The sequence below is a fragment of the Acipenser ruthenus genome, chromosome 13 (assembly GCF_902713425.1).
Source record: "Acipenser ruthenus chromosome 13, fAciRut3.2 maternal haplotype, whole genome shotgun sequence".
NCBI classification, from domain to species: domain Eukaryota; kingdom Metazoa; phylum Chordata; class Actinopteri; order Acipenseriformes; family Acipenseridae; genus Acipenser; species Acipenser ruthenus.
The window spans coordinates 22,151,401-22,290,269 of record NC_081201.1 but is presented as its reverse complement, the minus strand read 5'-3'; the positions used below and the strand labels follow the sequence as shown (position 1 = coordinate 22,290,269).

Genomic DNA, 138,869 nt, shown 5'->3' with positions numbered 1-138,869 from the left:
TTTTTTGTTTGTATTTCTACCATAATTTACTTTAATTAGTTCCCACTGATTTACCATGCTTGTCTATTATTCTAGAAATCAATGCCTTAAAAAAAACCAATATATATATATATATATATATATATATATATATATATATATATATATATATATATATATATCATGATTTCCATTACATGAGAGTAGATGTTAAAACTTCATGCTGATTTGAACTCGGCTCTCGCCAAGATAAGCACCAACTAAACATAGGTGTCTCCATCCATTTGCGCTTCCTTCAATATGATGATGTAGATATCCTTCTGTCTGGTGTTGATGGCTGAAGTGTAATGCTGGCTCCAGGGATCAGCTTATTTTGCCTCCCTAGCGCATCAGCACACACAATGGCTGCGATGCTGGCTCCGGGGATCAACCACAGTGCGGCCTCCCCAGCGCATCAGCATGACAACCGTCTGGATTGAGCTAAATAGCCAAAAAATGAGAATATTTACGGTCTAAGTAGGACTTCCTATATTCAGAATTGTGTTAAAATCCCTAGGCCCAATCTAAAATTTAAAACCAGTGGGTCATTATAATCGAATTTGTATAAAATCTGGAATTCTAGCAAATGCAACCCAGAACATGTGGCGGAGGCTAGGAGGGTATGATAAAAGCTTTCGTGCTTAATAAAGGCTGTTATCGTGTTCACCATGTAGAGTGGGACAGACAGACGGACAGACACGTTCAGAGCATAAGGGTCCCCATTAGTTGAAACATAAGTAAAAAGTCATATATATATATATATATATATACAGGCATGACCGTAGCATCAGCTTCTGCTGACACCTGCAAGAAAAACAGGTTAGTATTCATGCAAGTTGTGATGACATAAGTCACAAGTCACCCAAGGCAGAACAGACATTTCAACATTCCTTTGTGACCAGTTTGCTCACAGAAGCGTCCTAAGCCTTAAAAGATTTAACCCATTAAGGGGCCAAAATCGGTGTTTAGCACACGCAAACCATGTTTAGCTGTCATAAAGTAGGACTTTAGCGGCCACTAAAAATGAGGTATATAGAAAGAATTATTTGCACCTGGTGTTCTGCACCTGCTATCAAATTAGCACCTTGCCATCATTAATCCATTTAAAGTTTATTGAAATGTCTTCAAATGAAGAAAAGAGCATGGAATTTGATGGGGATCTGGAATACTAAGCTGGATCAAACATTATAATGAGATGTAAGGATTTTGCCTTGCACTTGGGCAATTGCTGACCCTCCAAAAACTTTGCACCTCCTCTGACAAGGTGCAAACCATTGTAGAAGCGAGTAATTAAGAGCTGTATAAAACCACACACCTGCAGAGACCTGTCACTGGCCTCAGGATGGCTGCTGTGGTACACTTCCTGATGCTGTGACACTTGGCTCTTGTTGACGACAGGCAGGAAAACCTTTGGGTCACTTTGTTTGGGATGCTGGAGGATGCGGTAGTAAGGCGTTATCGTCTCACTCCGTAGGTCATCTTAGACCTAATAGCTGGTTGACTGTCCTCCTGGTAACACCGACAGCATTGACTCTCTCCACTATAGAGGACCATATGGCCTCGTTGGCAGCATAACTGATGTTGGCTGAGGCTTTTCCAAATAACTCAGTGTGGCAATGTGCCCCGTCCCTGTGTGCATTTGTGTGTTGCGTGCGTGTGTTAATGTTGGTGTATAGTCATTGGTACACGGGATATAAACGGGTCTGTGTTTCACGTGTATTTAAAAAGTGTAGATTTGTATTTAGGCACGAGGAGGGCACAAATCACTTCACGTGCTGGTTAAATGTAATATGTGAGCACGGGGTTGCACAGAATTAATTCACGTGCTGGGATTCAAGTGAATAATTAATTAGTAATTGAATCCCAGCACAATAGTATATATAGACGCACATTTCATTCAGTCAGGGTTGGGTGTTCGGAATAGGAGAACGGGTGAGAGAGAAAGGAGTAATTAGCAGTAAAGATCGTAAATATAAGTGTTTGTACTCACCGTGTTTGTTTGTCTCTCCGTGCACCGTTTGTTTAGTGTTAATCCGTTTTGTCTGTCTGTTTATTTTGGCTATAGTGCCGTGTCCTGTTTTTGTGCTGTTTGAAACCTTTTATTTTGTTAATAAACGCTGAGTGCAGCCATTGCACTCAGCTCATCATCACCACCGTCTGTGTTTGAATTCCTTTCTGGTCTGACGCAACCCACTCTGGCCGTCTTTGTGACACTCAGCCATAAGGACTCTCAGTTCCTCCTCAGAAAACTTTTCTTTTCTGTGCACCAAAAGGAATTTGCTGCCCTTCCTCTGACATATTTTGTTGGTTTGATTTTCGTGCTCCACAAATCTCATACAGTGTCTATTGCTCTTTGTAGTCCTAACACTCCCCTCACCTCTGGACTGTAAGTGCGGCCACTAAACAGCCCGATGCACAGGCGGCAGTCATTGCGACCCTCATTATCATGATTGCAGCTCCTTATTTGTGTGTGTTGAGTAATTTGCATGGCTCTTAAGCTTACATAGGCTACAGTGCAAAATAGTTGCCTGGCCGCTTGGCAATGTGGATTTTGCAGCCACAATTGTTTGCACTGCGCCTATCCTTACATCAGTCCCTTAATGTTATTACCCTGGGCTATGCTAATAAAATTCAAAGACGAGCAAAAACTTCAATTTAAGAAATGCATTTACTTTTTTGAGAATTGCAGAAAAAGATCATTAGACCTGGCATTATTCCACATTACTTTAATCAAGCCTGAAATTGAGTGGTGCACGGCAAAGTGCTCTCTGGTGCGGTGCTCATTGTGCTGTGCTGTGCTGTACAGTGGTTTAGTGCTTCAGGTGGTCATGCTGGCTCCCTGGCTCCTAATAATCTGCAATACACAACAAAACAAAAACAAAACAAATAACGCTCAGGCTAGTTACTACTTTCAGCATAAGAGGCTGTACTCACGTAGCTGCATCCCCTTTGTGCTACTAAACTCCTCCTTGTGATCAGCCCGGCACCCCGGTCTATCCAATCGCAGCGTGCCCCACAGCTGACCACAGTGGAGTTGTTCAGTAAACTGGCAGCTATGCACCTCCTCCAAAATGGCCGTCAAGTCGGCCCATCTCTTGGAAAGCATACCACCGACCTTACACAGAGCCCTTTCTGGAAGGGAGGCAGATTTACAGCTCAGATTCCTTCTCTCTCTGTCACACACACGCACAGTGAAATCTACAAGATGTTAAATGCTGATCCTAGGCGTGGTTTACATAATGGCTGCCCAACCAGTGAAGTATCCAGTTTAAAGGTTGGAAAAGACTGCAGGGGTAACCTGTAGGTAAAAGCAAATACTGTCCAAAATGCTGAAAAATTGATATTTGAATGTGCAACAGATAAGTGCTAAAGCGTTGTCTTGGTGATGGTGCTTCTATAGCCAGCTTTTTACTAAACTAAACCTTCTTTTTCCTTGGTGATATTTCTTTTGTTATATAACTCACATGTACAGTAAAGAATGTGTGTTTGGTATTGAGTATTTGTTGCAGTTTGAATGCCCAGTAGGAAGTTGGCTGTGTATGTTTACTGGGAATGGTAGTGGGAGACTGGCCGGCTGTGGGTGAGTCTCGGCAGAGCATTTGGCTTCCTACTGCACTCTCGCACACTATTCAAAGTGCAACAAAAGCTAAAAGAAAAACAACAAGAATTCCAAACACACATTCTTTCCATGTGCAGGGTCTTAGTCCTGCTCGAGGCCCTGTAAGAACTCCTAGTAATTAGTCAATAAGGATGGAAAGCTCTGCTTCACATGTTTATAAAATGTTAGCTTATAATAATAATGTAACAACTGGTTTTGTTTTGGTCTGTTTTTGGACTTTTATAGGCATTGTAGCAGGTTTACGATTTGAAAAATAATGGGTTATTGTTATTATTAATGTATTATTGGGTTTATTTAAAATAATCAGTTGTTGTGTTATATTGTATTTTATTGTATTATTTTGTTCTAGTTGAATGTGGTTTGGCAGAGGCGATGTTTGAAGCTCGTCTCTGCCAGACTACATCTCGTGAGAATGCATGGTCGGCAGCTAATTATTGACAAATCGGCTGTCGGCCACGCATATAAAAACTTGTGCAGAATGTGGCCATCTCCGAATTGATTCGCTTATTGCTAATTTGGAGATGGCCTCTTGTATATAAACTGGTACTTTTCTTTGAAGGAGAGAGAGAGCGAGAGAGACGGGAGGAAGATTAAGAATAAAGGAAGTAAACAATTGCTTGCTTGCTGGAAAGACCAGCATGGTACTTGTTTTTGATGGAGGTATTATTTTTGTGTTTGTGATTTGTTTTTGTTTAAATGTTTATTTTGCTCTGTGAGCAGTGTTTTTTTAAGAACATAAGAACATAAGAAAGTTTACAAACAAGAGGAGGCCATTCGGCCCATCTTGCTCGTTTGGTTGTGAGTAGCTTATTGATCCCAGAATCTCATCAAGCAGCTTCTTGAAGGATCCCAGGATGTCAGCTTCAACAACATTACTGGGGAGTTGGTTCCAGACCCTTGCAATTCTCTGTGTAAAAAAGTGAATGCTTGAATCAGATCACCGCGTAGTCTTCTTTGTTCAAGACTGGCTAGATTCAATTAATTTAGCCTGTCTGCATACGACATGCCTTTTAAAACTGGGATAATTCTGGTTGCTCTTCTTTGCACTCTTTCTAGAGCAGCAATATCTTTTTTGTAACAAGGTGACCAGAACTCAACACAATATTCTAGATGAAGACATTTCCGAGTCAACATAAACTCCTAGGTCTTTTTCATATATTCCTTCTTCCATTTCAGTATCTCCCATATGATATTTACAATGCACATTTTTATTGCCAGCGTGCAGTACCTTACACTTTTCTCTATTAAATGTCATTTGCCATGTGTCTGCCCAGTTCTGCCCAGCATTTTGAATGACCTTTGCTGCTGCAACAGTGTTTGCCACTCCTCCTATTTTTGTGTCATCTGCAAATTAACAAGTTTGCTTACTATACCAGAATCTAAATCATTAATGTAGATTAGGAATAGCAGAGGACCTAATACTGATCCCTGTGGTACACCACTGGTTACCTCGCTCAATTTTGAGGTTTCTCCTCTAATCAGTACTTTCTGTTTTCTACATGTTAACCACTCCCTAATCTATGTGCATGTATTTCCTTGAATCCCTACTGCATTCAGTTTGAGAATTAATCTTTTATGCGGGACTTTGTCAAAAGCTTTCTGGAAATCTAAATAAACCATGTTGTATGCTTTGCAATTATCCATTTTCAATGTTGCATCCTCAAAAAAGTCAAGTAGGTTAGTTAGACACGATCTCCCTTTCCTAAAACCATGCTGACTGTCTCCCAGGATACTGTTACCATATAGGTAATTTTCCATTTTGGATCTTATTATAGTTTCCATAAGTTTACATATAATAGAAGTCAGGCTTATTGGTCTGTAGTTACCTGGTTTGGTCTTGTCTCCCTTTTTGTGGATCGGTATTACGTTTGTAATTCTCCAGTCTGTCAGTACAACCCCTGTGTCATGAGACTGTTGCATGATCTTGGTTAGCGGTTTGTAAATAACTTCTTTCATTTCTTTGAGTACTATTGGGAGGATCTCATCCGGCCCAGGGGATTTGTTTATTTTAAGAGCTCCGTCCCTATAACACTTCTGCCTCTGTTATGCTAAAGTTATTTAAAACTGGATAGGAACAGGTCGACATGTGGGGCATGTTGTCCGTATCCTCCTTTGTAAAAACCTGTGAAAAGTAATCATTTAATATATTTTCTATTTTTTTTCTTCATCTATGATTTTGCCATTTGTATCTCTTAGACATTTAACCTCCTCTTTGAATGTTCTTTTGCTGTTATAATATTGGAAAAACATTTTGGAATTGTTTTTTTGCCCCTTAGCAATGTTCATTTCTATCTCTCTCTTGGCCTTTCTAACTTCATTTTTAACTTGCGTTTGCAGTTCCAAGTACTTTCTGTGTACTTTGTATATCCTTTTTGTTTATTTTTTAATTGAATAAATATGTGCAGCAGCGTTTCAACCCACAATACCTGTGTGTGTGTCAGTCAACTTCCTGGTCTGGGGATGTCACCACCAAGCCATCCTGCCACAGGCATTTTAACGTTTAAAAACTATTCCCAGATCCAACTTCAATTCCTGATTGCATTTAATAGTTTAATTTATATTAATAAAAGTACTCAAAACCTTTATAATATTGTTTTTTTCTTTCAATACAGTATATATCTCTACATATATTTATGATCTGATACTGTGCAAAATGCACAGTATCAGATCATAAATAGTTCAAATAAGATTAAAAAACTACATTTCAATACTGGACTCCTCTCCACATTAACGTGACCCATATGCCAAACTGAATAAATATGTCTTTAATCAAGTTTTAAAGTAAGCAATCATTTCAAAGTCTAGGTGTATAGCAAATATTGTATGTGCAAAGTGTTGCCCAAGGGGCTTACAACTACTATAAAGAAATCCAAAGCACAGGTGGTTTGATCAGCAATGGAAAGACATTGTATTTTCAAAACTGATCTTACCAGTGCATACAAAGTGATCTGTCAGCGTCACTTACTCTGTGTCAAGTGGCAGAAACATTATTCATTTTCATTGCTCTGACCTTCAGATGTTGAAGAAAACTTGCATTTTTTAATGAGATTCTGTTGGATATTGCTGAATAAGTTGCAACCCATTTGTTCTGTTGCTATTGACAATTTCCTTACTATTGATTTCCCTCTGGCCTCCTCCAGTCTAAAGTTTATCAGTCCTGACATTCACCTGTTTATATTTGACATTTGTGATGCCTTTCTTGTTTGCTCAATGGACATAGAGCTAACAAAATTGTTATGGAAATTTTGAACTGATATTAATCATTTTTTATGGTATTTGTGTGAATGGAGTTTAGTAACCAAATAGTGCTTCACCATGTGCAAAATAGTCAATAATTAATAATGACAAAAAATAACATAAAAAATCCAATAGTTTACCATAATGTGGGCATCTTTCATATATGGGACAAATAGAAGCTTACAACGTGACAGTCAAGTTAGATTTAACAGAATTTAGTTTGACTATTATCGTGAATATAAAGAGCATGTACCTACACTGCCAGTCAAAGTTATGATGTCAGCAGCCTTGAAACTCACACCCTTTACTCCTGGTGATATCCCTGAATATATAATCGTCTCATCTTTAAATATATGCAAAATATTTTTATTAAAAATCTGTCCCAAAGTTGCCTCAAATATTATCATTTTGCAACCGATTCATAATAATTGCATACTAAAAATGAAGTTAGCTGGGTATATTATCAGCAAGGGTACATGGTTCTGGGTTTTCTACCCTGTTGCATATTTCTCAAATCCTTATTAATACATTTTTCTCAGGCTTTTTTTTTTTTTTTTTAATATTATTAACCCTAGATTCCCAAAGGTAATTTACTTCAATTCATCAGTGGTACCTCAAAAATTATCAATTTACTACCAATGACTGTGTGGGACAACTGTTCTTCATTTTAGTCCAAAGCATTATGCAATGGTGACTACCAAGAATAATGGCACATTGAATTTTGTACCAGTCCAGGCAATCACCATTGCAGGAGTATATATTGGAGTAAAACAAAGAGTAATTGTGCAGACATTTAATTTAGTGGCCTGTGAGCATTCTGAATTTGTATTTAATTTGTTTTAGAATTGTGCATTGTAAATGGTGATTTGAAGCACATAGCTTTGAGAATCTACCCTTCATTTTGTCTGTGTTGGTGATAGACTTGGGTTTTGTTTTTCTTTGAAAATGTGGGTGTTTCAAAAAGCTGTTTTTTAATAAATAAAAAGATAGCATCGCTTTAAAAAAACAACATTTCACCCTCCTGACTCCCTGCAGCCTTAAACAGGCCTGAAGCCAGCTCAGTAATGTGACTGTGTGGTGAGATGTCCCATCCCTTTGTATATATTTGCTTATTATTATTTGTATTATGATTTATGTATTATATAGGATGACGAAAAGCTGATATTATTTTGCAGTTCATTACGTTTAGCAGGACGAGCAAGGTGCCGTTCACCATTACATGTTATTGTTTTGTACTTGTTTGTAAATTCCTTGTGAGAATGCGTGACTGTCAGCTACTGATTATTTAACTAGCTGACAGTCACACAGACTTAATAAACCCGTGCCAAATGTGACCGAGGGATAATAGAATAATTGATAGCTAGTTAGTCCCTCGGTCACAACTATAAAAGATCTGCAGTTTGGCTGCACCAGGAGAAGTGTGTTCGTGAGTGTAGGTGGAGGTAGAGGAGCAATAATAATAGTAAGAAATAACAATTGCTACGTGTTCTGACTTGTAAACCAGCACGATACTTGTTACTGTTTGTTGTTTGTTTGTTTGGCCAACATACCCTTTTGTTTGAAAGTCTTTGTTTTGTTAAACTGTTTATTTTGTTCATTTAATAAAAAGCTGAGCGTCATAGCATCTCAGTTTCGCCCGCCATTGCTTGTTGTGGTTTCTGTTTCTCGTCTGACATCACCCCTACAGCATTTGAATGTAGAAATTGGAGTCATGAAATCGCAGAAATTGCTCTTTATTAAAAATTACTGTGACAAGGATGTGAGTGGTGCAGTATACAAATGCAATGTCCAAACAGTAAAACATCCATGCCACAAATAATAAATCATTCGCCCTATACCAGCAATGGTATAGGGGAAGTGATACAGCGGGTTTGCAGTCACAAAGAAAACAACGCTCCTTGACCACAATTCACAAAATTGTGCTCCTTTAATCCCGGGGAAGTGGTGCTGGTGCCCGTGTCATGCTGCAGTGGGGTAGTGATCTGGAGAAAGTGCTGGCTCTGTGGCTGCAGCACCCAATCTCCTCACTCCTTCCCCTTTGTACCACTAAACTTGGACATATGTTATTACAGAAAAACTTACACATTAATTGAGCTGAACCAGGCAGCTGTGAAAGGCAGGGACACTGGGAAATGAAGTCTTTCTTTTTCACGTTAATGCGCAAGCACAGCTTTCGTTCACTTTTGATGTAAAAAGGAAGTAACGGAACCAGAAGCCACACTGGGAAGTTTTGTACGCTGGGAACTATTGTATTTGACACCGTAGCTGATTGCAATGGAGTCCTTCTGTGTACGAGCAGCTACGCATTTAATCAAGTCAGGCATCACAAGGTACTGTTCACAGTCTGATTTTTAGAATGTGTGTACAAAATAATTTGTTGCAACCCTGCATTCCACATGGTAGTGCTTTTAAGAGGCAAGTAAATGCCTCTTAAGTCTAGGTTAAATCTAGGAAAATGTACATGATTTAAGTTAAATTTGTGCTTTTTTTTACACTTGGCACCCCATATGAAACATGCTGTGAACAAAATAACCTCAACCAGCAGCTCAGAACATGCCAAGGCAGAATAATTGAGGCTTTCAGTGCAAGTACATTTCACCTCATGTTTCCCTGTTGGAAATTCTAGCAATGACCAGTACAGTGAAGTTAGGCTGTAGGTTGCTGGTTTTCAACTGGCCATGTTTTAGAGAATGTAAAGCTGGTTGAAGAGCTGGTAATACTGGTTCAAGGGCAAAACAGTCAAAGTAATTTTACAGTCAAATTCAAGTCATATCTTTACTTTTTCAAAGTGTGTTGGAGTTTTACCAGCTGTGTGTAACAGGACAAAAGCTGGGTCTGAACCAGTGACACAGTGACACTGCATTTGTGGTCTTAGATCTTTCAACCTCATCTTTTATTTGTTATATTAATGGTGAATCGTTATTTTATTGTTAGTGTTAGTTTTAAAAAACATTACTCCCTTCCAGAATTTGTCTGCACCCAGCAAAATCTACAAGGCCCCCCTCCCCCTGATATTTATTTTTTCATTCAAATTTTCCAGTAAAATATTCAGTTCATGCACAAATGTTGAGGAACAGATTGTAATGAGGTACAACAAACAATTAAAAATACATTAATTCAAATGTTAAAGTAGATCAACATTATATAGACATTTTAATATTAAAAATGAAATACATATTTTAGGCATTTTGATATAGATGTCATACTATTATCACACATTAGTATATCTTGCAGGAGATGACATTCCTAGTCCAGGATATAGTGGAGATAGTTGTACCTTCCAATTCTGAAGAAACTAAGTACTAACATTATTTAACCTAATTTATTGAGAGTATTACATTCAGGGGATATATGAGGGTGTCTGCCTGTGTGTACATGTGTCCACCTGTACGTCACTGTGACAGGCTGCTGGTGTGTGGGTGCGTGCATTCACTGCTGAGTGACAGGCAGGAGATTGAGATTGAAGTTGACACGCCCCACAGGTGCGCAGGTTAATTACATTTACAGACAGTGAGAACAGCTCACTCAAGCCCAGGCTTACAATGGCGCCAGGCCCACACTCGGAAGGGGCCCATAATGACCTAAATATGTTTAAGTGTACACATTGCGATACATTTCAATAGAAAATGTGTGTTTATATTGTAACAACCTCAGGAGGGCTGGCAGCCCCTTTAAGATCCTGGGCGGACCTCTGTGATGGACAGGTTACTGGAGCGCTGATTGGGTGAGAGGCCTAGGCTACTAAGAGGCCTCTGCCAACCGGATTCTCAGAAGCGAGAGGGGGCAGGTCAGTATATAAGGGCTACAAGCACGCTATGAGGGGGAGAATAACTGCTACAGAGGCGTTTTATCCACTGTTGTGATTCCCCCCCCCCCGGAGCCTCCGTTGAGGGAAGTGAGATGGAGAGAGAGAGGACGGACAACCAGTCTGGATAAAGGGAGTGACTGAAGTTGATAACACTCTAGAGTGTAATGAGCATACAGTGCCTATAGAAAGTCTACACCCCTTTCAAAATGTTCACCTTTTGTTGCCTTATAGCCTGGAATTAAAATGCATTTAAATTGTTTTTTTTCATTTATCTACACATCCTACCCCACAACTTCCAAGTGAAAAAAATATTCTAGAAATTTGTAGAAAATTAATTAAAAATAAAAAACTGAAATAGCTTGGTTGGATAAGTGTCCACCCCCCTTGTAATAGCAATCCTAAATTAGCTCAGGTGTAACCAATCACCTTCAGAATCACACACCAAGTTAAGTGGCCTCCACCTGTGTTAAATTGTAGTGATTCACATGATTTCAGGATAAATTCAGCAGTTCCTGTAGGTTCCCTCTGCTGGGTAGTGCATTTCAAAGCAAAGACTCAACCATGAGCACCAAGGCGCTTTCAAAAGAACTCCGGGACAAAGTTGTTGAAAGGCACAGATCAGGGGATGGGTATAAAAAAATATCAAAGGCCTTGAATATCCCTTGGAGCACGGTCAAGACGATTATTAAGAAGTGGAAGGTGTATGGCACCACCAAGACCCTGTCTAGATCAGGCCATCCCTCCAAACTGGATGACCGAGCAAGGAGACTGATCAGAGAGGCTACCAAGAGGCCAATGGCAACTTTGCAAGAGCTACAGGCTTTTATGGCCAAGACTGGTCAAAGTGTGCATGTGAAAACAATATCCCAAGCACTCCACAAATCTGGCCTGTATGGTAGGGTGGCAAGAAGGAAGCCATTACTCAAGAAAGCCCACCTTGAATCCCGTTTGAAGTATGCAAAAAAACACTCAGGAGATTCTGTAGCCATGTGGCAAAAAGTTTTGTGGTCTGACGAAAATAAAATGGAACTTTTTGGCCTAAATGCAAAGCGTTATGTTTGGCGCAAACCCAACACAGTGCATCACCCAAAGAACACCATATCTACTGTGAAGCATGGTGGTGGCAACATCATGTTATGGGGATGTTTCTCATCGGCAGGGACTGGGGCACTTGTCAGGGTAGAAGGGAAAATGAATGGAGCAAAGCACAGAGGAGTCCTTGAGGAAAACCTGTTGCCCTCTGCAAGAAAGCTGAAACTGGGACGGAAGTTCACCTTTCAACATGAAAACAACCCAAAGCTCACAGCCAAAGCTATACTGGAGTGGCTAAGAAACAAAAAGGTAAATGTCCTTGAGTGGCCCAGTCAGAGCCCCGACCTAAATCCAATCGAAAATTTGTGGCATGACTTGAAGAATGCTGTCCATCAACTCTCCCCAAGGAACTTGACAGAGCTTGAACAGTTTTTTTTAAAGAAGAATGGTTAAATATTGCCAAATTTAGGTGTGCAAAGTTGGTAGAGACTCACAGCTGTAATTGCTGCCAAAGGTGCTTCCACCAAGTATTAACTCAGGGGGGTGGAGACTTATCCAATTATAATCTTTCAGTTTTATATTTTTTATATACAAAATCGTCATTTAAATGCATTAAACTCTGAGGCACTGACACAACAAAATGTGAAAAAAGTTCAAGGGGGTGTGGCACTGTATGTTCAAAACACTCTGCTGCACTTTGAATTCACATTCAAAACGCTCCCTTTGAGGACCAAAACACTATAGCTACGTATGTCAAAAACACTCCTGCGTAACACAATCAAATCAATAAATAGTTTAATACTAATACACACATATACCATATTTTCTAATAACTGCTTAAATAAATAACAGCTACATTTAATACATGTAGCCTATTAGTTTTATTTCATCAATATATTTTGTTGTTAGCAGTCTATATATTCTTCTAAAAATGTGTAAAACATGTGTCTAATACTGATAATCTAAATTTGTCTAAATGAGACTAAATTTGAATGTCATTCTGTATTTGACTAAAAGTGTTAGTCAAATGCCTCAGGTTTATTGTTGATATTATGTGCAACATCACAATCCAACCACATGCAGAGAGTTTCAACACGATGGGTAGACCTGTTGCAAAAGGAGATACCAACTTTCAAGAAATATTCAGTTATTTATCAAACGGGAAATACCCAGATGCACTTAAAGGGAACAGTGGAAGAAAAGCTAATTTTCTGAGACAATGCCAGCATTTTTTTCATTACAGATAGCCAACTAATATACCAACACAAGGTACACCAAAAAACGACAAAGCTGAGCAGCAAAATATACACATTCTATCAGCATGTACATCAGTATGTTACTATTTGTTATAATATTAATTAAATGTTTTTTTTTGTTCATTAAAAAAGTTGTATTAAACAAGATAACATGTTGTATAGCGAAAACATTTGTAATCCCTCAAGAATGATTGTTGTTTCTGGAGCAAAAGAACTCAAACCAGTATGCTTGAAAGAAGGTCATCCATTAGCCATAGATTCCAATTTATTGTATTTGTGTGTGCGTGTGTTTCTGGATGTAGTACTGTTTGTTTTTTATTTAATGTGTATATAGTTAATTTTGGTAATTTTTTATTTTTTGTTTGCCTTGTATTTCAACTCCGTATTTTGATGTACTGTACGGTTATGGTTTCTATTAGTACATTGTTATTCATCGTTTGAATTATTACCATTAATTTTACATAATGAAGTATCTGTGTACATTGGTATTCTATATCGTGCACCAAAGCCTCATGCTTTATTTTTATCTGAATTTGGTGATTTTCTATCTTTCCTATCTTCCAACTATGATAGAATTCTTTTGGTGGGTGATTTTAACATTCATGTAGATATTGAATCAGACAAGTACTCAACACATGTTTTGAATTTACTTGACTCTTTAGACTATGTCCAGCATATTACAGGTCCTACTCATAATCATGGACACATGTTAGATTTAGTAATTTCTCACAGCCTAAACACTATGGAGTTTGTAATTACTGATCTTACCATTTTGCTGTTATTTTTTAGGTTAACATGCCAGTACTTATAAATAAAGTGATACACACTTTTACAACTCGGGAACTTAACCCTTCAACTACTTTAAAGTTTTCAGAGGTACTTGGCTCTTTATTACCTTTGCACTCTGAGTAAAAACACTCCCAAGAGTGTTTTTCTGCATGAGTGTTTTGAGCGTACTACTACACCGGCGTATTGCCTGTGCACACACTGTTGCAGGCGTGGGTGAGAGGCAGAGCAGGAGTGTAAACAGAGGAACAACTAGTGACTAAGAAATAAACAAAAAATCAAAATAAAGGTGCCGTGAGTGCAGTACTCCCTAAGGCATGGAGGTCCCTCTTTATACACCTCGCTCACTATACATTACTGGGATCTACAATCCCTAAACTAATCTTCTCTGTTCAATTATAAACAACCCGACTTCAACTACTAGCAGGGCCATCAGCGGTTTTGCTTTCTTTCTCTTCCGATCCCAGGACACTCTCACAGTGATCCGGATTACACAGCCAGGTCTCCATGTCCAGGTAGCGTGGACGATATTCAGCCCATTGTCCTTGGCTTTGCAGCAGCCCTAAGGTGAATAAACGGGACCTCTTTATACCTGACACCCCGCTGGAACAGACCTACCTGCTGATTATCCACAGCTGGCAATCACACACAGCAGATAGCCTCTCCCAGGAGCGTCAGGCACTTCAGTAATTATTTACAATAATTACAATAAACACACACTATTTACAATACATTCAGACAAAAAAACCTTCTACATGTGCAGGGCTCCTGCCCTGCCACATACCCCCCCCCCCCCCTTGTGCAAAGCACTGCTCACCTCCCCCCTTGAATGACACCTCTCTGCATGGGTGGGAGTTACAGCTGGGTGGGAGGGTACGTTGTGTCTTTGTGTGGGTCGCTCTTTCCATCCTGGTGCCCCCTTAAAGGGACCGAGAACTGGTGACAGGGGTCCTGGGTGCTTGCAGCTGCAGGCAGAGGTGAGAGCCTCTACGACAGTCTCTATCGCTATCTCTATCTCTATCTCTATTGCTATCTCTATCGCTATCTCTATCTCTATCTCTATCTCTATCTCTATCTCTATCGCTATCGCTATCTCTATCATTACAGCTCTACTAATTCCAAACTAAGACCCATGATCACCCTTTTTATACACCTGTGGCTGGAGCCTAATTAATCATTTAATCATTTATTCAATTCACGGCTCCAGCCACATTCCCACCTGTTTTTGAGGGGGAATTTAATCCCCTCGCTGCCACCCAATATTCCCCACATCTGTACGCCAGTGGGACAGAATGGATTCAGTTGCAGACGCCAACCCCAGGGAATTCTAGACATTGCCAGGGAGACGTGGGAGGAATAGAACACCCTAGGTAAGAATGTAATTGATCACATCATCCAAATGCAGAACAGGATAGATAGGGTCACACCCATTGTAACTAGTCAACTTCAGCAAGCACAACAACGACAAACACAACAATATAACAAAACAGCTAAATTGTGACAGTTTAATCCAGATGATCGGGTTATGGTACTAGTGCCCACACCCGAGAGCAAACTGTTCACTCACTGACAAGGACCATATGAGATCATTGAACAGGTAGGCGAGGTAAACTATAAGGTCCACCAATTCGATAAACGGAAAAAGGAACAGATATATCATATCAACCTGTTAAAACCGTGGGTAGACAGAGAAGCATTAACGGTAGAGATCGACTTAACTCACGGTAGCTCAACTCCGTCCATAAACGAAGTACACGTAGGGGAAAAGAATCAAACAGAGTCTATAAATATCGGCTCAGAGTTAGATCCGGAACAAAAAGAGGAAGTACATCAGATGGTACGGCGTAACCAAGATGTGTTGTCAAAGACGCCCGGCCGAACCAGTGCCATACACCACCACATCATAACCCCACCCGGCGTTAAAGTCACACTTCGACCGTACCGTAAACCTGAAGCAAAAAAAATAGACATTAGGAAAGAGATCACCTTGATGCAAGAACTGGACGTAATCGAAGAATCTTACAGTCCATGGAGTAGTCCCATAGTTATGATTGCAAAGCCAAACGGTACATGGCGATTTTGCAATGACTTCAACAGCTAAATAATGTATCGAAGTTCGATGCATACCCTATGCCCCGGGTAGATGAGCTGATAGAGAAACTTGGAAAGGCAGAATACTTAACCACCCTAGACCTCACCAAGGGATACTGGCAGATCCCGTTAACTCCAGACTCCCAAGAAAAAACGGTGTTTGCTACTCCATGGGGTCTGTTCCAGTATAAAGTGATGCCTTTTGGGCTTCACAGGGCACCCGCAACATTTCAGTGCTTAATGGATAAGGTTTTAAGACCACACGTAGAATACGCCTCGGCCTATATAGATGACATTGTCATATATTCAGAATCATGGGAAGGTCATGTACAGAAGGTAGAGGCAGTAATTAATAGTTTAAGAGAAGCAGGGTTAACAGCGAACCCAGAGAAATGCTTTGTGGGTTTAAAAGAGGCAAAGTATCTGGGGTATGTAGTAGGGGGAGGCAAAATTAAACCACAGGTTAATAAAATAGACGCAATAAAAAACTGGCCCACCCCGCAAACCAAAAAACAAGTGAGAGCGTTTTTAGGTTTGGCAGGGTATTATAGGAGGTTTGTGCTGGAGTTCTCCACTATTACAGCACCATTATCGGATTTAACAAAAAAATCGGCTCCAGTGAAAGTCAAGTGGAGCAAAGCAGCAGAGACAGCATTTCAGACAGTTATAAAAACCTTGTGTAACGAACCAGTGTTAGCGGTGCCAGATTTTTCAAAAATGTTTATTGTTCAGACAGACGCATCGGATGTTGGATTAGGGGCAGTCCTATCACAAATGAAGGATGGAGTGGAACACCCCCTGATGTATCTGAGCAGGAAAATGCTGCCGAGAGAGAGAGGGTATGCTGTGGTGGAGAAAGAGTGCTTGGCAGTGAAGTGGGCGATAGAATCACTTAAGTATTACCTGTTGGGTAGGAAGTTTTTGTTGGTTACGGACCATTCCCCCCTTAAGTGGATGAAAGAGAACAAAGAGCGGAATGCCAGGGTAACAAGGTGGTTTTTAACTTTACAGCCTTACAGGTTTGAAATTGAACATCGCAGGGGTAGTCAAAATGCTAATGCCGATGGTTTGTCGAGGGTACACTGCTGGGGTGATAAAGTCGCTCGAACCAGTAGGTTAGAGCTGAGGAAAGGGATGTGTGTAATTAAAAGAGTTTCGAAGGGGTTAGAGACAGCAGGTACAGGGAGCAAGCCTGGAAGAGACACAGAACGACCAGGAACTACATTTCCCAACAACGGGGAAAACCCACATTGCATGACGGGTAACAGCGGCAGTTTTAAAAAGCTGCTGGAATCAGATAGAGGGGAGAGTGAGAACAGGTGCACAGACGAGCCGTGGGACGGGAGAGTACCAAATCAAGATGAAAGCGGGCAGCTGCATTGGGAGCGAGATTGGGATATTAACCAGTGGTAAACCAGAGGAATACAATTTTAGCACTTGTTTCTAAAACGGTACAGCGTATTGGGGCACAACATTGAAGCAACCTTGCGGACTACCATTGTCACCAGTCGAAGACAACAAGTGTTTCTGCAGCGGGACAGTGCACGGTGCTTCTACCTTGAAACAACACGGCGGACTACAAGCTTCCCTGCATCGGAGCAACGCCGAGAACACGGACTGCTGTAGAGCGAGTACGCTGTGTTTTTCCTTTGATATGCTGGGAGCTACTGAAGTACGGGACTTGTGTGTATTTAAACAGTGTGCTTAAAGACTGTATCAAAAGCCCACGAACAGGGCAAGTTATTAACCCAGGAGAACTGTGTCCATCTGGAAGTGTTGAACGGTGTAATAATACGCAGGGACGCAAAAAGGGTTATCTAAACGAAACACAACTTTATTTTATGTCCAGGGAACAGTGGAACCTGCAACAAAAGAGAGGCGAGAGTTAGAGAACGCTCATTGCTCACTGTTTGATCACCTATACTAATTCTAATCTACACAGCAGTGTTATTACTTACCTTAACAAAAGCTTGGCTGGGTGTTGGGGCCGCACTCTTCCGCAACAGACCTCCGGAGCAGTCGGGAGTACAAACCTGTGAGTAGAGGACGGGGAAGATCACGACTCCACAGTGCCATCTGGTACAACCTGGAAAAGAGAAAGAAACCACAATACCAAGCCACCACCAAAGGAACTTGGATACAACAAGCAACTACTTACCTGAGGGTCTCAATCCACAAAGAAAGTCCTGGACTGTGTTTATTTGAGTTTGTTTATTATTTGTCTTGATAACTGGAACTTCTGTGTGTTCATTTTGATTGAATATAAGAGAAAAAAGGAAACTCATTGAAACAGCAATCTCCTTGGACCTGGGTCTCTGTCACGTTCTTCTGCATCAAAACAGACACCACTTGCACATACTTACGTGGACTATACCTGTTCACAATATATATATATATATATATATATATATATATATATATATATATATATATATATATATATATATATATATATATATATATTGTAATAGGGTGTGTGGAATTGTGTTGGAAAATAGATATATCAGCTTGAGAATGAAGAGGGCACAGTTCCCAGAAAGCTCCTGATCTTAAAACTTTTTAAAGAAAAGGGTTATGTGCAGAATGTCCACTAGGGGATCAGGAGCCAGTTCTCTCTCATGCTTAACTAGCTGATTAGTAGGAGCAGCTGAAGTCAAGCTGTCTCCAATTAAGCTAAATGAGGCAGAGATATAAAGTCTCTTTGTCAGTGCTTGGTGATCGCGAGTGAGAGAGTGTGGAAGACAAAAGGCAAGTTAATGTTACATGGTCTGTGAAAAGGAATATACTACAGAAATTAACCCTGTGTTTAGTTACGGTTTGGTAACTGTTTTTTTTGTTTGTTGGATAAGCGGCTTATCCGTTCCAACTGTAGTTTAGGAAAGCCTGTGTTTAGTTAGTGCTCTGTGGAGAGCTAGGCCTTTTCTTTTGTGCCCTGTAAGGTGCTGTGGTTTTATTTTTTGTTTTCGTGTTTATTTCAAACCTGTAAGTAATAAACTGCCAGTCCTGCTTTGAAGACCACTTTCAGCCTCCAAGCACTTTTATTCTGATTCCAGCTTACCCTTCTAGCCACTGGGTTACAATATATATATATATATATATATATATATATATATATATATAATATATATATTACACACAAAATATGTTACAGCATCTCTAACACATAATTTGATAATTTAACCTATTCCATACCCTCACCACGCACTATGTTAAGAAGTGTTTCTTACACTCTGTCTTAAGTCTGTCTCCACTTAACAGCAACTGTCATCTGGTCCTGATTTCTGTGTTGTGTTTAAAGTATTGGCTGGCAATTTTTCTTCTTTGGTGAATATATTCCTTCATCTCCTGTGAAGTTTTGAGTCATTACCTGAACTATTTTTTTAATATCTCTAGTTTATTTATAGTTGTTGAAGGTTTTGACCTTTTTTTATTGCATAAATAAACAATAGCTCATCTTACAAGGCACAAACCCAGACATCTGAACAGTGTGACCTAAGACAAGATCAATGGTGTGATACTCCTCATTTATCTCAGCAGGAGTGTGATTAACAGGGTCACAAAGGTGATGGATGAGAAAGGTATTTTGTAATTCTGTGTGGAGTTGCAATTGGTAAGTGTTGAAACCCCCATAAAAGTAATTATACTTTCAAACTGGCTGTCAGTGTCAGAAACAGAGAATGAGGATGTTTAGTGTAATCGTGTCTATTTCTAAAAAGGATCTTTCATTTTAAAATGGATCAGTGTGGGTTTGCTTTTTTTTTGCCATCTTAAGACCAGAAAACTTTCATTAATTTCCTCTCCCCTAGCACTGCTAAAATGCATTTCTTTACTCTCATAAACAGTAACGGCAATACCACTGTCCCCTATCATTGTGCCCACGATATTTTAGTCGTTTGCTTGTTTACAGGGTAAAATATGGAATTATGCTAAGACTTTATAATTGCACTCAGACCATAAGTCATATATAGTTTTCCCAGCTATATTTCTTAGAATGCTTAGTAAGTCTTTTAAATGGCTGACTATCATTTTTATTTAAAAAAAAATAAAAATCCAAGCACTGAAAATATCGCCTGTTTTTGAAATTCCCAAACTAGAAGCTAGATAATCATTCATGGAAGACTAAGAAAACAAAGACAAAATAAAGAACATTGCCTTTGATATAAACATGTGTAAACATACCTACAACAGGCAGGACAGACTCAGACTAGAGACTTACATGAAATTGGCATTGGCGAGCTCAATCTTCATTTAGCTAACTTTGCATAATGTATACAATATTGTGGAATCCATATATTATAAGAAATAACAAATGGGGCGGAAATAACTTACTATTGGTTATAATTTTGTAACAGTCTAGTTTGAAACACTAAGGCCAATCTAAGTGTACTTTTATAAAAAGAAAGATTATTAAGAACAATCTTAAAGAAATTCTTAACCAAACCAGCTGACATAAAAGGTAGACATGAATCCACGGTTCTAAACAAACTATCTTTTAATGAATCCCAGTGTATGGAAATTATATATATATATATATATATATATATATATATATATATATATATAGGGATGCATAAAGTACAGTGGCAATAGGGAAAATCAATAGGTGAAAAGATAAGGCTATGGCAGTTATAAATATCTACAATTTTGGCTAGAATTTAAGGTGACGTGAACGTGACAAGCACATGACTGGAGACATGCATGTATTCTCTCTCGCTATTAAACACACACACATATAATACATACATACATACATATCCACACGGTATTCCATTGGTTTGTATATAATGTCCATGCCGATATTTATATCAAATCACGGTTTTTTATTTACAATGAAGGCAACCTATACTGTGTCGCCCAAATGCTTATAAAGTCAGCAAAAACATGTTTTCTCTTCATTGTAAATTAAAACATGATTTGATATAGTTTAATTATAACGCTATTAATAATATGCAAATCATGCAGCACAGTCCTAATAGCAGTTGTTAAGTATTCTGTAAACATTTTATCTAATAGTTAAAAAGTGCAATATGGGGCTTGCTTTCAAAAGATATCACCACAGACATGAATGGAATACTTAATGTGATCGAGATCATTGACATGGATTTTGCCTAACGTATTTATAATATTGTCAGACTCCCCCCACACTGTATGTACAGTGTACACACACCTTCACACGTCTGTATGCACATATTATAACATCTTCTTATAATACTGCAAGTGTTTGGTGGCTACTTCTATTCATGTTGAGTTTATTTATCTGGAGGCGAGCAAACAGTACCAGAGAAAATGAAAATTAAGGGAATTCACAGAACAATTAACTATAAACAAATTGTGTATTAGGTTGGGGAGTTATATTGTAATTTTAAAAGCTTAATAAATGTACAATGAAGTGTCATGGTATACATGTATAATAACTAACAACTACAAACACAAATAGCACTTCAAACGTATTTATTTATATCCTACAATTGTACATACTAAAATACATACAAAAGTAGATTCAACGGATTGATTTAATTAACACATTTCGTTTGAAAATCACTTGCTGCTAAAGCTCTCGTTACCATATCAAGAGTCAGATACAACAACACTGTTTTTTGAAAATCCTGTCCTTAGTGGTTGAAAAACTTGAAAAGTGTTTCGAAAGAGCTTTAGAATGAATGAGCTCAGTAGTTCCATTCGAACAAAGGTCATTTATAAATAATCCTGCTCAAGATCAATACAACTGATCACATTAATGAAAACATATTACATTAGAGATATAAAGTTGAGTGCCTCAGTACTTTCAATACCATATTATTATTAGAGCGCTTCAATCTTTTTGGATAAGAGCCATACCAATTACCAGCCCAATTACAAAGCCTTACAAAAAACAAAAAAAACAAAAAAACACAAAAAAACACAAAAAAGTTTAATAGACTTAATAAAATGAACTATATTAAAACACAGATTCAGTAAACATCAGTGTTACTGCTTTTTTACTACATGCAATTATCTAAGACTACAGATTGTCCTTGCAGTCTTTTAAAACCATTACAAATCTTAAATGGGCTACTTCAAAAGAACCATATTGTGGAGCCCAATAAGCCATATATGGAGAGACCTATCCGTTGGACTGGCCTGGTTTAAACTGTAAAATTATTTTTTATATATATATATATTTTACTGCCCCTACATTGTTATGATGTTTGCAGTCATTCTTAATTGCTCCAGTGCTGTGTTTTGTATTTTTTTGTAAGCCTGTGTTTATGTGCTCTCACTTGAGTGCAGGACCTGCTCCTCTGTTCTAGTTGCCTGCCATAGATATATGGAACAAAGACTATATCATCCAAAGAGTCTTTTTAGAGGTAAGTTTGTGATCTGCATATAAGTTTCCTTTTGTTTTGTAGTCAATGTCCTACTTTATGGGTCTGGTGTTTACTTCTATAAAGACAGTGATGAAACATATGTCTATGACACGCAACTAGAACTGAAGATCAGCTCCTGAACACATTATCAAAGCACCTAAACAGAGACTTAACATAAAACTAAATATATAACTGCAACAATGGAATGGAACAGTAAAATACACAAATATAGCTAACTACTATACAAGTACAAATGCAAGGAAAGCCTGACTGTTTTATGTAGCCATATGTATAATGTACAAAAACATGCAAGTTAGTCATCTGTATATGATGGCCAAGTTACAAGGTTCAATTGTATAAATATTATTATTATTATTTATGTCTCCCACCACGATCACTTAAACTAGACACACTTATCTTTCATACATTGGCTTGTTTAAAACCCTCTGGAGAGGTCCTAAAATACAGAGCAACAACTATTGATCCCCTTGTGGCTACCAGACCTTTTTTTGAAATCATCCGCTGGCAAATGTGACATCTGATTTAAGAGCAGGGCTGCAACCATAGCTCAATCCAACTGCCATGGGTAAAAACCGTGCTTTTGACTATACTGTATCTTAAGACAAGGTGAAGTCTTCACGTACTGTAGAGATCTACTGCTAAAATCTATCAATACTCTTGCGCCTCCAAGGGAGACCATTGTATACATATAGCTCAAGCTCCAATGTGATGAGTGAAGCCATAACGTCTTGGAATCAGCAATGTTGTTGGGCCTGCTGGTCGGCACTTGGATGACTGACTTCCAAGGAAACCCAGGTGCTGAAGTGGGCACTGAGGTGTAAGAGGTGGTGATTTGTGAAACCACGGACATGTCTCTGCTGAGAACATTCAAAAATCCTTATGTAACTGTAAGCAACTGAGTCAAGTAAACAAACTTTTTGTCTGGTGTTACATTTATTTTTCTTTATTCTAATTTGGCAGAAGTAACTACTATGACTCCCATCCAGGAAGCACCTACAATAACCGTTCTCTCAAGCTAGATTGATTGCAGATTGTGACTGAAACTGACCTGCAAACAAACCTAGTACAGGGATGGGCATGAAAATATTAATACCAATTTGACAATAAAAAACACACTGTAGCATTTTCTATTGTTTATGTTAAATATAATTTTTAGAGCCTATTTTGCTGGAAATAGGCACAAGCAGGACTCCTGCCCAGTCTGGGAGATTTTTAACAAGGCTACTTGGATAAAACGAATATTTGAATATGAATGTGGAAAGCAGGTAGGACATACTGTAAATAATGTAAGAGGGTTACAATTAACATTGAGAATTCCTTCCTGATAACACCAACATTCTTTTGTTTTCTTTTTTGCTGTACATTTTTTGGAAAGGTGCTAAAAAAATGTAAACGGCAAGTAAACTTTAATTAAAAAAAATATATATGCAGTCTAGAAAGAGTTAAGCAATAAATATATGAACACAGGGATTGTGGGATGTTACAACCATTTATATACAGCTGTACATTAGTTCACCATTATGTATATCCAGTAGATGGTGTCAACTGTTTAAAAAAAAACGACTATTTGCAAAATAGCATTTACTGGTTTTTATATTTCAATTACATTACATGTATAAATACATAAACACATCTATGTTATATTTGTATTTAAAATTGTATTTTATATTTTCCATATTAAAATAGTTTCCTTGACTATTTTGCCCATCCCTGATTGAGTGGTGCAGAATACATTGTAATTTCTACATAACATAAACCAACTGAAAAGTTACACAAACGTGCGTACTACATCTTGCAGGATCCACTGTCGGTTCACACAGCAAACGCTTTGTTCTTGTTCCAATATTTAACACGGTTAAAGTAACACCTGCTCATATTAACGTACCGCGTGTGCCTCATTTGGCTACCGCACGCAATAATACCAGCACTAGGGCACTTTACAGTTTAAATTTGTTATCCTTCTGAATAAAAAACAAAACAGAAACGAACCCCCCTTCTTACTAAAACCATAAATAGCTATTCAAGTCGTGTTGAGTCTTTTTGTAGCTGTGCCAAGGTGTTTTAATTATAGTAGACTCTGAATGCATCTTATTGGTCAAGTGAATATGCAGGAGATTTTCTAATGGGAAACGTGTCCTATCAATCTGGCCCATCTGTTTGCTCGTCCCTACCCTAGTTGAGATAACTTCGGTAATTCCAGGTGTGGGAGTTTCAGGAAGTGTTTGTATCGCTCATACAGCGACATATTTAGAGTTTGGAAGAGGCATAATGTCGGAAGACAGTGGAGTTCGTTACTGTGCGAGATTTTCCTATCTCTTTTTAAAATTCACACTCATCGTCTACTCTACTGTCTTTTGGGTGAGTTGTTGATAAAGCGATTGGGTGCGTGATTGTGAAGATGTGTTGTTGTTTCAGTGCAAACCCGTCGTAATTCTGCACGACCGCATTACTGAGTGGTGTTTGTTGATTAGGGTGTGTTTTATGAAGTGTAAACAAAAGTCGGGGTAAAAGCTCAACATTCTTTTAAACGGTTTGGAAAAGCAGATTTAAAAATAAAAAAAAATGTTTAAATGCATGAGCATGACGGGTAGTAAATTACCATTTTCCTTACAGGTGTCATAAAATCATCAACATTTTAATTACCTGTTCTACGGGCGTGGCTTTGAACCAAATTGTTGTTGCCAGAGATGTCGCCCAGTTCTAGAAAAAAAGATGTAAACAAACAAATACACCCAGCAGCATTTATGATAAGTTATTAATATATATGTAATTTAAAACAAAAATGTCACTTCCTATTACTGCGTGTATTATTATTATTATTATTATTATTATTATTATTTACTGGAACAGTGCGCTTCCGTTATAGTTGTAATTTATACATTGTTTTCCTATGCCAAATGAAAAAAAAATACATTCAAATAAGGTTTAATAGCCATAAACAATGCGTGGAAAAAAGCTGAGTCAGTCCGCAATTAACTGTGTCCGTGTGCCATCATTTATTATTGGCAACGTAAGTTCCACCTTCACTATCAGAACATCGACAGTGAAAACCGAGGGAACTCGTTTCACACGACAGTTCAAATATCATATTAAAGGCAGACGGTATTCTTTTTTCTAAGCTTTCCCACAATCCTGTTCTATTTTAAACTTGCAATAATTCTAAAGTAACTGACTATTGTACACTTCCATAATGTAGGCTTCTGTGCATTCTACCTTATCATAAAAAAACAAACCTACTGACAGTTCAGTTCTCTTTAATTTATTATATTGTTTATGAAATAACAAACTGTGGTTCTCTTGGATCCTTCTGTCACTGTACTGAGTGAGCCAATCAATAGGCATGCTTCTACTGCTTGTGTGTGTGATTATATATATATATATATATATATATATATATATATATATATATATATATATAAATATATATATATATAAATAAATAAAAATAAAAAACTGTTGAAAGCGTGGCTTGATATTTGTTTTGTGACTGGTTCACGTGAACCAATGTGAACTGGTCTGAATCTGTGCCCGTTCATAAGGCCAACATGAAAACCCTCAGGAATGGGAAATACTGTTTCCAAAACATTCTGTCTCAGCCTGTTCTATATTTGGTAACTGTCACAGTCAAAGCAATGATTCACTTCATAAATATAATCAGAACGTCATTGTACAGAAACTACTGGGTTAAATGACATGCACTTGTAACACATTGATACATGTTTTCAGTAGGATACAATTGTTTTTCCTGTCCACACTATTTACAAAACGTTATATTGTTCTAAAACTTGAACCACATTGTTGCAAGATTTAATAGTAACATTTGTCTTTTTTTCTTGTTGGACACGACCAGTACTGTGTGTATTCATATGCTAAATACATTCAGATGTAGGCACTGTGTGCACACACTACAGGGATTGTAGGTTATGGAGGTGTATTGTGTTGTCCAGCTGTAATAGATGTGATATGCTAATCAATAGACTTTGCTTTGTGTTGTGTGTGACGGGTTGGCTCATCACTGGCATTCCCTGCAGAGTAGGAGGCATTTGCAGTGGTGCTTATATGAAGGCCTTGAGACTTGGCTGGCACATTTCAGCATAATCTTTCACAAATGAACACCACAGTAAGCTGTTTAGTTTCCTTCACGTCTTAATCTTTGTATTAAATATTACATTCATTTTTTTCTCAGAGTTGGAACCATTTATAATAGCTGAAAGGCACCAGTTATTTTTTATTACAACATTTTCATCAACCTTAGCATTTAGTTTCTGTCGTTTTTTAAATGATAAACCATTGCAGTTCCTGTCTATTGTTTAAACCTACAATATAGCATCTACGGTTTGATATTTTATTATGCTTATGTTAAACCATGTATTCTTTAATAAAACTGACAACAAATCGATTTGTTTTAATAACACTCCATTACCAGAGGTCTAGTAAATGAAGTCCCATACATTTAGTATACATTTACTTCTGCCAACTCAAATTCACAGATGGATGATAGCAATGCTGCAGTTCATTAAGACATTGAACCCTGGTTGAGAGCATTGCCATCTACTGTTCAGATAATCCCCTACAATCAGTGTTTTTATTGCAATTAATGTTTTTGTGATTAGATACTAGTAAACAGTGGCTTTTTTAAATCTATTGAAATTGTTTAAAGCTAGGTTGAATGTTCTGTGGTAGTACCCTAAAGTGGAACTTTCTAATTGGTGCATACAAGTTTTGAGGTTTCTAATGTGTAGCAGAGAACCGTTTACTAAATCCCAAGTTGACCAATTAACAAAATACTCATATGAAACCAATGTGTGGTTTTTGCAGTACATGCAGTGAAATCAAAAACTGAAAAAAAACTAAATAACCATTTGAAACGCTGTACAGTACGATCCACTAGTATAAGCATCAAGCTGCAGAAAAAATAAAATCTCTATTCAGGAAAAAAAAAAAAAAATTCCACAGGTTAATAAGCAGCAGTGACCCCCTGATAGAAATGCATCCAGTTTTAATTTACCCCAGCTATGTGGATAATGATACTCTGTCATACAGTAGTGCTGTGAAACTGAGTCTCTGCAGTTTCTCCTAATCTGGTTCATTTGTAAAAAACAGAAGATGTGTAAAATTGGCTTTACTGCAACCAATATGCTGCTGTATATTTTCAGTAATTTTTTTTAAGGAATTTTCTGCTGAGAAATGTAATTATTATTATTATTATTATTATTATTATTATTATTATTATTATGCTGCTTTTGTTCAGACAGTGGATTAGCACCCTTTACCAGCACTTCGAATGCTTTTATAATAGCAGGGGCAGGCGATGGGGGGGGGTATAATAGACGCGTTTGTACGCACTGTATATATGTCACACATATGGGAAACCACTTAGCCAGTTGTGCTGAAAGTTGGTATTAAAATTACACTAATGACATCTCCATTCTTAAATACCATTCAAATGTTCTGAAACTAATCATTTCTATTTCTTAATCTACACTATTCTGTACATACTGTGTATATATACGTCGGGGTCTTTTTTTCTTTTTTTTTTCAATCATACTGATCGGTCTAATTTGGAGTTTACAGCTGTGACTTCCATATTGAAGGTTTGGCTTAGGAACCATTGTCACGCCTTGTAAACCGGTATGACTAACTATAAATTAGTTGAATAGCTTTGACACTCTACAGGCCTCTAGATACATTGGAATGTCAAAGCGTTAGCCAGAATAACTGGAAAGAAAAGCTGATTACGGGACTCATAAATCCTTCTTTTTTTATATGTATGATTTTAGCTGAGTGAGTTGGAAGTTGCTAGAGTAGACATTCTTCATTTATTGTCTTGCTCGATATACCTGGAGGGCACTGCTTGGTCCGCTGTTGTAAATTGTGTACAGTATATTGATTTACCATCTGTGTGCATCTAAATTCTGTTTTCATGTGTCTTCTTGCCAAAGCAAGTCTCGTACTGTTTTAAATATTGTAAGAGCTGACAGACTGGTTAAGCATGCCATTTGTTTTCCACTATGTCCTGCAGGCGCGGTTTTGAATTGCATGTCAGAGGATTGGTAGGAAGCATTGATCACAATTCACTACCTCTATTTGCATGGCTTGGGCAAGACCACCTTGGAGTCTGCTTGTCATGTCTCGCTAAGCTTTTAGGATAGAGCTGGTTACAGCAGTATAGATACATTTAGTACTATGGTGCATTGGCTACTGTTTTCTTTGCTGAAACACAACCAATGCTCCAGACTAAGGGTATGCTGCATTGCTGGTTTTGGGGTACTCTCTATGCTGTGCACATCACACTTTGGGGTCCCTGAGCATACCTGGTAAAGGTGCAGCCATGTGGTGTGCAGGTTGAGTAAAAATGTTCATGCTGAAATCTGTGATCATTTAATGTAATTTAATTTTATGTTATTTATTTAATGTGTTGGGAGTGTGAATTAACAATGTTGGAACCATGTATAGGTGATGAAGACCCTTGCCTGCTGTAAGTCTTTTAGGATTTCCTGTCAAAATGAGTTTACACATTTATCTAATTATGTCTGATGTGGAAGTTTCCTGTTCAGTTTACAAAATCTTCTCGTACGCTATAAGAGCTTGCATGGGTTCTCCTCCTTATCTGATCTGGACCTCATGTGCAGTGGCTGGATCTGGTGTTTTCTATATGTGTTCTACCGAGGCTGGACCCTGGGGATGTGTGACAGGACAGCGTCACTGGCAAGCTGTTTCTACTAGGAAGGAGACTTGGACACAAGGAAGCTGCAGGTTTAAATGTGTTAATGCGCTCGTTTAATCAAAAGTAAACAAAAATAACACAGACAAAACACAAACAAACATGACTTCATAAAACTCCCCAAAACCTCAACACTCTCTCATATAGATGTACTGATGCACAAAAGAAACGCCACACTCGGGTCTAATGGATTTAACCAAATATAAACATAGATATCAAACAAAATCACAGAAAATGTGATAAATACAGTCCAAAGAATCCTGATAAGTTTCCAGTATGAAACATGACACACTGTAAGTTAATATCAGGTATGACCTCCCTAAGCATTAACACAATCCTGGTAGCGATGATGCATAGACCTGATCAGCCTCTGGACAGACTTCTGTGGGATGTTCTGCCACTCTTCCTGTGCAGCTGCAGCCAGCTGTCGAAGGTTTGCTGGTCATGGTTGTCTCCTGTGGATGGCACTGGCAATTTGGTTCCACAGATGTTCTATTGGACTCACTCTGCACCAAAGGCGTTCTTGTGTTAAAGGAGATTCCTCCCCACATCACACTTCCACCGGTTGACTTGAACAGCCCAACAGCCCATAACGCTCAACCACGACGTCTCCACACACGTTGTCTTCCGTCAGGTCTGTCAAGTGCAAAACGGCATTCATCGGTGAATAAAACACACCACCACTCTCTGTGACGCCACCTCAGATGTTCTCTGGCCCACAGACGACGGCAATTTTGTCTCTCAGCTGTCAGCATGTTACCCCTGAACGGCCTCTGGGTATGCAAGTCATTTTCATGCAGACGGTGAGCTACAGTCATTCTGCTGATGCATTGGTTATTTCTTCCTGAAATTTCTCGTGCTATAGCCACTGTGGTCTGAAAACCATTACACAGATGGATCAGTTGGATGTGACGGTTCTGGGCCAGTGTGGTGACCCTCTGCCTTCCAGGACGTGGCCTGTCCCTCACAGAGCCGGTTTCCTGGTTTCTCTGGACTAGTCTGCTGATTTGTTGAAGTAGAACATCTCATTCTACAGGCAACTTCTCTCGCAGACCGACCGCCTTCAATCATGCCGATACCATGCCGATCTTCATTACTCAAGCGGGGCATGGTCGTAACTTTCGCTGTCCTTGCGTTAATTAAATCAAGTCATTTTGGCAACTTTAACAACTCAAATACCAAACATTGAGCACCTGGCGTTTTTATGAAATCACGTGACTTGAGCTCAGTATTTTGTTATCCCAAGGAACAGTACTACTCAAACAATCAACAAAGCTATCTGCTCACTATTTAAATTGTAAATAACGTTATGTATGTTCCCAGTGAGTTATAGATGTAAAACTTGGACTGTTGCATTTTCATTGTGCATCTGTGTGTGTGTGTGTGTGTGTGTGTGTGTGTGTGTGTATAACCACACACAAAACCCTCACCTTCAACATTAATTCTCACCATCACTATTTGTCCATTACCACGCGTGGACACCTATTTTATACACCTGTGTCTGGATCCTTAATTAATCATTTGAACATGTATTCAATTGATGGCTCCAGCCACATGTGTGTTTTCAGGGAGGATTTTAACTCCCTCCCTGCCACCCAATACTCCCCACACAACATGCATCAATGCTCTGGTAGGGCTTTCACCCTGCCGTGCCACCACACACCTATGCTCATAATACAAAATACTTTTAAATAATAACAGTAATAAAACAAAAATAATGCAAATAAACACAGGGTCGGGGGGGAGCCAATCACAGGATATTTCTTAAATGATTACTTCTTCAGGCTTTAATATGCTTTCTTTGGCTCTCCCCGGCAATTTAGTGGAGGCAGTTGTACATATGTCACACTTCCCTGTATTATATATGGAAAACCACTTCTCCAAATAGGGGTGGGGTGGGGGTCTGTTTCTTCATACACTTTATACAGTGTCTTTTTTATCCTATTGTTTATTGGCATGGCTTTAGCTTTTCATGATTTATTAATTCAACCTGCAGACAAACATGGAAATTGCACTGCATGACTGATGTTTGTATTCAGTTTCTTGATCTGTATTATAGTTGTGGCTGTTTTGTAAACCCAAGTTTCAAACTCAAACTGCTGTCCCCTGAGGGAAGATGATCTACAGTAAAAAATAAATAAATAAAAAACTGTACCAAGCATAATGAATAAATCTTACAATGTAAGGGGATTCATATCGCAAACAATCCAGTGTAACTTCACTTGCCCTGCTCTCACATCCAAACATAAAGGCAATGCAGTTGGCAACATAACCAGCTTCTAATTCCCCTTCACCTGGGGGTCTGTACTGTAGGCTTGGGGCCACTAGGTCATAACTATCTTTTTCTTCGACGAAATTCATATTTTAGAGACTTGTGATTGTCCAACTGCTTTTATTTGAAGTAAATTTAATTGGCTTCAATTTAAATAATTTGTTGCCACTGAGAAGCTAATTAACAGAATACTATAATGCTATTTGCAGCTTTGATCAATGATGTGTTGGAATTGATTTAAAAGAGAATTTGAATTGAAAAACAGGAATTGACCCCGCCCCTAATGGCAACATCTCTGGAATCCATATTTTGATTATGTTTTTACTGAAATGTGTTTCTAACCTTGACAATTCACATTTAAGGTCTCTCCTTGAGAGACGCCCAAGAGTGACTGGAGGGTTTTCAGGTCAAAATGGAAAGCCACGGGACTTGTCAGCACCATGAGAAAGCCATCGCATGTATTACACTTACACTTTATATAATACACATTGATAATATATTAAAAATGAGATGCCAAAGAGAATCAATTCCCTATGTCAAAATTACTTATGCTGATGAACATTTTTCTTGTTTAACCTACTGTGAGAATTGATAATTGTATGGACCGATACAATAAAAAATAGTAATTATAAAATTGACATTTTACTTTTCCATGAATCTTTGCATATGTTGTATCTGTTATTGAATTCCGGCCATATTTATTTTTTCATTTCTTAGTGAAGTGCGTGTCACTCCTTGTTCGTATATTAACTTCTGGGGATCTTTCAGTCAATCAGAGTGAGGGTTTTGTATGCTATATGGGATGATGCATCACAGGAAATCTACCATACTTTATTCTGGTCGAGGTATGAGTAACTTCAGTTTATCATTAATCTGCCTATTTTGGCGTACAGATATGGCCAGTGTCACTATGCTGAAGCAATCACTTCGTGTAGCTGTACCAACATTAAATGGCACTAGATTTGTCTTTTTGTTTTGTTGGTAGGAACATTCTCTTGCATCTGGTGAATATAAGGTGAGCACATACAAGGTCAGCATCCACACAACATCTCAGATCTGTATGACTAGATGCTTATTAGAGGTGTAATGATTTTGTACATGATATATTGTAGCGCTGTATTGTGATGCAAGACCAAAAGCCCAACATAGCTCATTGCAGTTCACCAAATGGTTTGTGAATGAAGAATAAGTGTTTTTTTTATAGTTATAGTAAGAATATATACTCCAACTAACTCGTTCATTTTAAATAATGTGATCTTTTTATGCATCATACAAGTAATTCATCATGACCATCACATTTGTCGTGATCCATCTCGTATTGTGACCTGCATGAGTGATGCTTATCGTATCATGACATTAGTGTACTTTATAGCCAATACGTACAGTAGAAGACCCTTAATAGGGTACTGTTATAGGTTTCCAAGTAATAGTCAGACTTTTGACAGCAATTTGGATTCTAGCTCTGTCATCACCTATCCTAATAAAGCCACTTTTTATCTACTGTATGTAATTCCTGTTCAGCAGAATGTCCTCATCCTCCATTTAGAACCAGTGCTGCTACCTGGTTTGTAAAACAAACCTGTGCCTATCAGCTATTGGTATCAAATACCATTAAACTAAAGTAGTAATAGGATGATTATTTACCATTCAGATAACCAATAACAAGAACCACTCCAATATAACTAGTGCAGAGACTGGCTAGTCAATCAATTTGGCACACATTGATCCCTTTAATATCAAATAAAACTGTGGTATGGAATGGCTTTTATTGAACAAGCTGCAATGTAAACTCTATTATAGAGGGGCTGGAAACAAGAAAATGCATCTGAAACAAGGTTGCTATATAGAAAGATGTTGGTAATGTAATTTCCTATAGATTTTTAGTAACAGTGTAGATTGGTCTTCCAATAGGATTATATGTATTGCAGTAGCTGTCTTTAGAGTTTATTCCTTATGTCAGTAATAAAAATGGATGGGATTACTGTTGATGTCATCCATGACAGTAAGGGTTGAGGTGATATTACTGTTAGATCTGTGAGGTAATTTACTGGCCAGCTGATTGAAATATGTACTTTAATGAACCGTGTTTTTCATGGCGCTTACAGTAGGAGTTTCATATAATGAAGCCTAAGTTTGAACTAGAGGACTGCAAAACAGGATTTTAATAGGAGACTTCCTGAACACAGATTTTAAATCACAAAAAACAAGTATTGAACTACTGTTAGACAAAGTGTTATTGTTTTAAGAACATTAGAACTATGCTGTATGTTCTATGCATGGTATGACATCCATATGGTATGGTAAAAGTCTGAATTTTGGCAAGTCTTAAGATTTACTGGTAAATGTCAACCTATTGTCTTTTTTGTTAATGGGACATTTGTATGCAGAAATATCTATTCGACATCAATGTTTTTTTTGTTCATGGAAAATGTGTATGCAGAAATAAATATATTCTTTGACGTTGATGATTTTTGTTAATTGACAATTTATATGCAGGAATAAATCCATTCTTCAATTAATATACCTGCATTTACCAATAAGCTTTGGTAAATCATAAGATTAACCGGTAAATTTCTTAAGTTCTGTCATTTCCTGTAACACTTAGGATTGACCAGGTTCTGACTTTTACCGAAACACATACACAAAGGTAGATGTACCGGACATTTTCACAAATCCTTTACGGTGATTTCTTGATATCTTAATTATGATTTTATAATCGTGTTCCAACCAGTCGATGCCACATTTCTGTTTTGCTAATGGCTAATTCTGAAAGGTATGACATTTTGAACATGAATGGTACTTTCATTAGTTGTAAGACATTATCGTTGCAGATGGCATATTTTAACCTTTTCAATCCCTGAATGTTCCTTAGCACCCTGCTAATAGATTCCTAGAATACCCCCTAGCTCCAGTGACCTTATCTACATCAATATCTATTTATTAACGAGTCCTTTTGTTACTTCAAACACTCAGTCATACATTCTGAGGTAAAAGTACATTTTTATAATCCCTTTTAATATTTATAGCAAAACACGTACATATATTATCTTTGTATCCTTAGCTTACCCATATGCAATGCAATGTATTATTTACTAACAAATGTCACTACATCAACCAATTAGCATGCTTGTTTCCAGATCAAACACAGAGCTTCAAAGATGTCTCACCAGGGCTTCTATTAGAGATTTCTAATTGGTTTGAAATATGTTTCAACACGTTCATTCATAATGTTTATTAAAGTTACCTCACCACCCCTATGTTGTAGTTTGGGGCTTTTTTTAGGTAAGGTTGGAATAGAATATAATTCTTGGAACTCTGTTTTATAAGAATGTAACCAAATGTCATTGTACTGTACTTATTCCACATAAACATAATGTGCAGTTAGGAATGATAAATATTCACAGCGATATAAAAAAAACAGGAGCCTCTTTTCACAGAGTGCAAAACGGCCATTCAAGTAAATAACTTAATTTTGACTTTTGAGATGTGCCTGAAACACACCTATATAACAATTTATGAGGAAAAAAACAGTTTGGAGTGTTTTAGTGACTGCTTTAATTATCCATGGTATTTTACCTTTTCTTCAGAACAGGAAAGTATAGTTAGATACTAGAGGCATGTATCTTTCACAGTTTGTGATGCCTTTTTATAGGCAAATGATGGGTGAAACTGTACGCTTGACTACATCGACTCTAATCACTTTAATATAAGCTTAATTAGTTAAAAGGAAGGTTGGTCTTATTTTAATCTGACAACTTTACTTCATTAATATTGTTAATCATCAGCTGAAGAGATGCTGTTAGTTACTTCCATTGCATCCATTCCAACTGAAGAGTTTTTCAGAATGTTGGTAGCAATTCAATATGAATCAAAACTGGAGAAGCAATTTTATTAATATAAACAGATCTTTCGTCACCTGTTAAAAGAAGTCACATTCTTCAATGTCTTAATTTTTATTGAGGGTGGGTGAATCGGCTTTAGGTTTGGTTTTACTAACTGGGTGGTTTGAAAGTCCAGCACTTCTGTTATGGGGGGAAAAAGCATTCTTGAAGTTACTACAGTCCTTTACAACACTGTAGTCGGGAGCCATGCTGTAGTAAGAGACTGCAATTTGTGTTCCATGTTATGAGAATGAAAGTGCCGGTAGAATGTCATTATGGGGCTAATGGGATCCCCAACCCATAGAGGGTGTCAGTTTCTGTAGGGCTACATTTTATTATTAATATTACAACTTGTTGTTTTAATATTTTTGATTTATAATTTAGAAATGCAAGCACTTTGCAGCATGTTAAAGTGTTGTCGCCTGGAGGACCTATTCTTTATCCTTTGAACATTTTGTCAATTCATTATGTGTTTCATGGAACTTTTCAGAAATGAATCCAGAAGAGGTGGGTTGGGAGTCTTATGAGAATCAAGGATTCAATTTAAAATTTGCCTCCAGGAGAGGCTTTGTACTTGATATATTTTAATCTCTTGTTAATTAATGTAGCTCTCTTGCACCTACATATCCCTGTTTTATATACTGTATTATTCATTTATATAAAAATTCATAGTTGTTTTGATACGTTTTTTCTCGATCATTATCTTGGAGGAGGGACTAGGGAAAGGCGTACCGCTGAAGATCTTTTCCCTAGTATTGCATCCATTCCAAGTTATTCTTTGTTCTAATGGTAAACAGAAAACCAGAAGCACATTGGTTGTAAGGTGGTGATTTTGTGTTAAAATCTATAATATATGCCAGATAAACCTTTCATGTTATCCTTCCATTAGTTTAATGGGGGAAAATTGCTTGGAAGCCCCTTCCACCTGAAATCATTTATCTTGTGGTGCAGAATGTATGCAGGGTTTATTAAGATGTATGAAAATAAGACCGCCCTTTTAGGTCTTGTTATTAGCTTAACTAGATGCAATGGCGTGCACTTCTACATTGTGGATATCTAAAGTGAATATTAATACTGCAATGGGAGTTTTTTTCTTAGTCATTTGTTTTTATGTAAAGCTATTTTGTGTTTTACAACTAAAGATCTTAAACCAACCGGTTTTCTAATACATGTGCATATTGTTGTACATGGCAATAGAATATATGCTTTGAGCGTTACTGATTAATCAAAAGCAAGAAGACAGACTCTTTTTTTTGTTTGGTTTTGCCAAAAACAAATGAAAGCTGTTGCTTTTAGTTTACTGTAGCAACATTACTGGGTAGCTCGCTATGTCAGGCTCCAAATGAGGCACTAAAGCAAATAGTTGTACAATAAATTAAAGCCATGGCGACCACTAATCATTAAATTGGATAATAGTAGCATCTCTTGGGCTAGGGGGGTAGAGATAAGGTTGAAAAGGTAAGAAGTCTCGCTTGTCAAAAAAAACATTTTGATAATTCCTGCAGCTATCTGAAACACCTAGCCATTAACAGATTCTTTATTTTCACCCCTTTTAAAGAATAAGGAAATATGTCGCTGCGTCAGCTGGGTATCCCCTGGGCAGGGCTTGAGCTCAGCTGTCTGTGTGCCTACTGGTGTTTATTCAAAATAAAACAAGGCAGCAGTGCTAACTCGGGGTGTTTTGTTGGTCAAATTATGGTTAGATCACGGATTGTGTTAGCTGAAGACTAGAAGTGACGTAAGTCTTCCTTGAGGCTTTCTTGGCCTGTAGGCCGCATTGTAATTTTTATCATATGGAGAAGTGTGGTATTGGTTCATAATTTACAACCCCAGAAAATAAATACACTTCAGCACAGGGTGATTTTGTTTTATTTTGTACCGTGCCAATATTGCAGTGTCCCTCTTTTGAAGTTGCACTGAGAATGTAGTTATTCAATGCACTCTGAGAAAGAGAGAATATTTGGAATAGTACTGTAGAATTAACTGTATAAGTTAACTGAATACAGATTTTATTAAAGGTTTTATTTCGAAACAGAACTCGTATGGTTCCAAAAGTTGAAACCTAGTGTAATGTACTGTAGTTATTCCAATGTCTTGTATACTGGCCCTTTTTAAATACAGGAAAACACAGATGCTGTTTTATCCAGACAAATGCACACTGAGTGCCCGCCCCTTTTATTATTTGTGTATCTGTGTTCTATTATTATTATTATTATTATTATTATTATTATTATTATTATTATTATATATTTGTGTTGGTGTGCGGACAGATGAAAGCTGTCCGTTATTTATTTTTTGAGACTGGCGAAAAGCTGGGCTTGTAAAGTGTAGTTGGCATGGATGGGGTTGAATCCCCCATCCTAAATAGCTCGTGGGAATGTGGCTGGAGCCTTAACAAGGTGATTATCTAATAGGTAATTTAAGGCTCCAGCCACAGTATAAAAGACCCACTATGGGCTCAGTGTGGGGAGAGAGTGTAGAGCAGAAAGAGCGAATGCTGCCCATAGAGAACAAAGGTACTGGTTTTTGTAAATTGTCGTTATTGTTCGATGTTTCTTTTACTTTGGCCAATGAGCCGTTTTTGTTTTTGGTGTCAGTTTTTTGTGATTTTGTTTTAATCTTTTATTTTAAATTATATACGAGCGCAGCAGCACCATTTTGCCCCGTGCCACCTGTGCTAGTGTTTCATTTCCTGATCTGACGTCCCCACCCACACGCCACACAAAGCCATCTGTGACAGTGATGTATATGGTATTGCTGCTTGCATTGTGCCTTGTGCAATAATCAAAGTGTTAATTGAAGCCATCTTTGCTGTACATTTCCCCTTGAGTTGCATTAAATTTGAAGTTGTGTGTACAGGTGTCAAATGTCTATCTTGGTGACAGCAAGAACCTGTTCACAGTTAATATAAACAGTACTACATTTTCCCAGTTTTTATCCACAAAAAAAAAACTGGGCTGGACTTGCATATGTCTTTACTTCAAAGTGTAACTCTACCAAACTGTTCATTGCAAAACTCCAAACTGCAATGTGCCCATTTAGCTGGGTTTGCACAGGACTAGAACTCGCCACATAGCCCAGCTTCCTCTGCATCACAGACAACATTTGTAATTCATCGCGAGCAAGGCATGGCAGTTTTTCCTTTCATTCAGCCCATTTCATTGCTTTTGTTATGGCTTTGGATTTACATTCTGATTCCTCCTACTTCTTTTTGCCTGTCACACTCGCATTATGCCTTGTGCTTCACTTTGTGTTGGCTTGAATTGGACAATTGCATACCTTTTGTAGAAACGTGTGTAATTTGTAGGTCCGTTATCGCCCAGTAATGGACCTGGATTGGGCAGTCTTATACAGAAGTTCTGAGGTAATAGTTAAAATGAATTCTGGAATAAATAAAAACAGCCCTTTTTTTATTTATTTTTTTCATCTGAAGTAATTTGCAGTTGCCTTTATCAGAGTAGCCTTTATCAGAGTAGTGTATTGTGATCACAGTTTTGATCATAGAATATTGAAGCTACTCAGAACTATGCTTTATGTGCTTTATCCCCAATGGCAGCAGTGTGGATTAGTGGTTAGGGCTCTGGACTCTTGATCGGAGGTTTGTGGGTTCAATCCCAGGTGTGGGGACACTGTACCCTGCTGTACCCTTGAGCAAGGTACTTTACCTAGATTGCTCCAATAAAAACCCAACTGTATAAATGGGGAATTGTATGTAAAAATAATGTGTAAAAAAGTAGTGATATCTTGTAACAATTGTAAGTCGTCCTGGATAAGGGAGTCTGCTAAGAAATAAAGAATAAAATAATAATCCTACAGAGATGTTGGTTCAAAACAGGGCACTGTGTATTTTGTAACAAATCTTCCATCAGCTACTGTATCTTCTGTAGGTGAGATGTAATTGTCTCCCCAACTATAAAGCATCGCAGTGTTGGAAAACATAATGATTCAAATACAGTAATAATCTGCTCCCAAGAGGATGTTCACAGTATGTTCAATGAACTTGAATCTTGAGTCACAAATAGTTAGTCCCTTTAATTCAGGATTCACTGTATTTATTTCATTACGAGAATAATGACAGACTTTCAAAGAAGAGGACAATAAGCCTTCCTTGGATGTATAACCAGACTGGATTTAAGGCATTTTGAATGCTTCACCAATGCAGCACTGTAACTGTTTGGTGGTGTGGCACAGATACTCCATGTTACCTTATCTTTTTCACATTTTGTTTAACGTTCCAACAGCTTTCTGTCAATTCCATAGTCCTGTTTTTCTACAGGGATTTCTACAGCAGTATCTGTACAACAGGAGCAATCAGTCACCATTGCAAAAACTTCCTTTAAAAATGAAGTCACACCCAGTTCTGCATTAGTAAATTGATAATTTTTGAGACTATGATCTTTTCCATGTATTTTAAAGAGTACAGACAGTACAGTACTGTATTTAGTAAGCAAGGGGTTTGTAAGCCCCAGTCAGGCTCCAGTCTTTGAGCATTTATTCATATGTCCACTTTTTGGAGGGCAGTGATTATGTCTACACATCTGTTGATGCTGCTTATTATTATTATTATTATTATTATTAATTATTATTATTATTTATTTCTTAGACGCCCTTATCCAGGGTGACTTAATTGTTACAAGATATCACATTAATTTTACATACAATTACATTTATTTTTTTACACATTTATTTTTACATGCAATTACCCATTTATACAGTTGGGTTTTTACTGGAGCAATCTAGGTAAAGTACCTTGCTCAAGGGTACAGCAGCAGTGTCCCCCACCTGGGATTGAACCCACGACCCTCCAGTCAAGAGTCCAGAGCCCTAACCACTACTCCACACTGCTGCTAATAAAATGTTCTATATGGTTAAGGGATTAATCCAATAGAGATGACCACAGAAAGCCACAATCTGGTTGATCAGTCTATGACATGGATTTTTCTTACTGTTGATCTCAAACTTCAAATACCAGCTTGAGATGCAAAGCAAGACAATTCAATATGGCATAGATCAATCAACCAGAGTACAATTTATTATACTTGGAGCGTCCGTAGCTGGCTACTTAAAGTAATGATTTACAATGAAGATATTTTTGGCCAAATTTTCAAATAATTTCTCCAGTTTTTAATGTTATCGTATTTTCTCAGAAAGAGAAAAGCCAGAGTGAATGATATAAATCCAAGAGAATTTGAATTACATAACTTAGTGGTTTGGTTTTAGTTTTGCAACATTAACAGCTGTTAACGGAGATCTGGAGTACAGTAAACAATTTGAAGATGTATTTGTTTAAATCAAGATGTTGCAGTTGTGGATACACTTTTTTAGAAGTACATCTCGCATTTCCATTGTCTTGTCTTGCAGTTGATAGGAGGGTTTATCCTTGCCATTGGGATCTATGCGGAGGTTGAAAGGCAGAAGTACAAGACCCTCGAGGGGGCTTTCCTAGCTCCAGCCATCCTCTTGATCGTGCTGGGCATCATCATGTTCATAGTGTCCTTCATCGGGGTCCTGTCTTCACTGCGGGACAACCTGTGCCTTCTTCAGGTGGTGAGTAACGGCTTCCATTTACATTGATATCTACCAAATGAATGATGTAGCCCTTATAAAAGTTTACCATGGTATTTTTGCCGTTTTACCATACTTCTACCATGGTTATCCTATGCATTTACTATAGTTTACACTAGTTTGCCATGTTTATGAATGTTTTATCATGCCTTGCTGTTTACAATGCTTACCTATGCTTTACTATGCTTTATTACACTTTGCTGTGCATTTACTATGGGAAACTTTTATAAGGCTAAGTGGCTGGTTGTGGGTCCCTTGATTTACTTGTAGGCTAAATTTAATGTCATGGTTTAAATGCATTGTTCTGGATCAAGTCCACCTAACTATGCTGCACATATACAGTGATGCTGATGACTACTTTCAAGACAATGCAACTACCCACCATGCCAGAATTGTGTGCTAAGGATATGAGGAGCATGACAGAGACTTTAGGCGTCTTCCATTCCAGAGCCTCCACAATCCCCAGATCTCAATCCAGTTGAGCATATTTAGGATGAATGTGAATAAAACATACGTCATCACCATCCTCTGCCTACTTCTATGCACCAATTGTGTGGAATATTAATGACTGAATTGATTAACAACCTTCGAGACACCTTCCAAAGCTGGGAGTTTTTTCTTTTCAATGTGTTTTTGTCAGTGCTTTCTTTAGCACTTCAATCATCTGATTGCCGTCACATTTCCACATGTACTCCCTGACCTACCAGGAAATGCTCTTGTGGTAACTGGGCACTTGAACACACATGTAAAGACTAGATATTCTTGATGAGAGTGAAGTGAACTTTGAATGTTTACCAGGCTTCCTTCCCTCATTATATGCATTATAAATGGCCACATCTGGGTTTAACTTTGCAATACCAGTCAGCTGTTTTACTTGAATGAATGCTAGATAAATTCCAAAATGAGATCCTGTGACAAAGAACATATTCCCTCAATGGCATTCAATATGAGAAGGTTATTTGAAGCAAAATCTCTCTACCCTTGTTGAATAAATCAAGATATTTAATACGCAAGGTGTTTGAAAAGAGTCAATAACCCTAGCATATAATGATCATATACTTGTAATTAAATGTATAAAAGGCCATTGAATATCACTATTGGACAACAGGATTAAACACCACAGTTGTGGGTAACCCAACAGAATTGACCAAGATAGTGCCAATTGTGTCATCCTAAGCCACCTCTTTAGAGGTCTACTGTGTTGAAAGTGTATATTATGTTGAAACTGAATCTCTAAACTCGGTGACTACTGTAACAGGCATTTACACCCACATGTAAGCCACAGTCACAGAAATACTGGTCAATAATTCTTATTTATACATATTTTTGTACAGTTACTGCTTCCTTGTGTTAATCCTCAAATTGCCACAGTTGCTGGTCTTGTAGGAAGCAGATATCTTGGCTGCTGAACAATAGCTAAGTACCCATTTAGACTAAGCATGGGGCATTTCTGGGCACACATCATTGGTTAAGTAGTGCTGGGATCTCTTTGTCTGGAAACAGATTTTTTTTTTAAGGAGTTTATTGAAAGGGACCCAATATATTAGTGTATGGAAAAAAATAAATACACATTGTTAGATTCCTAGAAAACCAGTCTAGGTGTTTTGTAATTTACTGGGGTTGCTCATTGCTATATGCCATTGGTTTAGCAGAATTACATTTTCAATGATTGCTGTTGTCAAAAGTGCACTTCTTAAAAACCCAATATTGAACCTAAGCTAGAAAATTGTATATTGGGGGGTAAAACAAAAACTGGGGCGACAAGAATTCACAGGAGTCTAGTCTTTGCTGTCACCTACGATTTTATGTGCATTTATAAGACCTTTCACATCTTATTTTGGGTTTTACTGCTGCTCAAGGCCCTGATTTGGGAGTGTGTATTGGTCCTGAGATACTAAAGGAGTGTCTGTCATTCTACACCCCAAGTTGTTCATTGCGGTTCCTGACGTTTGTCTTCTCACAGTTGCGTTATTTTAAACTCTGCTAGTACTGTAAAAGCCTATTTTAAAGATATAGTACATTTTAGCAAAGAAGTGTACATGTTCATAACTTAATAAATGTACAGCAATGGCTGATGTCTGAGTTTAGATAATGGTGGGCGCAACAAAAGGTTGACCAGACTCTCGGGGCTCTAGAGAATGAGCTGTGAATATAAAGTAGGCTGAAAGATTTGAATCCATTTAGCCTTGAACAAATAATTAGGGGGGGTATGATTTAAAGTCTTTAGAAGCTGACAAAGTTAACCTTACCCAATATTGTTAAGCTCATCACAGAAACCAGGGCCCAAGGACACAGTTGGAAAATAACTGGAGATAAACTTTACACAGAGAGTGGTGAGGGTATGGAAAGTCTTGATCAATCAGCTACCAGGAACCAGGCAAGCATAGTATAGATAGGCTGAATGGCTACCTCCTTGTTTTTATAAAAAAAAATATTTATGTTTTTTTTTTAAATATGTTCTTATGTTCCAGTCACCTACCCCAGGATTCAGTTAAAATGATGGTGCTACTATCTTTCCAGGGCTTTTTGTGAGCTTTTTGGTCAGAACAACTTCTATACATCATGAGTGAGTTTGGTGGATTCAACTTAGCTTCAGTGGACAGCAGATGTAAGTTCAGTTCTAGACATCTGAGGCACTTCAGACAATCCTGCCAATATTCCCTTATACTCGGACGCAGACGTTCGCCATCCTATAAAAATAATATTCACATCTGCTGCATTTTGAACACCTCACATCCACGAAACCGGATACAGAGTTTATATCTGCAAGGTTAGAAACACTGTGGGCAAAATGGGTTGATGCCCTTGACCTGGATGCCATATTTGTTCTTCTGATGTGATTCTACACACTATTCTGTGAATGTTGGTCATGGTTACATTCAAGAGGTAACAACCTGATTTTAAATAAATAAAGATAATCGCTCAAATACTATCATTTTGTCAAGTTGCACAAAACCAGCACTACAGTTATAGAAAATATGCAACAATTTAAGTCAATTTTGTTGACTTAAAGAATTTGATATGATTTGGTACAGGTTAAGAGTGTAATCTATGTCTGAGCTGGAATTAAGTGTAGCTTTTGAGTTTTAGAAAATGGGAGACCAGTGATGTTAAAATGAAACCAATGTGTATTTCAACATAATATAGCCATTTTTGGTTATTTTTTCAAACATGAAAAGATGAATGTCAAATCAAAGTACAGGAACATAATCAGGATGTGACAAGGTATCATAAGCCTACGAGTCGTTTTTGGACAGCGGTTTGAAAATGCAGGTCTGTGTCCGTTTCGTTCAGTGGAGCCTGGAGGCTGAGCTGTACTGAGGTTTAAAAAGTCGTTTGTGATTGCAAGATATACGGATTCTGTATTTAGTCAGTATGTCAAAGTATATCCACTTGGAACTGGTATAGAATACGTGGGGCAGTCTGTTCTACTGTTATATAAAAATACTAGTTTTGAAGTAACTAGAGGAACCAGCCCTTTTTGTAAAACAAATATATAGGTATTTTATTAGGAAAAGTGCGTAAAGAATGCAGGGCATCATCTCCCCAAATTACACCATGCTGAATATCCTCTATTCCCCCCCCCCCCCCCCCCCCCAAATAAAACACATCTTTCAGTTTTTCTGACAACATAATATACAGTGTGCATGCATCCAGTGTGCAGAATCCCATCACTGATTTAATGCCATTGCACTCCACCCAAAACAAAATAGCTATATTAGAATTAGTTAAACAGTCTTCTTCAGAATTAGTTTGTGTTAATATAATGTTTATAGATAGGTTTTCGTGATTTATCCCCCACAGGTGATGCAATTTCTGTATGTCTTGTACATAAGAACATTAAAGAATTACGGTCTGCTTGTCTTGTAGCTGATTGATCTCGGAGTTGAAGCTTAAAGCAACATTAGGTAACCTATTCCATACCCTCACCACTGATTGAAAGTGTGTCTCCTTCCCTCTGTCCTAAGTCTGTCTCCACTTAATTTCCAGCTGTGTCCACTGGTCCTGGTTTCTGTACTGCCAGGCTAAATAGATTCAGTTCTTCAGACTGTCTTCATAGCTTAGTCCTTTTAGACCCTGGGATTAGTTTATCAAACTAACCAGTTGTGGTGAAACATGGTTTAGTCATTCTTTAGTATAAGTTAGAGTATCAGAATCTGTGAAAATGAGAATAATAAAAAAAATCTTAATTCTTAGAAGGTAGTTATTAGGAGAAGTGGAAAACCGGTCGTGTAGTATAGGCAGCAGTCCAGATAAGCTGCGTACGTGCTTTTTTTACACATTAAGAAATCTGAAAAAAAAATATATACATAGCAATTTTTTGCTGCACAGCTTGTCTGCCTCCACTCACACTCACAAGTTTTAACATGTTCACCAAGTTAAGAATTTTAATGTTAAAATATAAGTAACAAAATTAATTTGCAGTCGGTGTGATACCTTGAAAAAAATGCGCTGAGCTGATAAAGAACCTTGTAGAACACACGCGTGGTTGTACAGGAGTTCAAAGTAACATTGCAGTTAAAATGGAAGGCTCTTTTTTTAACGCCTACCCCATTACCATTAAAGATTGCTCAGTATTTATCAAGCATACTTATGACTTCAAGGTAATATTGCATTTTACCCCCTGAAAATACATTTTACTCTCTGTGTTAAAATTAGAGGGTGCGTTACACCCAGACCCAAAAACTTATCTGGAGTGCGGAGTACAGGTTTTATTTTCTTCTTGTGAGGTGCCTAATATGTTTCTGAAGTAGATCACTAACATTAAACTTTCCACTGTTTTTGCTGTTCATTTTATATGCTTGCTGTTCAGGCTCCTAGCAGTGACACTTAGTCATTTACAGCTTGCTTTGAGTCTGATATGATTACTGTGAGTCTCCTTTTGGCTCCAAATCCTTACCTCCACTGTATTTAACCCCCTAATTCCTTTTTGTCAGGTGCTAATTATTTTGTGTTCTAGGATAAGTAATTTTTCAGCCTATTGTATATTGATAGCTCATTCCTTGAAACCTTAGGAGTCTGGCTGACCCTTCACTGGATGTTCCATTATCTAAACTCTGAGACATCAGCCACTACATTCATTAAGTTGTTATGAACCTTTACATCTGCGTCCTAAAATGTACTGTATCCTTAAAATAGGCTTTTACAGTACTAGCAGAGTTTAAAATAACACAGTTGTGAGAAGACAAATGTCAGGAGCTGCAATAAACAACTTGGGGTGTAGAAAGACAGACACTACTTTTAGGATCTCAGGACCAATACACACTTCCAAATCAGGCCCTTCAGCAGCAGCAAAACCCAAATAAGATGTGAAAGGTCTTATAGTATCAGCCTATTTCATAGCTCTGCCATTTTAGCTCTTTCTAGACACTTGCAGAACAAAAATAAATATGCATAATTTTAACAACACAAAAATGCATTGTGCTTAGTTTTAGCAATATTCTTCACACGATATAGAATTTTGTCCATCTGTCTCTTCAGCCTTCCAGGCATAGTGTCTGCTGTAGAACAACAGCAGCAGCTGACTTGCTATTATTACACACTGTACTGCTAGTCTAAACAACATTGACACACACAAACTGCTGGAATGATGGCAACACTACCACACACTCATGCAATCTTAACAACTGACAGGCATATACCAAGAGATTTAAAAAAAAAAAAAATGAATATAGGTACAACTAGTAACCACTGCATTTCATGTAAAAGCTGAGGGCTAAAAATCATACTCTAAAGAAAGAAAACCAAACCAGGGGGAGTGAATGTTAAAAGTACTTAATAAAAATGAAGACATAGAACATTTGGTATTGGAACCAGAAATGACATTGCAAGTTTCTTCATTTAAAGTGTGACTGGTTTAAACTGTGTCAGTGCTATACCCACACTGCACACGATTCTTAAAGATCCAATAGATTTTCTGTTGTACAGTTGTACGGTTCTAGTATCTCATTACTGTAAAACACAAAGGGATTTATAATTTATGCCAAACCTGTAGCAAAACGGTGAAACAACCACCTTTTTGAGCCTGCCATTTGATATATCTTTTAATGAATGTTGCCCAGTTAACATAATTATTATACATAAATATAAATATGGGCTGTCAAGTGATTAAAAATAATAATAATAATCGTGATTTAATCTTGATATTTTAAATAATGCATGTCTTCTTTTTTTTTTCGCTTCAGTTTCTGTATACTCTCACAATTTGCCTGATTCTTGAACTTTTGGGTGGCGTTTTGGCTCTTGTCTTCAAAAACCAGGTAAGCTCTCTCCTACATGTGGCAGGCATCCATTGTCTTAATGTTTTAATAAATGTGTGCTAATTTAGAGTATAGTGTGTTCTCTCTATTGTACAGCAGGTGTCCCAGTAGCATACAGAGACAGGACATGTTTGAGAGCCCTTTGGCGGCACAGGGGTGCTTTTAACTTTTAAACAGTCACCAGGATGTCATGGCTGCAACAAGCTGCCTTTCAACTTTGTAAGCAATTGCAAGTGATAAACTAAAATAAAGGGGCTGTAATCGGGCTGAATATTTCTTACCAATGTACTATAACAAATACAATTCGTGTAAGACTGGTATTCCAACTCAAATGTTCTGGTGTTTTGTAGCTGCCAAATACTTACCTTCACTATATGAACTTTTAATGAACAGTTTTGAAAGAAACATATGATATCACAAACAAATATTTCATTTTTAAAATATGACACCTAGTACTATACTAGGTATAAGAAAGTGTGCTACCCTGGCCTGCCAGGGAATCTGTCAAGCATCTTACTGGCTGCTAAGAGTGTGGAACATTTGAGACCTATATACAGTAGTGCATGGTCAACTGGAATCCCTTGATTGCAGCCCTACTATCAATGTTATTCCTTAAAACATATTGACTGAGCTTTCCTTTTAAGACTCTCTGCTAAAACAAATGTTAAATACTGACTATATGCTGTTCTTATGGCATACCCTAAAACAGTTACAAGCTTTCATCATAAAAATTGGGACAGGTTGTTTTTTTCCCATGCCAGTATCTCGGATGTCTGCAGCTCTGCTCATTGTTCGGGAATGCCTTGAATATACAGAGTTCTAACAGTGCTTACCTCCCTGGACACAACTCAAGAGGCCGTGAGAGCAGTCGTACAGTGTCCTGACTTGCAACTTCCAGAAAAAAAAAAAACAATTGCCTTACTCAGCAGTCACATACACAATCTGCCACAAAAATTGCACAATGCAAGTCAAATGGTCAACTCCTTTAGTCAGCAATGTGTGCAAATGTATGTGGTCACTTGAGGTTTCATGTGATTGACAATATATATATATATATATATATACTGTAAGCTGGGGGAGAGTTATGTGCTACTTTTCTGTCTGACGCTGAAGGATATCTGACTTTGTAAGGTCTATGACAGTGGATGGCCTTGCCATCGGCTTGTTCCTCAGCACAGTTGCTGCATTTAGCAGCATCTTCATTAAGACGGTCTTTACTTTTCTGGAATGGCTGCGTTTGTAGAAAAACATAACTGGAAAGCACAGCTCCAGGTGGAAGCGGATCAAGCCTGCAGATGTATGCAATGTATTGTTATATATGAGTTTACATGCCCCAATTGAAATTTTATAATGTCTCTATTTCTCAAAAACAAAGAATTTTAGGACAAATCTTTTGTAGCAAAGGTGTGGTATGTGTGTGTGTGTGTATGTATGTATGTATATATATATATATATATATATATATATATATATATGGGCTGTCAAGTGATTAAAAATAATAATAATAATCGTGATTTAATCTTGAGATTTAAAACATGTAATCTCAGTTAATCTTGGTAATAATAATAATATCATCCAAAAAACAACCAAGCAGAAAAACCCTGTGTGACAGGATGGACCGAGGTTTGAGACTCAGAGACAGTTTTAAAGTTCAAAAATAAAGTTTTTAATAGACAAAAATACAAAATAAACCAGCACAAGGGCCAAACAAAAAAAGGTTTTAAACACAAAATACACACAATGCAAAAAGCAAAACTTACAAAAATAAAGATTTCCAGGCTGGGCGTTGCCTTCACTGGAACCAAAAACTTACAAAGACACAGCACAAACAAAACACTCCTCTTCTGGAACTCTCCTTCAACTCCCTCCTAGCCAGGGCCTCTCCCCTGGCTTTTATCCCCTGTGGCTGGAGCCCAATTAATCAATAATTGCTAATTAGTCAATTAGGGCTCCAGCCACATTCTCACATTTTTTCCTGGCAGGGAGGAATTTTAACCCCCTCCCTGCCAGTCCCAACCATGATCATAAAGACGGGGCAGTACCCCGTCACACCCTGTTTTCCTATTTCTGGATTCTTTATAGTTTTATATTTATTTACAATCCAGCATTGTTGTAAAATTGTTTGAATCGACTGCTAAATCACACCGGAGCCAGTTTATTACTCGCCTTACTGCATTTACAATTATCAGTTTCCTTTACTCATAAACCGATGTTTTTCAATTACATTTAATAATTTAAAAATATCTTAATAACTTGATATTACCTAAAACAAAACATTCGCTGAGTAACGGTTATATCCTCCATAATTGTAAATTAATATAATTAAAAAATAAATGTGGTTGTTGAAATAAAACAAATCTACAATGTTAATGGGTCTGCAGTCAGTGGCTATCCAACAGCACTGGTTATAGTATCATACATAGCTTTATTAATGGGTTTGCAGAGATCCTGAATTTCCAAGAGTACTCTATCGAAACTGACAGGTTTCATTTGTTGTATTTTTGTCTGTAGCAGAAAAACTACTAGAAAGTAAATTAAGAAGTGAAAGCATGTTTAGCATGCAGGTGTTACAGCAGACTAGATGCATTCTGTGATACTGGAACTCACTTTGATAGTAGATACAAGTAACCCTCTTTCTATCCAATGAACCATCCGAATGTTTTTAAAAAATAAACTTCCCATTCACAAGTCCTTCAGTTTGAGTACTTTGCTACATAATGCAGTTCCGTGATGATGTCTTGTGTTCCGACGATGACTACACTCATTCAATCCTGGCGTGCACTAAAATGGTGCCGCAGGAAATTAATTACGGTATGCTAAGAGGCACAAAACAGGAGTACGATTAACGTATGTTATAAAAATGTAGCTCCCAAAACAATTAATGTGTTTAATCCCAGAAGTTAACTGCGATTTAATTGACAGTCCTATATATATATATATATATATATAATTATACAGTACTGTACAAAAGTTTTAGGCAGGTGTGAAAAAATGCTGTAAAGTAAGAATGCTTTCAAAAATAGACATGTTAATAGATTATATTTATCAATTAACTAAATGCAAAATGAGTGAACAGAAGAAAAATCTAAATCAAATCCAGGGACCTGGCATATAGTCAGGTGTATGATTAAACAATTATACCAAACAGGTGCTAATGATCATCAATTCAGTATGTAGGTTGAAACACAATCAACTGAAACAGAAACAGCTGTGTAGGAGGAATAAAACCGGGTGAGGAACAGCCAAACTCAGCTAACAAGGTGAGGTTGCTGAAGACAGTTTACTGTCAAAAGTCATACACCATGGCAAGACTGAGCACAGCAACAAGACACAAGGTAGTTATACTGCATCAGCAAGGTCTCTCCCAGGCTGAAATTTCAAGGCAGACAGGGGTTTCCAGATGTGCTGTCCAAGCTCTTTTGAAGAAGCACAAAGAAACTGGCAACGTTGAGGACCGTAGACGCAGTGGTCGGCCAAGGAAACTTACTGCAGCAGATGAAAGACACATCATGCTTACTTCCCTTTGCAATCGGAAGATGTCCAGCAGTGCCATCAGCTCAGAATTGGCAGAAAACAGTGGGACCCTGGTACACCCATCTACTGTCCGGAGAAGTCTGGTCAGAAGTGGCCTTCGTGGAAGACTTGCGGCCAAAAAGCCATACCTCCGACGTGGAAACAAGGCCAAGCGACTCAACTATGCATGAAAACACAGGAACTGGGGTGCAGAAAAATGGCAGCAGGTGCTCTGGACTGATGAGTCAAAATTTGAAATATTTGGCTGTAGCAGAAGGCAGTTTGTTCGCCAAAGGGCTGGAGAGCGGTACACAAATGAGTGTCTGCAGGCAACAGTGAAGCATGGTGGAGGTTCCTTGCAAGTTTGGGGCTGCATTTCTGCAAATGGAGTTGGGGATTTGGTCAGAATTAATGGTCTCCTCAATGCTGAGAAGTACAGGCAGATACTTATCCATCATGCAATACCATCAGGGAGGCATCTGATTGGCCCCAAATTTATTCTGCAGCATGACAACGACCCCAAACATACAGCGAAAGTCACTAAGAACTATCTTCAGCTTAAAGAAGAACAAGGGGTCCTGGAAGTGATGGTATGGCCCCCACAGAGCCCTGATCTCAACATCATTGAGTCTGTCTGGGATTACATGAAGAGAGAGAAGCAACTGAGGCTGCCTAAATCCACAGAAGAACTGTGGTTAGTTCTCCAAGATGTTTGGGCCAATCTACCTGCCGAGTTCCTTCAAAAACTGTGTGCAAGTGTACCTAGAAGAATTGATGCTGTTTTGAAGGCGAAGGGTGGTCACACCAAATATTGATTTGATGTAGATTTTTCTTCTGTTCACTCACTTTGCATTTAGTTAATTGATAAATGTAAACTATTAACATGTCTATTTTTGAAAGCATTCTTACTTTACAGCATTTTTTCACACCTGTATATAATATATATATATTATATATATACACTGTATGTGTGTGTATATAATATATGCACACCACACACTTTTGTTTACACTTGAATAATGCACCATCATCTACGCATAGTGGTCTGATAAGGTAATTCTCTAATTGTCTTGTTGTCTTGGCCAGTAAGTAATTGTGTGTAAGTATGAAAAAAAACATGAATCTACTAAAAATGCATCAAGACTAGCTATGTGCTTTCTAAAAACCTCCTGCTCTTTGCCCATTTTTTCAGTTGGCTTAAAATATTTTTTTCAGAGAATCACTCAATTCATATAAAATTGACCCTCCCAGTCATTCTGCATTGTTGGTTAAAAAGTGCCATGGCATGAAAGACACTATACATTGAAGTTGATAACATGTTAGAGTAAACCCCTATAGAGATCCTACTTTTCACCTGAGCATATACAGCTACAACCTTACGGCGCTTATTAAAAGCTGTCTTTTAAAGCGGTATTGACTGTGAAGCGGATTAGAGTGCTGCTGTGCAATATCTTATGTCCTTTATTCCATAATAAATATTTAGTGGCAATAAATAATAGATTAACAGCTAAGCACGTTATCAAGAGCTTATCTTGCAGAAGTGCTGTATTTTCTCTTGCAGACGTTTGTTTGTTTGTTTGTTTGTTTGTTTGTTTGTTTTCTCCACTCCTTTTGATTTCCGACCTCACGGATATGAGTTGGCATAGATTACAGTAAACACGCTGAGACATCCCTCCTTTTGGTTCTCCGGACTGGCTCATTTTAACCACTCTGGGATTGGATTTCTGATTTCTGCTTGTTTTCTACAGCTGTTAAAGATCTGGTCAGTAGTAACCAAGTGTTTGAAATACTCCACTGGGAATTGTCTTTTCCTTTCTAAAGACCAATGGCATGTTGTCAAAGCCTTTACTCTAGTCTGTAATTTACAAAAAGGTGATGGAAAACCTAGAACCAAACAACTCCAGTAATAAAAGTGTCTTTTTTAGCAATCTTAAGTTTTTTTATCAATTAGGAACATTTCAGTTAGAATGTTCTCCTTTTTAAGTAATATCAAAGAAATTTCGCATGTGATTAATTTATATTTAGAAATATAAAAAAGAATGTGCTGAGAGAAAGAGGCAGAAGGGTATAGTATTCTATTCACATTACATAAATCAAACCCTGGAAGAAGGGATGTTGCACTTTCTAGATCCAAGGTTTCACAGCGTTATATGAACTGTAAACTGCAACTTGGAACAAATGAACCTCACCGCATTACAAGCACCCAAGGGAAAATCTGCCCCTGTCCAAACAGCTGCGTCTCGGATTCCAAGCTGTATAAAATATGATTGTGTACAGGGATTCATTGAACAGGAACTAATACATCAATTAAATCACTTTTTGAGGGCATTGTAGTGCTTTGATTCTTTCTGGCTAAGACTGGCACACAGGTGTTAATTAGTCCATTTATTAATCAGACTTTGGGGGGGATTGAATTCCAGCAGGTCTTTCATTTAGGCTGGGACAGCATGAACCCCAGCAGGAAATCTCTGCTAATGAATAGATAATCATCCGTTCTTCAAATATACACTTAATGAGCACACCATCTCGCAAGAGCAATGCTGGGGGGCTTGTTGCTCTTTTAACCCCACTCAGATCCTTAACAAAACTTCTTGGTATAGATAATTGTTCTATCAAGCTATTTATATTTACATGTTTGGTCTTTTTTTTTCTTGTGAAAAATTGCAAATATTTCTAGTAATGCAGTAAGCATATCAAAACAGGAAAAAATAAACAAATACAGGCCTGAAGCCATGCTTGATCTGGTCTTTGTCAGTTTGTCTTGCTCATATCGGGAAAACACAAACTTTGAGCATTTCAGTAGTCTGGGCACATGTTCCTAATCAGTTCAAGTGTGCATACGCTGCTGCTGATGATGACAAGTTGCTCTTTCAACAGTTGTTAAATGTCAGTAGGTCTTCTAAAGATGCCCTTTTGAGAAGAAAAAAAGAAAACTGATATAGCTGTCAAGCAAGCTATATGCCACAACTCTATGGCAACCCATAATAACAGGAATAATTTCACACAGTTTGAGCTTTGAGATCCTCTAGTCCAGACTGCACGGAATAATAGAAATAATAATAGACACATCCAACACACAAAGTATTCACTTATAATAGTTTAACCCATTCAGTGCAAATAATTATGTATTGTTGTTGGCAGAGGTCTGTTTCCTCAAGCCAGTGGTTGAGAGCATATCATAGTGTTTAAAAAGTTTTAGTAGTTTCAACCCATGTGCTTTCTTTGGGTAGTCTGTCTAAATGTGTAAGGTCAGGTGATCTCTGCCAAAGTTATCTGTAGTGACCCTAAAGCCCTAAAAAACAGATCTGTGAAATGGGATCTGTCCACAACTTGTCATGCCATTATTGGAAACATTTGAGAAACGAAAACTGATTTTTAACCGAAAATTATACTGGAGGTGCAATTGGCAACACATTTCCTGATTTGAATATCCAGACGGGAAATAATCCACACATTTCGATGCATTGAAAACACTTTATTATTAAGTAGCAAAAAGCAAAACAAAGTTTACCATAGTTTACAATGGTGTTTAATGTGTCCTTCAATACTTACCTGGGCTTTTAAGTGTTAAATGTGCTTTACAGCACTTTCAATTTGCTTTAAATACACTTTTCATGCTTTTACTATGGTCAGCTTTTATAATCGCTCAACTGCAACTGAAAACATGCATGTGCATATTATACATAGTTATACAATATATTAATTTGAAAACTTATTAAAAAGCAATACACAAATCAATGTTCAAATGCCACTGAAAACATGCATGTGCTTGTAATGCATACTGTGTGTGAGATGAGGCTCTGAATAGGGCACCAGGATGATTACTCCTTCAATGATCAATAATCAATGGTGATCCATTAATCAATGAATTGTTCTATCTCTAAATTATTCTGAAATTGTTTTACCTAAACCGGTGTAAAAGGACACATGGCTAATGTCAGTTTTAACGTACAATACTCATTTGTTCCTCATTGCCTTCATAATGGGGAGCTAGTCCAAAACTTGCAGTAAAAAAAACTTGCTTACACACAGACTAGTGTAGTGCATTTAGTTGCATTTGATTTATGTCTGAAAGCAAACAGTATGGACAGGGTGTTTATACAGTAAATACTACAGATCCTGGTCTCAATATTTTAACTGCACAGTATTGATCTTCCCAGCTACCAGAATAATTCATTTTGGTATCGGAAACTACCTCTAGTAGGGCTGGTTAAACTCGCTCCACAATTTTCCTCTTGCATGAGGCAAACCATTTTTTTTCTTTTATTCAATATTTATTTAAGTATTTTCCATATGCACAAGGGTGTACACATGGTTTCTTATCCACATTTAGTATTTTTTTTTATTTTTATTATTGCTTACAAAAATTCCCAATACTGTATAGTTTCAAGTTTGAAATGTGTTTAATCCTAATGATTGAACATTTCAGAAATTAAGCAGAATCTATCATCTGTAGTATTGCCTGGTTTCAGGCAGGTTGCAGTACAGTACATTACATGACAAGCTTAAACTTGATTGCAGTTGTATGAACACAAATGCATTACAATTTTTGTTTTTACTTTTCTTATTGTTTTCCCCCCATATGTACTGTACCATATACCACTGGGTACAGAATGGTGTGGTTGTGAACAGTTTGATTTGTTATGAGATATGGTTTAGGGTAATCATCAGTACACCAAATCCTTGAAAGCATCTGGGTGAAGAACAAGACTGAGTTTAAAGTGGTTGTACGTGTCAAACTGCTTCCATAAGTCTTCCACTCTGTGTACTACTTACGCTATAGGTCTCAAATGCATAGTTTTGAAAGAAATCTATTATTTTTTTTTTTGTTATTGTTTTTTTTAATAGTAAAAACATATTTTCATTTACAAATGTGATGTGAGACACACTGCAGGACTTGCACTTTCATGGTCATTTCACACGGAAATGGAATTTGTCTCCACGCCTTCTGTGCCGCCTGTTCAGTCAGTCTTTAGGGGAAAACAGCTGGTTGGTAACTGACATAGTTTGCAGCCAGTAAGATGCGTGACCCTGAAGGATGTGCAAGCATAACAGATTTCCTGGAAGGGAAATCAAGCAAAATGTAAACTTTGTTTATTTTACCTGGTATATTAAAATGCAATGCCCATTATCATGTTTCTTCCAAAACTGCAAATTTGGGGCTGTGGAAGAATTGCATGACAGGTATGATTTCTGAAGGTACAGCCACTTTAAACCTTTCGTGCATGGCGACCTTATGGGACATATGGAAAACACAAATGCATGAAAGCCTCATATAAGGATGCCATTTTTTTCCCATTAAAGCAAGGCAAAAAAATTAACAAAAGTTAAATGAAAATGTGTCCAAAACTACTTTTTTTTAATATTTAATGCATGAAAGGGTTAAGATATTTTCACTCACCTCTGAATTTCCTCCTAGGACTACATTAAGTACTGATCACATTTAACGTGAGATCATGCTTGAGTGACCCTACATTTTTCCTTCCGATCTGGAAGGATTTTTCTCTAGTAGAGCAGTGTAAAGTAGGGTTCTGTTGCTGTTTTTGTTTTGTTCCCTGGTCCCTAGCAAACCATTCGTGCTGCCCTATTGCATCTCATAGCATTGTTGTTTGTCAAAGGGAATTGGCTTCACGGGTTGGATGACATGCTTGTGAGAGTCTAGTCGGCACAAATGGTGTGGTTACTGTTGAACCCCTGTACCAAATTAAAAAAAAAAAAAAGTTTTCAATCTCGTTAATACCTGAGGAAGTTCAACATACCTTTTCAAAAGGTGTTCCAAGTGGTGTTTTTGTTCTACTAATAATATCTGCAGTGTATTGGATCATACAGACTTAGGGCAAATTAAATGTGATGTTAAGGAATGAATAGGAGTCACATAGCTGAAAGGTTTTGTAAAGGACCTTTTAAGTTTATAGTGGTTTCTTTTTTTAACATTTTAATAAGAACATGTGTTGGGAACTCACTCCACATATTGTCTCTTTGTCTATCCACACACCTCTCAGCAACTGCTTATGAAGTAATATTATGGAAATATTGAATGCAATATAACAAAAAAAGTTAACTGAATGCTGTTTTGGGAAAATAAAATATAGACTGACAGAAATCAACTCATTTTTGTTGTTATTTTTAAATAACTTTGACACTGGGGTGATTTTTAATAGGCTCTGCTAAATAACATAAAGGTTTATTTTTAGTTTTGTGTGTAATACGCTGTTCACTTATGATTTAGACTGTGGAGAAGGAAAAATGTGTTAACTAAAATGAGCGAATTTGGGACATATCTCATTACTCCTAGAGTTTAAAATCCCTTTCTCATTAAGTACATCTAATGTAATTGATATTGGACTTGTAAATTCCAGCTATGTTGATTTATTTTACATTGATGCTTCTACAAACTGATTCTGACATTACTGCTTGTGACAATACTATATATTTAAAATCCTCTTTTACGATTCGATGTCCATGTTAACTGCTTGAGGTCATTTAAATAGTGCATTGTTGTGGAAAACGCTGGTTCATTAGACATGATGACTTTGAGCATGCCTAGTCTTTTTTCTGGTGGTAGTTGGTAGTGCTCATTTTTATATTTACAGAAGACTGGCTTTTTAATGAGTTATTCATGGCTATTATTACTATAAATATTCCTGGTAATTACATCCGTTTCGCTGGGTTTCCCCTATCGGGTGAAGTAAACAAAGATCAGAAACATTAAGATGAAATGTTCCACAGTAAGCGTGTATTTGATTCACGGTTTCATAGAACTGTTTTATAGACAGATTCTACTGAAGTGCAATTTGCACCATTTATTTAAGGACAATCAAACATTTATTTAACAAGCAACTCTATGAAGAAGTTGTAGCAAATTATTAAAATCCATTTTATTCTTGATCCCCACCGTGGTTACTTCTGTATCTCCATGTGTCATAGTTCTGCATATATCTAGAGAACCACTCTTCCAGTCATGATGGAATAAGACATTGTTTATCAAATATCATTGACAGTGTCATAGTCCGAAGATTAATGTCTGTATATCAAACTTTTTACATGTTTCTGTTGGCAATTTTGAATTGACATGCTAGTTTTATTATTATTATTATTATTATTATTATTATTATTATTATTATTATTATTATTATTATTATTATTATTATTATTTATTTCTTAGCAGACGCCCTTATCCAGGGCGACTTACAATCGTAAGCAAAAACATTTCAAGCGTTACAATACAAGTGCAATAAGAGCAAGAAATACAATAAGAGCAAGAAATACAATAACTTTTGTTCAAGCAAAGTACAAGTTTGACAAACCACAATTAAATAATACAGCAGATAATAGTGATAGTTACATCAGGATATGATTAAATAGTGATAGTTCCATCAGGATGTGATTAAATACAAAGTACTACAGGTTAAAAACTTGGCAGATTACAGTATTCTGAAGTACCAATATTTCCCCTGTTGTTTTGCTCAATGTACTGTCATCAAGTATCCTTGTGAGGGGAGCTTGTATAATTGTACACAGCTGGATTTTATGATTTTCTATGAAATTCCATTACCAGTTTTGTCAAGTGAAAATTGTTTAATCCGCTGGCCTTACCAATGGTCCAGCAGACACACTTTATGGGTGGTACACAGCTGTTTTCTAGGATTCTTTCAGTAAAATATAACTTTTCACTGACTCACAATATCATGTGTTTCTGTTCACACAATTGTTTTGTTCTTTGCTTGTGCTTGTTACTTTCATTTGAGAGGGACATTAAGAAAATAACAGTTCAGCTGTACAATGAATGGTGGTACTGAAGCTAATGAATGTTGGATTACAGTACTGCACATCTTGGCTTTTAGTGTCTTCAAATTGTTCGTCTGCAAATAAGTTAGTGAGGGGAAACCTGACTGCTTCTGCCAAGCAATTCTATGAACAAGGCAAATTTAATAATTTTATTGCATATATGCTGTTAACATATAGGAAAGAAAAACAGTTTAAATCATATTAATGTATCTTAAAAGAATGTCCGGCAGGCTGTGAAAATGTAATAAAGGGTATATATACAATGTAAAACTGAAATATAGACTTGATGTACTGTATGAACAAAGTAAGAACCATATACAGTCAAATATACAGCTGGGCAGAGGGGATGCTATGGCTGTGTTCACAGTGAGTTACTTAGGGGAGTTTGTTCAATAGTGATAAAATGTAATAAAGAAATTGTACAAGATTGAAACCCATGCTGACAAAAAAAAAACAGAACAATCCCCAATCGCTGCCATCTTAAAAAGATACCAAGATGTACCGCAGACAGCATTAACATCTGCTCCGCTAATTATAAAAAAACAGAGTTCACTTGCAAATTACAATGTGAACACAAATTAACTCAGTAAAAATACTGAAATTAACCACAAAAAAAAAATCAATTTCACACCCAAATTAACATTTCCTTTGCTTATGTTGGTTGATGGTCAAAATACATTTTTCTAAGACTGCATGCCTGTAAATAAATAAATATTTACAGGAATGCCACGAGGCTGCGCCAGCAATGCTGGTGAAACTCCCTGTTAATTATGTTACCGTAATTATGTACTGAAGTTTGAAGATATGATCTGATTGATCATCAGAGCCAGCAGACACTGGTGTATATATAAGAAATAACCCACGACAGGGTGTGCAGTAAGACAATCCTTGCCTTCAACCACCCAGGAAGTGCGTAAGACTAGTCTCCTGTACACCTGTAACCTGGAGTTGGTTATTTTGCTTATAGATTATTATTTATTTTTTAAATAATAATTATACAAACTAGCTTTTTTAAGGAAAAAAAATAGGAAATAGATTATGTATCCTTCCAGTGAGAAAAAACAGTCCCTGAAGACTCTTTGATCGTAACATATTTTGTACTTTTTTTTTTATTTGCCATAAACAGTACATTGAACATTGCCATCTATAGTAAAATTTTCGAGGTGAAATGGCATTTGTGAATTGAAAGCAGAGTGATTTCCCACCTCTGAAGGAGGTTTCATGGAACAGCCAAACACTGCACTGGTACTCGGGAGGGGCTTCCGTGTCAGTTTGCGCAGTGCCGCAGTCCTTCCCGTCCGTGGCGAGCACAATAGAATTCTATGCCGAACCCGACCTTGTTCAAAAGCCCAACGGTTGTGTCAGCAGAGAGCTGGAGAGATTTTAATTTTGTTTTAAATACGTTTCTGAAATTGGAGGGTAGCGGTGAGATGTATCTGTTGTGTCGTGTTTAATAAGTAGATGCTGCTGCATTATATTATATATATATATATATATATATATATATATATATATATATATATATATATATATATATATATATATATATATATATATATATATATATATATATATATAATTACATTATGCTTGCCTCAGTTTTCTTTGTTTGGTTCTCTGACTAAATAAATACCACAGTACAGTTGCCAATTTTTCTGTAATTCTTAGTGACAGATTTAAAAAAAAGATTGTTGAGTGATTAAGTGAAACACTGAAACACTGTTTAGATAATTGTTACTATTAAGGTGTAGGAATATTAATAGATCAGCTAAGTAAGTTGGTCTATGATGTCATAGCCATGTGACCTTGTTCAGCCAATCACAGCACTTAATTTATCAGCCAATCACAGCACTTAATTTATCCAAGCCATTTGATAAAACATATATTCTTTCTTTCTTTCTTTCTTTCTTTCTTTCAGACACCGTTTTGCATAGTTTGAGCACGCAGACCTGCTCAAATTCGCTTCACGGTTCTGTCGCCAAAACTGCTTGAGATGACTGATACAATAAGACACACGACTCATTAACTTACTTTCCATTAACTCGGATCCTTTTTGCTTGCTGGTAGTGTGTTCTGTAGCTACAATTAATTTAACAAGTAGAGATTTAAAATATTTAGCTGCAGGTGATAAGGTGGAATTGATCTTAATGCTTCATAAATGTTCCACAACCGGCAAATTGCTAACTTGATCTTTCAGAAAGGCATATACTTATTATCCCCCAGGATTTAGTGGAGGCGGTCGTGCGTACCTACTGAATGTATGTCATACTTCAGTTTTCCATATATCTGGATAACTGCTTCTGCAACCTTTATGATTGTAACTGTGCTTGGATTCACTTTTTTTTTTTTTTTAGTGAAGGTAGTACAGTATCAACTACAATATTCAGGGAATGCAAGGAAATGTATCCTGTATTTATGCAACAAAATATAACAAGTGAGTTTGTGTTAGTCTTTAGTATGCAGGTACAACATTATTGGAATCTTCTGACTGTCCAGAACGCTTGGATCCTACTTGCAAGCATTGCAGTTACTGTATTTTCTGCACTGAATGTTCATTCAGGTTGAGTCCACTGGTCACAAATGTTCACTCCACGATTTAATTAGACTTGAATCAGTTGAAGCCGATATGACAAATTGGTGGGAATTTTCAAAGCTGCAGACACAAGGAACACATGGAATGAAAAGATTTATAAATAATTATTTTATTAATAAGTTGGACTTGCCTTGTCCACACACAGGTTCTGTATACAAAGGTTGCATCTTCCTGTTCCAAGTCTTCTGTTTCAAAGGTTTATCTAATATTTTTAAAGTTTTGCATGTCAAAAGTGATGGCTGCTGTTTTATGTACGATGGATGCAATCTCGGAGCTGTGGAGCTCACAGTCTTACACTGAGGAAACACCTAAAATATATAGAATGTCGCCTTCCTGGAAAGCTAACAAGTTTGAACCCGAATTTAAAATAATAATAATAATAATAAAAGTTTAGGCAAAGCACACCAGAAACCCTAAAACATAATACTAAACACCAGACATTGTGAAAAGAAACCATTAAAATGTCAAGTTGGTGTTTCCTGCTCCATTCAAGATATAATTTCAGAGCTTCCATTTGTGCTGTTGGACAGCCTAGTATGCATACAAATATTGAACACAACTACTGTATAAATAAACATTTTTATGTTGAATTAAAAAGCAGAAGATCTAGATCATTAAAATGGGACTCTCGTTGGCATTGTACTGTTAAGGAGCACAAAACTTTAAATCATTTTTTTCTTTACTTTACCTTACCTTTTTATGCCTGCACTTCTTTCCAGTTAGTGAATATCTGGGGCTACTAGTAGTCTTCATTTAATTTAGCCAGATGGTAAAAAGGGCCAAAATCATACATTTATGTGAGCTTCCCCATGTAGAAAACATCTGCTTGCCGGGCTCAGAGTGGCCATTTCCTGTGAGGTTTTTTGAAAAAGATATCATCTGCTGGCTTCTAAGAAGTACCATGGCAAAAGTAAAAAAGATTTTTATTCAGAACTTTCCTCAATCTTCCCTGGCTTTTCTAGTTTATTTTGATGTATTGCTCATGTTCATTCTACTAAAGCTGTTCTAAACAGTAAATGGTAAAAAAAAAAAGAAACTCTCTTTGAGCATCAATCTTTCAGTAACACCAACCTGAACAATTGCAAATATCATCAAAGGCCGTTTTGAAGCTACTGCTGGTCATTCTTTATTATTTTATTGACTGCATCACACAAATCAGGACCCTATAATACTATCTCAATAGCAGCCCTTATATAATACACCCTCTATGTATGTATGAGTGTATGTACTGTATATGTGTGTGTGTGTGTGTATATATATATATATATATATATATATATATATATATATATATATATATATATATATATATATATATATATATATATATATATATATATATATGTATATGTGTGTATATATATGTATGTGTGTGTGTGGATAGATAGATATAGAAAAAAGAAAAGGATATTTCAGGTACTTAAGGTAGAATAATTGATTACAAATCAATTATCGGGACGTTTCGGACTACAAGTCCTTCATCGGCTGAATACAAAAAAACAGTGCTTTAATAAGTTGATCAAAAACAAACAATTATTCTACCTTTAAGTACCTGAAATATCCTTTTCTTTTTTTCTCTTTTTTCTTATTGATCATTTTGATACACAGCAGTTTTCCTTTTGCTCAAACTTTATATATATATATATATGTGTGTGTGTGTATCTGTGTATGTCACACTTTACAAATATCACTACGTATCTTAGCATCTCGGAGTAGATAATTGTCTCCTCCTTTAAGTATATGTTGACCTATGTGGTTCGGGGGGCGTGAGCTAGGCTCCTCCCTATCCTTTGATCTCCTGTCATCAATCAAATCTACTATCTATTTAAACCATTAGTCACACCCTATAGTTCCGTCTTTGTGTTTTTTTTCGTTTTTGGTTGTGAACATACGTGCATAGCAAGACCCCCAGCAATATCTTTTAGAGTTAAGTATTAAAGAAAAAATTTAAGCTTGGCATACTTGCCACACACCTCTTCCTCGGATTCTGAGGTTTTCGAAGATCACTTCATGTTTGCATCGGAGCACTCGCCGACGGCTTCAACCCAGGGGCTGATCAGCCCACCACTCTTTCCTTTATCAGGCGTCCCCGCAACATCCGAACAAGTGCCTCCCGAGCAGGATACTATACCACTACCCGTCGTTCAAGGAGTTAATCCTCGCCAATCCAAGCAGCTCCAAACTCAGGATATCTCTTCTGAGCATCTGTACTTTAAGGATTGGACTTTCAACAAGCTCATAAAGACCCTGTGCAAAAGCAGCAACGAAATCCCAGCAGGGAGCAATCAAGAATCCCTTTTCATTTTCTATTGTGAATCCATCTTGGCAGAACCTGTATTTCCACCCAAGAAAATTCCCCAGCTGCACTCAGCTGTTCAGCGGCCCAGGACAGACAGCAGGCAGACCGTCTCAGAGCAAGCTACCCCCGCTGCCAGCACGTCCTCACGCCAACAGGCAGCCGCTCCAACCAGTGAAACTCAACAGAAACATTCTTGCATTTTCAATGAAATAAAAGCATTCATGCAACCATTCGCGGATACCATATCCTCAGTCTATAACAAACTTAGCAATTTGGATAAACGGGTGTCCAACACTGAGCAAGAGAAGCAAGGTTCCGCAGTTTCCGTATTCTCCTCCATTCCTGCCATAAATGCAGCCGCTGCAACAGCTACAGTCACTTCTGGTTTTACACCAACCCCGGTCCCTACAATAGAGCCTCTGGTCAGTAACCTTGCATCAGTATATGGTTCTGCCGCCTCAACCGCTGCCCGTCGTCACTCAATATCCTTGCAGATTCGGCACAGCATAATTGACGGTAAAGCAGTTAATCTGGTTTCTCTATTGATGGCTACATATGAATTTCTGGACCATAGAGTAGTGAATTCCAGTGACCCCAGATTACTGAAGAATTTTATCCTGAGGAAATTCATCCTTGCCTTCGCTATATTTAGAGATGTGCTATGTTCTGTATAGCCAAACTGTAGGCAAGAACTGGATTCTTATGAATTCTACATTGTGGAGCTGTCTGTCAGGTATGAAGGGACTATGTTTTTTGACTTTCAAATCCTTTGCAGCAAAAACAGCAGCTATTTTGGCATCAGATAACCACATCATCGACTAGGCACAACCTGATTTAGACCTATTAAACAGGATTTTCAGCGGTCTCAGAGCCAACGCATGTGGGGTCTGCGCTTCCACCAGCGACTCAACCTCTCTCTGCCCGAAAGCTGCCATAGCATCAACTTCCAGATCAGCAGTCTGCATCACTCCTCCCCGTTTCTCTAACAGAATCTCAATCCCCAACTTCATTCATTCTTCCGCCCCACCTGAACAATCTACAATCATTGGTTTCCAGGAGGGTCTTCACATAGTCAGTAGGGGGCCAATTACTAACCACCTTGTTCTGTTAAATGTTCTTTCTTTCTTTCTTTCTTTCTTTCTTTCTTTCTTTCTTTCTTTCTTTCTTTCTTTCTTTCTTTCTTTCTTTCTTTCTTTCTTTCTTTCTTTCTTTCTTTCTTTCTTTCTTTCTTTCTTTCTTTCTTTCTTTCTTTCTTTCTTTCTTTCTTTCTTTCTTTCTTTCTTTCTTTCTTTCTTTCTTTCTTTCTTTCTTTCTTTCTTTCTTTCTTTCTTTCTTTCATATGCATTGGTGGTTCATTTGTTTGTCTGCACTCGTAGGAATCTTTAGCTGGGAGTCGGGGCCCGTTTTTTGGGGGGTTAGTGAATCGCACTTCCCCGACCTTTTGTCACTCTTCCTTTACCTACACTAGGGAGGTTCTCTCATGCTACGTTTCCACCTGCACACCCGAGCCGAGCCGGTGCCGAGCCGGTGCCGAGTCGAGCCAGCCTGGTACGGCTCGGGTAGCTTGAGTTGCGTTTACACCAGAGAAAGACGAGCCGAGCTGAGAGACGTCACGCATAATGAACGTGCTGTCGATTCAATTAAATCGCACAGACTGCTAAAATAGAACTAAGCATTAGTTTAATAAAATAATATGGATTTTTTTTAAATTATTATTATTATTATTATTATTATTATTATTATTATTATTATTATTATTATTGCGGAGAAGTACTGAAAATGCGCGGGGGGGTGGGGGGGCTTGCAATACATACCTAAACAAAGAAAGCAAAGACCGGGGACCATATTAAAGGTATACAAAATAACGCGCCTCGGATATAACGCTCCTACAGCATGTCCCCCAATTCCCTATACAAGTGCAATATTTCTACAGTAAATGCAGTACCGGTGGATTTCTGTCTCTCCCTTCTGATACAGTATCTGAACTGGAGAAAAGCTGCGCTGACACTTTATAACACAGACATCTTATTCAGCATTAGTTTTATAACTAAATAAATATTAGGTCTGTAACGTGGTTATCTTTCCTAATCTATTAACTTTTTTGCTGCGAGAGGAGCTGCGGCTTTCTCCGGGAGACGAGACGCTTCAGCCCCGCTCCGGCAGCCGAACCCGGGGCGAGCCCATTTCCCTCTACCACTCTCCCACTCTCCCACTCTCCCACATTCCCAACACGCTCTCCTTCTTGCATTTTGTTGGTTTGCTTGTCTGTCGCTTCGAACTGAACTCCCCACTGCCGTTTAGCCAGGCTATAGTTTAAAAACTGCTGATTAAAATTATCCTCGAGTGGGAATGTTACCTTTTTTATTTTTTTGTTTGTTAAAAATATAGCGTTGATTACATTGTGCTTTATGCATGGTTAATTCACGGAAAGTAACATTTTTGATTCACTATATGTGTATTATAGAGAGGGAGTTATTTTATTTAGTATTTTAGTCAGATGTGTGTTGTTATGTGTCCTGCGGAGTAAAGGTAAGGAGTTACGAAAACATTTACCGGTTGAGGTCCTGGGCTTTGCCACTTTTTCTTGTAATGACGCTTGAGCGTGATGACGAAATGCAGTAACCCCGCCCACAGCCTGCTTCGGCCCCGAGCCAGATTCAGATATGTTGCAGGGCTGGAGTTTCACGGCTTGGTTCCGGCTCGGCTCGGTTATTTGCTAGTGTAAACACACCCGTACCGTGAGGGCGTGGAGCCCTCACGGTACGGGTGTGCTAGTGTGAATGGGGCATCAGTGAGTCAGAGGGGTCCCCCAGGCCAAACCTTTTAGCATCTCATGCACTATCGCTCCCCTTGCAATCTGAGGATCTAAGCTTATTCTAGCTAACCTTGCAGAAGGGGCTCTTCCTTTGCAACACAGGGCAATCTTCTCGTTTCAGGTTCTCTGGGGGTACGTCTCCGTCCCAGCTTTGGAAGTCTATATATAATTCACCTCATCGAGGGCAGCTCTCAGAGCCAGAGTTCCACTTTTTCTTTCTTCCTTTAAGGTTCTCAAGCCTCTATTTTATGCGCAGGGGATCTCCCCTGCGTTTCTGTTTTATATGCAGAGGATCTCCCCAGTGTGTCTGGTCCCCCAAACAGCAGGCCCCCCCCTTCTATATATCGGGCCTTAGCAAACGGCAGGCCCTGTCATATGTTTTCAATCTTTACTAACTCTGTGTCCCTGAGGGTGCCGAGCACCCAGCCTTGGAATTAACTGCATCACGACACAGCCCTCTTTGCAGCTGTGACCTCACCACGATGTGGACCTCGTCCTGCCACGGGCTTGATACTAATGGTGGGCAGCTCTCCGAGAAGTCGGGCAACATCTCTGTAGGTAGCCTGGCTCCCGCCCCGTGAAATACGCAATTAAATGGGTTTATCATTGGCAGTCACCATTGCAGAAACATGTTTTGGGGTAAAATGGAATTTAAGTCTTTTGCATGCCACAGCCCTAGTCATTCCGCATTCCTAAAAACAGATAACATTTTGGGGTACCATTGTACTTGTGAGATGGCTTGATCATTTTAATTCTTTACATATTTTGAAAGAGTAGCTAGACAATTAGCCAGTAAGGGATACCAAGATACAGTGCTCCCCCTTATAAGGCAGCCCTTTTGTACTGTGGAACAGGTTACGGTCATGGCTCCCACTTGCCCCATAGTGCCATTACACTAACACTAGTATTCTCATTTTAAGGTGGAACACAAACAGCATGGTCTCTTAACTATGGCTACAGTGTTATAAAGGGGGAGCATTGTTTAGTAAGGAAGGGGTCTGAGTGGGATAAAATGGAAAATAAATGTCCCACTCCCAGTCATTCTGTGGCTGGGTTTTCATTCAAATGTTGTAGTTCGGCAAAGGTGATGCTTAATCTGTGTTTCCTTTAAAATCCATTTCTACTGGGAAAAACTGGCCAACACACTGACTTCACCCTTAAGACTTACTAGGTTCACGAGTATGAGTAATATTTGTTTTCTTTTATGGGGCCGTCTTGTTTTCATTGATGAAGCTGGTATAAATGATTCAAAAGCAAAAGAAACCATTACTGGATATATAAACTAAATAAAAACATTACTAGCACCTTTTTTTAAGGATCATTGTTCTTTTATTAATATTACAAAATAAAATGCATATGGCTTAAAGCAGTTGGAGCATGCAGCAGCAGTTCCACGTCGGTACACAGTTCCGCCTTTACAAAGGGGCTGATAGGCCTGCTAAAATCAATTCACACACAAAATCTATATTTCAGACATTGAAGTTGTAAAATAGTCATGGGAGATTAAAGTATACTGCTACCAGATGTTCTGCACGTACATTCTCAAACACATCTTACTGTAGTGTAATAAAAAGCTTCAGTGTAAAAGCTGCGCTGCCAGCATGCCTGTTTGACACAAAATGTCCTTTTGAATAAGTCACCTAAGCTTAGGAAGTGTGCATCAATTACCTCCCAGCTGGATCCCCTCAGATGTGGATTTATTTCTGAGATGAAAGACCAGGCTGATTTTCTTGTGACCTTCTAGATGTAAAGGAGTTTTATAAATACTATTGCATAGCATTTAATTGTTATTAATGACCCCTAATCAACTAGGTTTATATTAGCCTTTTTTTTCTAATCTAACTTCAGCATAGAATGTGCTAATGGAAAATTAACTAGGTACATTTTGGAAGCACATCATTTGGTTATATATTTAACAAGTTATTTCCAACACATCAGGAACATGTCTGATATTTATAGAACTCTGAAACTAATTAAACATTCCTGTGAGTAGTGCTCAAAAGAACACTACGACATCTGCAAATATCTCAAACTATTTCAGCTGCAGACTTCCAGGGGTGTTAATATTACTCTGAAAAAGTAATGTACACTACTACTGATTTACTGGTTCCATAAAGAATCTGTGACAAATTGCGGAGTACTATATTACTTATTAATTATTACTGTTATATTTTCGATTAATAACAATAAACAACACACAATAGATAATACAAGCAGCATGAAACTTTTTGTAACTTGAGTTTTAAAAGCCAGTATCATAAAGTAGTCTTAATTCCAGAAGGTAGAAAAATAAATCCATTAGTCTGCCTACTGCAGAAACATTTCCAACTCAATTTAATCTGATTTACATGTCAATATCATTTTTTTAAATGAATTACTATAAAGCTGCTCAAGAAAGTAATCTGATTTGCTATTTACTGTAACAGCCATGCATACTTCACATTTTCAGTATTATGAAAACTCCTCGGGCAAAACCGAATGGCACCTTTTTCTTTGACCTGTAAACTATGTCTGGCAATATGAAGTCGTGTTTTTTTTTTTTTCTTTTTTTGTTTCCAGATGATAAAGACTTAAAACCTTGAGATGCTGGCTTCATACTCTGTAAACAAATGTATTCTGTGAAGCCTTTTTTGTCAGTAAATTTATTAACCTCATATCTAAGAAACCAGTTGAGGCAGTGACTTGATTTACTGATTTTAATTTGGTAACCATTTGTCTTAAAGAAGGTTTTGTAATAACCTTATCACATGGCAGAAAGCAGCATTTGTACAGAGATGCACACAACTACTCTTCACCAGATTCAAAATTACCTTTTTTTTTTCTCAATGGCAACATTGCAAAACAACCTACTGGGGTCTATTCAATTGATCTGAACAGCAGGGGACCTAAATACCACCATCATCATTATCAGCAATATGAATATCATTTTTTTTTTTTTTTTACATGTATAACACAAACTAAATACACTTATGAACTGTTAGATGCTTTTTTTATAACCATGGGGTTTTAATTGATTAAACATTACTGTATTTAGATATTTATATCTTCAACCATGTAGAGCAATAGAATAGACCTAACTGACTTTAAAATAACCCAATAAATATTACTCTGGAAATGCAATTTATTTTTGTTGTATCTAGAACCAAGTTTTATCCTTTTTTTTTTTTTTTTTACCATGGATCTCCTGCTGTGTGTATTTTCTTTGATACTTATTTTTGCTTCATGCCATTGTAAAACACCTGTCCACCCCAAATTAACAGCTTTATTTTCATAGGCATCTTGAATCTTGCCAGCCTGTTGGGATTTTCTTTTATTTATTTATTTATTTATTTATTTATTTATTTATTTTATTTTTTCTAGACTTTGGAGTTTCTGAACAACAACATTCGGAATGGCATTAAAAACTACTATGACGACTTGGACTTCAAGAATATTATGGATTTCGTTCAGAGAAAGGTGTGTTTTGATTTAGACTTTCTTTTTTTTCCCACTGATGTTAATAATGTGAATGTAGACACGTCATCCCCTATGAGGGATGCATATTGCAGACAACAGAGATTTCGGCGAGACTGTACATATGTCACACTTAAATATTTATATGTATCTAAAAACCATTTGGTAAGGATAATCTTTAGAATGTTTCTCTTTTTCAGAATGCTGTGGATATGTACAGTTGGTAAAAAAAAAAGCCTTTGTTCTTTTTTCAGCTATTGTTTCCAGTATTGAAATAATCATTTTGTAGTTGGCTGCTAATAAATGTTGAACATTTGGCTCGTTTAAAGTGAGCCTTCAATGCTTTGCATGTACACTCCTAGAGGGCCTCATACATCATAAACTGCTTAATGAATCTGACAACAGCTGGGTCTCCAACTGTAAGACAACTCAAACTGCAAACTACTGGTTTTCACAATGTGATGTTAAATTCAGTACTAATATGTTGTCCAACTTTATGTATTTATTTTAGTTCTGTTTTTAAGATGTTTTCCATGGTTTATTTATCTACTGTGAGGTGCCAGAAATCAAGCTCCTAGAATGGATCAAAGTGCCATGCAGTGGGAATGTTTATTTCCATTCCTGTATGCATTCACAGTGTTAAAACAAGATCTCTTTTTTTCTGCTGCTGCTCTCGAGGCACTTTTAAATTGGTGCGAACCACTGATCTCTATAGAAGCACTGAATCACTGATAGTGCTGATTTAAGGGAAGCCACCAACACCATTTTATACTCCCAGAAGTAGACTTGTTGAGAATATATCAGATTCTGGAGATATCGGGGATGTCTGTTTGTCCGTCCATCGGTATAATATACCTACTGTGCATTTATGCATATATCTGGAAAACAGCTTATCAAATTGTGGCTTCACTTTTTCATTTCCTACAAATCCGTACATACAATTGATATACATCATGGTCATCAACATTATCATCATAGTGATAACTCTTACTTTGAAATTACAGCCGTGTTGAGGGATGTATGTTGTTGACATACTTGTTAAAGTTGCAGGTACTTAAGGCCAGTTCAACAAGTGGAAACATAACACAACATCCCCCTGCTGTAGAGGGTATTGACAATATGATGGAAGTGTATACAGGTTTGTTAGATAGTTTGTTAGATAGTAAAATGTATGTCAGCACAGGCATGACATTATGCAGTATTAAAGGCAGAACCTTCTTCTTTTTTTTTTGTTTTTTGTACATCTTCTAGGCAAATGTGTTGAGCCATGCAAATGTTTACTGCCTCAAACCTAGTTAACATTGACATTTGAATAAGTGTCACCAGCTGAGCATGGTTGGGCCTGGTTAGTATTTGGGTGGAGGGCCTGATTAGGAAAACCAGGTTCTCTAGTTGAGTGGGGTTCATGACTCGGGCTTCCTTGTGAGCCTTGAGCTCAGTCTGTGCTCCAGCATTGGATTAGTATATGCCAAGTCAACACATCATTTCCTCAGGTGGAAGAAATAAGAGGTTTCCTTCTCATTTTAGAAGAGTAAATGGTTATCATACACCCTCGGCAGTGAATGGAATGACACCTTTTTCCCCCTGAATGGTTTGTAATAATGTTCTAGGAAGCTGAGTTTCTGTATTGGTAGAACTGCTGTGTGTGCTGATAAAACCAACACACAGATGCTCAAAGTCCTAGAACTATTATAAACTGCTTTATTATTAATATACAAGTTACAAATCTGCTATGTATATTCTATTAATGACTAACCTTTATTTAGTCAATTATCATTTTCATTGAAGAGAGGGAAAAGGAGGAGGAAGAGAATACAGTTACGTGATCGAGGATGGGGCCTGATTGTGGTGTCAGCGTTTTGAATGGACTTTTCAGTTAAATGGAATTCTGAGAGGTGTTTTTTTTTTTTTTTTTTTTAAAGCAGATGATGTCATCTGTAACGATATAGAGAATACAGTGCGGTAAAGACTCTGAGCTCTATGTATCATTTTTTATTTCTTTCGTATTTTAACTTTTCGTAGGTTTTTGTGACTTCGTAGACATACCCGCGGTGTATTAAAGTCATTGCTTAATTAGACCTTTAACAAGTAAAGGTCCAATTAAGCAAATTATCAGTTCAATTAAGGGTTTAATTAAGTAATTGAGAACTCATTTGGAATGAAAACCAGCAGTACAGTGGGTCCCCAGGACCAGGATTGGGAAACCTCACACTATACCACTCATTTGTCTTTGCTAAAGGAAGTTCCAAGTCTTGACTTTCGGCATTGCGAATCTATTTATAATGAGATGCAAATTCCAATCTCACATGTTTAATGAGCAGTAATTTATGCTGTTTGTAAACTTGCGGTGATATTACAGTAGTTCACAAAAAAGAGCTGTTTAGTACATCGCTCGCAAACATGCTATGAAGGACGGAGGCTACGAATATGCAGTTTTTACGAACACGTAAGTAATATTAGTACACAGAGCCCTCAGACTGGTATAGTTGATGTCATGAATTGGATAGTTCTGTTACACAGCAGGTGAAACATGTGCTCTGGTTGGCTGAAAGATCCTCCTCAGCAGTCTGTAATTACATTTTGCAGAAATAACCTATAGCTCTGATATTTTTAAACATGGGCTTATACCAATGACTGTCCATGTACAGTAATTACAACGCTGTCATCCGTCAGTACCATTGACAATGTTGCATCAACAACTTAATGTTACAGAATAGGCTGTAGGGTTTAAAACACAACACATTATGGTCCCTATCTTTCTGCTTTGTCATTCTTATTCCTGCAATATCTTTTTTTTCAAAATAATCATAATTGTTTTGTTATTTTAATGAACTTATTCCTGGTCACAAATCAGTTTTGACCACTTATTTTTGTGTTGCATTGTGTCTGCAAAATGTCTTCTGAATCCCCAACACTGGTGACTTCAAACCAGCCTTATCAATCAGAAACATTTAATTGCTTACCGACTAAATAAAATGCTGTTTTTTGAAGCTATATTTTCACAACACAACCTGTTAAATAAAAGAAATTCAGAATTTAAAGAGATGGGTGTTCATCTGTTGACACCAGCAAGCACTAATTTCAGTTTGTTCCAAGAATTTTACCAAGAATTATCCCATGAATGAGCAGGGGGGCTTATAACCCTATGAGTGGGTAATTCTTGACACACCAATGAAGAGACCCTGTTTAATGTAAACTTTCACTTTATAGCTTTTATTTATTAGATTTACTTCTCTGTGTTGTTCATTGACAGTTTTAATTCAGGGAGTTTTAAATTGCACTGTCGCATACAGCCTACTCGTTCATTGTACATTTGAATAGTATGATGAAACTGATGGAAGAAGTTTTGTTTATTTTTTCAATCAATAAATATATATCTTTTTGTATTTCTTTAGCAAGGTATGATTCATCTTTCATGTATCCTACCTGTCTTTTACAATGGATGGAAAATAAATATTGTTCATTTAAGTCATGTAAAGAAAATGGTCTCTTAATAAAAACATGTGTACTTACACATGCTTACAGTGTTATTCTGCAAAGTTACACTGTACTTAATGTGTACATATTTTTTGCAGGATATATGCAAGTACACAATTGTATCATAAAAGGGTTAGGGTTATATGGCAATTATTTACTCATGAAGTACATTGTAACTCTGCATAGTAACATTGCAACTATGGGTAATTCCACATGTATTTACTAAGTAACTACTATGTAAATACGCAGTAATTAGACTCTTATTGTAAAGTTACCCAAAATCTTCCCTGTATTTGCTATATAGGTCTCAGTGTTTTGAAAGAAATACATGTTTTAGCAAACACCAACAGTAAATAGAAAATGTGTAGGACAGGTACAATGTATTGAACAATTAGCTTTAAAAAAAAATAAAAAAGCACGCTGGTATGATTAAACCTGATTTACTGTACCATAACCATTGCCAGACTGTACTGGCTTATGGAACCACAGCCAAACACGTTTAATATTGAGACTAAATTAAGTTTGTGCTGTCAAATGCCTTGTCGGTGTGTGTGCATTTTTTTTAGTGCACTGTTTTTTCTAGACAAGCTCTGGAGCAATTGCACATTGACTAGTGGAGAAGTGAATACCCAATTACAACTTTGGGAGTATAAGGGTACAGTAATGGGTGTGGAAATGATATTACAAATCTGGACTGCTTAATGTTACTTTAGGTAAAATAGTCCAAGATTAGTGCTGATCAGGGTCTGTGAAATAAGCCTCGACTTCTTCTTTTTTTTGTGCTGCACGCAGTATATTAAGGGAAAAACGTCTTGTGCACAGTTGTGTGATATTTGTTTGCTATCAACTTGTTCAACTGGTGTGGCAGTCATTTTGCATGTCCGTTAGTTTGCATTTTAAAGTCTCTGGCGCCTGCTAATCTGTTTTCCTGTGTTGTCTTCTCCCCACTGACCCGGTTTAATGAGTCTCCTAATGACTGCAAATGCCAAGACCAACCTTTCACGTCACCCAAAGGTATTAGACACTTGTGGAGGTTTATTTAAGTAGCCCCAGAGGTGTTTAGAAGAAACAGCCCCCTGTCCCATTTAGTTTGTTTCATTCCCCCGATTTACTGTACACTCACAAGCTGAAATCTGTAATGAGTTTAAAAGACTATTTTAAAACAGTGTGTCATTCCGCCCCCGCCCCCCAAACCCCCCCCCCATCTGTAATTAAAAAATTAGAGCCATCAGTATGGTGCAAAAAGTTGTTGACCATGGCCTAAATCCATAGTATAGACTAAGAAATAGCAATTACATTTTTTTTTATCACAATTTGATCAGTTAATCCCTGGCTATATGTAGCAGACGGATGAATGGAAACACAGACCCGACCCCCCCCCCCCCACACACACACACACACACACCCACACCCACACCCACACCCACGGATATCTCCAGAAGTGTATATTATCAACATCCTCAGTTTCATGACAATTGAAACAAAATTAAGTGTGACATACAGATGGACAGATGTCATAAAAATTCCCATTACTGAAAGAATAGTGTAATTTATGCACATTTTTATCACTTGAATAAATAAAGCAAACATTTGGCTTGTTGACGCACTACCTAGGAAATACTTATTTTTAGACCGTGAAAGGAGCAATTTTTTACCGTGAAAAAATACAGCCCTAATGATGCTAAAAGCTCTAGCAGGGAACTAACTAGAAGCATCTTGTAATGGTCTTTAGTAGAGAAAGCATATTGCTAACAGCCATGCTGAGCTCAAACCTTTTTAAAGAACAAGTATCGAGGATGTAATGAAAAACAGAAGCACAACCAACAATTGGAAACTAAATAACATACTGTAATTGATAGGTGGGTGAGAGAATGATTTAATTTTATAAACCCTGTTTATCCTACCTTTTTAATGAGTAGATCAAAGAAGGGCATCAGAGCAGATTGAAATAGCCTGGAAAAGGAAGTATGTGTCGATTTTACATTGTGTGTGAGTGGTTTAAAATAACCAGTTAAAGTTTTCAGCAAACGGTGAGTGGAAGAAACCAGCAATGGTGAAGCAGGGATTTTTCCTACTATAAGCCTGACATGGCCTGTATGTAATGTAGCAAGGTTCACTGAACACCCCCTCTCATTAAGTTACACCAGAGCTTGAATATATCATGTGTAACCACCTGCTGCTGCAAGCATACATCTTGTTTTTTGGTCCCCAGGTCTGTTCTACACAAAGATGAAGGCCAGATATCTGAAAACAAGAACACATGTATATTGTAAAAGTGAACCAGAGTATTGGAAGCTGCAGCTTTAATTTAAACAAGATAACAAGATGGGTATTGTTTCTTTACAGTTCAAATGTTGCGGTGGGGAGGACTTCAAAGACTGGGAATCGAACAATTATCACTCTTGTACAGCGCCAGGACCCCTAGCCTGTGGAGTGCCTTACACCTGCTGCATACAGAACACGGTAAGGATTTGCACTATACGTTTCTTTACTCCGCATCGGCATATGGTAAATGCATAGGTATTACACTTCATCCTAGGCACCTCAGGTAGTCTGCAGGCCAACTATAGACCCTAACCCAAGGCGTGGTTTTGCAAGACCTGTTGATATACGTGCTCTTAAACAGGACCATTAACACCTTATCCACACTACCAAATAAATAATGTGCTATCTACATGAACTGAAACATGCAGGGACTCTCATTCACTTCCAATTGGACATTTGGTCTTCGCACTGTGTTTTATTTTTGGGAACATACCGTTATTTTAAGGACAATGGTACGGATGAACGGTACTGTGATATGAAGTTACTGGTTCCTAATCACTTCATGTGTTGTTAAAACTCACTTCAATGTTCTGACGGCAAAAGTACCAGGATGCAGAAGTTTATCCTTCGCGTTGTATTTGACTATTCATATAATTTAAGCACTGTAAACAAAAGGAATGAGCAGCATGTTAAAAGGGGGACCAGGAATAATGTTAATAAAGCTGATAAGGGGTAAGAAAATAGATAATGTAGTAAGAAAATAGCGCTTAATGTAATATTGTCCTAAGGCATCGGAGAACAATTTAGGTTTTAACAATGTTCTGACACAGGGGTTGTTTTGTCTCACTTCTTTAAACCTCAAACAGCTTGCTTTCTTGTAATTGGAAAGGCATTGTACTATGGGGCTTGTAATTAGAAATAAATTACATACTACTGTGGAGCACATACTACCCACAGTAGGAACACACATAAGCAGTATAAAATATTATACTATAAAATGTCAGACAAAATAAAGACCTACTGATGAAAACATTATTTCATGCACAGTATCTTCTACCTGCATAAGGTGGCTACATTGCTAGTGTAACTTGATACCAATTACCATACCAATTTCATATATGTTGTGCCCCAGGGTGCCGTTTAATCAAGTTCTTGAAATTACCAATATACCGTTGTTGTAATGTCAGGATATGTGATGGTAAACTTGCCCATTTCATATACAATTGAGTACAAGGTGAGCATGATTTTTGATCTTGAATTTGAATGTGGTAAATTATGCTAGCACTGCACACTTTGAACAAGTCATGTGCCAATCTGTGTTTTGCTTGCATTCACATTCCAAATGCTGCGGATTTGAGACAATTGAGTTCTTCTGAGAATGTGATGTGAGGGTAGAGTAGTGTACCAGAAACACAGTGAACACTACTGTATGTATGTAAAATACCTGTCTTTCATGCCACCAGTTGAAAGGGAGCTACACCTGTCCTTTCACAGAGAGTTTTGTGGCTGTCGTTTACAAAAACATGACAGGTTTTACAAGCAAAGAACCCAGTCACATGTTTATTATTTTAATTCGCTACGATTTACCTTTCTATTATCCACTACATGATATAAACCCTGTGCTATCTTTTGTTTCACTTGGTTCCCAAACATTTTTAATATCGCCATGCAGACGTGATAAAGATCTTGCAACGTATCAAACAAGCGAGAACAACACTGCTTGGTCAGCTGACTCCTCCCTAATCGCCTCCTTTATTCTTTTGCATAGTCCTGACTCAGAAAAGCCCACAGTATTGTACACTACTGTTAGTGTTGTATGATACTTCACTTTGTGTTATTGCAGCACAATGGACAAAATGAATAGACTTAAACCCTAACTTTTCATATTGTATTATTTCACGATCCACCAAACTGTGCTATCTGCAATGCAATGCAGTCATACCTGACACTTTCCTATTCGGGACTTTGGACTCCAGGATTTCCACCACACTCGCTTTGACGTATCATCGTATGGTAAGAAATCACTCATAAACATCTTGTACAAACAACAGGTGTTGTGGTAACCCCAGTAAAATACATACTCCAAAAGCGGAGGCATTTATTACAGTGTTTTGTGAGCCCCTAAAAAAATTAACATTCAAAATAGTTTCTTTACTTTGGTAAGTGTATGAAGGTACAGCATTGTTGAGCCAGCCCATTCTTCTACACTAGTCTGCAGCTACTGGAGTCCCCCATGGAAAAACGTTTGCACAGTACCGTAATGAATCACTCCCCATGAAACCTGGAAAGAGAGAACTCCACTTGGCACACACTGTGGCATCCTGCTGCACTGAAATTGTGGGACGGGAATGACACAGTTAAATATTTTCAGTGAATGGGACCCTCTGTCCAGCACAGAAGAGATGTTTATACTAGACTATCTGCAAATGAAACATGAACTAAACAATGCAAAGTGAATTAAAAATAAAAAAGTAAAGCTAATTAGGGTAGCAAAGGAGTTTTCAAAGCCTTTAAAGGTAATATAGATTCCTGGCAGGTGAGAGAAAAAGGGATGATATATTTCGTAGAACTACATATACTGACTGTAGATAGCGGAATGGTTATTTGACAGTGATAGTTTACTTACTGAAATTGTGTGTAAAGTTGTAAATTGTTTCAAAAGGATGGGCTATTAAGAGCACATATCACTTGGACCTAATGTGGGTTACTGGTCTGTTACTGTACAGTATGTCATTTCATTATTGTTTGTTTAAAAGATATGTGCTTTCAAATTTATATACATTTTCTTAATCGCTTGTCAATGCAGTAATTAACCACACACCAGTGGAAACACCAGCTTCTTAAAATGTGGTCCTCTTCAGCCGGAATGACCCATAGATTAAACTGACCTTTAACTCCAGTATTCTACAACAAGTATGTATTAATATCAGATAGACGTAATACTGAATAGTGGAATAGAAAAGTGACAGTCGACCTGATCAGGAGCTGGTATTTATCTAATCTCACGTCACATGACTGTGAAGTGTGAAACATGCTGTTGTAGTTGTAATCTATTAATATATAAATGACATTTTAGAACATTAATTAAACATGCGCAACAGTTTTAAAGTAAGGAACACAAACAGAAGTGTTCCGTTGACGAAAAGAGCACCAGACATCAAATATATGCTTTATTCATCAGTTGTTTTAACTGGTTGACCTGTTTTGAACTATTCTACTCTATCAAATTAGTAGTCATTTCACCACTAGTACCAGACCTTGTTGTGTAAAGCAAACAATATGAGACAGACCATTTATTAAGTTGTAAACTCCTCTCCCTTCAGATAGGAGACAGACCATTTATTAAGTTGTAAACTCCTCTCCCTTCAGAATTACCCCTCATACTAGTACATGTGCTAGCAGGACTTCCCCGCATCTCAAGTAAATAAGGGTGACGCTGGTAGTGTATTAAACTGTAATAAAAGAGAATGTAGTGAGCTTAGTAATGAATGCCAATAAAAGGAACTTTATTACTGGTGATTTTGTGTAGAGGTTTGGCTAGGTACTGTATTTTATCATTTATTTACTGTAATATGCTTCACAAATGAATGACTCGCATTAGAGTATTTCAAAGAATGTTGATTTGAAAATGTGGAAACTAAGGCAAAAAAGTGTATCTACCTCTTTTGCAATATCTCCACTCAAAGTTTTTGTCTTTCGAACACATTAAGTTTCTCTTAGTATTTATAAATGTAGCACTATTGAGAGTTTTAATAGTTATGGATGATGCATCTCCATAGTCACAGGTATCAAAGCTGTTTGTGTGGTGTGCTGTTCATTTCATGCTGCAGTGCCACTGACTGTAAGTTACTGTGCTGTTAAGGTAATTTATTTCCCTGTCCTCACCCGCAACATGAGTAAGTACTGTATCAAGAGCACCAGTCCCTCTGCCCACATGCTAAAGGGCATTACATTTCATCAATGCCTTCATGAGGTATTGGAAACCAAAGTCAAATGGTTAGAGACAAAACATATCTTTATACAACAACTGATGTGCATAGTGGTCACAGGTGAGTTCTCATTGCCGTTTAAATTGGTAGTCCTGCATACTAATACAATTAGCAATATGGTACTATCATATATCCATCTGTATTCTCATTATATTGTTATTTGTGCAAAAAAAGCCATAGGCCATTGTCAAATCTAAATCACTAACTTTTATTTGTACCTATATTTGTAAGGCACTTATTCCCCAGAGGTTTAGCAAATGTGTATTTTGAGTTTAGAAATACTGAAAGAATTACATTTAATGACAAACTTTAAGTAGTCTTTTTCAGTGTCTTCATTTGAAACATTTGTCATTGAAATGTAGGTTTCTTTCAGTATTTCTAAATTCAGCACTGTTGAGTGTTTAACAGAGATAGACGGTGTTTTGAGTTTAGGAAGTATATTCAAGAATTCCGCTAAAGAGATTGAACACTATTGTTTCCTAGGAAGTTTCACATATAGTGTCATTTCCCAGGTTATAAAACTAACTACCACCACACTCATACCAGGGATGAAAGCTTTCCTGCCATTATGAAAAGCATTGAAGACATCTTTAAATGCCTGTGACTCGGGTATTTTTGTACAGAAAATTGAGGTACATTATGTATTACTCTAGGACTTGCCTTGCTTCGCTTTCACATGAACCATTACAACCCAATGGGCTGTTTGGAACTGAAGCTGCCCAGAGTATGCATCTCCAGACCGCATAAATATGAGCACTCATGAATGTGGGTCTGCTATAAATGAAATATGGAGGGCCCTAAATCAGACACAATGAAAAAAAAAAAAAACTAATTGAATTGTAGTTGCTGTTTATGTTGTAGCTGGTCAGTGGTAGTTTGCTCAAACAGTATAAGGAATAATATGTACAAAAGCACACTATAATTATATACCCTGTGTCCACTGACCGAAGTGCAGTTTTTCAGTTTAAATCTACTGAGGCAATTTGTACCAGGGGGACTGAAGCTGGAAAGTGAAATGATTTTTGTTTTCAGTAGACAGTGGTCAGCAATTAAATTTGACGACGAGCCAAATGACCTGTGGGCAGCTGCAGAGTGGGCCACTTGCAATACCCCCCCCCCCCCCCAAAAAAAAAACAATTGACCATTGTTAAGATTTTAGGGTTGCAACAAATTCTATAGTTTATAGTTTATAGTGTTTATAGTTCTGGGATTTTTCTCTTGTTGAAAATGGGATAAAGTCAAATGCCAATTTATTCACATTTATTTGTATATGGTATTATGTGTAAAAGATTTGGTGTATGTGAAACTGTGCTAAATTGTTACTACTTTCCATAACTGGTAATATCATACTTTATTCTTTAGCAGTTTTATTCTTAAAATCAGAAGTTCTTTACAATAACTCATGAGTTAAACCCCTTTATAGGGTCAATTTTGTACACAACTGTATGGTACATACTCTACTAGTCTTTAGGGTCTCTGCTGTTTTAGCTTATTGATTTCAGCAGATGTCTAAGTTTTTCACTTCTTTCACATTTTAAATTCCAGCAAAGTACTGTACACCCCTGTGAACAGCTGCCTCTAATTCATTTTCAAGAATTTGATCGCATACATTTGTTTTGTGCAATATATAATACTGCACATTTAGCAACCGTTTAAGGCAAAGTAGCAGTTGGCCTACACACCACTGATTTCCTAATAAGACAAGCTTTTAAACTGATGAGGTAACACCATTCCTCTTTAAGTTACTCAGTGTGAGCCCTGAATGCTTTAAAAAAAAAAAAAAAAAAAAGCTTGACGAATACAACACCCTGACAATTACCCTGTCAAATGAAGAAGCCATTTCATAGAGCGACTGTGGAAACAACCATCTCCATCTCTTCTACCCAATTCTGCCAATTTCTAAGAATCATTTCCCAGGAATTGGCTGCAGTGAAATGGCACAGTAATTGCTAGCTTCTTGATTTGTCCCTTTTAATATTAAAGAAAGTTCCCTTCCCAATTGAAAATTAATATTGCTTTATAGAATCATTCTGTTTTAGGATAAAAATCAATTTTAGAGTGTGCAACTTCAGTTTTAAGTGATGCATTGATCCAAAAGTATGTTCTGACAAGGTGTGGTGTTGTTTTGTGTGTGTAAACATTATAGTTTTGACAATAATCCTTTATCTTGTAAGTACATGTATTCAAGCTTGATCCAAAAGGGTCTTGGCATTCTAAAGAGTGTAGGTGTATCCTACATGTTGTGTTGTAGTGTTCTGAAAGGCAGAATGGAAAAGGTTAAAATGATTCCGTTACCCACATGTCATTCATGGAAATTGGTTTCCAATTCTTGTCTTTTGTTTCATTGACACAAATTTTTTAAAACTTTAAGCTCAGCAAGTTCATAGCCACAGGCCTCGCTGCTCAAGACAATTTCAACCAGTGTTAGCCTACTTTACCACAAGAGCTTTTTACATCATCAATGTAAGTCTAAAGCACTAATTAACAAAATTCTTATAGCTGCTTCAAACAGAGGTACGTCACAAATGGGTTGGTTTCGTCTTATAATTAGGGTTCCTGGTCTTAACCTATTTTACACAGAGTAAACATGCCCAAAAAATAAATAAATAAATGAAAACAATGTTTGTTATAAACACTGAAAGAACACCAGAGACTTGTTGTTCATGCTGAGGTTTACTGTATTTTGGTGCAGTACACTGTACAGCATACAATGTGATTCCTATCTGTGCTGTTATGAAACAGGGTTTGTTTTAAACATGTTGCTAAACGAGTTATCTGTTTTCTTGTATAATTTTAAAATGCATCCTGATAAAACTCTGTACAACTGGACTGGCTCATCATTTTTGTTTCAAGTTCCATGAACAACTCAACTCTTACCTAGCGGTTCCATTTCTATAGAGTTCAATTGTATTTGATCGAGCACAGGTAAATACAAAGATCTGTTTTCCGGAAGGTAAGATAAGAAAAATAACCATAATGATTGAGGCAGTACGCTGTATTAAATGCACAGTCTGCCAGGTTTCTATATAAATCATCATTAACCTTTTTTTTAAATGGCTGGCTTAGATTTTCCTTTTAGTGGTTTAACATATGAATGTGTAGAAGGTATTGCCACATCATGAACACTCTGTCAGTATAACATTAATAATTGAAAAAGAAAGCAACACCACATGTCGTTAATGATTTGTACTGACTGTAGAACCATTTTGTTTTCTGTTTGCTTTGTCTTTAAGGGGCTAGAGCAGCGCACCTCTTGGGGCTTCAGTGGATATTGGTCCACATCACAAAACAAACACACAATTTGTTACAATGCCAGTTTCTCCTCGAGAGAGGCCCAGGTCTGTGTTTAGATCAGAACCCGCATGTCACTGTAGACTGTGCAATTACTCTTCAAATTAGACATCAAGGAGAACCTGATATGTTGGCAGTAAAAAGTAAAATAAGACAAATCAACTTGTACTACAAAAAGATACAGCAGTTATTGCTTAGGAATAATTACATGGCATCTGTTTTTATTTGTGTTTGAGGATCAAATGGTAAAGTCCACTGTGAAACCAACCGCAGTTTTTTTCAGAAATCTAATTTAAACATACTGCAAGTAATACTAAATATTCCACTGTTAAAGGTTATAATTAAAAACTATTAAAAAAAAAAATAATTTTTTGTTGGTATATTTTTTTTTTTTTTTTTCTTTTACATTAAATTTAAGTGGTTGTACCTAACAAAATACCTTCATACATTTCTTCACACAGAGAGTGAGGGGATGGAATGGGCTACCTAGTCATGTTGTTGAAGCAGAATCGCTTGGCTCATTTAAGACCCAACTTGACAAAGTTTTGAGATCAATCAACTACTAGGAATTGGATGAGCTTAGATGGACTGAATGGCCTCCTCTCATTCATACATTTTCCTATGTTCATTATTTGAAATAAATAAAGAATTTGTGTATATGCGTTCCAGACATTTATTGTAGAAACCAAAAGGATTAATTAAAAACTCAACGTTTCAGTCACTGGTTATTTAAAATATATTTTTGAAATTTGGTGATTTTAAATGTGTGGCAGCTCCTTGCTTGAAGGAATTGCAATCACTGCCACGTTACCAATAAAGAAGTCATTTTAGAGTTAGCGACCCACTTGATATTTAATTACCTCCAATTATTATTTAAATTAAACTTCAATCGCTCTGCAATTTATTTTGTTTTGTATGAAATTCAAATTCAAACAAACAGCTGGGCGATGTGAATTACCATGTACTCCAATGACGTCTGTCTTCATCCGAGAAATAGCTTGGCAACTGAATGTTTTGCTATCTGGTGAAATACGACATACTACAGGGTCTAGTTTTCTGTGCAGCTTATTCTTAATAAATAATTTTAATTCAGTAGAGGTGCAACCAATTCCCTGTCCGTTTAAATATAACTTATGGTCTATGTTTTTCTATGCAGCTTATTCATAATCAACACAATTAAAAGAGGTGCAACCAATTTTCTAAAATGCAAACCATTAAATTGCCAAGCTATTTCTTGGATGAAGACAGACGTCACATTGGAGTACAAGGTCATTCACATCTCCCAGCTGTTGGTTTTAATTTGAAATTCATACAAAGAGGGGGGGGAAAAAGTCAAATCTGAACCAGATATTTGCATTGCGATTGACAGAATGATACACTCTCAGTTTTTCACTCCTGATCCTGCCCATTATTATTCAAATGTTTAATTAATTGAAATAAAAAGTGGAGTTTATTAAATGTCAAGAGGTTTGGTAATTCTAAAATGACTTCTTTGTAACGTCAGGAGTGGAAGTACTGTATAAGGAATTCATGGAACTGCAATTCCTTGAAATACGGCCATTGCACACTTTCCTTTTAACCAAACATACAATGCATATTAATTTAGAGTGAGACGATGATTATGGAATCAAAATCATGAATGTTTTCAAAATAACAGCCGTAGATGGGTCCGTGTGCACTGACCTTTTAAATGTAAATTAGGTATCTCATCATTGCAGGAAGCTTTTAAGTCATTTATTAGTTGAAACATATGTTGACTTGTTCTTATACTTGTAACTATATGTTTACGTTACAATGTATGATTGAGTGTTTTAAAGTGATAGAGAAATTGCGCAAAGCCACTACCAATCAATGTGTTCAGCATTGAGTGTGTGTATGAGAAGTGTTTATCAGTACTCAACTACTGTTACTGCATTGCCCCATGCAGTCTACAATTGATTTTTACATATTTTGCAAGGTTGTTAATTTTTATACCACAGTTACTACATGTTGCTTCCTGATGATGTTGTAACCTTCTACTGTTGAAAGTAATCGCTGGGGCCAGCAGGTTTCAAAGGGGTGGAGGAGGGAGATTGTATTTTTAACCTACATTTTAAGGATATAAAAATAATACAGAAATGTTTGCAGAGAGGGCTTAACTATTGAAACCCCAAGGGAGTATTTTCTAAATGCTGTAGATATTTGAAAACTGCTGCCTTAAAGGCAATACAGGACAAAACAAATACAATTTGCAAAAGTAGTCATTTAATTATAGCTTCTTGTTTTTGTGTTTTATTTTTGATCACGTGATATCCCTTTTAAACATATTTTGAGCTGATTGGTTTTCTTAATCGAACACTAATTACCAAAGGAAGTTGTTTCTTTTTACCCTCATATCTTGATTGAGTTAACAAACGACATGCATTGATCTCCCCTGATTCTATTTGAACCTGCATTTCATTCTGGCTCAAATCACTGAATTCAGCTTATTGATTTCCACTGCGTTAGTTTCTAGTAGTGCGTCACTAATTTAAACAATCTGGTATTCAGTTAAGGCTTAGCAACTATTAATTAAGTATAAGGCTTAACAACTGTTAAGTTTTAAAGGGAGAGAGAGATGGAAAATAAAAACCAAATACTAGAAGCCCTGATTATAACCTTTTAAATATGTGGTATTACCTGCAGCTGTGTATTATGTTTAGGCTTGCTACTATTCGATTAAAATTTTTTTCCCAAATCAACGATTTATATCAACATTTAATTTTGAAAGAATTTTCTGCTTTTTTTTAAATTTATTTATTTTTCAATTCATGCAGAGCATGGGTAAAATCGACCTTTTATACCTTGTAAAGCTAAAGCTAAAGTTCCTACACAAATTAAAATGGTCTCAAATAAACCGTAGAAAACACAGCATATCAAGCATTTTACAAAGACTTTTATAGCATACATTTACAAGTAAAAATAATATGCACATAACAAAACATTAGATAGCTGAACAGAACTAACTTTTCACTTCTTATTCTGAGCGCAGCCCCTCTCCTGCTTCAACACTCAGTCACTGGAGGCAAGGCAGACGGGCCCGCTTCATCCTGCCACAGAGACGTCGATCAGGGTATTGTACACAATACTCATTAAGTGTTTTCCTCTTGTGCCCCATTTTCAAATTAAACTAGTAACTGTCACCGTATATACCTATAATAGCAAAAGCTTACCCACACCTTAACCCGCTAATTTCAAAGTATGCGTTTTAATGACAGGCGCTGTAGCTGGCAAATGAAAGTGCACAGTCGGTCTTGATGACTGACAGTCATTTAAACGAATGAGAGCATTCTAGCGCTGCTTCAGCCAACGAGATCTGTCAGGACAGGATGAAATGACTGACCGTGAAACTACACTAGCGTATTAAGGGAACACTACGTTGACTGACAGTGACCTCTAGCCATTCAGAGCGGAACAGAGACAGGACAGACAGCAAGTATAAAAACTACACAGACTAAAGATGATTCCTAAATGTATTATTTTTGGTAAGAAAAGAATAGTGAGTGGTTTTATAGACATTTATCCAATATAAATTTAATTTCAGTCAAACTCTTTTTTGGGGGGGGAATTCGACATTTAACGAGCTTTTACTGATTTTTAAAATCGAAAAGTAGCAAGGCTAATTATTTTTAAATTGGATTTCTGAAAAACTGCTGTTCGTTTTACAGTAAATGTTATCATTTGATCCACAAACGAATGAAAACAGATGACATGTATTCATTCCTAAACAATAACTACTGTAGCTTTCAGTAGCAAATCTAATCAAAGTAATCTAAAATAAATAACAGTTGTTTTCTTATTTTAGAATACGGTAATTTGTCATTAAACATAGAAATGAAAAAAAAATACTGTGCTATGTAATCTCCTTATTCACTGAGATACTGAAAACACATCAGGTTGACCTTGGTTCTTTTTTGCTGATGTGTTGCCGAATTAGAGTAAATGCACTGTCTACAGTGACGTGAGCTCTGATCCAAACACAGTCCTGGGCCTCTCTCGAGGAGAAACTGGCATTGTAACAAATTGTGTGTTTGTTTTGTGATGTGGACTAATATCCACGGAGACCTCCAAACGTATTTAATTTGTGCTCTGATTTGAAGCCAAGCCTCCAGAGATGAAGCCACAAGAGGTCTGCTTATATTTTCAATGTATATAGAGGAAACCCCATGTTAATGGTCTATTGTACAGTAGTTAATTCCCCAACCATACCTGTTTGGATCAGAGTGCAATAGAGGCAAGTAGGTTTCAGCTAAAACTACATTTAGGGAATGTAAACAAGCTGTCAACAAGGTTGGCTTTCTGGAAAAGGAGACAACACCGAAGGAAATGCCATAATAAACCACCAGTGAATTATAATGTCAGGTGTCTGTGTGAAACTGTGATGACTTTTTGAAAAACAAAATAAAAATAAAAACTTCTTTTAAACCACTGATTTTTAAGCAGCTTGGTTAAGGGTATTAAATACCGGTTTTCTTAACTTGAACTGTTTGTTCTTGAGTACCATTTTCTGTTCGTCACCACATTCTAGTATGCAGTTACAATGGGGAAAAATTTTTTTTTACAAAAAGGCTAACTAACATGTCTCTAACTTGCACACCAGAGTTTAACCATGAACCTGTCTCCCTGCATCACTCTGCCCCCCGTGGATGCAAGAAACACCACATGTGTTCTTGCTGGTGTATTTTGTTACATGCACAAGGGTTTGCATGGGGACAAGAGTGCTTTACAGGTTTAAAACAACAAAAAAAAAAAATGACTGAAACTAATTAATGATATACAAAGCAATACTGAACAAGAAGAAGAAAACATTAGTTCAGATTTCTTGGTCTTCTAAATCAGCACTAGCAGTGTTTTTAACTAACACTTTTAATAAAGCATTAACTTCTTGCAGTACCTTCTTAAAACCAAATGAATAAACGAGTATGGTCTGCTGATAGATATGTTTTAGTCTTCCTGGTTTCCCATTAATCATCTTCAGCAAAACCTTTGTGATATTTGGCCAGGCAGCAAACCGAGTCATACCTTCTTCTAAGTGCTCTGGCTCTTCAGAGACTTGTAAATACAGTATTAAAGAAAGCAGTGTTGACATAAGGAGGGATTAACCACAAATAGTTTCTGTTGCCACAAACAAAATTGTTTTGCGTCACACCTTTACTGTTATAATAGATGTATAAATAAATACTGCTACAGTAGTAACATTTTGTTTTGTACTTATATTTTTTTTGACAATCCCCATATTATTTTTAGAAAGTATTTGGGGGTATATAGCCCCATTCACAGTGGCATGCTCTACCCGGCAGGGTCGACCTGGGTGACGGAAGCAAGTACACAATGCCCAGGAAGCAGCTTATTAGGGATGCTTCCATCAAAGCTTCTCTGGATTTAATCGTCAGAACAAATGTTGATTTAGAGCAAATGTTTCTTCATCCCTGCTGCAATCTGGCTCATGGAGTGTCTCAATCAACAGAAATCTGGTTAAACAGAAATGTTCCTTGCTGAAGTGAAATCTTCACGCTGGCGTGGCTGTTTGTTACTTATGAGCACCCATCATGCATTTGGTCAGTGTAAAAGGGGCTTATGAAGTCAACTGTCAGAGTAACATGTGTATACATTGTGGATCAAATTGAGCCATTGTTTTCATGATGGCTCTAGTTTTGTTATTACAGCAGTGGTGGGGGATGAATGTCACTGACGTGCTTGTTTTTCTGAGTGGAATAAAACACTGTTTAATATTTCAAAACTAAAAATAAAGAGCAAAAGGTAATTCAAAATATGGCCACAAAACTGGTATTTGAGGAAAATGCTAATTTTATGGAACTGAATAAAATACGGAACTTTGAAAGAAAACAGTTGTGTTTTGATGGAATACATAAAGTTTTGGATGAAACTCTTCTATACAACAGCCTAGAATGAATGTCAAACTACTGAATCCATAAAAAAAACATTCTTGCACATTAAAGGTGAAGGCAGATGATACTATAGGGTTTTAGGGTAGAGAACGTCTGTGTATGTCAGAAATAGCGACTTAAACTCTGTGAGAGTTCTGTGCTCTACAAAATGTTAACCTGAAAGTATTTTAATGGGCATTGTATACCCAAATACTGTACTGGCATACTTTCTATGGCAAGCATTGTACAGTACTCTCTACTTAAAGCTTTGACCTTGTTGGGTTAATACAGGTTTAATGCAAATATCATTCAGCAATTTTAATTTCGGGTTCTATACAAACATCCTGACCTGGTTGACAATTGTGTTTCAGGTGATGTAAACATCTAATTGAAAGTATTGTAGATTTAACATTGAGAAATGAAGGAACTTGGTAAATAAATTGAGAAGCAAAAATGTTGTTAATTTGTTATATTCATCCCCTTTGCCTGAACTCATATGAGAAGATATAGGGAACTGTATGTGTATCTTGGAATTGGTTAAAATCCTATTGTACTTTTCTTTTCCATACATTGTATTTGTTATATAAACAAAATACTCCAATCCAGTCATTCCCATTAATGGAACACCCATGGTGTATGTTAACGTGTGAAAATTCGGGGGGCATGAACCAGGGCTTCGCTATTTCCTAATTTCACCTGCCTATCATCATTGACTAATTTAACCTGTCTGTTATCACTGACTCCCTATTTAATCACAGCCACAGCTCAGCTCTTTCTCTTGCATTTTGCTTTTTCCCGCCTCACTTTTTTCATATGCCATATGCCTCTGTGTCGGCCCCCTCTGGGGGGGATAGTGAGTGTCACTTCCCTGACCTGGAGTTATAGTAACTCTGCAGGTTCTTTGTGTGGTCGGCCACACTGTTCTTTTGCAGCTCATGCACTATATCGCTTGCCTCATGAAAGAAGGCTCTATCTTACTTCATCCTTTACCCTCCTGGGACGTGGCCCTCTTAATCTTAGTGCTTGAGTCCCATAACTAACAATTATTTGTGTTCTTTCAGATTCTTTCTTCCTTGCGTCAAGGCTTCGTATGAGCCATTCCGTCCTCTGAGGGTCGACCCCGGTCGCTAACTGGGACTCAGTCGCGAGGCTGAGCCTATAATGACTCTGAGAAGTCAGAGGACTCTGTCTTTTCAGGGGCCTGGAGGCCATTAGGGCTAGCCTCGGCTCCATAGGGAAGACTCTCTCGGTTGGAGTCCGGCCCGCTCGCTCGTTGTCTTTCTCTCTCTCTCTCGCTCTCTCTCTCTCTCTTGCTCTCTCTCTCGCTCTCTCTCTCTCTCTCTCTCTCTCTCTCGCGCTCTCTCGCTCTTTCTCTAGAGGCCGAGGCTCGAATCCCATGTTGCAAAACACTCTCTTCCTCTCGCCCTGGTTCCCGTCCTGTGAACTTCTATATATTACACAATGAAACCACATCTTTGGAAACTATGAAACATGTCAACAAGTATACAAAGAGGAGCATTTTAAACTTAAAATATTATTTATTTTCTTAAAAGGTTTGTTTTATTTCCTTCTGCCTGTTCATTGCCATGTAATAGTACAAAGTAAAAGTATGTTACTGAGAGGTCTACGTGTTGTATCAGGAGCGAAATACTTGGCGGCAAGTCTATCGGTTAGAAGATGTTTGCTCATAGCCAGCTTTTGGTTTATTAAAAGCTTTTAAAGTGGCTTTTTAAAGGCATTATCAATGTGCTAATATGATAAAGACTGATTGAGAGGAACGCCAAGTTATCGGCGAGAACTGCCAGAGACACTCTATGTAGCAAGGATAGTTTGTGTTTTCAGGGTATTGGCACAGCAAAAGTAAATCAGCCAAAAAGCACCATTTCACTTTTAATATGTAGTTCCCAACACTCTTAGGTGAAATGTAGAAAAAAAGTCAATACTTGTCATACAGCAAGAGAAATAAGTCACCAAAGTAATGTAAAAATTCTTCTTCGTCACCGCCTTCAAACAATTTTTTTTTTTTTTTGCAGACCCCAGGCACTTTTATCCACACATATGTATAAATGACTAATACGTAGGGTTATTATTTTGGTGGCGTAAATTCTGGCCCCTGACAAACATTTTGAGAATTTTTTTTTTTTTTTTTTTTTATGTGAAAAAAATGTAGTTGATATGAATGACACTTTCATTGAACATACATACTTTTGCACACATAACTTTAAAGTAACTTTATATATATATAGAGGTAATGTATTGAAGTTTGGATAGGGTAAATGTAAATAGTAGCCTAGTCTGTTGAAACGGTTAAGATGTGAATCTGTGTAGCGTAGCGGTTATGCAGTTGGAGTGAAAGTATGACTAGTTAGAGTTCAGCTAGTCATACCATTTTATATATATATATATATATATAATATATATATAATATATACTGTTCCTTGCAATATTCAGACCCCTGACCAATTCTCTCAAATTACAAATGGTAAGGTGACATTGGTTTTATGTTGGGAAATATTTTTAAGAAAAATAAAAAAACTGAAATATCTTGCTTGCATAAGTATTCAATCCCCACACATTAATATTTGGTAGAGCCACCTTTTGCTGCAATAACAGCTTTAAGTCTTTTGGGGTAAGTATGTACCAGCTTTGCAGACACTGTCGGAGAGACTTTGGCACATTCTTCTTGGCAGATTTGCTCCAGGTTGTTCAGGTTGGTTGGACGACGCTTGTGGACCGCAATTTTCAAATAGTGCCACAGATTCTCAATGGGATTGATATCAGGACTTTGACTGGGCCATTGTAGGACATTCATCTTTTTGTTCTTGAGCCACTCCAATGTTGCTTTGGCCTTGTGCTTGGGATCATTGTCCTGCTGAAAGGTGAATTTCCTCCCAAGCTTCAGTTTTTTAGCGGACTGAAGCAGGTTCTCTTGCAGTATTTCCCTGTATTTTGCTCCATCCATTCTTCCTTCAATTTTAACAAGATGCCCAGTCCCTGCTGATGAGAAGCATCCCCACAGCATGATGCTGCCACCACCATACTTCACTGTAGGGATGGTGTGTCTTGAGGCATGGGCAGTGTTAGGTTTGCGCTACTTATAGCGCTTTGAGTTTTGGCCAAAAAGCTCTATCTTGGTCTCATCTGACCACAAAACCTTTTCCCACATTGCAGCTGGGTCAATCTCATGCTTTCTGGCAAACTCCAGGTGTGCTTTCAGATGGTACTTTTTGAGTAACTGCTTCTTTCTTGCCACCCTCCCATACAGGCCAGTGTTATGCAGAGCTCTTGATATGTTTGACTGGTGCACCATTACTCCACTCCCAGCCACTGAACTCTGTAGCTTCTTCAAAGTGATTGTTGGCCTCTCTGTGGCTTCTCTCACAAGTCATCTTCTTGTTTGAGCGCTGAGTTTTGAGGGACAGCCTTTTCTTGGCAGTGCCTGGGTGGTGTGATGCAGCTTCCACTTCCTGATTATTGCTTCTACTGTGCTCACTGGGATATCCAAACACTCGGATATTATGTTGTACCCTTTCCCTAATCTATGCATTTGTATTACTTTTTCTCTAACTTCTGTAGAATGCTGTTTGGTCTTCATTTTCCTTCAGATTCACAGCCTGACCAATGATCCTTCAACAGTGGGGTTTTTATCCAGAAAATGTGACAGCAACTTTAATGGTTCACAGTTGGAGGCCAATGGTAAGGTAATTGTGTCCTCGTTAGGGCAATTTCTTTCATCGGTGTAAACTGGGAGCTTCCACAGCACAGGGGTTGAATACTTATGCAAGCAAGATATTTCAGTTTTTTATTTTTCTTAAATATTTCCCAACATTAAAACCAATGTCACCTTACAATAAATGATTTGAGTTTCAGTGTTTGAAAATAAAATATCAAACAGAACGAAATTTCAATGTACCATTTGTAATTCAGTAATATGAGAGAATTGGTCAGGGGTCTGAATACTTTTGCAAGGCACAGTGTGTGTGTGTGTGTGTGTGTATGTATATGTGTATGTGTATGTGTGTATATATATATATATATATATATATATATATATATATATATATATATATATAATGGTATGACTAGTTGAACTCTAACTAGTCATACTTTCACTCCAACTACATAACCGCTACACTACACAGATTCACATCTTAACCCTTTCAACAGACTAGGCTACTATTTACATTTACCCTATCCAAACTTCAATACATTACCTCAGTATAGGTTGAACAATTTTGCTATTCCCGTTGTGTGTGTGTGTGTGTGTGTGTTATTATCCATTAAGAGAAAAAATAAGTGATATGTGAAACAAAAACACATTGGAAATGTGAAAAAACGTCAAGTTATCAAAAGTGCCCAGCCATTTAAAGTGGAGATATCAAAAACACAATCCAAGTTTCAAGAAACCATTGGGGCAACCTTGGCCAGCACCAAGAAAATAGGCACAATTGTAAAAGCGGTGAGGGTCAAGGTTTGTACTAACTTGGCTTGTGTTTTTCAGGCACAATAAAAGCGGATCAAACTTGCATCATAAACTCAAACCAAGTTAGTAGAAACAATCGGGGCAACTTTGACCCCCACCGCTTTTAAAATTGTGCCTATTTTTTTTGTGCCAAGGTTGCCCCAATTTTGTTTCTTCTAACTTGGCATGTGTTTCTGATACAAGTTAGAAGGAACAATTGGGGCAACCTTGGCCCCCCATCGGTTTTACAGTTGTGCCTATTTGGTGTTTTTTTCACATTTCCAGTATGTTTTTGTTTTTGTTTCAGATTTCATATATCCATAATAATTAGATATGGTTACACAATACCCACAGAGGCTTTCCAGTGTGTACATGATGAAGGTAATCTACGAGGAATATGTAGTAAATTACTATGTTCATGTTATAAACTTCATGCAGCATTGAGCTCATTTTGGAATCTAACTGGCATCATACAGAAGCACACAGACAATGAATCAATTATGATTTTTTTTCTTTCCTGTATGGTGGTAAGCAGATGATTAAATGCAGTATGTCTGAAATGACTTTGAATTATAACTAGATAACCGTAAGACCTGCTGACCTTCAACCCCAGCCATCGCTTCAGGCCTTTAAACAGACAATCATGTGCCTAATTGACAGATAATTAAATTTTTTGTTTTTGATTGCCTTGCATCCTGTTTTAACTCCCATTTAGTCTTTCCCTGGTTTGTAGTTCTTTCTGCTTCTTAAAATAAAGCTATACTAATGCTCCACCCCACAATGCAGGGAGACTGAATTAAAGTAATTTTCCCTCCTTGCCCAAATAAATGATCACCACACAGAAGTTCATCATGGACAAATCTGGGTCAGGTGGGTTGTATCTAGGAAAGGCATCTCATTTTACATTACATTTTTACATGACTGCTTAAAACAGTTATCATTGATTTTAATAAGATTAATTTATTTTCAGTACAATAAAAAATAGTAATGTACAATGAAAGCTAGGGAGGCCACACCACCATGCCTGTGTTTAGCAGTTAGTGGCATTAAAGGGAGTTTAATAGAAGGAGGTGCTTGGTGATTCTGAAGGAGATTTGTAATGAATCTGGTGGAGTTGTAATAGTTAATGCATCATGTTTCTTTGGCTGCCGTGCACCTCAGTACTTGTAAATGATATGTACATTGCAGCATTTATTAGTATAAGGTTTTGCATCGCATTTGAGTTGACAATGTAACGGAAAAATCCAGATGCGCGTTATCAGACTTCTAATCTGGAAAACACTGAATTGCATTTGAATTCACTTTAAATGTGCAGAATATATTAATTTTCTTTCATATTAATTGTTCTAAATAATAATAAAAATAATAATTAATAATAATATTTTAGTAATAGCAGTAGTTTTTTTCAAGATAAGATGCCAAAAGCTAGTGATCATTTTCTGCTGAAGTAGAGCAATTTGATATAATTAGATGACAAGAGTTGAAAGAAAATTGTCAAATGCAATTTACTGCTTTCCATGAATATTTTGAACGTGGAGTCTGCAGAGTGTGACCCCTACAGATTCAATTTCAGATTACCCTTTCAGATTCAGCACCATAGTCAACATACATTACAGCTTGGGTTAGGAGCTAACAGTCCTGGGGTTCAGAATTGTAGGCAATGAAATGCCAGTATATTACATAAGTGATCTAGTCTATTGAGTAGGCAGGCCTAATTAAACTGTGCCTCCCCTGTTATAAGTGAACATACATGTACAGTTTCTACACGTATGTGAGCTTGAAGACATGAGCATGTCTTAGGTGGCCTGTAAAGGGTGTACAGCTGACATGCCCACAACACTTGGCAGAGGAAAAAAAGGTATTCTTCAAGTCTGCATTTTTATTTTATACGCAAGTAGCACCCATCATCAGCCAAACATTATTATAGTGCAGTATATGGTTAAAATAGTTACCACTACACGTCTGTCCATTGGACCATCACAGTCCTCTTAAGACGGATCATAATTCTGTTATTGTATTGTATTGTACCACACATTTCAAGGTCAGAATGACACTAGGAGAGGGGGGATTTTCACATTAGCATGATACCAGCTTCTGAAATGATAACTTACCTGCTAATGTTAAATAAAACGCTTGAGAACTATAATTTTGTTTTGAGATCGTTACCCATTGAGAAAAGGGAAAACAGAAACCTGCAAGACATTATTGTTTCATTCTTATCTACATATATTTTAAATATATATCTGTGTGTGTATATATATATATATATATATATATATATATATATATATATATATATATATGATCTTAACCCATTAAGTACCAAAATCAGAACACAAGCTGTATTGATGTAAGTTGGTACATTCTAAATCAATAGGCTACCATTCTGTAAGTTTAATGTGTAAAATGACAGGTATATTCACAACATATATTCCCAGCATCCTATTTTGAGGACAGTCAAGTTAGAGCTGTAATCAGACCAGTGAAATTTCACGCTGGCTATGAAGCTCAACACACAAAGTGAAAATTAAAATAACGGCTAGATTCCAGTTAAAATGATCAAAAAAAATACAAAGTTTCCTCAAATGAGGAGAATGGATCTTAATGGGTTAAAATCTCTTCTTGAACTGCGCATTGTGTTGAGAAAAATGTTCTTGGTGCTAGTGTATATATATAGATTAAGTCATACTGATTAATCAACTAAAAAGTTGATCACAGATTCATTTCCGTAGGCATTGTGCACCATTCTGGATGCTACTGCCAACGTACATCACTGGAAACACTAGCTAATCCTTTAGAGCACGTTGTGGCTTGCTGCATTTCATGACCATTAACAGGGTCAACACCCCTTCTCTGAAAACACATAAGAATGTGGAGTGGCGTGGTGGTAGAATGATTGTAAATCAATACAGAGGTTTCAGGAGGGAGGGTGGGAGAACACATTACAATAACAAAGAGAAGATGATCTTTAGCAAAGGTCTGGACATGAGGTCAGGAATCGGTAAGCCTGACAGAGCTTGGTCTGAGAATTGTTTGTTTTCTTTTAAGCTATAGTGTCCCACGCTCCATATAATGATAAAACATGATCTCTCTGTGACAGTTTATTACACTCTTCAATTGTTTGTTTATTCTTTGGTGACAGAGCTTGTTCCCTGCTTGGGTTTACTTTCCTTTTTAAAGGCAGTTCCATTTGCAAGGTCTTGGGTTTCCTCCATCCTTGAAACCTTCTTGCCACTCTGTGAACTAAACAAGAGGGGGAATCATGAATGTCACCTGAAAGCCCAGCTGTTGCTCAGAAGTAAAACAAAATTGTACACCAACAGGACATACAAACTTGCAATAACATTTTACACAAGGTCTATTCTTTCAAATTGGCATCATATGACCCTAAAGCATGGGATCATGGAAACGCAAACACCAACATGAATGTCATTACCATAGTAGTGTAGTAAACATTTACCTCTATATAAACTACACAAGTTCACACCTTTTATCATTTACAACGATACAATAATAAGACTGAACATGCCATCTAATAAATGATAAACACAAACAACTTAGAACAGCTGCACAAACTAACCAACAGTATCAACAGATCAAAATGACCTCCCAGATTTCAAATTAGTTTGCTTTATTTTGAGGAGGAAGAAACTGGAGAAATGTATCAAATCGTTAAAACAAATAGTCCATGCTACTGTACATATAAGGCTGTCATTGTATTTTTGCTACCTAGATATATTTTTCATCTCCTCATGTTGTGTGGCTGCTGTCTGCATGCCTGGCTGATGTTAAACCAGGAGCATGGCAGGCTAGTTGATCTCCTGTTGACATTTCATGGTTAAGTTATGCTAGTAGTAACTCCGAAACTTTCTTAGAAAAACTATAATGGCAGACTATAATGCTGTAATGAACAGGGATTGAAACACTTGAACGCGTAGTGTGTAGGTCCACCATGAAGAAGAGCACTAATCACATTTCAAGACTTGGAAAACAAAGTTAAATGACCTTTTATAGGATTACATGGTTTGTGTGAATCAGTCGGCTATCACACTAGAAATCTGTGAAGTCATAATTTTATTTACACTCAAAACCTTTGGACAAACCTGGATTGATGTTCAACTGGATGAGCAGAAGCGTAGGGATACAATGCATCACAATGAGCAAGTAAGAAAAAATCGTGAGCTTCTTAAACGCTTGATTGATTCTGTTTACATTAGCAAGCAAGAACTGGCATTCAGGGGTACCATGAAGGCACCAATTCCTCAAACAGGTAATTATGTGGAATTACTTTCTCTGATTTCTGACTACGACAGCATGTTAAGCAGTCACTTGTCAATAGCCACAGTATTCTCGGGTACCTCTAACAAGATACCGAACGGCTTAATCTCTTCAGTGCCTCAGGTTCTGCTAGATGCAGAAGTACAGGAAGCCAAGCACATAGCTATAATGGTAGATTAAACAACCGATGTTGGAAACGCAGCTCAGCTGTCTTGTGTTTTCAAGTATGTGACTGACCTTAACGGTTGTTCTGTGAAAATGTGTTACATTTACTATAGTAAATTATTTTTAAAATACTTTTAAAAAGAACAATAATAGCATTACCTTTATTAAAAATCTGCACGGATTAATGTACCGACTTTAATCCACAAATGCCCATAAATGAACCAATCAAAAATGAATCTATTGACAGCCTTATATATGTATTGTCTTGTTAAGTTAAAATGTGCTGTTGTGGCAGAACATTCTGGATTTAATCCTCCATTCTGATATTAACACATCATTGTTAAAATAGAGGGCCAGATTTGTCAAGCTTTACACCAGAATGCAATATGTACAGCTGTTAATGTTGCTGTAATGGTGAAACCTTGGACTGTATATGTCTCTAACTGTCTAGATTTAGAAGTCTTTTTCTGTATTGGTAACTTCCTGTTTCCTAAACAAATGTATTGTTTATAGCCTGTTTTGGAATGTATACCTCTTTTTGGTGTAGTTTAGTTTAATAAACTGAATATTTGATCCTTGTACAAACTGTTTTTGAGTTGGACTTTATTCATATGATGGATTGAGCTTGTAAAGACTGATAAATACAACCCATAGTGGCAACTGTCTTGTACAATATATTCATTGTTTTATTGGAAAACATACAAAGGCCAAATATATGTAAAGCTGAAGTATTAGTCTGTTGAATGCCACATATACCACATATAATCTTGGCATCTTTAATAGCATGTTATACCAGCAGCAGTGCCCAACAATGGCATGTAATGACTCTGGGGTATTTGTTGTTCCCTTGTATAGATGTCACTCGCTGACTTTGAGCTCTCTATATATAATATATAGTATATGACATAATTTATCTTTTATTTAACATCATGTAATCAAAGAAACTTCAAAATGATATTGCAAGTGTCTACTGGAAGCCATAATAGTAGTACAGTATTTCATGCTAGATTTCGAAATTTGTCAGTTTTTCGTTAAGTATATGGAAAACTACAAAGTGATAGGAAATTCAATATGTTAACACAACATTATTCAGCATGTTCCATTTTACTTTTTATGAAGCAAAATGAGTTAATTCTATAGGTTGAGGCTAAACGTTTGGCCATAGCCGTAGTTCTTTAGAATTCAGTGTTCTTAAATCCAGACACAGGCCCTGCATTTCCTCACAAATGGTACTTCAAATTGCAGAACTTTATTTTAAGTCAGCTTATATTTGTAAATCACTGCTCAAGTACTCTGCTCACTGTGAATCCATTTAGTGCATTTGACTTGCCAATGCTCCATTTCATCTGTTGGCATTGTATTAGTTTACAGTGCAACGCCGACAGTACCCAGATGTAATTTTCACCACCTCATATTGTTGTCTGTGTGCTGCCTGCATGTGATTAAACCAGGTGAGACAGAGGTCATGTTCTCAGAATCACTGCACCAGTATGGCGGGCTAGTTGATCTCCTGCTGACCTTTCATCGTTAAGTTATGCTATTGTTGCCCTCTGTAACTCCAAAACTGCTGTTATATTTCGGTGGTTACATGAAGTGTTTGACAGACTTAAGACATTTTCACCAGATCTCAATCCAACTGCACCAATTACATGAGTGATCATCACTGCATGAATTAACATCCCTCGAGTCACCTTCCAGCACCTTGTGGAGTCTGTGCCACGCTGTGATCAGAACGCACGGTGGCCCATCTCAATATTAGACACAGGTCCTAAAAAAGTGCCAAGAGTATATATAAAGTGGAGTATTATCCACATTTCCAAACATTTCTGAGATGTTTTACATGTTAATATAAATGTAAGGTGAAAGTCATAGAAGTTTTTTTTTTTTTTTTTTTTTTTTTTTTTTTTTTTTTTTTTTAAGTGCTTTTGAAGCATTCTTTATAATGTTCAACAGTACAAGATTTATGGTTAGCGAATGAAAGACGCAAGGAAAATTTAAGGGGACAAAAGGCTGTTTTGAAACACCAGTGGTCAACTAGATTTATGACCCAGGGTGACAAAGTACAGCCTACCACCTCATGGATCACTCCTACAGCAGTTACTGTATCGTGTGCAATTGTTCTTACTGTTTATAATTAGTAAAACTTAACTTTTTTTTGGCAAGTGGTTTCTGACCCTGGACAATTCGAGCTGGAGACGATGCTAGACCCTTAGAAATGTGAGATTTGCAAAGACCCTCAATTAAAGAGCAGTCATCTTGTTTAATATATTTTTTCTAGTTTGGCTTAATGTTTTGCATCAGTCATCATATCTTGGTGACTTTTTTATAACACAAGTTTAAATGTCTAATCTCCAAATACAGCTGGTACACCAGAGTGTAACAATTCCTGTAACCTGCCCCCCCCCCCCCCCCCCCCCCGCAGCACACTGTCTCTAGAGTATGTAAGAAATGCTACATTTGTTATATGCAGTATTTCTTACTGATGTACATCTTACATTCACTAATAAGCAGTGTGTTCAGGGGGGCTTACGATAGACATGTACTGTAAATTGCACTCAAGAATACATTGCAACTTGGATATAATGCACAACCTGTGAATAGCGTGGCGCAATACTTCTACATGTTTGTAAAAGGGTGCATGGACATTTATAAATGTACAGTAATGTAGGATCTTTACACTATGCAATGACTTGATCATTATGGTCCCAGTTTTAGATACAATAGTTTATTATTGTAAGGTAAATGTGAATTTTCTTTAAACAATGGCAGTCCTTAAGAAATCTGTCACTGAGAAATGAAAACACTTGCTTCTAACAGCTCGATAGCTTCATTCTCTCCCTGGTGTTGTTTTCAGACACAGAATAGGATCTTTGAGTGTGATGAAAAGCAGACACATATTCTGTGTTGAAATCTGCCTGTGTGCTGTTTGGAAGCAGTAAAAACGTAATCCTGTTTTTACTCGTGTAAATGGCCAGGTGGCTTTAAACAACGGCCAGTCGGGTTTATTATTGATCATATCGTTAGTCATACTGGTATGTCAATTTTGCCACGTTTCCATGTGCCACTGCGATTTGAAATCGACTCATTAATTTCTATCAGCAGCAGATAGAAAGCATTTTTCAAGGGTGCAGAAATGTCCCCCTCACTTGCAGCAGTACTAAAACTTTTTTTTTTTTTAATTTCTCAGTAATTTATTGGTACAATCACTCGTCAATTTAGAAGTCTGCACTGGGACGCAACAGCAATCAATTGAGGCAGTGTTGGTGTTCAATGCATTGGCGAAATCAAGCAGAGCCTGGTAGTGAAGAACTGTTTCTATGATTTTTTTTTTTATTTGAATTTTTTTATTGGGAAACTTCTCAATTGTGATACCATTTCTGATGTCTATGGTAGTGGCTGTGAAATACCCCCTCCTGCCCTTCGAAGAGGGAGCACATGCAGGTCTTTGACTTATGTCCGGTTTGCAGATTGCATTGTAGACTCCAGATGGAACCAGCCCCAGTTTGATTTTGGAACAAAACTAGATTGAGTTATACAGACTGGGTTCATGATGCAGGTGGAAATGTGACATTCAAGACCCTTGCATGTATTTCATATAATTCATTATAGTACATCAACCTGAATAAACCGTTCTGCAGTTGACCAAAATGCCATGCAAGGGTACTGGTTTGAAGCATCTATGGAGGAATTACAGAAGCTGAGAGGTTGTAAATTTGAAAGTGGAGATTATTGCCCAGTCCTTCAGTACATGCAGAGGTTTCTAAGGTTCGCTGGCTTTAAACCTCCCCGTCATCTGAAAAGCCCAGGGTTTGATGTTGAATTGCTTTGTCAATGCTCATTTTGTGGAACAAGAAGATTTCCAGAGCATGTCTCCCAAGAGCAAATATTTTACACAACAGAACCCAGATTGGTGCAAGGGCAACAGCGAAACCCCAAAACTGGTGCAGAGACAAATACCTGAGCACCCTAAAAAGCATTGAGTGCAAGGATGAAGCATTTGAATCAGTTTCAGGACAGGATTATCTGTGCCAGTACTTATTATATTGCAATGTAGTAAAGATGTCTGGGAAAATCCCCAAATCCCCACTATATACGATAAAGATTATCCACACATCCCTACCCTCTCTATAGGATTACTTTCTTTTCTTTTGTTTACTTGATCTCAAAAAGCACTTCTGAGCCCAGGAAGACTGAGAGTAGCTATGACTGTGAAGTCTATCTAGCAGAGCTCATGTTTACTCGGAATGCTGGGTTATATATGCAGAAAAACGTCATAAAACACAGATGTAAGAAGACCTCTGACCCACACTTCATACACTCTATTAAAGTAATTCTGTGCCTGTGTCCCCACCTAGAAGCAGCACTTCTGTTAATGATAATGTTTGAATCTACGTGCTATGTTTGTTTATGCAGTCGACTTTTATTTTCTCCAGATCACAATATATTTATAACATGCCGGCATGTGGATAAGCGGTATTTAAGACGCAGATATAATTAGTTAAGTGAATGAGGTGTTAGTATCATGGAAAAGCATATTAATGATTTTACAGTATGTGCAATAACTTTGTATGTTCTCAAGATGCATGTAAAAATAAGTGTGTCATACACTGATACATGTACTCGGAGACCCCTCTACATATTTTCCACAATCTGAAATTTGCAATAGCTAATGGTAAATAATGTGAATGCAAAGTTTTATAACAATTTAAGAAGCAAGTTTTCAAGATGCTAAAATGTAATGGTGCCATACAAAAGGTTAAAGGTACAGACAGACACACTCCCATTTATCCTCAGATCTAATACTCTTAATAACTTAATAATATTAAGATTTATGGAAAAAATGTAAGTGTGACATGTAAGTTATTCATGTTTCTTAAACTTTCGTGTCAGTTACTGGCAGAATAATATACAAGCGTTCACAAAAATCCACATAATGATGAAAATTATTAGTTAACAAAGTTACATTTGTTGAATGTTTTTTCTGCACATCATTGACCTTTTTATTAACACAGTCCTACTAATAGTTTACATTCATTTTCTTCAAAATATAATTTATTTATTTAACCAGTTATCCACACTGCTAATTTTGATTCAGTATCTGCATATACCATATTCATTTGAGTTTTTAAGACAGCCTTGAATTAAAGACGCAGCCCAAATTTCAATTTGAGGAAAAAATAAAACATCAAATAAACCTGCACTTACAAAGCTACAACCTCAATTACGCGTATAAGTTTGCGGCTGTATACTGACACACAGAGCATTACTGTGCTGCTTCTCATTTCCAGTCGTGATTACTCAAACCTGTTTTTCTCCCTTTTTGTGAACTGGTATAGCTTGGCTTAGCATATCGAAAAATACGGGGGTCTGATCAGCATTTCCGATTGTCCAAGCTGGTACTGTTTGTTAGAACGGGCCTAATAACGAAACGCTGAAATTGTAAAAGCTTCAATTTTGAATTCCTCAGGAAGCTAATGACGCTTCTTTGAAAATGGCTTCCTGAATGTCATGGATGATTCGAGATCGGCCAGTGACGTCTTTGTTAGTCTTTTCCGGACAGCCAGTCACGTTGCTGTTTGCGTACTCGGGTTTTCACGTCTTTTGTTGGCGATTTAATACACACATCAATATAGTTGAATTTAAGATGCAGGACATTTTTGAGAAGAAAAAATGTGCATCTTAAAAAGTGCATCTTAAATTCAGAGGAATACTGTATTTTTGAGCACCACTATATGTACTGTGTAGCTTAATGATTATGTATGAATTGACAATAAAAGTCGCTTTTAAAAATATCTAAAAGATACAAAATCAAAATACTATTTCAAATGTTAAATGTTACATTCTTTAATCTGCACTGGTTGCACATTGTGCCTTAAAATCCATTTGCAGTCAAATGTGTCGGTGTAATTTCCTGTGCTCATTGACTTAAAGCCAAACAACTGACATTTTCAGGAGGAAGGCGCTTGTCACTTTGAGATATGCTGTGAACAGGATGGCACTATTCATTTATGCATTATGTTCTGCTCATGCTGTTCATTTATCAATTTCATCAAAATGAATGCGCTGTTATTCTCAGTCCCTCGGGTACCAACATGTTAGTTACAAAGTGATTAATTAAACAATTAATCCTGAGTGTAGAAACACATGGGAAAAGCAGTTTCTGGATTCTAGTTTCTGGAAACCTCAAGCCTCAATATATTTGACCAGATTGCGCAAAAAACCATCAACCTATGTGAGGGATTAACATTTAGTTTACAATCGCAATCACTTGATTGAAAAAAAGAAAACTATTCTGAGTCGAAGATGATAGCGGGCTTTTGAAGCAGTGATATCTGTCCTTCTCCAAAGAGAAACATTGAGCTGTGTCAAGCTGCTTAACAGTGCCAAACTATTTCAGAGAACTATGTGTTGAATTAGTTTAAAAAAACAACAATTTAAACAACAGATTAAATCAAATATCATACATACCCCCACACCTGGAAGCTGTAAATGCATAATTATAGTAATTGTATAAAAGTTTACAAATGAGAGGAGTCCATTCGGCCCATCCATCCCAGTAACTGTTTGATCTCAAGACTTTGAGTCTCAAAGGATCCAAATGATTCAGCATCAACATGACTAGGTAACCCATTCCATATCCTCACCACACTGTATGAAGACGTGTCTCCTTCCCTCTGTCCTGTCTATTTCCTCTTAATTTCTAACAGTGTCCTCTGGTCCTGGTTTCAGTTATGCTCTTAGTGTATTGGTTAGGGTTGACTCCTTTTTAACGTTTTTAAAGACTTCAGTCAAGTCCCCTCTATTTCTTCTTTGTTCTAGATTCATTCTTTTAGCATAACTAATTCCTTTAAGCCCTGGAATTAGTCTGGTTGCTCTTCAATGGACTCCATGGCCACAATGTCCATTTGGTGTCGTGGTGACCAGAACTGGACACTGTACACTAAGTGCAGTATCACCAGTGCATTATCCAACCTTCTGGCTGTATACCCAAGAGTTCTGTTTGCCTTTTTGATTGCTCTGTCTGGTTGATGACAGTGACAAGTCTATTACAATCCGTTCATGTTCTGTACCACCCATTTGGTATTGGGATCCTACATTTTTGTGACTGGCGTGTAACGCTTTACATTTGTTGACATGCAGTTTCACTTGCCACGTTACTGAGCAGTCCTGTATGCGGTCTGAATCCACTTTGTTTATAGGGAGTCTCCTATAGAGCTGTGATCTCGAGCAGTTTTGGTGAGAGGACCAGGGGATGAAGCTGAGTGCTTCTGAGTGCTCAAACTTGGACTCTGAGGAGCCTGAGGAGGGCCATAAAAACTCACTTTTACTCCTGAGAGAAATCTACACTGAAAGGTTCCTACTCATGATGTTATACGGAGTGAAATTGCATTATAAACCGACATTACAGTAAAAGATAACATTTTTCCTCCACATAATATCGCTTGATTACTTGTGTGTGTGTGTGTGTGTGTGTATGTGTGTGTATAGAATATATATATATATATATATATATATATATATATATATATATATATATATATATATATAAATGATTTCCATTACACAAGAGTAGATGTTAAAACTTCATGCTGATTTGAACTCGGCTCTCGCCAAGATAAGCACCAACTAAGACGTAGCTATACAGTAAACTAATGTGATCCATCTGTGTCTCCTTCCATTTGCGCTTCCTTCCATATGATGATGTAGATATCCTTCTGTCTGGTGTTGATGGCTGAAGTGTAATGCTGGCTCCAGGGATCAGCTTATTGCCTCCCTAGCGCATCAGAACACACAACGGCTGCGATGCTGGCTCTGGGGATCAACCACAGTGAGGTCTCCCCAGCGCATCAGCATGACAACTGTCTGGATTGAGCTAAATAGGGTACATCTCTGGGGTCTTCAAGTGGGCACCTTCCATCCTCAGTGTTTCGTCGACTAGCCCACGACATCTCAAGAGGGCTCGATGGCGATTCTGGCGTCCCAGCATCACCCACCTCCGTCCCCCACTCATCTCAGCCCAGCTTACTTACCCGTACATCAGCGTTTCTTTCTTTCTATTGTGCTTAAGATCCCCAGCCAGAATCTTTCTGTCTCAACCACAGCCAGTTGCTGCTCCTCTCTGCTGCTTCAGATAAGTTCTTCACTGTGTGACGCAGCTCTTGGCCACTGAATCCGACGTCTCTGAGAAACCGGGTTGTAGAGTGTGCCACAAATCCTTGACAACCCACCTCCACTGGGTAAACCTGGACTCTCCATCCTTGCTGTTCCGCTTCAGTGGCTAGTTGAGCATACCACAGTTTCTTCCTCTCATACGCCTCATCTACAGCATCCTCCCATGGCACTGTTAACTGTACCAGGTGAACAAGGCATGCTGATCTAGACCACAAGACAATATCTGGTCGAAGGTTAGTGGTGGCAATCTCAGGTGGAAAAATAAGCCATTGACCAACATCTGCCAAGTGGGCTCCTTCCATCCTCGGTGTTTCATCGACTAGCCCACGACACCTCAAGAGTTTTGTACTTTCACCTGGATTCACCGCATCAGTCTATTTCATGGAAAGAGCAGGTGTTCCTAATGTTTTGTACACTCAGTGTATATACACACACACACACACACATACATACACACACACTGCTGTGCAAAAGTCTTAGACATGTTGCATTTTTCTACTCTGATGCATTATGAGCATCAACAATTTACTCAAAGCCTCCACTAGTGTTTTCTACTATTAACAACCTTGACTTGCATAAAGAAGGAAAAACATTGAGTGAAATTGCTCACATCACTCGATTTTCAAGGTGTGGTATCCGAAGCATAATCAACAAGTACAGGGAAACGTCATCTGTAACTGACAAACCCGGGACTCTAAAGACCCAAAAAGCTGTCTAACAAGGATAAGGAATAGAAAGAATACAAGCGTTGAATTGACAACACAACTGACAGAAGGCACAGGTGTCGTTGCCCATCAAATCAACAGTACGAAGGATTGAAGGGACTTAAAGGATGTGTTGCAGTAAGAATACCTCTGTTAAGAAAGAGAAAAAGGCTAAAATATGCACAAGAACACCGAAATTGGACTATGGAACAATGGTCAAAGGTGCTTTGGACTGTTGATGGATATGGATATATATATATATATATATATATTGTATACTTTACAGCTGTGTAGTTCCATGTATGGGATGATGTCTGAGCACTGGATAAGATGTTCTAGAATTTTGACAGATCCCTAACAGTGATTGGCAATTACCTTCCTTTACAGTAGACAAATGCACTACAATGGACAGGCCTAGTTTTAGGAAAATCAGACAAGACATTTTAGTTTATTTTAATTTCTTAAACCCCCAAAGGTTAACAGCTACTGTATTAACCAACTGCACCATCTAGCGATTGTATTTATTTAATTATCTATATTTATTTATTTAATAAATAAAATAACTTAAGTGGTTGTGTTACCTCACATTGGCTTAATAAAACTTGTTTAACATGGGTAGTTTATTAAATCACATAATGGGATTCAGATGCTTTATAGATATGTCCAATTACTTTATTACAAATGACTTTAAATAAACATGCTTGGTGTTTATTTATTTAGTAACGAAAAAGATTTAAACCATCTGACTAGACCATCTTTACATCCTTGTGACGGCTTTACCTAAAGATAAAGCTCTATAAGAATGTGTTTGTGTAAAGATGGCAGAAATAAAAATGATTTGTCAGTGTTTTTCAATGAAAAGCCAGTCAGCCAGACACTTTATTTGTCAAAGTAATCTGTTTAAGAAGAAATATTCTTACAAGTAGTTTATTTAAACAAGAAAAAAAAAAAGGTTTTATACATTTTGAGCCCTATGAAGGGGAAAAAACTAGAGCTGACTATAGTCAGGTTTGGTTTTTTAATTTAATTTAATTTTTTTAAATCAGGGCTGACTGGACAAGCGTAATAGATTTAAAAGATCTGGTAAATGCATAGCATTTTATAACCATAAGAAAAGCATGGGAAAACTGCAAAATGACCATGCAGATTTACAGTGGTAAACTTCTATAAGGGATTACAATCAGTTTGGAGGAATTGATGTAGATGTGGATTCTGGTTTGGCAAAGAAGCATGTAATCTGGAGTAAAAACAAGCATTAGGAGTTAATGGCTATTGCAGATTTAAAGATTGGGAAACGGATGTAGCTGCTACAACTTTAATTTACCTTTTTTGTGGATGTCGAGCTCATGAAAGATGAGGGACAATGGTACTGGCAGGTGAAATGAGAGCTGCTTCTCACATCTCTGATGCAAACACGCACCAAAATTGACTTTACTTACCGTAATCCAAAATGAGTTTATTGAAGGATTTAGAGCAGTTCACAATAACATTTCTGATTGTACTCTGTTATCTTCTTACTGCAGGTACTGTGTCATTATGCCTAATAATGCACTGACGGATTACAAATAGATAGATAAATAGATGATATACTGTACTGTGGAAGGGTGGTGAGTAATTCACTGACACAGGACACAGAGAAGTAATTTAGGAACACCGCACAGGTGCCCAGTTTTATTATGGGAGCGTAATTTCTTTTCAGCCCGCAGAGGGCGCTGTTGTCTGTGGTCTGCCGTACCAACTATGGAAACGACAGAGCCACAACTATACCGGGGGCTGTACAGAATACAGGTGTTCAACAAAACAATAATCAAAAGGCGAAAGGAACAGGGAAAATAAAACACAGTAAACAAAACTACAAATAAAAGGTGCTGCGCTCGGCAGCTTCACCCCAACCGTCGCTACCCGCACGGCCCGGGTCTCCGTCCTACACTAGCGGCTCCCTCAGCCTGCTATACACTGTTTACCGGGGCTGCCCAAGGTTTTCCCCGCTACCGCTAATTCTTTTATTTTCTTTTCTTGTTGGGATTTCCGTCCCCGCAGCTTTTACTCACGCGCTTCCGCACGCCTTTTACGTCTCAGAGGGCAGACCTGAGGGAACAGCGGAATGTTAACTTATAGGGCCAGCAATTCCCCCCCAAGACCCGCCTCTCAGCCACTCGGAGAGAAGGAAAGCCCACTCTCCCACCTCTCCGTGTCACTGCCATGACTGACAGGTGGATATTGACGGGCTGCTGCCCTCTCCCTGCAGCACTATGAACACATCAGAAGAGTCAGCACAGGTCTCCCCCTGTTACATGTACATACAATGCTCAAGGTCATTTCAGTCAATTGGAGCACAGATGGCCATTAATTTATTACGTAGCAGCAACAGCACATATTCAACCATGTAAATATACCCAAGTATCTAAAAATCAAAACAGAATTAAAAGACCAACTTTGGTTTTAGAACCTCTAGCCATTCAGCAGTGTCTGTGAACAGTGTTAAGAATTATATTAAGAATATATATATATATATATATATATATATATATATATATATATATTAAGAATTAAGAATTATATATTGTTAATAATACAAAAGTGATAACCTATACTTTTATAATGACGTTAAAAATTGCTGTGCCATTTTATGGCATTTAATATTTTTATTTGCACATCCATAGGTGATAAATTAACTACGGGCTGGTTTTATGACCCTTGCAGTGTGAATGTAAATATCAAAACGATCAGGAAAACAATTATGTTTAAACATATTTTGCAGTGATGTGGACAACACATGATACAGCAAAGATAAAAGTAATGTATTTTTTTAAACTCTGTGCAGTGTTCTGTTGCACTACATGTTCATGTTGCAAAACCAGAAGCAAACAGCTTGCGAGATCGTGAAGTACATTACTTAATTCATTGGTTTTAAATGCTTTTTAAATATTCTTTTTTTAAATAGGATTTGATTTCATAAACATGACCCAAGTTGTGTGCAGTATTTTTCAAAAATATGTAAATCATTTGTTGGAGGTGCCCCAGAACATAATTAGCTTTTTGTTTTACAAACACAAAACAGTATTGGTGAACTAAATTTGTGTGGCTTTTTCATGCTACAGTTTTGTTAAATAGCAATTTAAGATTGTGTCCTTCAAGAGGTATGTTCACTGAGGCTTCGCAAGATTACAAATAGAAGCATGCTCCACTGTTTACTGTAATAATCTTGAACACAGCCAGCAGAATAAACAGACTTTGGAACAATTTTCTTCTCCCCATTGCTGGGATGTTTTGAATTCATAACACTGTGCTCTGGTGATTTAAAGTGTTCAATCAATAGAGATCACCTTGCTATAACAATCTGGCCATGCATAATACATCCTGCTTTCTGCAAATGTCCTCTGAATGCTTTACAGAACACACTGCACTTCTTACAAGAAACATATTAGATTTCCAAACATATTGACTCTTCTGAATTTAATAAATCACCTTGAGAATACATTTCTGAACATTTCCCCAGCAACGTTTGCCAGGAGGAAGATCATTTCTCTTACAGCATTGCAGTGTATCCAGTTCATGCTCTCTCCTGCAACATTTCAACCAGAGTACCCCAGCCATGTTTCAGGAGGAAGCATGATCTGGATGCACTGCAATGTTTAGGGGGGGAAAAAAAATAATCTTTCTCCTGGTAAACGTTCCTGAGTAAAAGTTGAAAACCTATGATGTGTGAATTAAAGTATCAAAACAAATATAGGAACCATGTTGAAAAGTATATTGCTATATATATATATATATAGTATATGTTGAAAAGTATATGCACCCTTTCACCACTGCTATAACTCCCATGAGAAACAAAACATGCTATGTGTTTTACAACCATAAATGTATTACTAAGGTAGATTTGCCATTTCTTATACTTTTAAGTCTGCCATGGTCATTTCTGGGGTATTTTTGACATCCTCCTGTATCAGTAAACAAAAACAGATTTTAAAAAGGTGACACGTTGCATGAACATAAGACATTAAAATAATTAAATAATATTAACTGAAGCCTATTTTTCTGTTGCAGACAAACGCAGTTGCCAACACGATGTGTGGATACAAAATCCTTGACAAAGAGGTGAGCATTCTGGTCATACGGAGATGGCCGAGGAGTATTCCAGGGCTGTATTCTGTCAGTCATTGGGTTGCTTGGATACAGTAGTATAGGAAAGGTGTCTGATTTTAGGGTTTTAATCCAAGCACGAATTTGACTCACTTGAAATTAGTATTTTGAAAATCAAAAAAATAACCTGACAGATCCTTTCAGTAATGTCTTATATTGTAAATCAAGCATTTTTTTTCTGAACCAATAATCATGAAGCAAGATAGATATCAACCCTGTTGATATCCCGGGTGTGTTGTGAGTCACGAGGCGAAGCCAAGTGAACCCTGCCACCCAAGAAAATGGAGAACTGGAACAACATCATACACAACGATAGCAAACAGAACCATAGCAAACATCATAAAGTAGTAAGGTACTTACAGTACCCATCAATCCACTAAAACATTTTAAAACAATTTATGAATAAAGGCTTTGTGAATAGGACATGTAATCGTAACTGAACCAGAGCACCAACGATATTGTTTTTCTGCAGCGCCTTGATTTACTCTACATTATCCATGTGCGAGGGTGCACGGACGCAGTCTTCATCTGGTTTTTGGATAACTACAACATCATGGCAGGAATTCTGCTTGGCATTCTCCTACCACAGGTAAGGACAAGGAATAGAATACTTGTATTAGCTCAGTGTGTTGCATGTCAAATGGAAATGTCACCTCAGAAGAAAAGCACAACAATTTTTGTGTAATCTTTGTGGTGTGTGTGGATATTGCGTTCAACTTCTGATGATGAGGTATTAGGCAGATTACCAAGAATATGTAATGTGTGTGTTTTTTTTTAGCCAATCAGCTTGCAAGTTTTACAGCCATTGACATGTATTGCTCATTATAATCAATTGTCCTCCCCAAAAGAATTGGGTTCCCAGCGGATTATAAACATAAATCGAATTAAATGTAAATCCTACTACAAGGGTTTTTTTTTTTTGTTTATTTTTTGTTTTAAAACAGCTTGATGTACCATATTTACTTGACTGCAGATGACACATTAGTGAGGTTCAAATAACAATAATTGAGCAGTTCTGAACAGTAGCATTTCACAAGGAATGCGATGAGTGGCACATGATTGAAAATGGCAATAAACAAATAACAATTTACCTTTTCCCTGATGGTGATGTATTTAAAGTTTAAAACACTGCTTTGTCTTGCAAGCATTCTTTATTTCTGTTCTGCATGTGGACCGCTTATCTGATACAGTTGTTCAGTGTTTGTTTCATGGGGCGGGAGCGCGGGCTATTGGAATAGTGTGTTAGATCGTAGATTGGGTTGGTAGAGGAGAGGCCTCTAGAGAAACATATAAAAGAGGTTGTCTTGCTGTATGAGGAGAGGCATGGCATAGCATCCCTCAAGGATAGAATAGTTGTCCTTGCTTAAACGTACACCTATTGTTGTTTTCCCATGTTAATTGTATGGTACTGTGCTACTGAATTTTTTTTTTCTAAATGTAATGCATTGCATATTGTCTGTTTTATGCCATGACATTTCTAAATAGTATTGAGTATTTATTTAGAGTTATTTGTCTTTCTGATGGTATAAAATGGTACTGTTATTTACTTAGTTATCCTTTTGGGTTTCAACAGAATAGAAATGGCATGGCATAATAGCTGTGAAACATTTTCTTTCTCTTAATCTGGGATATTTTATAAATGTGTTGAAGTAATTAACTTGAATGACTTTCTATTTAAAGGTATATTCTAACATTTATGAAATTCAGTAATACTGTGAAATTAAAGTTGTGCTCATATTGAAATATTGAAGCACATGCTGTTGAATGGATCAGTGTAATCAATTAGTCTTATTAATTTCGATCAAAGTTATTATATGGTTTAGCGATATACAATTAGTGTTGTTCTGCTGAGTCCTAGTAACGGTTGCATATAAATTTAATTCTGTTTCGGTGGGGTTAAACACTTACCCTCCATCCTAAATGAACCACTGTTGCAGAATTTGGCAACCACAAACGAACATTGTTAAACTGACCTTGACAGAGCTGATCTGTCTTGGAAGTGCGCATTAGGAGGATGAAGTTCGATCGGGGAACCACTGAGAGGTCGCAGGAACGGATTCAGATGGAAGGAAAGCTAGCGATTTGATGGAACTATGAACTCTGCACATCTGAGGAATCTGAAGACATTGTTAAACACATTGTCTCCATGAGTAGGTCGCTGAAAGAATAGAAGCAGCCCTTTTGAAGGATTTGTATTAAATTAAATTAAATGAAATGTGCTTTTGATGATTCCTCGCAGTGTCAGACAGACTGCCGGAATAGACAGCAAGAATGAGAAGAAACTGCCAATGAGCGATAGTGATACTGTATCCCGCTGATGTATGTTTTAATTGTGCCTGGAGCCAGATGGAGGGAGTCCCTTGCGTGTGCGATGAAAGCGAGGATCCTGTCTTGATTGAACGGACTAGGAAGAATCTGATTTTGTGCACAGAAGACTGAATAGCAGTTCCAGCCTATGGTGTAAGATGACCTTGTGGATGGCGCGAGAGCCATGTAGTTTCTGGTAGATTGAAGGAGCTTGGATAGAGTTAAGTTTAATTGAAGAACAGGTGCTGGAATTGCGGGCCTGCAATGGTACTGGAGCTGCTGCTGGGATCAGCTGGCGGAATCTGGCTATCCTGGGGGATGAAGCATGAACAGTCCTGCAGGTTACTGCAAAGTTTTGCAAAATGTCAGGTTTGTTGTTTTCAAATAAAATCCCCCGTTTCTTTTTTTAAAAGAAGACCTAACCGTTCTATTAAATGGCATATCACATGTTAGGCAATTAAAATAATTATTGCAATTTATGTATTGCCAGACGTGTGAAAAAAAAGGAAAAGATGAAAAAATAAATACATTTAATAAGTGTCAGAGAAGGAAATAATTTGCTTTGATATAACTTAGTGTCCAATGCTATTTCTAAAAAAAGAAACCTTGAAATGGTTGCACCCGGACACTGAAATTGGAAGCAATCGTGTACTTGAGTTCGCAGGGATTATGGTTATCACTGAGAGTTTCCTTCATACAGTACTTGTCCCTCACATTTGATTAATATCTACAAGAAATATACAATCGAACACAACCCCTTCCAAAACCACACCGGGCAGAACTGTGTATAAATCCTTAAATAGATCCAGCAGCTATAGTATAGTCACACCTGTTTTTTTTTCTAAGCTATGTTGATAAAGGGGAGAAATCCATACCATTTCCTGGATGGGACCAAACGTGAAGCAAAGTTGTTTCCTAGAAGTAATGTGATCATCTTGGGAACTATGAACAATCCATTTTCAAGATCTTGGAGACTTTCCTGGTATGCAGGAGACCTGAATAAAAGCCAGCAAGCCTAGGAATAGGATTCTCCTGTCAAGTGAAAACATATCGCTGTGTTTTCTATGGGAACAGGATGGGTAGAGACACCACAGCTGTGTGTCAGGGTTCATTGGTCAAGCTCTCAGCTCACCAGAAATGACAGTAAGCTGTTATCATTAAATTAGGGAGGTGGAGGTTAAACTTGTAAGGAATCTCCCAATTAAGAAGTGCAGATATAATATTACCACCAATATACAAAAATAAATAAAAGAATAAACATCCCTATGTAAAGTGAGCCTCCCTGCCATCAGATTTTACATGTAACATATGCTTTTCTCTGTAAAAAGTCACCACCTTTATAAACACACATATAGGCATATGGTCTTGTTTGGTACACGTACGTTCCGACCCGGGTAGAGCATGCCAGTGTGAAAGGGGCTTTAGTTTAACACACCTGTGGTCTGCTTTCTCATGAGGCAGAATGCACAGATAGCTACAGTGCATTACAAAATGGACATGGTGGAGGTGGCTATACCCAGTGCAGTATGTCACATTTCAGACAGTATATCAAGAACTAAGGAAGGAAGTCAATTGAGAGAATCAAAATCTAGGGATTTCTGGATGAAAAAAAATGATCTTGTCAGACAATATGTTTTTTGGATCCAGCAAAAGAAAATAATCGCAAACAGGAACTGTAGAATCTGGCAACTACTTTTCTTGCTTTGATGGTCTGAACTGACACCAACAGGGTTGTAAAACCTGAGCAGTTTTTTTGGCTTGATAGAAATGAAATCACCAAAAATGTGAATGTTTTCCAACTGCTTCTGCTGATTCCTCCAATGAAATGCAAGGTGACAATGTTCCTGTCCTGTTAGTTTAACGTCACAGGAAAGGAAGAATGTGTGTGTTTAACTAATGTGTTTACACCGCCCCCCCCTTTCAGAGAGTGGTACAGAGGGCAGCTCAGTCTGAGGTGAACACTCCAGTGACAAGTGAAGGGGATTGGCAGAACAAGCTGGGAGTCTGTAGGAGTTGCCAAGTACCTTGTAGAAACTGGATCTTATCCCAGCGCTTGTCAGTACTGTGATTTATTAGTGAGGAACAGCACTGAGACAATCCATCGCTTTTAATTTGCAGGGGAAGTTCAGTGTAATGTGATTTAATCTAGTCTCTAGTTTTTTAACCCTAGCGACTGTGGTGCTCATACATATGCATACTATAAGTTTTTACATGTATCTGGAGCCGTCCAACCTTTTTGGCTGAAAGAGCCATATGCATGGCCAAGAATTTCTTAAAGTAATTGTAGCTAAAAAAAAAAAATTCCATAAATCTTATCCATCTTGCACTTCCATTAGCTACATTTGGTCTCAAATGAGCATTTTTAAATGAAACACGTTTTTGCACCCATGTATTTTCATTTGAAAACTCACTATGATATCTGGAACTACTTTAAGTTTATATGCCTTATTCTTGGGTTATCTGTTTACACTTGCACTTCATGGGTCATTTAACCTCAGCAATGTATTCTGGGTCAAAGTATGTCTGTGAATAGGGGAAGCATCCAATTGTTTTTTTGCAGGACAGCAGTCAGTAAAAGGGTGGGGACAATTTCATTCTCTAGGTGAAATGGTCCAGGAGGTGCAAGACAGTATGAATGGCATGGCTTGTAAACATATATTTCTAGTATTGAACCAGATACAGTATTGCGTTGTTAAAATGAAAATACATGTTCGCTATAACATGTGTTTCTTTCAAAACTGCACATTTGTGACTTACATTATGAATGGATGTGCACGGCAGGAATATGGAACTGTTTTGTTAGCTACAATTATTTTAAACAATAATAAGAAATAGCAAAGGACCAGTGTTTAACTGGACTACACACATCTTAAGTATTACTATCCCTATTAAACAGGTTACCTGTTTAAACACAGCTACGACATTTGTTTTTGGTTTATGACTTGCTTCTACCAAAAACTACGCATTGTCTAGCATTCACCTCTGAATCAGGAGAGCCATATTGAGGAGCTCAGTGAGCTATATATGGCTCAAAACCCATCTGTTGGCCAGCCCTGATCTACAGAACTTAACGCCGTGACTAATCTACAGTCACGGCGTTAAGTGTGCTGACCCATGATGTGATAAGACCATGTGTAAGAAGGAAGCTTGTTGAAATGGCAAAGAATCATGAAACATTCAGAAAGTGTTTGGTCTTTTTAAAAAAAAAAAAAAAAAAAAAAAAAAAAAGAGAAAACAACAGTCCAGGCCAAGAAGCCTGTTTAATTTCCCCACTGCCAAAGCCTATACAGCGAGTCTTGATGTTCAAAGGGCTTTTAAAGCTGGTTGTGTCTTTACATTAAAGAAGCTGGGGACAAAACCTAGAGGATGTTGTTCTCTGTGACATTTGAGATGTTTGTCCTGTGCCATTTCCGTGCCTGTTGCCTGCAGCAGAAGGTTGGGTTTAGCATACTGCTGTGATCACCAGGACGCTGGGAGATCTAAATTGTAAAGAAGTTATTTTGAAGGTCATGTTCACGTTCTCTTAGGGTCAATTAATTTGATTACCTCTCCTAACATGCAGCAAGGAACAGCTGCTGTTTTTTTGTTTTTGAGTTGTCAATGATAATTTTTTTTAATAAATCTGTTTTAGATTGTAAGATGTAAAATGCAAGATAGCATTAAATTGTTTGTGAATACATTTACAAATAGTGTTCCTCTCGGTATTTCACTGCTCAGTAATTCACTAATTTGGTCAATTCACGGTTAGGTCATGTTGTTGAAAGTACCAGTCCTGTATTTTACTGTATAAGGGCCCTTGACTAATTCATTGTTTTCAGTATTGCGCAGTTGTGCAACAAGACAAAAATGCTATTTTTTTAATGTTCTGCTTTTTGTGCTATAACAACATCCCTAAGTAAGTGTTTGTCATTTTGTCTCCTATTTATGCAACAAACAAATGTTAAACTCAAACTCCCATACTTAACAAGCTGAGGAAAGTGGTTTCACAGACCCTGATTAGCAGTTGGGCTTATCAGTGGCTATCTTAAGTAAGGTGCAATCGTTGAATGCATATATTCTTTCAGCAGGAAGGAAGGTTATTTATTCCAGCTGTATGAAGCAAGACATGAAAAATAACCTTTTTTCAATTTGTCCAATCAGCAAGTGGAAAATACTTTTCTGTTGTAATAAGAAATCGTTAGGAGAACACTGTAAGTTGTTTATTTAACTGAGATCAGGAAATGTTCTTCTGTTTTAACTTGCTTACCATGTATCCTACTTATATGTATATTAAGAACATAAGAACGTTAACAAACGAGAGTAGGCCATTCGGCCCGTCTTGCTCGTTTGGTTGTTAGTAGCTTATTGATCCCAGAATCTCATCAAGCAGTTTCTTGAAGGATCCCAGGGTGTCGGCTTCAACAACATTACTGGGGAGTTGGTTCCAGACCCTCACAATTCTCTGTGTAAAAAAAGTGCCTCCTATTTTCTGTTCTGAATGCCCCTTTACCTAATCTCCATTTGTGACCCCTGGTCCTTGTTTCGTTTTTCAGGTCGAAAAAGTCCCCTGGGTCGACATTGTCAATACCTTTTAGAATTTTGAATGCTTGAATCAGATCACCGCATAGTCTTCTTTGTTCAAGACTGAATAGATTAAATTCTTTTAGCCTGTCTGCATACAACATGCCTTTTGAACCCGGGATAATTCTGGTCGCTCTTCTTTGCACTCTTTCTAGAGCAGCAATATCCTTTTTGTAATGAGGTGACCAGAACTGAACACATTATTCTAGATGAGGTCTTACTAATGCATGGTAAAGTTTTAACATTACTTCCCTTGATTTAAATTGAACACTTTTCACAATATATCTGAGCATCTTGTTGGCCTTTTTTTTTATAGCTTCCCCACATTGTCTAGATGAAGACATTTCTGAGTCAACATAAACTCCTAGGTCTTTTTCAAAGATTCATTCTTCATTTTCGCCAGTCCATCGCAGGGCACCACACACACACTCACACAGAGGGCAATTTAGAGTGACCAATCAACCTGGACAGTGTCTTTGGACTGTGGGAGGAAACCGGAGTACCCAGAGAAAACCCATGCAAACACGGGGAGAACATGCAAACTCCACACAGACAGTACCCTATGCCGGATTCGAACCTAGGACCCTGGCGCTATGAGGCAGCAGCGCTAACCACTACGCCACCGTGCCGCCCTGGCTTACTATACCACAGTCTAAGTAATTAATGTAGATTAGGAATAGCAGAGGACCTAATACCGATCCCTGTGGTACACCACTGGTTACCTCGTTCCATTTTGAGGTTTCTCCTCTAATCAGTACTTTCTGTTTTCTACATGTTAACCACTCCCTAATCCATGTGCATGCATTTCCTTGAATCCCTACTGCGTTTCAGTTTGAGAATTAATCTTTTATGCGGGACTTTGTCAAAAGTTTTCTGGTAATCTAAATAAACCATGTCGTATGCTTTGCAATTATCCATTGTCGATGTTGCATCCTCAAAAAAATCAAGCAGGTTAGTTAGACACGATCTCCCTTTCCTAAAACCATGCTGACTGTCTCCCAGGATACTGTTACCACGTAGGTAATTTTCCATTTTGGATCTTATTATAGTTTCCATAAGTTTACATATAATAGAAGTCAGGCTTATTGGTCTGTAGTTACCTGGTTCGGTTTTGTCTCCCTTTTTGTGGATCGGTATTACGTTTGCAATTTTCCAGTCTGTCGGTACAACCCTTTTGTCAAGAGACTGTTGCATGATCTTGGTTAGCAGTTTGTAAATAACTTTCATTTCTTTGAGTACTATTGGGAGGATCTCGTCCGGCCCAGGGGATTTGTTTATTTTAAGAGCTCCTAGTCGCTTTAACACTTCTGCCTCTGTTATGCTAAAGTTATTTAAAACTGGATAGAAACAGGTCAGCATGTGGGGCATGTTGTCTGTATCCTCCTTTGTAAAAACCTGTGAGAAGTAATCATTTAATATATTTACAATTTTTTCTGTATGATTTTGCCATTTGTGTCTCTTTAAATGTTCTCTTGCTGTTATAATATTAGAAAGACATTTTGGAATTGGTTTTAGCCACTTTAGCAATGTTCATTTCTATCTCTGTCCTTGTCCTTTCTAACTCCCTTTTTGACTTGTGTTTTGCAGTTCCAAGTACTCTTTCTGTGTACTTTTTATTTTTTGGTCCCTTTAAACGCTCTGTAAAGTGCAGTAAAGTGCCTTTTTTTTTGCTGAATGCACAGCCATGTATTGCTAGCAATACAAAACTTCCAAAGCAGCTGATTACTGGATGGTGATGGCTCTCACAGTGAAGAATGGCTGATGTAGCACATGTTGCATGTTACAGGCAACTGGGACTGAAAAGCATGTGAACTACACAGACTCAAAAAAATGTATTTATTTATTTATTTATTTGCAGTAAGAACCACTCAAAAAGAGCTGACAACATCATAAATAGGTAAAAGGCCAGCAGCAAATGGTGTTTGTAGCTAACTGGCTACCAAATGATTTGGTACCAGTGAAATAACAACCATTTTCTCGTACATTTATAGCATTTTATCCATACAATAAAAATTGTGTAGACTAAAATGGTGCTTTTGTATTTCTCAGTTCATTATGGAATACAGCAGGCAGGCTTTTAAAGGGTTAAATATACCATTGCTGTTTTTTATTGATAAGAGAGCAAATAAATGGGATGTCTGCGCCAATAGGAAACATCACAAGCGAAATTTTAAGGCACTCAATCCTCACTGAAAGAAAATAAATGAGAAAATGCTTCCTAAAATACATTGAAGACATGTTGAAATGTGTGCTTTAAAAAAAAAAAAAAAGCTTTGCTGGCAAAATCCTTGTGGAATTTAGTTTTACAGCAAGGCAGTAAAAGGCCCATAATCAAAATGATTTGCCTCTTTAGTTGATGTGAATGCTTTGACAGACTCACGCAATTGAAAATTGAAATTGCTCTAAATTCAAAATTACTTATTTTAAACATGCTTGAAATTCTCTCTCTAAAAGCAGCTCTTAAAAGCATAGCCACACTGGAGGTTGTTTTCCATTAAAGTGGTCTAGCAACATGTTGTTATTAAAATCAGGTGTGTGCACTTTGAACAGTCGCAGTCTAATGTATGCTGTCTTTATGATAACTGTTTCCTGGATTGTACCTCTCTTTATTAGAGAAATCAGTGCTTGTGTAATAGACTGTTTTGCACTGCCATTGCCTTGTTTTATATGCACAATCTAGCAAACATACTGGTTAATTTAACTCTGTTTTGTTTTTTTTAATTGCAATGCATTCAAATACTGACTTAATGACATTACAGTCCATTAAGCAATCTAGCCATGTTTTGCAGAAAAAGTCTGCATTTGTATTTTTGTTTTTTACACACTGGTCATGCAAGGCTCATCATATAACTTAAGGAACTACCGTGATTTTCAGAATGTAATGCACACGCTCACTGCTTGTGTTACACACGCTTCTTATAGAATACGCTCCTCTCGTAAAACACTGTCCGATATGCTAAAAGCAGAAAGCAGAGGTAAAGCAAAGAATAATACTTGGTAAGAGAAGTCATACTTTAAACTATATAAAGAGAGATAGAGGATACTGAATGATCGTTCATAGTGTAAGTTTTTTATTCACTGCAGGAGGCTGTCCCAGTAAAGTGTATGCAAGGACATCCTCCTAAGTATATTTTTATACAGCCTAAAATCGCAACCCGGTGACTCTTAGCACCCTGTGCCTTCATGCCTAACTGGCTGCTACCTTGGTCGTTGGCAGTCCAGTATCCGGGGAATGAGGGCCATGTTGTTTTTGTCTGTGTCCTCTTCATGGAGGGGTTGGCCATAACTCCCCACGCTGGCCAGGCAGGTTGGCGAGTGCCCCTTCCACTTTGGCTGAGTATGTTACTCAAGCTTTCACAGCATGATTGAACCTGCCAGAGTCAGGGGACCCTGCTGTACTTTGTCTTGAGAACCCATTGTCACCCTCCTGCCACTTTGAGGCAGTAGAAGCTGGACTTTAGGAGGATATAGATAGATAGATAGATAGATAGTTAGGTTGTGGACAAAAAAATGGAAACACCTGGGTAAATGAGAGACACCAAGTATATTGAAAGCAAGGGCTTCCACACAGGTGTGGCTCATGCTTTAATTAAGCAAATAACAACCCAGCATGCTTAGGGTCATGTATAAAAATGCTGGACAGGCCTGGTTGCCTATAATTATGGCTAGCATGGCTGCAAGAGGAGACCTCCGTGACTTAGAAAGAGGGGTGATTGTTGGGGCGCGTTTGGCAGGAGCTTCAGTGATCAAGACAGCTCAACTTGCTGATGGCTCAACAGTGTCTAAGGTGATGTCGGCATGGAACTCCAAGGGAAAGACATCATCAGCAAAGGGCAACAGTGGGCGGAAGCGCATACTCAAGGATCGTGATATCTGTGCATTCATTCGAAGTGCAAGGCAAAACAGGCGAGCAACTGCAGATCAGTTGACTGCAAATTTCAACCTGGGGCGCGAGCAGCCATTTTCATCAAAAACGGTCCTCCGAGAACTCCACAGTTGTAAAGTCAGATAACCCCAACATAAAATAATATATTTTAATTGTAGTTTTTTCTTATGTAACATGCATCTTGTGCATAGTGTTCCGCAATGCTTCTAAAATTTGTAGAAGAATGCACATAATATTCCTAAAGCTACAGTGCAAATAGTCCCACTCGCATCCCGCTTGCCATCTTGTGTGTTGTTGTGTGTTTAAATATCCCTGCGCTGCATAGGTTTCTTGTTTGATGTAAGTCTCTGTTTTTGTGTTCCAGTTATTTGGTGTTATAATAACCTGGCTGTATATCACTCGAGTGGAGGACGCCATCAGTGAGCACGGGAACTACATGGATGGGCTGCTGGAGGCAACGCCAGGAAGAAGCGGCTCATCCAAATCCAAGACCGGGGGGTGCTGTATGTGTTTGCCAGACGCTGACTAAGAGGCAGAGCCAGACATTGCTCCACAGCAACAGCAACAGTGAACGAGCGTCTTTCCAAATGCATTTGTTTGTTACGTTACTGCTTTAATCTATTTTAATTTTGTTTCAAAATAAAAATGTGTTTGGTGGATATTTATGTAGGCTGTCTAAATTCAGAGGTCCTATAACTCTGCAGCAGCAGTTGTTAATGATGCATAGTTCACCCCCTAGTCTCTGTAAGTCGCTTTGGATAAAAGTGTCTGTTAAATTCATACAGGATTCAGCTTCAGTGTTTTCTGTTGGCTAAACCGTTACATCCAAGCGTCTACCAAAGTCTATTTTATTTTAAAATTAAATTTTAAAAGGGTATTAGACCTCACAAAAAAGTAAGCAAAGTAACACAACACATTAAAATAAAGGCTAATATCCACCAAGGATGTTCATAGACCCATGTGGATGTTGGCTGATATTTGGACCTGGAATGTGTTATTGTGCTTATCCAGTATTACAGTAGTTTTCAGAGTGTACTGTAAGATTCGGCTGTTTATAACACACAATACTGGAGTGAGGACTGGTAATGTGCCCTGTGAAAATGAACACATTTTATAGAACAAGCAATGAGCAAAATGTATTTTTGAAAAAAGTTTGCAGTTGGGAGCCAAAAAGATGCTGTCCTACGTTCTGTTTAATGCATGCTATCAAACAGAGGTACTATATACTGTTGTGTTGTGGAGAAAGACATGGTACATGATTATTGTGGAATTGCTATTGTTAACTGTATTCTAAATGACATGGTAGCCTTAATCAATAGTTTAACTTCCCTTGATTTTCTAAGATTCTCACTGTCAATACAGTCTGTTTTTGTGGTATAAATTTAATACATTTTGTTATTGTGGCATAAATCATTTCAAACATCTCCTATAAGAGAGACATATTCGCTTGTATAGTTGCAAATTGTAGTGGGAATTCTGTCAAATCAATATCACGTGAATGAATTTATATTAAATCTGCTCAACATCAAATTGCATGCTCAAACCCCTCTCCCTCAGCTCTATTGCTGAAACATCAAATGTGGTGCGGTTACACAGAATCATGCATCGTATGGAGTGAAAAACTTTGGTATTATTAACCTTGAACCATAATAATAATTTAAAAAATGAAATTGTTTAGAAAAATACATGTGTCCAATCAACAGTACTAAACATAATTGCCTTTTTAAAATTATTATGGTTCAACAGTACACGAGGCAAAGATAATGTCATGAAAAATCAAGGGGTGCTCACCAATACTGTATTTTTTAAAAAGAATAGGTGTAAAGGTATGTGGTTTATATATTTGAAGTTTATGGATTGTAATGTGTTTTTATTTTACTTTAAACAGTATAAGCTTTCTGGGTAAGCTTAACAGTGGTCTTTCACGTGCCTTCAAAATAGCCTTTTCATTGGCCTGCAGGTGGTCCTTAATGCATAACTATTTATATTTTACTAGGATTGTGCCTGATATATTAATACTGCTATAAAGACACATCTGCTGATCTAGCCTACGTAACATATGTCTATGACAGTCAACTGGAACTGAAGAGCAGCTCCTGAACTCAGGTCAAAGCATTTTTGACACAGACAAAATAATACAATAAAAACACTATCTGAGTAATTGCACAGTAAACATCATAAACTGAATCTTTTTCTTAACCTATAAACAAGAGATATAATACATTAAAGATGTTCTGAACATGTCGTGCTGTTGATGAATGAATTTCACTATAACCTTCTCTCAGGTAAAACAAATTAAGAAATGTGCTGTGAATCATGATTTTCACAAAATGCAGCCCATACTAGGAACTCAATGCAACTGCAATTACACACACAGACTACATGGTTCTTAATGATCCATGGGCTTAGTCCTGGCATCTTGTTACTAACCGTCTATCTGTCAAGCTGCTTTGCAGCTATGGCTGTATGCATATCTTTAATTAGATGCATGTATGCAATGAAATACATTACACGTAGTTACAAACACCCAAGAGTGGGGGGTGCACATGATTTACCCTACAGATCAATCGCTTGCTTGTCAACTCTGCCTCCCACGGATAATAAATTGAGCACAGACGTGATACCAAGACAGGCAGCTGTGTGCATTCTCTCATGATGTTAGTCATCTTGTACTTGGTGTTGGCTCCCTTCATCCTGAGCTCAGCTGCAGCTTTTTTAAAGGTGTATATCTCTTCTAGCTAAAGGCCCTTTTTAGTTTTGGTTTTTATTTTCTATACAATTTCATGGGAATTTGAGTGTTTCCTTAAAAAATGAATACAGGTGAAAATAATACATTTCCCAGTTTCCGGGTAAATATTGGTGGTAGTAATCTGAGAAATGCCACATTCTTTGTGAATGCAAACTGTGTAAAGCTGATTAAGTTAACCTATATTTGTTCCTATATTTCAGTATGTTAAACAGAGCCCCATATTACCTTTAAAAATAAATATTTTATCTACTGAATGTGAAGTCGTGGATTATCTTGGCGTAAATCAATATTTTCACCTGCTTAAGTGAAAATGTGGGTTAATGTACTTAAGAATCCAACACAGTGGGCATTACTGCTACATAATGGACCATCGTAATGGCTAAGTGCACTTTATTGTTCAAAATCTACCCAAAATCCTAAAAATAACAACACTTAGTCTCTCTGAATTCAGGAAGTAAGCGTCCCCATTATTTCTGTCCCATTTCCTGAAATTAAAGGTGTATACATAACGCTCATCATCTTTGCTATTGCGCTTTGTGTGGGATGCACTGGTTTCTCATTGTCACACATGGTACTATGCATTAGACATGTATGATGGCAAGATGATGAGTGGCTTTATACAGTAATGGTTTAAATAATATTTTAATAATAATACAGAATATTACCAGGATTTTAATATAACAAATTAGAAATCTAAATTATTAACCAGATGTAACAATATTGTGTGTTTGTGATAGCATATGCTGTTTATTAAATACAACAATGAACTTAGTGCTAACCTGTTTCAACCAAACCAAAAAAAAAAAATGTGTGTGTTCCTAGCATATTAACCAATGAAGTGTTATAAAATGTAGTGGCCTTAAGGGGAACAAATTATGTCGGAGACATTGTGATGAAAATGTTTCCACAGACACATGAAGAAAGTGCCTATGCATTCACACACCTCTGGAATGAAAGGGATGCTCACCAATGTGCTTCACACAGTTCCTCTGTGTAAGATTTAAAACGGTCACAATCGTCGGCTTATCTTTTGCACTGTGCATAGTGACTTGCCCTGTGTTTTTATGACCTCCTGTATAGATTCATGTTTTAACAGGTATTCAGGTATTTAATCTTGTGTTTTTCCCATATATACTCATAAAAATTATGTGCATGTTTCAATATCTTTATTTTGAAAAAGACATTTTGTCAAAGTGTTTGAATATTTTACCTCCAAATCTGTGTATTTAAAGGTATGGATAAACCTTGTCTATGCTTGTTTATATCGGAAGTATATTTTTTTATAGGTTAATTTTTTAAAGGTACGTAGAGATATATATATATATATATATATATATATATATATATATATATATATATATTAGTGTTTTCCACCAAGTATTGACTCCCTATTTGATTCAACGGTAGTGTAAAACATCTGAAATAATAAAGTGAAGTAGTTAAAATAAATAAATAAATAAATAGAAAGTCATTTTAGTTGTTGCATTAAAACAAATGTGTATATCTATAATAAAAAATAAGCAGGCAATGAAACAAATGATACAAATTCAGATGTTTTAACAATAAGTCGGAGCAAAACTAATGTGTATGAAGTACAACTGACATATCCTAAGTGATGTTAATATCAATGTAAATTGGAATATTTAACATAGGAGGGTGTCAATAATGCTGTCTGTTCAAATACATTGCAGAGGAGGGACTACTGTAATAACCTAAACAGCTGCAGATTAAAACGCTGACTCCCTTGCACTCTATATTAAACCATCTGGTATTATACACCAGGATAATCCCAAAATATTATACTATACTATACTATACTATACTATACTATACTATACAACAGCCAGACCCTGCTCTCCTATTGTTTTCCATGGAGGTCTCCTGTTCTATTATTACTAAATAACGGAGCAGCAAATAAAGACCAGGTGAGAAGATGCCACTAATTAATGACACCTGTTCTAAAACCGCCTCTTACTGATGAAATACTTCACACTTGAACCCTGCTCTTTCAGTGGACTACAATGATTAGTTCAGACACCCAAAGATAAATACAGTACATAAATCATTTAAAAAGTTTAGCATAGCTGCAGCGTGTTACAAGGTAATAATGGAACTCCAAGAATGCCTGTAGGATAGCGTATATGATTTAAGACAGCCTGTAATTGCTGTGTTGGTTTGGTGCCCATTTAGTCTTATGGTGACTGCCTTTTTCTCTTGGTTTTTACAGGTGTTGCTGATTTTTTTGTTTGGTTTTCTGTATTCTGTTGTGAAATAATTCATCTAATAAATTTTTTTGACTTTGAAATGCTACTCATGGTGTGATTCTGTTTTCTGACAGTTTTAATAATGGAAATGTTAGAATTCAAAAGATAACTCTTTCAACCTAATATAATAATGACATTTATTGTAGAGTTTTGCAAGGTTTTAGGAGCAGCATGTTCAGCATGTTTATTATTGTTAGAATGTCCAATTACATTCCCTCAACGCAGCAATCTCCACAACAGCTATCTCCACAACAGCTTGGGAGAAATAACGCCCACGAACCGACACCCACCACCACCCCAATTGCCACTTTAGCCTCCCTGTGGAATCCCCAAAGAACTGCAACTTCATATACCTGCACTCCTCTGACTGAAAGACTGGTTTATTGAACAACTTTTAACTTGTTTTCAAAGATATTTTAAACCATTACTGTAATGCAGTGCAAACTAATTTCCAGAATCAAAATAGTTTCCTGTAGGTATATGCTTTTAGCGATTGAGGCTCACGCAGATGGTGAATGATAAGTACCAGGATGAGGCAGTTTTAAAATGTCTCAATCTGCAGGGTCATGAGCAACACACCTTAGGAATCATGTATTTTTGTAGTTTAGATAGCACATACCCAAGAACACTGACTAATCACAGGACAAACTATGCAAATATCACACCTGGCATTTCTAACTGGAATCAAAGGATTACAATGTACAAGGTGAATGGTTCAATAGAGTACATGCTTTATTCATCTCATCATATACAATGGCAGCCTTGTTTAAGTACAATAGGGTGTATTTTGTTATTGATGTGTTTATAATAAAATGTTCATATTTGGGGCATATTTTAATATCTGTCAGTGCTTCTAAGGATTCCACAGAGGTGTTTCAGTTTTGAAGCAGACTGACAGGATGGAGTGCGACATATAGGCATCAGATTGTTCCAGTGGTTTCTTCGGATTCTGCGAGGTACTTTTCTTACTAAATCTTACAATCAGTCTACTGTTCGTTGATCCAGCATTTTCCAGCCTGTTAAATATTTCTTGTCCTCACCACTCACAATTTGCAAGATGATGTATACAGGTATACTGGGAGTTGTGAAGGTTGTGTTTATTACTCTCATCAGTAATTATTAAATGCTTAACAGCACTGCATTTAGAAATACTAAAAGAAACTTGATTCAAAGACAAAGAGGTGGCCGTAGGTAGACTGTTTGGCTGCTTTATTGGGGCCTGTATCTAATACTGGTCTGGGCCACCACTTGCCCTGATGACAGCCTTGACACAAGTGGCATAGACACCACAAGGTGCCTGGAAGGTTTATCCATTCAGTCATTAATAAATCACGCAATTGGCACAGACAGGTAGGCAGATGTTCTTGATAAAGAATGTATATTTCATTCATACCAACTGTGCTAAATTGGGTTGCGATCCAGGGATTATGGTGGACATGGATCACATGTCACATGATGTGATCAATCCCAGTTTCATCTGTCATTCAGGGCAATGCCAAATCCAGTCAGGTAGACAGGTCCTAATAAAGTCGCCAGGCAGTGTATGTCACACTAGGTCAAATTTATCTAGAGAACCGCTTAATATTTTGTAAAGGACGATCTTTAGCACAAGCTGTGGCAAGTGTCACAATCAGTTTACAAACTGTAAATATATATATATAGTAACCCGGCCGGCACTCACAGCCGTTCGTTTGCCCCTTTCAAAGCAGACCCAGGACACAGGAAATGGAGTTTCAAGCGCGGTTGCGCTATTTTTAATAAACACAAAAATAAACACAAAACAAAACCTAACTCCGTTTTGGAGTACTTACTAAACGGGTTATTCCCTGACTAACTTGCAGGACGGCTAAGCCGTTTACCCGGCACCACGGAACATAAACCAAAACCACACAGGTTTAACACAGCACATACTTCTTTTATGACTGCTCGGAAGCAGAGCACCTCTCTTCTGCTTCCTTCTACTCAGCAGCCCCGTGCAGACTGACTGCACATCTTAAATACCCCTGCACCTAGTACTAATTGATAATAACTACCAGGTGCGGGTGATAATTAAACAAATAAAACAATTAATTTAAACAAAATGTGCATATGCACATGTTTTTGGCAGGGAAGATTTTAACCCCCTCCCTGCCGTGTTACTATATATATATATATATATATATATATATATATATATATATATATATATATATATATATATAAATATAAATATAAATATAATTGAAGTATCTTGAGGTTTTACAAATGTATGTATTGTTCTTTGATAGCTGAGACATGTGTGCCAGAGGAGATTAAATCCTACTCCAGCTCGGTAAGGTTCACAGGTTCACAACATGGTTTAATATTTAAGCAGATCCTGGCTTTGCTGTTTTCAAGCACTGAATAATATTTAATTTGTACAGAAATATTTTAATGGCTGTCATATCTCTATATATCTTATTTTACTCTGCTAATTTAGCAGTCAAACCTTTTCCTAAATTATTAATTGTAACCTCAATAAGTGTTGCACGATATAGTAATTCAAATGATGCTGTAAAACAAACAAATTGACTGATATGCTTTCATCCAGCTATGACCCAGGAAATTCAAGTATAACAAATTTCCTGTGAAAAAGGCAGAACAAATTTAAAATTACTTTTAACCTGAAGTAATAAGATGTCATGTTTTAAAATGAAGATAGATGTTTGCTATAACATGCGTCTGTGTCAAACCTATATTTGAGACCTATATAGTGAAATAGTGCAAAATATGCAAGATTTATGGATTTATTTTGTTAGCTACTCATACTGGGTAGTCACATTGCTCTTCACTGAACTGGCAAAGCTGAAATGTACTTTTAGTAGTGTTGGGAATTGAACACAGTATTGTAGGTAGCCTCTCACCAGTGCATTATCCAACCTCATCACAACCTCCCTAGATTAGTACCCTACATTTTGAACGATATAACCGTGAACTACATCCGAGTATTAATGTTTTAGCAAATACATTTAGTGGTTAGCCACACAGAAAGAAAAAACATCGGTCAGTCTTTTAACAGGGAAGGTAAGAAAACACTGAAATAAACACTTTATACAAGTGTGCTTGAACTGAACCATTTATAAATACAATATCTGAGTGTTGCTAAATTCACATCACATCAGACAGATGCTGTATGAACTGTATTACACTTTTTGTACACACTTCCTAGTTTATCCATTTAGTTCACCTTTCCAACTCAATATTTCATTAGCTACAATCACTTTAAGTTTTGCCATGTTGATTTTTAATTGCACAATTTAAATGTACTTTTAGTGTTTGTTAGAAAGCTATCTGTCCAGTCAATGTGTTGACAAAAGACACAAGCTTCCTCTACATTGAATCCTGCTTTTCATTATCCATCAGAGAAGGAGAAAAACAGAGAAAGAGAAAAACAACTGGGAGTAATTGGAACACAGGACGGTGGTAACACCTTCAATTCCTCTAAACTTAAACAAGTCAGACAGTCATAACTCAGTATGAACATGGTAAATTCTGTAAAAATGGTCATCCTGTAAAAATGGAAACATGTATATTGAATTCAAAGTGTTTTATTTTTGGTATATATATATATATATATATATATATATATATATATATATATATATATATATATATATATATATATATATATATATTTTTGTGTTGCTCAGTTGATAAACCCAGGTTTTTATAAATGTCATCTCTGATATCTGTACAAATGATTGATATTTGTATTGTTTGTTTTGTTTTTGCTGGTACATGCGGTTTAGTAATGGCAACAAGGATTGTAACAAGTTGTAACATGTGTGCCGTTTGACCCCGTCTCAAAAATGTTTTACATTTAATTATTTGACATATTAGATCTGAGGTTTTCAAATAGCGGGGCGCCAGTACCTGACTGCAAAATACTTTTTTCTGGCTTCCTGGTGATTTGTAAAAGATCCGCTGTAAATGTCAGACTCTGTGGGCCTCCAGTATGATTGACTGAATCTACTACCCAGGCAAAGATAATGTTTAATCTGACCAACCCCCTGTTAAATCTGACCTATCCCCATCCAGAGAGCTTGTGTCATTTTCAGACCTATCATAGCTCAGCAACTCTATCGCCCAGCCCTCCTTCATTTGAAAGTGCAGCAACGGTGGTTTTTAATATCAAATACAGCAAAAAAGTTTGGGAACCCCTGTACTAGATTTTCTACATCTGACTCCCACCCCTGTTGCAACTGACCTTGGTGAGGGGGTCAGTTGTAACATTTTTGACATCTCTCATTTGAAGCACTCTTGCTCTGTTATGTTAGTGCTTAAAACATTTTAACTATGGGAATGGGTAGAGAGCAGATGTAAGGGTTAGTATCAAAGTATCATCAGCCTGACTCAAATATTCTGGCACTAATGGAGAGAAAGACAAAAATGGTTGCAACTGCCCCCGTATGTAGAGAAGGCAGGTCAGTTGCAGCTCTTAGGGCTCTCCAAATAAGTTTAAAACACACTCAGAGCCAGGTAAAAGCAGGTTTAGATGGTTAACTGGAGTAACAAAACCAAGAACCACACAGAATGACTGCAAACACTATAACATAGTGGGTGAAATATAAACAAAAGGGCAGCAGTGTGGAGTAGTGGTTAGGGGTCTGGACTCTTGAGCGGAGGGTTGTGGGTTCAATCCCAGGTGGGGGACACTGCTGCTGTACCCTTCAGCAAGGTACTTTACCTAGATTGCTCCAGTAAAAACCCAACTGTATAAATGGGTAATTGTATGTAAAAAATAATGTGATATCTGTATAATGTGTATAATCTGATATCTTGTAACAATTGTAAGTCACCCTGGATAAGGGCGTCTGCTAAGAAATAAATAATAATAAAATGACATTTGAAGTTACCATACAACTTTTAAGTATTGCATTTCTTAATTATTAATTAATTAAAATAAAAGAAAGCAATCCAAATCTAACAGGTTATAGTCTTCCCCTACTGTATGGTACTGTATTCATTTATTACCTTTTGTGAATGACTGGATGGATATTTGTTGGTCACTTTTACCCCCAGAGATGTACTTACACCTGTCACAGTTCACAAATGCCAAGGAATGTATTTGGTGCAGAATTGAACAGGTGGGAAGCTGCAGTTTTTATAATATGTTTTCACATTATATGTGTGTCCTATGGTTTTCTAAAACAGTTATTTAAGTGTTCCTACCTTTAATTACCTTGCTATTTTAGGTGCTGATGGTGCCGTTTCCCTTTATACTTGCTTCAAAACAGCGTTCCAGTATTTTACAGCCCACCAAGAGCCTACTGCATCTGCAACTCAGCTCAGTTTTTACTTATCAAGCTGTACTGTATCTTGTATTACTCACACCTATAAACCACCAGTGACTGAGAGACAGCGAGAGCAAAGCTGATTACAAAAGTGCAGCTCAGCGCTAAGGAAACAATCACAAGTTCAATTAATTATTGAAAAAGTTAACACTGAAAATACAGTAATACTGAGTCATCAATTATGTATTTTAAAAAGAGGATTTGTATTTCACTTGTCTTTTTTTGGTTGTTTTTCAGAAAAAAAGCTAAACTAAAGATGTAGTTTCAAATGTGTGGGGAACTTAATACTTACTAACTTATATATAATGCATGTGTATGAATTCCCTTTGCTAATTGGTGCACACCTGCGACTTGTAAATACCTGGACAACCGCATATTAAATTTTCATCTCGAACACAGGAAGTTATTCCACATGCAGTACTGTAATCATCTAGGTCTTCAATACCACTTATCCAATTTGCATTAAACTATTCATAGTCGTAAATAATTATATTATAATTGTATTCATACATACTGTTGATATACTGTATGTCATGGTTATCAACGTTTGTCATTCTGATGTTTATTTTACATGTAGAGACATTGTGTCGAATGTATGTTGCTGGCATACTTGTTTTAATTCATCTCTCAGAATTTACCTTTACCTTTGCCCTTGGTATTTCCATATCTGTGGACCCATGAACTGTATTTTATGTATCCAAACAATGAGATTCCTAGCAAGACCAGTCATAGGCAGCCATATAGCAAATAACACAATGCTCTCTGTTACCAACCTTATCCAGAAATCCTGTTTGGTATTTTCAGATAAATTGCCTATCATAGATATGTATTGAACAAAATAGTTCCCTTCAGATAAGGAAGTAAATATTAACTAGTTTCAGTCTTAAGGTGTGTTTTCACGGTCAAAAAATTGGATCTCCATTTTATCTAATTTCTTTGAACTGTGGAAACAGATCTCCAAAGTTAATTTTAATAAATGCATTGCTCATCAAAAAAAAAAAAAAATGGATTCAAACTTGGATCCAAGTTGGATCTGATTTATTTGACCAGGAAAACCTTTAGATACCTGGAAATGTGGGTATACATCTTGATACGAGAAGTTCAAACGTTCTTCCACACAGTGATATTAAGTGCAGTAAAATTACAAGGAGAAATTGTAGAATGTTTTTGACACTCTAAGGCTTGTACATATTTAATTAAGGTATTAAATTAGGGATTGTAATGATGTGAATTTCACTTGAAGACAGCGCTGGAAAGTGTTCCATCTGAGGCGATGCTTTGAAATAAGAAACAGCCCTTGAAAGTATTGTATTTTTTCTCATAGCAAGTCACTGGGGAGCTGTGTTTCTCTCTGCTCAGAGACACTGATACTGAGATAGTAACAAACAGAAACACACTGTCAAATGTTTTATTTTTGTGACTTGGCGTAACTGGATTTATTTCATGATTACCATCATAGTCCAGGTTTTGTGTTTATTTTAAATACCGGTACCTGGTTGTTTTAACAGGAACACGTTATTGAGATGTTCCTGAAAAAAGTGGATTTGGGGTGACTTGATTGAAGTCTTTAAAATGTTTAAACCTTTACTGCCTGGGGTATGTTCCCATATGTATTTAATGCCTATTGTCTCAATGGGGGAGTTTCCATGTGTGTTCTAATTTTTCTCGAGACAGTGTGCTCGAGCCAAATAAAAAATGACCCTATACATTATGAGTTTCCATTGGCTCAGTTTATTTTACTCGAAGACCCTCTTTTCACCTGAAAAATGAAGGGGAAAGGAGGAGGTCGATATGCAAATTAGCCATTCATAGTGTTCTCGTGATGTTTTTGCAGACAGCTCGGAAAAATGTGGTTTCCATGCACAGAGAACAGGTACACCAGAGAATCTTTCCTGGAAATCCATGGTTGTCAGGTGACATCTTGTTTAAGTGAAACTATTTAAAGCAAAGTGTTAAGCTCATGTAATACAGCTGTGATTTGTAAATGCCTCCTGCCTGGTTGTTTAACAATGTGTTTTATTGCTCTTGCCCAAATTTGTTTTTCAAATGCCCATTGGTGGGGTGGCATATTGTTAATAGTGAATGATATTTCAACAAATTTATCACACGACTTATTAAAGAAAAAAGAAAATATTTAACACCGAGGTATATAATGAAACTGTTCAACCCAGCTATTTTGCAGATCATGACTGTAAACCGGCAGAGAATTATAAAAATCTGTGCCAGACACCTTCCACGTATACTCCAAGGCTGTCTGGATTGGGAGCAGTGGACGTTTTCATGTGAAATGTGGAGACACACAGCCGAAGCCGCGGCGGATGAGAGCTCAATTAGTAAGAGAAAAAAGGAGAAGGGAGAACACACTTGTTTTTTTTTTTGGGAAGGTCCGACACACCAAGGTGGACGGGCCGTGGCAGCCGGCGAGGTCTACTCTACAGCGGGGAAGGTTAGAACACAGCCCCGGTGGAGGACACACGGTGGACTGGCTGTTGTTGCTCAACGGCAGGGGTGGCAAGCCGAACCCCAGCGGAGGAACGATGTTCTCCCTGAAGATGTAGGTTGAAAGGCAGCACACGCACACACAAATACTACACAGGCAGTCACACTCATACGACAGACAGCTGAGAAAAAATCGGCCTGCGACACAAGCAAAGCAGGCCGTGAGAAAGAAAAAAGACACTCAAATGGAGCCGCTGATTCCACGAGAGTGGCAAGCCAGCACGAACGCAAGGGAACTGCAGTTGACTCAGAGGAGCTCTTTCAAAACACACTCAGGTTAGTGACACAGATAGCTTACCCTACCATAGTGAGAGGCAAAAGAGGAAGTGAGCTCCACAGAGTGACTACTTATTCCCTCGACAGCCGGGACCAAGGACCAGTGGTGTAGTCGAGCCGGAACAGCGTTCCAGTACTTTTTTCAATAGGCAGAACCTTGACTTAAGAGTTAACTTAAGAATCAACTTAAGAATAATTTCCATGCATGTGCACCGATGAAGCGATCTCTTTTCTGTGTGAAAATCAAAATAGTCTTTCTGTACCGTGCCTACGTGCCACTACTGATGGTACACGAATCAGAGTCTCCGTCGCCGATAACCGGCATGTATTTTAAATGTTTGCAGAGTCAAGTCACATACATCTCCTGATTTCTGCACAATTGTACGATTCAGGCAGTCGTCCTTGTGATGCAATGAAGAGAACATTAGGAACTTCTATTACAAACTACAGTTCTAAAGTTTAGTAGGGCTAACAATGTTTTTTAGTGCCAAATTGTGTTTTTTTTAAAGCAGCAATAAACCGCACTTACCTTTAAGATTTGATATATATTACAAAAGCATAAATAAGTACTACTCGTTTATTTAAAAAAAACCTGTATTTATTTATCTGCACTGCTTTTTTTTTCTTACAATTTACAGTACCAGAACCGCTGGGGTTTTTGTTTGTTTGTTTGTTTGTATTTTTATGATGAGATCAAATGCGGTAGGTCCTGGAAAAAAAAAAAAAAACATGTATTCAGAATGCCGTGTAAAATTAAATTGTACAGAACTGTCAGCGGATACATTCTTTAAAAATAAATGGAAAAACAATTGTAATTATATAGTTCTGAAATTGGTGACGAATAAAAAGTAACAGCGTTTGTGTGCTTCGTAATTGTATTGGACGCAGAGCTGTAGAAAAAAGGGAGGACATGATATACTATACAGGATGTTGTGGTGATTGAACTCCTGTGCTGGTGATGACCTTATAATAGAAAGGAACAAAAAAAGAACATGCACGATAAAAATAACAAGACAAAAAACAAGACAAATTTGTCTGGAAAACTGCCAATCTGGCAGCACTGACTAGGGGAGTAGCCTATAAAAGTCGCATGTGAGACGCATGCATTACCTCTTAAATGTTACCGCAAGCTCAATGAACAAATAAAACAGGAATTTGTATCATTTTTGTTTCAGAAATCGATATTTTGTTGGCGTTGCGGTACTTTGGGATTTAGGAATACACTGCTGAGGACGTCACTCCATGGAGGGGCCTATCGGCAGCTCTGACATAAAATGTTCAGCGAATACCTACCTAAGGCAGGCATATCCCAAAAGTATTGATTTGGTGGTCGTCTTCAAATAGAAAGGCAACCCACACTTCTATAGTGAAAGGCATGAACAGCTAGTTAATTCACTCTATTCGCTTTTTAACCCTCACACAAATCAAACAGTCCCACCAAGCTCACAGCATTGCAAGCTCTGATAGCTTTGTTTTTGTGGGGTTTTTTTGTTTTGCAAGCTTTATCTTTGCTTCACAGAAGATAAATAATCCCAGTTGGGATTGATTAAACTGAGATGGCTTGAACGAGTATGTGGAGATAGGCTTTTTGACTGTCCGGAGGGGAGGCAAAAACGGACATGGCAAGAAAAAGCAATCACCATGGGAACCAAAATAAAACACTTTGTCCCATAATCTTCATAGAGTGGGGGTGGTGACTCTGTTTTAAGTCTCTTGAGCTGTAATTATCTTAAGCCCCTAAACTACTCTGAAGTGGATCAAAACAACACAAACAATATATAAAATGAGGTGGAAGAACATTAAAGACTGGGGGAAAGTACACCTTAATTAGTACCAAGTCCAGAAGGAATACAAAACTTACAGGATTGTTATAGCTTATTCTTATGTTTACTTTTTGATTTGTGGGAGAAGCTCGCTACAGCTCTGAAATATCAGTTATCTTAACTAATGTATTCTTCCTGTTTAGATTCACTTTGGATAATTTTCTAAACTCAAAAAATGTCTTCTCTCAAAGTACAGCTGGAGACCAAAAAGCTGTTCTGTTTATAACTAGCAATACAAGTATACGCAGTAAGACCAAACTACAGAAAACAAATGTATAAAGTGTTTATAAACCACATGAAAATCAGATTCATTTCTATGTTTTAAGAAATGAATAACATTTGATTTCCATATCGAAAGGTAAGCAGAGAGATTATATGACATGCAAAGCTTTTTTTTTATTCTGCAAAATCGAACACACAGATAAGGGGTTAGAATGCCACTACCGTACCTTATACCTTTATTGGAGCAGTCTCTGATCTGTTGATAATTCTTAGTGAGGCACAGTCAGGCATATGCAAACACGCAACCAGTGTACCCTAAACCTTTGTTTTAAAACAAGTGGAAAGATGAAGCTGGAAGTTATTGTGTTAAAAAGAGAAGTTAATCACAGCTCTTAGTTACTGTACATTGACCCAATTTAAATGCAAGCTGTTTTTTGCAGAAAATATCATTTTAGTTTAGGTGAAACTGGAATACACAGCAAACAAAAAAACTGTGCCCAAGTGAAGGGGGTGCAATAGACATGGGCATCTTCAACCGAAAACAATGTGATGGTAATGTGAAGAAGACAAGAGCTTACTACCTGGTTCCAAAATCAGTAATAAAGCACCTGGATTCAAACTGCCTGCCGTCTTGGAGCAAATAACTGGATACTGCATTACTTGAGATGCTTCTGTTTGTATTGAGCAAAGTAGTTTAATTGACTGTGCATATATTGAAGACGCGAAATGAATTAACGGGTCTGTTTGCTGCTTCTTTCTATCAGTAAACTGATTGAATTCAAGTGTAAGTGTATTATTCATAGAGTCATTGTAAAATATTAAAAGTCATGGTAACAGGCTACTTATAATAATAAACCATATTTTGCATTCTTTGTCTCCTTATCTCGTACTGTTGCTAGACGTTAGAAAGTGAACATAAAAACACAGATTACATTGCTTTATCGACTACCTTGCTGTTGCTGAATTGCATTGTACAATGCTTATCATATAGAATTGGAGTTAGGGTGGGTGAACAGCGTGTGATCGGGTTCATCCTCTATGAGAAGGACAGTGTGTGCATATCGTCAATGCAGCAGTTTTTGATATTGAAGATTATCCCAGTAATCATCAATGGCAAAACATATACAGACGTGCTCAAATTTGTTGGTACCCTTACAGCTCATTGAAATAATGCTTCATTCCTCCTGAAAAGTGATGAAATTAAAAGCTATTTTATCATGTATTCTTGCATGCCTTTGGTATGTCATAGAATAAAGCAAAGAAGCTGTGAAAAGAGATGAATTATTGCTTATTCTACAAAAATATTCTAAAATGGCCTGGACACATTTGTTGGTACCCCTTAGAAAAGATAATAAATAATTGGATTATAGTGATATTTCAAACTAATTAGTTTCTTTAATTAGCATCACACATGTCTCCAATCTTGTAATCAGTCATTCAGCCTATTTAAATGGAGAAAAGTAGTCGCTGTGCTGTTTGGTATCATTGTGTGCACCACACTGAACATGGACCAGAGAAAGCAAAGGAGAGAGTTGTCTGAGGAGATCAGAAAGAAAATAATAGACAAGCATGGTAAAGGTAAAGGCTACAAGACCATCTCCAAGCAGCTTGATGTTCCTGTGACAACAGTTGCAAATATTATTAAGAAGTTTAAGGTCCATGGAACTGTAGCCAACCTCCCTGGGCGCGGCCGCAAGAGGAAAATCGACCCCAGATTGAACAGAAGGATAGTGCGAATGGTAGAAAAAGAACCAAGGATAACTGCCAAAGAGATACAAGCTGAACTCCAAGGTGAAGGTACGTCAGTTTCTGATCGCACCATCCGTCGCTTTTTGAGCGAAAGTGGGCTCCATGGAAGAAGACCCAGGAGGACTCCACTTTTGACAGAAAAACATAAAAAAGCCAGACTGGAATTTGCTAAAATGCCTATTGACAAGCCACAATCCTTCTGGGAGAATGTCCTTTGGACAGATGAGTCAAAACTGGAGCTTTTTGGCAAGTCACATCAGCTCTATGTTCACAGACGAAAAAATGAAGCTTTCAAAGAAAAGAACACCATACCTACAGTGAAACATGGAGGAGGCTCGGTTATGTTTTGGGGCTGCTTTGCTGCGCCTGGCAAAGGGTGCCTTGAATCTGTGCAGGGCACAATGAAATCTCAAGACTATCAAGGCATTCTGGAGCGAAACGTACTGCCCAGTGTCAGAAAGCTCTGTCTCAGTCACAGGTCATGGGTCCTCCAACAGGATAATGACCCAAAACACACAGCTAAAAGCACCCAAGAATGGATAAGAACAAAACATTGGACTACTCTGAAGTGGCCTTCTATGAGTCCTGATCTGAATCCTGTCGAACATCTATGGAAAGAGCTGAAACTTGCAGTCTGGAGAAGGCACCCATCAAACCTGAGACAGCTGGAGCAGTTTGCTCAGGAAGAGTGGGCCAAACTACCTGTTAACAGGTGCAGAAGTCTCATTGAGAGCTACAGAAAACGTTTGATTGCAGTGATTGCCTCTAAAGGTTGTGCAACAAAATACTAGGTTAGCGGTCCCATCATTTTTGTCCATGCCATTTTCATTTGTTTTATTATTTACAATATTATGTTGAATAAAAAATCAAAAGCAAAGTCTGATTTCTATTAAATATGGAATAAACAATGGTGGATGCCAATTACTTTTGTCAGTTTCAAGTTATTTCAGAGAAAATTGTGCATTCTTCGTTTTTTGTGGAGGGGTACCAAC

At 37.4% G+C, this 138,869-nt stretch overlaps 1 protein-coding gene across 1 annotated transcript; it reads left to right on the top strand.

Annotated features, from left to right (window-relative positions):
- The first annotated feature begins 24,355 nt into the window (after positions 1-24,355).
- tspan15 (tetraspanin 15) lies at positions 24,356-126,037 on the top strand. The gene is made up of 8 exons (XM_034031312.3): positions 24,356-24,573; positions 40,454-40,639; positions 46,843-46,917; positions 69,286-69,381; positions 75,202-75,318; positions 110,135-110,185; positions 110,703-110,819; positions 121,348-126,037. Exons 1-8 carry the CDS (start codon positions 24,484-24,486, stop codon positions 121,510-121,512), a joined length of 897 nt encoding a protein of 298 aa, XP_033887203.3. The 5' UTR covers positions 24,356-24,483; the 3' UTR covers positions 121,513-126,037.
- Positions 126,038-138,869: the final 12,832 nt, after the last annotated feature.

Excerpts from the sequence above, each read along its gene's own strand:
- tspan15 (XM_034031312.3), top strand. The coding sequence starts at position 24,484 with ATGTCGGAAGACAGTGGAGTTCGTTACTGTGCGAGATTTTCCTATCTC. Across the intron at positions 24,574-40,453 it reads TCTACTCTACTGTCTTTTGG|TTGATAGGAGGGTTTATCCT; the intron begins GTGAGTTGTTGA and ends CTTGTCTTGCAG. Across the intron at positions 75,319-110,134 it reads CCTGCTGCATACAGAACACG|ACAAACGCAGTTGCCAACAC; the intron begins GTAAGGATTTGC and ends TTTCTGTTGCAG.